The sequence below is a fragment of the Rousettus aegyptiacus genome, unplaced genomic scaffold (assembly GCF_014176215.1).
Source record: "Rousettus aegyptiacus isolate mRouAeg1 unplaced genomic scaffold, mRouAeg1.p scaffold_m13_p_14, whole genome shotgun sequence".
Lineage (NCBI taxonomy): Eukaryota > Metazoa > Chordata > Mammalia > Chiroptera > Pteropodidae > Rousettus > Rousettus aegyptiacus.
Genome location: NW_023416289.1, coordinates 32,168,319 through 32,312,497, shown reverse-complemented (window position 1 = coordinate 32,312,497; position 144,179 = coordinate 32,168,319). Strand labels below are relative to the sequence as shown.

General features: G+C 42.2%; 6 protein-coding genes and 2 pseudogenes across 10 annotated transcripts in view; all 8 read right to left on the bottom strand.

Moving 5' to 3' along the window:
* Positions 1 to 627, bottom strand: part of LOC107521413 (zinc finger protein 260) — an 8,108-nt gene extending 7,481 nt beyond the window's left edge. The window contains exon 1 of the mRNA XM_016166069.2: positions 501 to 627. The gene's annotated coding sequence lies outside the window, so the exon portion shown is untranslated. The remainder of the gene's footprint in view (positions 1 to 500) is intronic.
* Positions 628 to 20,311: 19,684 nt separating this feature from the next.
* On the bottom strand, positions 20,312 to 23,148 carry LOC107521399 (annotated as a pseudogene).
* A 3,610-nt stretch (positions 23,149 to 26,758) lies between these two features.
* LOC118611365 lies at positions 26,759 to 27,874 on the bottom strand. The gene is given in 2 exon segments (XM_036231583.1): positions 26,759 to 27,509; positions 27,512 to 27,874. Coding segments are annotated over 2 exon segments (738 nt in total). The 5' UTR covers positions 27,851 to 27,874; the 3' UTR covers positions 26,759 to 27,110.
* Positions 27,859 to 46,079, bottom strand: LOC107521420 (WT1 interacting protein). Of its 4 annotated transcripts, none has more exons than XM_016166084.2 (8): positions 45,275 to 46,065; positions 40,147 to 40,248; positions 33,045 to 33,112; positions 32,824 to 32,886; positions 32,528 to 32,658; positions 31,631 to 31,682; positions 30,852 to 30,920; positions 27,859 to 28,030 (listed from the first exon to the last, which is right to left on the bottom strand). In XM_016166084.2, the coding sequence occupies exons 1-8, from the start codon at positions 45,942 to 45,944 to the stop codon at positions 27,890 to 27,892; spliced, it is 1,296 nt and encodes a 431-aa protein (XP_016021570.2). In that variant the 5' UTR covers positions 45,945 to 46,065; the 3' UTR covers positions 27,859 to 27,889. The 4 variants fall into 4 exon arrangements, with proteins under 4 accessions (XP_016021570.2, XP_036087475.1, XP_036087474.1 ...); XM_036231582.1 differs by lacking the exon at positions 45,275 to 46,065 and adding an exon at positions 42,443 to 42,535; XM_036231580.1 differs by having other exon boundaries at positions 27,895 to 28,030; positions 32,528 to 32,747; positions 45,275 to 46,076.
* A 5,101-nt stretch (positions 46,080 to 51,180) lies between these two features.
* Positions 51,181 to 82,736, bottom strand: UBA2 (ubiquitin like modifier activating enzyme 2). The gene is made up of 17 exons (XM_016166083.2): positions 82,533 to 82,736; positions 80,604 to 80,687; positions 79,547 to 79,617; positions 78,329 to 78,393; positions 76,966 to 77,066; positions 75,237 to 75,358; positions 70,212 to 70,279; positions 69,626 to 69,747; positions 67,891 to 67,990; positions 66,772 to 66,938; positions 65,528 to 65,621; positions 65,307 to 65,419; positions 62,431 to 62,586; positions 60,969 to 61,065; positions 57,518 to 57,623; positions 55,861 to 55,997; positions 51,181 to 54,337 (listed from the first exon to the last, which is right to left on the bottom strand). The coding sequence occupies exons 1-17, from the start codon at positions 82,668 to 82,670 to the stop codon at positions 54,159 to 54,161; spliced, it is 1,920 nt and encodes a 639-aa protein (XP_016021569.1). The 5' UTR covers positions 82,671 to 82,736; the 3' UTR covers positions 51,181 to 54,158.
* A 4,436-nt stretch (positions 82,737 to 87,172) lies between these two features.
* On the bottom strand, positions 87,173 to 116,200 carry PDCD2L (programmed cell death 2 like). 2 transcript variants are annotated; one of them, XM_016166080.2, is made up of 7 exons: positions 116,069 to 116,200; positions 115,789 to 115,955; positions 115,580 to 115,640; positions 114,045 to 114,418; positions 112,629 to 112,739; positions 99,704 to 99,852; positions 87,173 to 87,350 (listed from the first exon to the last, which is right to left on the bottom strand). In XM_016166080.2, the coding sequence occupies exons 1-7, from the start codon at positions 116,174 to 116,176 to the stop codon at positions 87,220 to 87,222; spliced, it is 1,101 nt and encodes a 366-aa protein (XP_016021566.1). In that variant the 5' UTR covers positions 116,177 to 116,200; the 3' UTR covers positions 87,173 to 87,219. The 2 variants fall into 2 exon arrangements, with proteins under 2 accessions (XP_016021566.1, XP_036087472.1); XM_036231579.1 differs by lacking the exon at positions 87,173 to 87,350 and adding an exon at positions 97,366 to 97,855.
* Positions 113,191 to 113,309, bottom strand: LOC118611843 (annotated as a pseudogene).
* A 3,198-nt stretch (positions 116,201 to 119,398) lies between the features above and the next one.
* GPI (glucose-6-phosphate isomerase) lies at positions 119,399 to 139,587 on the bottom strand. Its single transcript, XM_016166079.2, has 18 exons — positions 139,388 to 139,587; positions 138,266 to 138,356; positions 137,879 to 137,947; positions 136,373 to 136,492; positions 132,470 to 132,553; positions 132,189 to 132,335; positions 131,365 to 131,436; positions 130,854 to 130,898; positions 129,425 to 129,478; positions 123,554 to 123,614; positions 123,129 to 123,172; positions 122,852 to 123,004; positions 121,711 to 121,840; positions 121,503 to 121,579; positions 120,370 to 120,498; positions 120,073 to 120,148; positions 119,923 to 119,989; positions 119,399 to 119,815 (listed from the first exon to the last, which is right to left on the bottom strand). The coding sequence occupies exons 1-18, from the start codon at positions 139,507 to 139,509 to the stop codon at positions 119,680 to 119,682; spliced, it is 1,677 nt and encodes a 558-aa protein (XP_016021565.1). The 5' UTR covers positions 139,510 to 139,587; the 3' UTR covers positions 119,399 to 119,679.
* Positions 139,588 to 144,179: the final 4,592 nt, after the last annotated feature.

Genomic DNA, 144,179 nt, shown 5'->3' with positions numbered 1-144,179 from the left:
TTAAAATTCTAACTCATATCTAGTCCCCTCTACTCACAACCCTCCATGGCTACCAGGACCCTCAGAACGCAGGCCCAGCTCTGCAGGGGGCTGCCATTCCACTTATGACTAATCCGCTCGCAATGTTTCCCCCAGACAGCCGCAGGTTTTCTGAATGCTCTTCAATCGCATCTCCAGGCCTCTGCATATGCAGGTTCCTCTGCATACAACACTCCTACTCCTCATCCCGTGGGGTATCAGAAACAGGGACTCCACCCAGGAACGCTCCACTGTCCTGAACGAAGGGGACAAGGCTGACCCCGACAGGTACCCTTCATTCCAGGCTTTAGGATTCGGAGGCGGGTGAGAAGCTGGGAGACACGGGCGCCGCGGGCTCAGCCGAAACCCCGACACAACCCATGCCCCTCCCAGAGTCACCCCAGGAGACAACCTCTCCTAGTCACGAACTCGCCTATATGCGCTCTGGTCAACGTCTCCTTGCCCCTTCCCGCTTACTTTACCTTGGGCAAGATCAAGAGTTAAAAATCTGATCAGGTTGGCCCACTGAAGGGCAAACAAAATCACCGCAGCCAGGAGGATGCCAGATGTCTCCCCTTGACGTATTCTGCAAGGTACTAAAATGTCCTTCTCCTCAACCTGGCTCAGCGCCGCAGACGCACAGCGCAGAGGCATCTGGGTAATGTAGTTCCCACAGGGCCACGGACCTTGGCGAGGGGTGCACGCCTTAGACCTCCAGGCACAAGCCGGAGATGTACTGTGAGAGCCGCTGGGAAGCGGAGCCCTAAAATTCCAGAGACCATGAAGAGATGGGGTCTTGCTGCTTTAAAAAGGGATGCACAGAGATTTTCATGGAGAGTAGTCTGCAACTGAACACAGCCATATTTCGAGACATCATTCAGACGCTTACCAAAGCTGCAAAACCAAAATACACATGAAGCCTTGTCAGTCTAATACGCAGTGCATCCACTGATTACTTGAAAGCTAACAAATATTATCTTATTGCTCTTCAAATACATGTGGACCGAAGTCAGTTTTGTGGACTCCAGTGTATTTGATCAGTGACGAGAGAAAAAATCAGACGAGGTCATAATGGGGAAGATAGGAAAGGGTTATTGGATGATCTGAGCAGGTGGACAAGTTTGGAGCTCTGCTGCTGGTTCCCACAGTAAACATCCCTGCTTATATAATTAATGATGGTGTCCAATCCAGGAGCGTCTTATCCAGGTAATATGTTTTAATCTGTATCCTGAGATATATTCAATTGCTTCTTAGGAATTTGACATCTATCTGAAAAAAGAGAGCTACTTTTACCAAGTGGCATTTGCTGTGGGGACAGCATCTGCAGTGATTTCTGTTGGAGGACATGTGGAAAGGGGGCATCTTACCCCTGAGATAAAGGGTTAGGTAATCTTTCTTTACTGGAAAGTGATTATTATTTCACCTGCAGTTGCAGGAAAAAAAAAAAAATCTGCATTGGGAGTTGAGAATGTCTTAGAAAAACAGTTGTGAAATGTCTAATAGATGAAAGCTATTAATAATTATCTATTTCTTCAAGTGTGGCCAATATAATTCTGAGGAAACATATCATGAGATGCAAAAAAGTTTAAAAATCTCAATATTTTGATCAAGGGTCACTGAAATCTGAAAAATGAGAGAATGAAACTAATTGCACTGGAAACTTGGTTACTGTAAGGCTTTTGACTTTGTAAAATGAGATCTTTAAAAAATCATTTTTGAGAACATCAAGCAATATCAGCTTGAAGGGGACTAAAAGGGCATCCAGGTAGAGTTGCCAGAATACTCAAAAAGAACAAGGAATAGGTGGTGTTGACAAAGATTCTCAGCTTGACCAAACTTTCATCAGGCTCCCGAACCTCCTCCTGGGCCCATCTGTGCAGTTCCTTACAATCCAGTTTTAACAAGAGCCCTGCTAAGTCAGTTTAGCAGGAACCTTTGCCCTTAATATCTGAGCATTCGTGATATCTGATCAGGTTCCTCCTCCTCTACAATCCTCAGGTAATATTGATCACCTTGGCCCGTCTTTAGCAAGAGTCCTGTTAGGTCATTATAGCCAGAATCCCCCGATACCCTTGATGTTCCTTGTAGTAATTTTCCATCCACTGACCCCCAACACTATCCTATTCCTTGGCTATAAATTCCCACCAGCCCATACTGTCTTTGGAGCTGAGCCCAATCTCTCTCCTCCACTGCATAACCCCATTGCAGTGGTCCCTATACCTATTGCCATGGTCCTGAAAAAAATTTGCCTTATCACTTTTAACAAGTGCTATGAATAATTTTTTTGTTTAGCAGTGTCGTATTTATTCCCTGCTTATAGAATTATCATTAAATCCTGACTATATTCCAGGCACTATTATCGATACAAGGGACACATCAGAATCTAAAGATACAAAGACCTCTGCCCTCACAGAGCTTACATTCTAGTCAAGAAAGAAGGAGAGTAAGCATGAACGACAAAACAGTAAATTGTATTTTATATGTGATACATGTAATTGTAAGAAAAAGAAAACATTAAAAGTGTTGAGAAATGGAAAATGTTTTGTTTTTGGTTCTTGGATATGAGGAATATATGACTAAGGAAAGTAAGAGGGCATTTAAGGAAATATTAAAGGAGGTAAGGTCCTAAACCCCGTGGACCTTGTGGTTATCTTGTGGAATAAGTTCCAGGGAGAGGTAACAAGCATGCCAAAGACTTTAAGTTTGAATTATTTCTGTCCCATTCCAGAAAAAGCAAGGAGGCTGGTGTATATTCAACCAGGTGAGTGAAGAGAATTACAGAAAGAGATGAGTAACAGGATGTAACGGGAGCCAGATATGTATAGCATTGCAGGCCACTTTAAAGACATTTCTATTTACCAACAAGTAAATTGGGAAACCCTAATAGGAATTTAAACAGAAGAACAGCACCTGTCTATATTGTTAACAAATTACTGTGACTCTCTGCGTTGAGAATTGTTAGAAGTAGGGAGACTAATTTTCAAGAACTACAGTGATTTTTTCTTGTCGAACTAGACATGGGAACATGTCTTGTCGAACTAGACATGGGAACATGTGAGAAATGTATATACCAGGACAGTATCACATTTCCAAATGTCTGCACAAATAATACTAGCAGCTTGAAGAAAGTCAGGAGTGCTGAAAGTCAGGAGTCCTCGACAAGAACAGCGCTGTTGCTTTTCTTTTCTTCCAAAGAATAAATGAGCAATAAGCCTCTTGAAAGGAGAAGATCTTAAAATAGGCAGAATTAACCTATTCCAGGAATAGGTGCCAGTGGAAGCAGGCAAATGAGGAGGAGAGTGGGAAAAGAGGAAACAGGCGCCAGGCATGGGAGACAGTGCAGACTTTTTAAGGATTTCATTTTACATCGAGTTAATTAAGAGCCATGAAAGTGATGTAAGCAGTAGAGGGCCAGAACCTGACTATGGTATTCAGGATCACACTGGCCCCTGTATTGAGTATGAACATTAACATTAGAAATGAGGAGTGCATTTAGAAGGATAATACAGTGATTCAGGGGAGCAGGAAAGTAGTTCTTACCAAGTGGCAGCTGTGGTGGTGATGAAAATGTTCACATTCTTAATATATTTTGAAAAAATGTCCAACTGGATTTCTTATTGGATTGGATGTGGATCATGAGAGAAATTAACTTGTTACAGGAAAGGGTCACACTTGTAAGTTTCTCTGAAAATTATAGATTTTTTGAGGACACTCCATAGTAGATGTAACAATTTACTACATTCCCACCATTAGTGTATGCGGGTTCCTTTCCCCCAACAACTTCTCCACACTTGTTATTACTTGTTTTGTTGTGATAGCCATTCTAACACGTGTGAGGTGGTATCTCATTGTGGTTTTGATTTGCCTTTCCCTAATAGCTAGTTAAATTGAGCATCTTTTCATATGTCTATTGGCTGTATGTCTTCTTGGGAAAAACGTCTGTTCAGGTCAGTATTTCAAAGGGCTTAATGCCTGTAATTACTTTAAATTTTTTTCTCATTTATTTTTCCAAATGTAACACAAATGGTATATAAAGAAGCCATATAATTGTAGTCTTTTGAGTTTGGCTTCTTTTACTAATAATATGTTTGAGTTACTTCCATGTTGTTGCATGTGCTAATAGATTGTTCCTTTTTTTATGCTGAATAGTATTCAATTGTATGAGTTTGACACACTTTGTTTATCCACTCACAAACTGAAGGACACTTAAGGTTGTTTCCAGATGTGATAAACTTAAATCTGAATAAAGCCACCATCAGCATTGGTATGCAGGTTTTTATGTGAACATAAATTTTTATTTCTCTTGAATGTAAACAAACCTAAGAGGAGGTGTCTGAGTCATATAAGTGTAAGATTGATGTTGTAAGAATAAAATAGTTTTTCTTCCAAAAAAATCCTGTTTTTATTTTCATTAGGATTACATTAAGCTATTTTTTTTTTTAAAAATTAATTTTTTTTGTTCTTTTGAAAATTCCCATTCAATAGTACTTTCATTTATTTAAATTTTGTGTATATTTGTCCCTCATGAGGATTTTGGGGTTTTTATAGCATTCATTAATTCAGCACGTATTTGGTGAGGGCTTATTCTGTGCCTTGCAATGTTTTAGTACTGGGGCTGGATATTTAAATTCAGAAGTTGTAGATAAAGTTAAAAAAATGAGCTGGGTGATATCACTAAGAAAGTGAGTGTATGGAAAAAATAAAAGAGATGCAAAGAGAATGATTCCTGGTATAGGACACAAGTAACCAGAAAAGAAGTTGAGAAGGATCATCTGGTAAAGTAGGAGGAAAACCAAGAGACTGTGATGTCAAACTAAGAGAGATCAGTTGTGACAAATGAACAATCAACTACTGCAATTAACTATGGCGATTAAATCATTAATCCACATTAATCCATAGGGAAAGTCTTAGCAGGTCCATCCTGCTTTTTTAAGTTTATGGCAATTTTTCAATTACAAAATAGTCATAGAGACATAAAGTACAGCATAGGGAATACAGTCAATAATATTGTAATAATTATATATGGTGCCAGGTGGGTACTAGACTATTGGTGGGGGGAGAGAATCGCTTCATAAATTATATAAATGTCTAACCACTATGTTTTACACCTAAAACTAATGTAATATTGAATGTCAATTGTAATTGAAAAAATAATAATTTAAAAATTTAATAAGTACTTGGCTATTCTTCTTAATACCATTTCAAAAAATAAGCTATTATTTCTCCATTATTCAATAAGCTGTCATTATTAGATCTTAAACTATCTTTGAATCTCCTTGTGCATTTTCTCTTCTGTCACAATGGCCATCTATCTATTCTGCTACTAAAATTATTTGTTAGTCATAGACGTATACCTATGTTATAATACCTAGTGAAAAAGATCCTGCTCATAGTTCTTCTAAATTTATTGGTTAATTTCAAGCATTTATTCTTTTTGATAACTCTATAAATAAATGTTAATTATAACAAAGATTAATTTAGATGTATTTGTGAGTAGTTGATATTTCTATAATGTTGATTTATTCCATATAAGGGTATGATTTAGCCCTTTATCAGTTCAAATTTTATTTTGTACTTCTCCCATCCAAGTACTAACCAGGCCCGACCCTGCTTAGCTTCCAAGATCAGACATGTACATCTCAATATATTTTTAGACCTTTTTAGTATGACCCAAACACTTAATATTAAGTCTAGAAAAGTATCCAGCACTTGGTAGATGTAAAAATCAAGGTGTAGAATGAGCAAACAGAAGAATCCAAGTGTTTAAAATTAGCCAGCGGGTCAGAAAAGGGCAAGGTCTCAAGCCTAGGCCTCTTAGCTCCAAGTTCCAAGTTCAGCTCCCTTTATGTGACCTTACTGTGCCTACTTGGCCCAGGAAGGTAGAAAGATGTACCACTTTTTGTGGGGGCCATACTCCCTGTAGCCCAACACTACTCTAGTCTTTAAGAAACAGAAGTAAAACCTAGTCCCTGTCTTGTAGCTTCACAAGTTGCCTACTGATGATATGATTACTCATTTGATGCTTTTGGAAGAAACCTCAGAGGGTTCATGACACTTGCTTTAGGTGGCACTATGCTGCAAGTAAGGCTTCAGAGCCTGAGCTTTTTCCATGACAGCAACATTCCCTCTGGATGACAGCAACATTCCCTTCTTCTATCTATTCCCCTTCTTCCTTCTTCCATGGCCAAAATTGCATGGGAGTCTGGTACCGATGTCAGAGCCCAAGATCATTGGGGGTGCTAAGTGTACCTGCAGAAAGGTCAGTTTCCATAGAAGACATCTCCTAAGAAGTATAAATGGTGAATGCCACTAGAAGACAGAGAGGACTTGTGATAGACCCATTCAAGTCATTGCCTGAGTCACCCTTCGATTACCAGAGTGATATTTCAGGGACTAGAGGCTCTGGAAATGTGATAAAGGCCAGAGTAGGAGGGATGTTATCTGTAGTTATTGATACAGTTTTATCCCTTTCAGCTGGCCAAGTCTAGGGTTACATGTATGTTATTTAACTTAATCATCATACACAATCTCCATTTTACAGATGACGGAATAGCTTGAGAAAGACAAAACAACTTGCCCATGGTCCTACAGCTTGTCAGTGCCAGGGCCTAGATTTACCCTGGTTCTACCTGACTCCAGGCCCCATGCTCTCAGTGAGCACACATGTCACTTCTCCTCACCATTTCCCAAGACCTCCTGACAGGTCTCATGTTCTTCCTGCACAGCACATGGACACAGCGCACAGAGTTAAGCTATAGTTATTTTATTAGAGTTAGCCTGATAAAGACTACATCAGGTGAGGACAGGTGTCTAGATGCCAGCTTCAGGTGAGAACAGGGCAAGAAGGTAGAATTCAGACTAGGCATCAGTGACAAAGGTTCATCTCCCCAAAGGGTTCAGTCTGGAAAATTTCTGAGCGTCCTGCTACATCTTGTCCATGTCTAGTGAACACATTCCTTGCTGGTGGTGATGGCACCTGAGAGAGAGTACGATAATCAGGGCAGAGGACCTGAGCCATGGCAGGGCTCTCCTATTGCCCCAGAATCACCCTCACTCCTCATCCTCAGTGATTCAGCTCTAGCTCCAGCACGAACTGTTGGCCCACAGGCCCACCACTGGAAATGGGATGTGATCAGTCTTGCCTCGATTAGGATGGCTCCCTAATGGCCCACACACTAGTGTTATTAGGATGTTTAAACAACCAGCAGAGATAACAAGGTTCTGGAGGGCATGGTTGAGGCTGGGCTTGAGAGAGGGGCAAGGCAGCAGAGTTTATGTTTATGCGGTGTCTCCTGTCCCTGAGACTTGTCTGTTAGGTATATTGGATGTATGGAATGTCTATGCGTGTGTTGTAAACAATCCCATGCCCCTTTTGCCTATATTAATGCAAGAGGTTCTGCTTCTTGAAAAATCTCTCATTTTGCAGAATCAGCACTTTGGGGGATAATAGGAGAAGAGGCAGACTATTCAAAGTCTATAACTATGTAAAAAGGACAACAAAAAAAGATTCCTCATCAGGAGGTACGTTGACCAGCCCTGGTGAGAAGCTGCAGGTATCTAGAAGCTGCATGTATCAATGCCAACTCAGGCACCAAAACAACGAAGTGGAATTTCTGGCTCGTGGGCACTGAGTACAGATGGAAGTAGAGCTCTGAGCCAGAGTAATAGCCATCGAGGTGGGCGCAAGAGGAAGGGAAACTGATCAAAATCCAGAAGTCTTGTAAAGCCAGAGAGTCCCTTCCTGGGAGAAGAGTCTAAAAGCAGTCTAAAAGAGTCTAAGTGCTCATTTTAAATTTTTCTAAAACAGAGCACTCAGGGATCCTACGTGTGTAGAAGCTGAACTCTTTCTTTCCTGCCAAAGGTTAAAATTCTACTCCTGCAATGCTAGCTCTCCTAACCTAGGCTGAAATCACATGAGCCAATACACTTTCTATATGACACTGATACTAGTCCCCTCTTTTCCAATTGTGTGTAAGCTAACTGGCATGATAAAGACATGTGTGGTAGCAAGCAGGCTGGATGTGCATGTAGCATGTGGTCGAACATTACATGTGCTCTAGAGTGGAGCAGTTTTATGTGCTTGATTGTCTATAGTGTATCTTGTCTGTCATGTATCCAGTGATTGCATGGTCTATTTGTATGTGGCATAGTGCAATATGCTGTGTGTGTGTCTTCAGGGTAGGGGTCAGGGGAAGTAGAGTAAATTACCATGATCATCAGATCCAAGATCTTGGATGTGAGTCCTCCCTCACTGTAGCAATCCTGAATTTATCCTAAGGCTACTTTTCCTGGTTGGGTAACATTGACCAGATTGAGGTTGGTACTCAACAGTAACTTGTCTCCAGTAGCCACCACACCAGATTCCATAAAAAATAAGGCAGCTTCCACTGAAGACACAGACAGAAAACACTTCATTAAAGGAATCACGAAGGTATGAGTTCCCCGTTTCCTCACCACTTGAAAGCAACTCACATACCCAGTATCTCCTGACTCACCTTCCACAGAGACCTTTCCTCTCCCAAGACTGCTTACATCACAGAGAAAATGATCTCTAAGAAGTACTCCCAGCTAGTGAAGATTTAAAGAAGTACAAATTAGTAGTTGCTAGATAGTCACAGGATGGGGAGAACAGCATAGGGAATGCAGTTAGCAATAATATATTGGCTAGGTGGAGAGCCAGAGGAGAGAAGGAGCAATTAGGGGGATCGTCTTATAAACTATATAAATGTCTAACCCATGTATTGTAAACTTGAAGCTAATTAAAATCAACAAATCAATTCATAAGGTAAAAAAAAAGTGTAAAAAAAAAAAAGTACTCCCAGCTAAAGGGAACAGTAGGAGGGGCTAGAACTAGAGATCCTCTGCCCGTCAGATAAGTACCACTACCCCAAACAGCTATCCCCTATGTGTGCACAGTGAAGGACCCCTCTACCTCCAAACCTCTCCCTCCATTCAAAGACTGAAAACCTCATGGGGTTTCTGCATGACTACTGGGCAATGATCTCCCAGCTGCCCCTTAAATTTATTGCTAGAAGCTGCTCAAAGATCACCACTAGGGGAGTGAGGTAGAGTGGGGCAAGGGTCCAGAAGACCATCTCATCCCTCTTTCCCATCCCTACCCATCTCGATGCCCAGTCCACTAGTCACCAGCAAAGCCAGCATAAGCAGTGTCCCCTTCATAGTGTCAACAGATGAAATGCCCTGCTCAGAGCAGGGTTTGTGCTGCTTATAAACTACTAACTCCTTGAGCCCAGCCCATAGACCTTCTTAGTCCTGAGTGCACGAACATGGCACATGTGACCCTCTCAGTCATCAGGGTGTTATGTGTGAGAAGCTCCTCCTACTCTGAGAGCAAAGCTCCTGGAGAAGATGTGGTTTCACTTTTGACAAAGACCAATTGGAGCTGACGTTTCTAATTGACTTCATTAAGTCAAATGCTCAGTTGTCTCAGCCCCAGCTGTCACCTGTTTCCTGGCCATCCTTTGTTCATCCTTCTCCCTGGTCTAGCCTAGCTCCAAACATAATTTTTCCCGAAATGTGGAGACAAAAATCATAAGAGGGGTCAAGGATAGGTCTATGCCACTATAGGTAAACAAAAAGTCAACCAGAAAACTTACTTTTGCCTAGGTTTAACTCCTGGAGACAAATATAGGGAGCTAGGCCTGATGGAGCCCTTCAAACATCTTCACTGCTGCACTCTCTGGATCAGGCCCCCAAAACAGGTGGACACCATCTTTGGGCTCTGAGTCACACCCTATCAGAAAAGTTGCAACTTGTGACCATGTGGGTTTTCTCAGGGGCTAGTGTGCTACCATGTCAGATCATGCCACCAGCGTCCCTTTCACCTTTAAGGGAGAAAATTCCTTGGCACCTTCGTGACTCACAGTGGCTCCAGACTTGTTTTGTTCCCCTGGCTCTCTCACTGTCCGCCATTAGTGAATCTGGCCCCAAAAGGGGCTTACACTGCACAGTCCATCCAGAAACACGAGTGAACAGTTGTGAGGTTGTGTAGTTTCTCCCCTGTGTCAGAGACTCTGAGGTGTCCACAGCCTTACAGGCCCTATGAGCTGGAGTTCTATAGACCAGAGTGCCGGGTTGTCCAGAGGTAGTACTCGATCTGCTTAAACTCTCTCAAGAATTCAACTCAGCCTTCTATGCAGGGAAACAGTTTACTGGCGCAAACAAGATGAGATGGTTCATGGAAACTCAGGCAGAAAAAAAAACTTGAGAAAGCTCCCACTGGCCAAATCTGGAACAATTAGTACTGAAACAAGGAAACAATGGACCTAAAAGACACACTAGGCCAGATGGATTTAGTAGATATTTTCAGAGCATTTCATCCCAAAGCAGCAAAATATACATTCTTCTCAAATGCACATGAAACATTTTCCAGGATAACCACATTAGAACACAAGACAAGCATCAAAAAATTTGAGATTGAAATCATATCGACCGTCTTCTCCAACCTGAATAGTATGAAACTAGAAATCGACTATGAGAAAAAAAACTGGAAAATACACAAACACATGGAGGTTAAATAACACGAGCTACTAAACAATGAATGGGTTAACAATGATATCAAGGAAGAAATCAAAAGATACCTAGAGACAAATGAAAATGAAAACACAATGATTGAAAATTTACAAGAAACAGCAAAAGCTGTCCTAAGAGGGAAGTTCATAGCAATACAAGCTTACTTCAAGAAATAAGAAAAAGCTCAAATAAACAATCTAACCTAACACTTACCTAGAAAAAGAACAGCAAACACAGTCCAAAGTGAAAAGGAAGGAAACAATAAAGATCAAAGTGGAAACAAACAAAATAGAATCTAGAAAAACAATACAAAAGATTAATGAGAGACCAGGCAAAATGGTGGAGATGATAAAAGCTTTGCTCATCCCCTCTTGTGACCACATCAAAACTGAGATGGAAACACGGAACGAACAGCAAGCAAAGTCACCTGAGAGTCCAGAAGAAGAGAAGCTCTACAACTAGGGAGAGAAATGAGAAATCACCCTGCAACAGTCGGAGGTAGGAGAAGGCGAAGAAGGGAGGCTGCCCAGTCCCCAGCGACTGAGTGGCACAGAGGCTGCGGCAGCAGCTGGCCGCTGCAGACGCCTCCTAAAGGGGCCATGTCAGCCAGCGGACTTCCATGGTGACAGACTTGCTTGCTCTGAGCATCAGCACAGGGTTAGCTCCACAGGGGCCACCAGGGACTTACGGGGGACGCTGAGTTGTCAGAGCGAGGAAGGGTGGTAGGCGAGGCTCTCTCCTGGGCAGAAGCGCTGTCGGTATCCACCGTTCCTCTGCTGAGCCCTCCCCGCTCCCGCCGTGCAGACTCGGCACCGCCACAATGAGACATCACCAAACTGGATAACAGAGGTCGCTCCGCCCAGAGGATTCCCTGAAACTCGTGGGCCTACCCAAGCCACGTTCAGTTGTGTCCTTGGAGAGTCCTGCGCCACTTTCTGAGCAGCGCCAAGACTCACAATGGTAGCAGCTGGCCTCGGTTTCCAGCGTGGCTTCTTGAGGCAACTATAAGCACAGAACCTGTGGATTGCTTACTGAGTCTTAACAGGTGGCCCCAGAGGGGCACAGGCTGGGGCTAAACCCTCTCAGGACTGTGCCACTGGTCACCTACTACACAAAGCTTCACTAATAAGACTAGGAGACTTAGGAGCTTTGCTTTGTACATAGAAACAGACACAAAATGGGAAGAAAAAGAAGCAGAAACCATATGAAAGAACAGACAGGAAAAATGGAGTCAAGTAATCTAAAAGATGCAGATTTCAAAACACTGGTTATAAAGATGCTCAATGAAATTAAGGAAAGTGTAGATGAACTCAGTGAAAAGTTTAACAAAAAGATAAAAACATAAAAATGGAGATGTAAATTATAAAAGGGAACCAGTCAGAAATGAAGAACACATTATCTGAGACGAAGAGTATATATTAGATGGACTAAAAAGAGTAGAGGAAGAAGAGGATTGAAACACCAATATAGAGGATGAGGAAGCCAAGGACACTCAATCAAAACATTGAGAAAAAAAGTAACCAAGAACGTGATAATAATTTAAGGAGCCTATGGGACAAAATTAAGGGTAACAACATCCATGTTATAGGGTTACCTGAAGAGGGAGAACAAGAAGTTGAAGAGCTATTTGAAAAAATAAATATGGAAAACTTCTTTCACCCGGTAAAGGAAATAAGACATACAACCCCAGGAAGCTCAGAGAGTCCCCCCGCAAAATGAACCTAAAGTTCACACTAAGATACATCATAATTAAAATGCCAAAGGTTAAATACAAAGAGAAAATCTTAAAAGCAGCAAAAGAAAAGCAATTAGTTACAAAGAAGCACCCATAACATTGGCAGCTGATTTCTCAAAAAACTTTGCAGGACAGAAGGACTTAGCCACAAAATATTCAAAGTGTTAAAACCCCAATATCTACAAACAAGAGTACTTTATCCGACAAAGCTATCATTTAGAGTCAAAGGACAGATAAAGAGCTTCCCAGACAAAAATAAGCTAATAGAATTCATCAACACCAAGCCAGTATTACAGGAAATATTGGAAGGATTTCTTTAAGAAGAAGAAACACGTATCAAAAACAGTAATAAAGAATGGTAATAACTACTTTCCTATCAACAAGTACCTCAAATGGAAAGAATTAAGCGCTCCAATCAAAAGATAGGGTTGCTGAATGGATAGGAAAACAAGGCCTCTATATATGCTGCCTACAAGAGACTCATTTCAGATTAAAAAACACACTCTGACTAAAAGGAGGGGCATGGAAAAAGATATTGCTTTGATGGACCTAGAAGGTATTACGCTGAATGAAGCAAGTCAGATAGAGAAAGACAAATACTACATGATTTCACTCGCATACATGTGAAATCTAAAGAACAAAATAACAACAGTAACAAAAACGGAAGGAAATAAACTCATATATACAGAGAATATTTTGAGAGCTACTAGATGGAGGGGTTAGGGGGGACAGTGAAAAAGGACAGATGGATTAAGTAGTACAAATAGATAGATACAAATAGTCATGGAGATATAAAGTGTAGCATAAGGAAAATAGTCAACAATGTTGTAAAAATGTGTAAGGGGAAAGAGGGGTACCTGATATAGTAGGGTGACCACTTCATGAGTTACATAGATCGCTAATTACTATGCTGTACAACGGAAACTAATATATATTTTTTCTGGATAACTTAGATCTTATTTGTCAGCCTGCATTTTCAGAAACACAAATGTCATCCCAAAACTTTCTGATATCTTTGTTTTTAACTGTTATGGCTTGTTGAATCAAAACAGCTGAATTTAATATAAGTTCAATGAGAAAAATTAACTCATCTTTCTGGGCTTGAGATACTGAACAAGCAACATATGACCTCATCTGAACCCTGCGGATGTATTTTTCACCCAAGAAATTTCAGATTTCACCAAGAGAACCATTTTCCTGAATAACGAATTTGACGGGGAAGTGAGCATACACAGGCTTCATCTTGTAAGGAAAACCCAGTGTAACACCCTTGATCATGTTCTGTGCATGACTACAGATAGTGCAAACTGTACTGCCAGTTTTTTTCTAACTTTCCACCATTTGTCAACCCAGAAATGGTAATTATGTGATGTGATGAAGATGTTAGCTAACACTATATTGATAATCATTTGCAATATAAAATGTGAATTGATGCATTGTACCCCTTAGACTGACATAATGTTGCATGGCAAATACATCCTAATAAAGTTGGGGAAAATGTATTTTTCTAAATCACAGAAAGGTAAACAAAAAAGAGTAAGTTTTACTATATGCAAATTTTTAAATGTAAGCCTCAAACAAGGCATAAAATATTGACACATATAACTCAGTTGAATTACAAATATTATGCTGAGTGAAGGAAATCAGACCAAAAACAGTGCATATTGCATGCTTCCATGTCATAAAGTTCTAGAAAATACAAACATCTATACAGCAGGTCTTTAATAATGTCGTTTTATTCAACACCGTTTTGTTATAATGTTTATAAGATGCCATTGGAACTTAACTCTCGTTCGTATCAATTAGCCTATGGTGAAATTGGTTTTGTTATAGGTCCTTTTGCTTAAAGTTGCAGAACCTATTGACAACATTAAGTGAGGACTAACTGTGCTGACAGAAAGGCATAGCCTTGAGATGAGGAAGGAAACAAGGAGAAGCAGGAGAGAGGTATTTCAAAGAGGTGCAAGGAAACTTTTAGGAGCGACTGATCTTGATCATGGTGTTTTTTCTAATTTATACAATTGTCAAAAGTTACAAATTGTACACTTAAATATGTGTCTTCTTGCATGTTAATTACACTTCAATAAAGTTATTTAAACAAAATAATTAAATATATACAAAATTTTAAAATACAATTAAAAACAACTTAGTGGACATAGATTAAGGCATGTAATAAGGAACAGGCACTCTTCAAGCATATGTAGAACATTATAAAAATTGACCATACGTTGGGACATAAAGTATGCCTCAAGTTTCAAAGGATTTTGAAGTCATTCAGAGCATATAGTTTGGTCTCAATGAATTAATATAGAAATCAATAATTTAAAAAGTCAGAAATTCCTCATGTTTATGGAAATTAATGATTAGGTTAGATTGCTTTTACTGTGTAACCAACAGCCCCAAAGTTCAATGGATTAAAATGAGAATCATTTATGATCACCCATGTGCTACAGCTTGGCTGGAGTGTCAGCTGATATAAACTGGGCTTGGCTAGACAGTGACCATTCAAGCTGTGGGTCTGGTAGGACGTGGCTCCCCCTGCAGGTTGGGCTTAAGTCAGATCCACATCTCTTCATTCTGGGGCTCAAGCTAAAGAACCTGTGCTACTAGAGGGAAAATAGTCCCATAGTGATGACAGGTGTGAGAAGGAAAGACCAACTGTACAGTCATAGTGAAGCAACTGATGACTTAACATCCCATTGTCCCAATCATGTGACATAGCTGAGACTAATATCAGTGGAATGAGAAAGTATACCCCTGCAATGTAGCTGCGGAGTATACGTTTTTGAACAGTTTAATCTGCAACAAACCGACAAAACTTTGGGTATGGAGACATTAAAAAGAAAAATAGAAAAGACACGGAAAATCAATATTGTTAAAACTTTACCAAAGACCCTTTAGTCATCAAAATAAGAAGATTTATAAAAATTTTATGTACATTTTTAAATTTTAGATAAAATGTACAAGTTCCAAGAAAAATATTTTTAAAACTGACATGAGGATAAAGAGAAACCCTGAATAGTTCTTATGGGCAAACTGTTAACAGCAGTCATAGGCTCTTTCCATAGAACCAATCCTGGAAAGATGATGTTGCTTTTACCTTCCTTCAGCACTGTCTCCTTAAAAGGTACTTAGATAAATGAGAAATGCTGTGTTTGAGATATTGTCTATCAAGAGATCTTTTATTTAGGAACGCTACCTGAACCAGAAAGACTGACTGGCACATAGATACTGAATAACTACGTGATTAGAATGATATAAAGACTGATGGAAAGCAAGGCCATGACTTCCTTGAACTAAAGTGGACATTTGATTTGTGTCTTGTGAGTGAGTGTACACCATGCAGGGAAAGCACATAGGAGCTGAGCTCATACTTTGTAAGGTGTTGTGAATCAGAATAAAAGACTGTCCAGCACCTTTTGGCCACAAGAGGATGGTTGACCAAGTCTAGAGGATGGCAGGGCCTCAAGGTGAAAGAAGCCTGGGTCCCTGAATTGCGTCCAAGAGGAACACTCCATGTAGACTTCGAACACTATATTTGAAAGGATAATAAACCAAAATCTTTAATCTTAAAAAATACTACAGCTACAATAATTTTTTAATGGGTACACATTATAAAAAGATGTAAATTGTAATGATGAAATATAAATGGAGAGGAATAAAAGGGTAGGGTTTTTGTATGCAATCAAAGTTGTTATTAACAGTTTAAAATAGACTATTAAAGCATTAAGAAGTTTTATGTAAGCCCCATGGTAACCACAAAGCAAAAACAGTAGATACACAAAATACACAAAATAGATAGACAAAATAAAAAGAGACGGGAATCAAAGCATACCACTATCGAAAATCATCAATTCACATATGAAGACAGCAAGAGAGGAAAAAACAGCCAGAAATCAACTAATAAGATGGCATTCGTAAGTCCTTACCGATCAGTAATTACTTTAAATGTAAGTAGACTGAATTCTACAATCAAAAGGCATAGGGTGGCTGAATGGACTAGATGCTGCTTATAAGAGACTCATTTCAGCTTTAAGGGCACATGTAGGTTCACAGTGAAGGAATAGAAAAATAAATTCCATGAAAGTAGAAACAAAAAGAAGCAATACCAGGTAAAATAAGCTTTGAGTCAAAAACTGTAACAAGAGGCAAGAGTCATTATATAATAATAAAAGAGTCAATTCATCAAGAGGAATTAATAATTGTAAATATATACGCACCCAACATCAGAGCACCTTATTGAGCAGATACCAACAGATCTGAAGAGAAAAACAGACAACACATCCTTGCCAGCACTTGTCTCTTGTCTTTTTGAGAACAGTTATTCTAACAGGTGAAAGGTGACATCTCACCATGGTTTCAATTTGTATTTCCCTGATCATTGGTGATGTTGAGCATATTTTCATGTACTTGTCCTCCATTTATATGTCTTCTTTGGAAAAATATCAACCAAGAGTACTACATCAAACAAAGCTGTCCTTCAAAAATTAAAGAGAAACTGAGACATTCCAAGATAAAAAAAAAGCCAACATACAGACGACAGGAGTCCCTAAAGAAGAAAACCAAAGCAAGAGAACAAAACAAATACTAAAACTATAATTCTAGAAAACCTTCCTGAAATAAAAATATTTGAAATTATATATCAAAAAGGTACTTGGTATTTTTGAATGGCCAACAGTAAAATATATTCTGTTAAGTTTATTAGACTTTAGAGAAATTTTTTAAATCTTAAAACGGAAGTTTCTAGGCAAAAAAAAAAAAAAGTCTCAGAAGGGAAAAACGTTATCATAAGACTTTGACAGCAATACTTTATGCCAAAAGAAAATGGATTACTCTATTTAAGATACTCAAGCAAAGAAAATGTGACCTGAAAAATTTATACCTAGCAAAACTGACTTTCAGGTAAAAGGTACAGAAAAACTACTATCAGCATGCAAAAATTCAGGCAGTATTATTCTTTTGTTTCTTGCCTGAATTATCTCCTAGAGAATGGGCTTCATACAGCCAACATAACTGAGACATCAAAATTATGACTAGTGATGAGCGTCAAATATGTAATTATTTTAGAACTAAGACCAAAAGAGAGTTAAGAAGGAAAGAGTCTAATATGTAATAACTATATGCTCTGACAATATATAGTACAATAATTTTTAAATGAGGAAAAAGCAAGAATATATGCTAAAAGAAAAATTTTAACTGGTTTCATAATCATAATAGTGGCAATCATAGTAGTACTTTTAATCTGAGACTCTTAGGTGTGCAATGTGGTATTCTGTTTCACTCCCAAGTGGAGAACTGCAATTTAATTCTAACACTACCCAGTTAGTATCAGCCTCTACAAGTTTAAGGAGAAAGTCCTCCACAAGATTTCTGTTACTTAAGATGACAGCCATTAGTAGGGTCCCCAGGCCATTCACACTTCTGACCAACAGGCTACAAATTCAGGGGCTCCCATGACCTCCTCATGTCTAATAATGTACTAGCCTGATTCACAGACATCAGGAAAAGAGATATACTTACAATTTTATTATAAAGGATATATGTAGGGTAAGGTCTGGATGTAGGAGAGCAGAGCTTCCCTGACCCCTCCTCATGGAGTCAGGGCACACCACTCTCGCAACTCATTGATATGTTCAATAACCAGGAAGCTCCACTGAGCCTCGCTTTCCACAGTTTTTATTTGGTAGCAATGGCTGACTAAATCACTGACCACATGATCGAACTCAATCTCCAGCCCCTCCCCAATCCACCCAGCAGAGTTCAGGCTGACCCAAAGTCCCAACCTTCTAATCACATGATTAGTCTTTCCAATAACTAGTCCCCACCCTGAAAATATCTAGAGGACCAAAATGACTCACTTCATTAGCAATAACAAGACACTCCTATCACTCAGGATATTCCATTTTTTGAAATTCTGTGCCAGGAACAAGAGACAAATATTATTTTCCTCTGGGTCCTTATGAACCAGGACACTCAATGTATAAAGTAGAAGGAGAAAAGAATTAAAAAATGCTATAGTCCTGAATTTGAATTGGAAGTATCAGAATGATCATATCCTCAAATATATGTAATATAGATGAATGCATATATAATATAGATTAGATGTAACATAGTTGAGTTAGAAGATAAGTTAAATGCTATAGTCTTGAATTTGAATCGGACAGTAAATTGTTACAACCATTTTGGAAAATGATTTCACAATATCTAGAAAAGTGAAATATTACAGATACCCTATAACCTAGCAATTCTACTCTTTTGCTGTATTAGAGAAATATGTGAACCAAGATAAGAGCGTGCATAGATACACTGTTTATAAAAGTTATAAACTAGAAACAACTCAAATAGCCATCAACGGTGATGGTTAAATCACTTGTACTGTCTTCATCGATGGAATATTACCCAGCAACTAAAATGAATGATTACACTACACATAAACACGGATGAATCTCTAAAATGTAAGGCTGAACGGAAGTAAACACAGAAGCATACATACAGGATGATTTAATTAACATAAAATCCCAATGCATTCGATACTAAACGATAATTGTTTAAGCATACATACATAGGGGATAAAACTATACAGAGAAGTAAAGGAGTGATCGACACATGATTCGGCATGATAGTTACCCTGGAGAGGGTAACCGTAGGGGCATGTGCTTGGAACAGGGAACATGTAGGAGACTGATTATGTTCTACTTCTCGAACTAGGAGGTAGGTCTACTGGTATGTTTTTGTTTTCTTCAAATTGTGTGTGTGTGTTTTCTACCCTCGGTATATATAATTCTCAATATAAAATTGAAAAAGAAAAGAAAAACCATGACTTCAAGTTGAACCCAGAGGGCAGGGCAGCAACAGGACAGGGCTCTGGGTCTAGGGAGCAGTTTTTAGGGTGGGGAAAGCTTGAACATGCTTACTTACGAGCCACTGTCCCCGTGACAGCGATGAGGAGGCAGCCAGGGCTGCTGCAGGTCAATGGGTTTGAGAGAGAGAAAAAGTAACTGAACCCACATTTCCTCTTGATGAAGGCAGGGGGGTAGACTCTTGCCTAAGCCCTGAGCAGGGTGGGAAAGGAAGACAACCAGGACCAGACAAAGGAATCTCAGAGCAAACACCAATGGGTGAGATGAGCCCCTGCAACACACGGAGTTGGCGAATGACTGTGATACAGGGTAGGACTTGCAGAGACAGCTGGCCAGAAGGCCCTGGCCCTGAACGTTCACCTCCAACACGGGCACAGCCCTGGGGGCAATGTGCAGAGGGTCTGCAGCTGGCTCAGTGGCCCCTTCTCAAGAGGGAGCTGACCTGAGACAGGATCACACTGCTGTGACCTCAAAGCCAGACTGATGTCTGACCACCTGGCTGGGCCATGAAAGTAGGAACCTACCTGGCAGTCTTCATATACTATCCCCCATATGAGTCATGTGTCCCCTCAGCAGGTGATTCCAGCTGCATAGTGGCAGGCCTCGCAGACACAAGGTGTGCCCACACATACAGTGCCACAGACACTACTGTTGAAGTAACACAGATCCCACTATTCCATGCCAGGACCCACATACGAACTGCAGAAATGCTTTATTCTACAGTCTCTTACCTGGATGATAATGGTTACTCACTTTTTTCCCAGATGTCAACAAAGCTTTTATTACAAATAATTAAATCTCTCAGATATCTCAAACAGTATCAGACACAATTTCTTATCTCTAACACGGAGCAGAGCAACCACTCAATACTAGAACCCAGTGAAGTGTTAAATTTCAAGCTTCTGATCACATCACATGGTGACCAGGCAAAGCTTATGTGTTTTCTCACATTATCTAACTGTGTGTCTCGAAAATCTTGTCATTGAAGTTGGAGACAAAGTTTCTATTTCATATTCTAAGTGCAGGAAGTTGATAGAAATAAAATCCAGTGAAAAAAACGATGATTTCAATTCCATTTTTTAAAAATGTTTATTTAGTTTCTCTGCCCATTTCTTTCCTCCTTTAATTCCACCCCCCACCCACTTCCACCCCTTAAGAACTGGATCTCTGAAGGCAGGACGTCTCCTCCCACACGCTCGTGGTGTGCACCTGGGGCCTGGCGCACCCAGGGTATGGTCCATGGCTCCACCTGGGCGTAAACCAAGGACCTTCGGTGTGTAAAGCAGATGTGCTGACCGCTACACAATGGAGCCACCCCCTTGACTGAGTTTTTTTAAAAAAGCAAATTTAATTTTGAAGAGAGAGAGGGAAAGGAAGACATAGGATTAAGAGTCGAAACTATGACAAAGGCTGGTAGCTATACATAGCATGTCGTAGCTCTGAAAACTGTCACATGACATTTCAAAATAAAGTGGTTTTGTAGATTCTGGGGGTATTATAAACATGTCATATTTGATATTGCCTGAATTTACTTTAAAGCCTTTTTTTTTTTTTTGTAAACAAAAGTCAAAGCCTTTAAGAGAAGCATCTCTTGAAGGAAAAAAGTCATTTGTTATGAAATTGTGAGGCATTCATCATGCATGAACTTGAGACCTATTGCCCACTGCTCCTCAGAATTAAACTGAGTTTTGATGAGCCAGGAGCTACCACTGCCTCTATGTCTTCAATCTTACCTTTCTCCACATCCATCCTGTAAGAAAGTCAAAAATGTGTCTAACTTTTTGCAATCTCTTTTTTCAACTGTTTGTTGTACACAGCCCAGGAAAGCTACCATCACAGAGCAAACTTCGCCCCAGGAAAACCATACCTCCTCCAAACCCCTGAAACACCGCAACAGCAGCTCCTTGGTTTTGTCTGTCTGAGGCTCCAAATGTGAATCGTTTTCATAGAGCGAGTTGACACCTCTGAAATTTCAGACACATCTTACCAGTGTGGGCATGAAGCAGGAACGCTGTCCAGCCCCAAGCAGCGTTAGCCTGATTCCATTCCACAGGACCACTGTGCAGGCGACCCAGTCTGAAGTTACTAACTGTACCAAATTGTCCACTGTGAAGATGTTGAAGGTCTCCTTGAAGACATTGATTTTCTCAGCTTGCCCAGCTGCATCTGGGCGTAACGAATCTGGCTTCTACGCTCTCCAGCCCCATCATCCAGGTCCAACGCTGTCATTCAAATCACGTATTCCCTCCGACACTGAGCTTCCTCCCCAGCCTCAGCCTGGCACGTCTCAAGATTTTTCTGCCACTGTCTTGTGGCTCTTTACCACACCTTTCAGCTCCTGTATCAGTGTCTCCTCCTCCAATGCCAGCTCACGCAGCTCCATCTGGAGCTGTCTGCTGTCATCCTCATTCATTTGCTCTAAGATCTTCAAACAGTGTTTGCAGTCCTGACATTCATCTTCAGTGACATTGAGCTCGGTGTCTAGCTGGTCTAAAAGAGGATCTGCATTCCTCACACAGAGGTGATCCACATCTCTCCGGCTAGACAGAATGTCAAAAGGGCCCCCCAGTGATCTTCAGTCTTTGGCTAATGCTCTCCACGTGGCTGCAGCCAGATGCCTCCCCATCGGAGTCAAGCTATGGCACTTTGTATAGACACCGTCCATGCTAGGTTCAGTAAGTGGCTCCCTCCTGAGTTAGCCTCTTCCTCCTGGTCCCCGGTGGGCTGGGGCAAGTTGTGAGCTCTTAGAGGAGACTCGGTCTGGTGTGGGAGCTGGCACACGCAGTGGCCTGCACACTGCTGCTGCTGGGCGTCTCACCCCATCTCTTCTTGGGACCCAGAGCCGCCATCCTAGTCCAGTAGACTGAGGGACACCATGGCCTCATGTTAGCTCTGGAGAAACGCTTCCAGAACTGCCATCACTTAGTCTTCAGCTACTTCTTCATCCGCCACCAACAGTAAGTCACATTTGTGAGCATCTATTAAACATCTGTCAGTGTTCTGAGCCATTCACTTAACTGATGTTCACTAGCACCTTGGGAGCCAGATGTTGGGCAAGGGGCTGTGACCACTGCAGACACAGACCCCATCCCCATGACGAGTGGGGCCTAGGGGTGGAAAACAACTCCAAAAATGCCCACATGGGGTGTACACGCTCTTATATTCTGAAAGAACTCCCCCCGCCCAAGCCCTCTGGCTGCTGCACCTCTTCCCAAAACACCTGAAAAAGTTGGCTGCTCTTTGCTTTCTCTTCCTTCTCCTCATCTCAGTGGGCTTTCCCCCACTGCTGCACTAAAACGGCTTATTCAAGTTCACTGGTCATCTCTGGTTTCCCAAACGCTGTTGCAGCTTATTTCACCAAGGCCTCTCTGATGCTTACTCCAGCCCACCTCACCGGCTGCCCCTGCTCCACCCCCAGTGCCGAGGCATAAATGCGGGAGCACCTCAGGGCTCCAGCTTGGGCCCTTTCTCTTTTTTGTCTCACTCTTTTTCCACGTGACTTCACCTGTGACTTCAAATACCTCTATAAACAGATGGCTCCAAAATGTATCTCCAGCCCCGACTCCTGCCCTGAGCTCCAAACATATAATTATATGTGCGCTCCATGTGACAGACACCTCCATATGTCAAACGTTTTCGATTTACACTCGCACACAAACCTGTTCTGCCGTCTTTCCCCTCCAGGGAAACTGATACATCCGCCCGGATGCTCGGTCCAAACAGACTGAGTATAATGAAGTTTTTAAATACATTTTTTTTTAATAGAAGAAAAGGAAGGAAAGAGGAAAGGAAGAAGTGAGGGAGGGCTCACATTACAGTAAATGTAATCTGTCCCCACCGGCCCCTAACAGTGAGACCCCCGATCCCCTCCCAGGGTTCCCGTGGTCTTCCCTTAAGGACACCTGGACCCCTCACCCAAGTGGCCCCTGAACTGCACAGGGCCAGCAGCACCTCGATGCCTCCCCTTCCACGTGGCACAGACCTGGTCAGTTCGATCTCCATCGCAGACAGAACTTCTGTGCCTCTCTAAAGACACTCCCTCCACCCCCATGAAAGCTGTGTCTCAGGTTGGAGGGAGCCCCTCTCCCCAGGGTCAGTGAGTCCCTAGTCCCCAGGGTCAGAGTTGAGCAAATTCTCGGGGGATGGATGGAGAGAGCTGAGCCCAGCTGGGCAGGGCCATGGGAAGGGGCAGTTCAGGGACAGGCAGAGACTCAAAGCTCTTATCTGGCTGCCAGGACAGCAGGTCCTGGCTGAGATCCCCACAGCTCAGGAATACAGCAACACCAGGCCATGGGTTAGGCACAAGGCTGAAGAGACCCAGCAATCCTTGTTAGCGCCACTGGCTCAGGTGGAAGATGGAGTTTCCAGAACACTCTGGGACTGAAGGAGGGCAAGCAAACGTCAGGCCTGGTGAAATGCATCTCCCTGGCCTTGAACCTCACCCTCAGTGTCTGCAAGGCTGACAGTGGACAAGGCGCTGATGGCCCAGCATTGTCACACAGGAGTGAGCTAGCCGTGTCGTGCAGGTGCCTATGACAGGTATGCGTCACGTAACTTCAGGCAGGTAGAGGTTGTGAGAGTCATGTAACCAGTGGGCAGGGCAGGCATGTGTAACATGTGCAGGTATACCTGCACGGCAGACGAGGAGGAGAGTGTGCACTGGGGTGGAACCATGGGAGTGACAGGTGAACGGCTGGGCATGGACAGGTGAGCACTTTCCTTCAAAGTACCAGATGTTTCAGGGCCACAGTCCCCCAGCTCATAGAGGCCTGATGTCCTTGGGAGCCTCTCAAGACCTCTTGGTCCCCTAAAGTAACCCTCCATGCAGGACAGGAAAGAGTCCACCTGTGACACACCCCCAGGTGTAGGGAGGACAGCCCAGCAGTGCCCTCAGGGAAAGAGAAGGAAGGAGGGGGAGAAGGCACCCCTCTGCTCCACCTGTGTTCCCCTTGGGTTCTCCAAGATTCCAGACACATCCTGGGCTCCGTCTGAACTGCCTCAGACTGCTCCTGCTACCCCAGGAGACAGTGCCACACAGACTTCCTCCCAAGGATGGCTCAGGAAAAGCTTCCCCATCTCCACCGCAGGCCATATGCCCCACCCTCGTCTCTGGGCCCCTCACCCGGGCAGGCTCTGAGCAGTCACCCAGTCCCCAGAGTATGTGGGGACACAGGTCCCTCTATTAGCCAGGTACGACACCCACTCACGGTGCACACAGACCCCCACACTGTGCAGAGGCAGGTCCTCCAGAGCAGCGCTGGGTAGGTCACCAGTGACCTGAACCCTGACCCCACTCCCAGACCCATCCTCATGTCCCAGCCCAGGGCCCTCCTGGAGCCCCCGCAGGCTAAGCAAGCCTCCCCCTACCCCTGCCGCCCTCATCCCTCCCAGGGAGCATTCGATAACTAGAAGTGCACAGAGCTAGAGGTCGACCTCAGGGATGGTGGAGGTGGGAGGAGATGCAGTGAGCACAGCCCCACACATCACTATGCTCAGCCTCTGACCGACCACCACCAGGACTGGCCCACTGACCCCAGGTCATTCCCTGGCACGCATTGCTCTCCAAACTTCTGCTGCTGTGGATTCGTATGCCCCGCCCCTCCCAGGTCCCATAAATCACTGGCCAACTGCCCAGCCCCTTCCTCCTTCTACCCCACAGGAGGTACTTTCCTGGCCAAAGAGTGGCAGAAAGAACTGACCAGGAGGGGTCAGCACCAACCCCTGCTGTCCCAGACTTAAGGCCTACTCCCAAGACCCTCCAAGAGCCCGCCATCCCAGCCCAACACACGCACACACACATACACTCTCTCACTCTGCAGTGGACCCAGCACTAACCCCAGGGTCTGGCACAAAAGCACCTGTGTGTATGCCGCCTGGGGCACACATGCACACACTTGATGGGCAGTGTGTATAGCGCTCATGTAAAGTCCTGTTTGGGGGTCTTTATATCCCACCCTTGGCTCCTTCACTGGGCAACTGAGGCTGCGCTTGGACTTGCAAACCAATGAGGGAGGGGGTTCTAAGTCTAGACCCTAAAGCCAGGGCAGGGTCTGGCTCAGGCTATGGTACCAACTATGTGCCAGGCACTGTGGAGACAAACAGGCCCTGGACTGGAAAGTACAACATCTAGTGAGGAGGTAAGACATCAAGAAAATAAGTACCTTATTCTCTTGACACATGAAAGCACAGCAGTGACGAAAAGCACAGTTAGAGGTGTCACCAGGTAGTGACATCAGGGATGATATCCTAGCAGCAGGTGGGTTTGGCATCCAGGGCTGGGGGGTCGTGGGCAATCTACCTGGCTCGGAGTCTGGTTCTCACGCTGCTTCCTCAGTCTCAACAAACGACAGGCATGAACTCCTGAAAATGGACTTGAAGATGCCACTTCCCGAGAAAGCTTGGATATCTGGGGCCCAAAATTCTGGGTGTTGGGAGAAGTGTACCCGGGAGCTTGGCTTGTTTGTGTAGCTGAGATCTGAAGGATATGACCACTAATTAGTGTCGGGCAGGGAGTGGACCAGGCAGAGAGCACTGCATGTGCAAAGGCTCTGTGGTAGCAGGGGCTGTGGCAGTCACCAGTCCTGACAGAAGAAATGCAGGCCCTTGAGGCCAGAACGGGCAGAGGGTGTCCAGAGATGAGGCCACTGCCCTCCAGGGTCATGCATTCCCTCTCCTCTGACTTTTGACAAAGTATGGCTCAAGAACTTAAAGGTGTGTGTGGGGGTGGTTCATGCTGTGACGACTCAATCCAGCTGGGTGGAAAAGCATGGAAAGCAGGAATGGAGCGGGCATGGAGGGAGAACAATGGTGATCTCCACAGCTGAAGGTCGGGGCTTCCTCCACAGCAGACGCAAAGGAAGAAAGAGGGGCTGAATTTGCAACAAGGAGAAACCAAGGGCAAAGCAGCTTTGAAATCAGAAACAAAAAAAAAGAAGGCAATCAGAAGAAAGCTTTGCGATAATTAGCTTGAAAGCGAAAAAGTCCAGCTCAAGAGAAAGAGAAAGCCAGAAACAGGCTCCAGTTCCTGCAATTTACTTTCACCTGCCTCACTGGGATGACCTCTTCCAAAAAGCCACCCTGATCCCCTTGAAATCCCCTTCTCCAGAAACACACCCCATCTCAGGACCTCTGCGTTACAACACTTGCTTCTTCTGCCCACCAGAGGGCCTCCCAGCTCTACGCCTCAGCCCTGAGAGACCCCATCAGCAGCCACTTCCCCTCTAAGCGTCCCAGTGGGCATATTCTGGTGCCTACCACCTGGCTCCCCCAGATGATGGTCCTACAAGCAAAGAGACCCCACACCTACTAGTAGGGGAAGGACGGGGAGAGCAGTAGCCAAGAGAAGGTGGTTCAGGTGCTCACAGGAACAGATGGACGGAAGTCAAAATATTCCATGAAAAGCACTGTGATAGTTTATCAGAATTAGGGGGTCTCTGGCTACAGCGGCCACCCACAAGGGCTACTCCAACATAAGCCATCAGTGAGAAGTCCACACTTCCCGATGCCGAAATGTCTTTCATAGAAAAAAAAATTAATCTACATTTCCCCAAACCACGTTTCTTAGGTCACCACTCTTAAGACAATGACAAAAAGAGAACCCCACACTAAAGTCTGAAAAGCAGACACATATTTTGAGATTTTAGAGGCATTTATACAAAAATAGTTAAACTACAATGCTTTTAACCACCTGAAAATATGACATAAAAATGGACATCTGTGTTTCTTATAATTTTCCTAAGAAATAATTGTGGGCCAAGTTTTTAGAAGAAAACTATATTCTTTTAAAGAAAATGAAAATATTCTCCAAAGAAAAACTTAATTTAAGTCAAATCATATGCGTTTGTCGTGGAGTCTGATACACAGTGCTTTCCCCCAACAGGTGTTCTCCCTGCCAAGCCAGCAGGCAGCCCCTTCACGGTCTCTTGACAGAGCTGTGGCAGGAATCCCAAGACGGGGTTCTTTTCCTAGGGCTGAAGGAATGCAGACGGGGGTGCGGGGGCGGTGGGAGTGGCCTGGCGTGCAGATCCCAAGCCAGGAGCTAGGATGGGGAGACCCAGCTGGAATTGTGGCTGAAAATGCCCATTGGAATCCAAGTGACCAAATCCGCAGTGACAACGGTCAAAGGCAGGGTTCCTCTGCAGACCCCTCTGCTCAAGGGTGCCATTCTTCACCCCCTCCTGTGACCCCACCCAAACAAGGCCCCCTCTCCCACAAAAACGCGTGCCCTCCGCCCACTGCCGCCTGCCAGCCCACGCATGCCCCGAGCGTTCTGGGAGGGGGTCCCCAGACCCTTCTGAACGCAAAACTGACTCCACCCCAGGCCAGTCAGTGTACCCCGTGCCCCTTGCACGCCGTGTGGCATGGCATCTTCAGCCTCGTGTCCCGCGGCGACCTGGGACCTGCCCCCCAGGGGCACGGGGGTTCTGGAACAGAAGGCCGTGGCAGCAGGTCGGAGGCGGGTAGGAAGGAAGAGGCTGGAGGAGGAACAGACGGTGAATAAATAGAAGGAGCTTCGCCGTGGGGCCGGCCCCTCGGACAGCAGCTCGGTGGCAAGTGGAGGGGCTGGGATGGTGGGCGTGGAGCACAGCAGCCCCGCCACCCTGACTCGAAGCTCTGATCCTGACTGGGTCACCCATGCTGCGCGCACGCGCACCGCACACACACGCACACACACACACACACGCACGCGCGCACACGTACACATAGACACACACGCAGCCCCAGGGTCAGGCTCAGGCCCTGCTCAGAGCTCGGTGACGTGCACGGCAGGTGAGGGAAGTGGGCCTGGCCGGAGGCGACGCAGGTGGCAGCGGCGGCACAGCAGGTGGCCCTCCAGCGGGTAGCAGCGGCGTCCATCCTCCCCGCTCAGCTGCAGCCCGCAGTCCTAGGGAAGAACACAGCCCCAACCCCGAATGAGTGCGAAAGGGGGTCGGTGCGGGCCACGGGGCGGGGACAGGTCGGTAGGGCTCTGCACAGCTTCAGGACTCAGGCTTTTACTCTTTGGAGGGTGGAGGTGGGGGAGGGGTCAGGAGCCTAGTGAGGGACACACTGAACTAGGCATGCAGCTTAGAGGAGGGACCAGGGAGGTGGCTGGATACAAGCCTGGAGCCTGAGAGAGAGGGCTGGGCAGTAGATGGGGATGTCAGCAGACAAATGGGCTGGCCTTAACAGAACAATAGATTACACCTCCCGCGGAGTGCAGAGAGCTAGAGAAGAACCCAGAGGCTGAGCCACGGAGGCTTTAACACAGACAGAAGAGAGACAGCTGAACCAAGGAAGTTTGAGGGGAAAATAAAGTGAAGAAAAGTAAAAACGGGTGGGCCTAAGGCCACAGTGACCAGTCAAGAAGGGGGTGGTCAGCGTGTAGAAAGCTGCTGAGAGAAGTGTCTCCTGGATCCTGCCATGTGGGGGTCACTGGTGACCTTGGGAAGAGGGACTGATCAAATGACAGACCCCAGTACCCTTGAGAGATAATGGAAGAAAAGAACCGGGACATCAAGTAAACAAGGAGTTTTGTTTTCTGTCCCTCCTCTTACCATTTTACCATTGCGGTATATTTTACAGGCTAATTTTTCTGTTTAACAAGTTACCTGATTGGTATCTGACCTCTGTGAGGCACTGGCAGGAAGTGTGCAGGGCAGCCATAGAGGGTGGGGCGCTGGGAGAGACCGACTGGATGACTTTTGCCTCCCATTCCACAGAGGCCCCTCTGGTCACATTGTCACTGCATCTAGGGCTGAAGCTTTGACTCCTGCCTCAGGCTCTGCCACTTGTTACAGAAGGCCCCACACAAGTAATGGAGCTGGGCTGCTTCCAGGGAGCCTCATGTTCCAAGCCACTCACATCCCAGGTGCCCTCCCTGTTCTGCTACAGCCCCGTCTGGGCCCTGCTACTAACTGCCACACCCCAGAGAGGGAGCCTAGAGACCTTAGTTCCTGTCCCAGGGTCTTCCCTGGGGACAGCAGCACCTCATCTCACAGGTTCTGGCTGCAAACCACCCACAGCTTGACTTGCTCCTTGACTCTTAGGATCATCCTTAATCTAGGAACTGTGCTTAGGGACACCACAGTGTCTAGGACAAAAGAACAGGATGCCCTGTGACTGCTGGAGGAGAAACCACGCCCCCTCGGCAGGCCATGATCCTCCTTCTCTGTTCCCCCAGCAGGATTCTTATTCGTAATAGGCCACTTGCCCCCAACAGGACAACCTGGTACCAGATGGACCCTTGATGACTAAAGATTTCTGACACCCGCTCCTGCTCTTCCCTGGGGCTCTGAAACTCAACACTCCTTTGTTTTACTTCTATCTCCCCATTCACTCATTCTCAGCCCTGCCTTGTGGCTGCTTCGCCTTCATTTATCCCTCAAATGTTGGTGCTCCTTGGGCCACCCTGAGCCCCTGCTCCTTCCCCAACAGCTCTCCCTGGAAGACCTCAGTTACTCCCCTGGCTTCAGTGGCCTAGGATGCAACTCCCACTTCCAGCCATGACAGCAACAAGGACTGGACTTCCCATCCCACCTTTAACAACAAAGACCCAGGCCAGTTACATGAAAAAAATGGCTTCTCAGACCCTGGACAACAGGAAAGGCAGGTTGGTGATCTCTCAGAAAAGACAAACTAATGAGATAAGCCATACCATGGCCACAGGTTACTACCTGGAGAGATTTTCCAGGCTGCCAAAGAGGGCCATCAGCCTCCATGAATTGAGAATTCAGGGAGGCCAAGGCAACCAGAAACCACAGGGCGAAGTATCAGAGAGGAGGGCGCTATACATGCCAATGACTCCCAAACGCCCCCACCTGTTGCCAAAGTCTCTGAACTCCTCGCTGCCACCTGGACATCTCCATTCGGGTGTCTCCGGCTACAAAACCAAGAGCATTTTATCCCCTCCTCCTCTCGCCCTCACTCTCTCCTCTCGTCCACACCTCCAACCTCCACACCCCCACATCCGGTCACTGACCACATCCAGTCCCTCTTACTGCCTAATTATCACTAAACTCAATTTACTTCCCTGAACCAGTACCATAACCCTGACTCCACCAGCCTCCTCAGGGAACCCCAGCCCTGTCTCTCTTCTTCCATTAATTCTCTACATAGCTAAGTGTCCTTTCTAAAATCCAAATGCCATCATGTCATCCGTCTTGATCATTCTCTGTTGCCGTAGGATAAGCCCACACTCTTCAGCTCACATGGCCTTTTGTCCCCAGCTCCTGCCAACTTCTCCAGTGGCACGAAACAACACACTCACCTTCACACCTAAGCACATTCTGCTTGACTGCCTGGAAATGTCCTTCTTACCGCATCCCTTGCTAACTCTTATTCATCTTTCAAATCTTAGCTTGAATGTCACCTCTTCCAGAATGCCTTCCCTGGTTTTCCAAGGTCTCCTATGTGCTCTGAAAACTCCCCTTGAGAGCAATGATGACCCTGTGTAGATACTGCCTGAGTACTGGTTGCTCCCATGGGAGTAGGGACTATCTTTATTCTTCATACATACACAGCACTCCGGACACTGTAACTCCTCAATAAATATTTGAATGAAAAATGGGCTGAGAGAGAACATGTCTTGGGGAGAGGGCTCACTGGGGGAGGACAGGTAGAGTGGGAAGAAAACATAAGAGATGGGCTCACAGAACACCTAGAGAGGAGCCCCGTGTGGATGGGGACTGCCCCAGCCTCCGGCCTTCCAGGAGTGCCATGCTCACCTCACAGTGATAACATTCCACGTGGTAGTCTCTGTCCATGGACACCACACGGATGGTTGTCTCACAGCCCTGGAGGGAGAGATGGGGTTCGCAAACCATAAGCAAGCTGGGGTCTGAGTGTGGGGGCACACACCTATGCCTTGTGCTTTTGTCATCGCAGACGTGCATTCACGCCCACGTAAGCACCGACATTGGGCTTTCCGTGGGGCCGGAATGGGCACCAGTAGATGCACACGAATGGATGTGAGTGTGCCTCAGGCATCCTCCCATGGCCGCAGCCAACAGCATGCACACATGTCCATGAGAGCCACCACACAGGTGTCAATCTGCAGGTACATGTTCTTTTCAGTTCTCTGGAGTCAGGAAAGACCACTGCCCGTCCTGCTTCCTCAGCCTGGGGCAAAGCCAGGAGAAGACCCAGTGCCTGAGAGAGCTGCCCCAACCAGGATACCGCCTGCACAGACCATGCCCTCTCGTCTGCTCCGCGCCACCTCTGTCTGCAGAGCTAACGGACCCAGGGAGCGGCCCTTCCATCAGTGAGCAATGGAAGCGGTGGGGCAGGCAAGCAGCAAGGGCCACCGTTTCCCTGTAACTCATGCAGGGACACCACACCCCACAGCACGGGCACCACACACATCCCTCAGGCCCAAGGGAGGTGGGGCAGGAACATCTGCTCGTCCCTCTCACAAGGGCCCGAAAGCTGGGGTTGACCCAGGCAGGACTGCGCAGAGGCTGGGCTGGGCCAAGCACCTGCTCATCCCTAGGTAAGTGGTTCCTACCTGTGCAGGGAGGATAGGACGGGCACAGGAGGCACATTTTGGTGCAAAAACCCTGCAGAATAAAGAAAACCAGAAGTGACCAATGAAGTGACCAGAAGCCAAAGGCACAAGGGCAGGGCACCCACAGTAGCCCCATGATGTGGCCTGAGCATCGGGCCCCCTCTCCTTGTATGGACGTGTTGAGGTGGGAGTAGTTTCTGCCATATCTTGGCACTGGCCTTTTATTTGTCTCTTCAATTCACCTCCACTCCATCACCTCCTCCAGGATGGCTTCAAGTTCCGCCCTGCCTTCTACCTCGTGCTTCCTGCATGTTCCCTGCCCCCTAATGTCAAAGTCTGGCGCATCCTCTAGCTGAGACACTTGCAAAGCCTGGCTCCAGGTGGAAGGCTCAGACACCTGCAAAGTCTGACTGGGTACCAGGAACCTATATCAGGCAGCAACCCCATGCAAAGCAGCAGCACAGGACCAGAGCTCCGAGGGCTGAGCCTGGAGTCACAGCAAGACAGAATAAATTGCCTGCTCACATGGGTACTGGACAGGCAGGAAAAAGACTCTGCAGAGATCCCAAGCCCCCATCCCATGCAGAAGAAGCCTGGCCTCGCCCTGGGAACAGAGGTATAGATGCTACGTGGGGCAGCCAGGAGAGTCCCCACCACTAGGAGGAGGGGAGTAGCAGGCGAAAGCAGGGAAAGCAAAGAAATGGCTGGTGGCTAAACCATCCAAGAGAGAGGGCTCAAGGCGGAGATCCATGCCTTGACCCAACCACTGAGCACACAGGGGGAGGCCGGAAGTGAAAAGGCCAAGAAGGGAGGACACAGACAGGCCAGAAAAATGCTTCCAAGGGAGGCAGAAAAAAGCAGTGGGAGTCACACCTGCTCCACGCGCTGGCTACTCACGTGTGATAGTCTCTGACACAGTAGATGTTGCTGTCCACGTCCACAGTGAAGGGCACCCCGTCAAGGCACTCATTGCACACAGAGCACCGGAAGCAGCCTGGGTGGTAGGACTTCCCGAGGGCCTGGAGGATCTGGGGGTGGGAGGCACTGAAGGGTCAGTGCAGGTGGAAGGCTCAGCACAGCCCCCGGAATAGGCTCTGGCTCTGAGCCCCTGGCAGGTCTGCAACAGGTGAAAAGGGTGGGGTCCTAAGTCTGCCCATGTCAGAGGGGTTCCGGAGGCTGGGGGAGGTTCTCACCATCTCCATGATGAGGTGTCCACACACGCTACACTTGTCAGCCGTTTGCTGGAACCCGGAGTACTGGGAGGGGACACAGGATCCAGGATGTTATGTGACAAAAGGGGCACTTACTGCCCAGCCAGCACCTGCCTTCTGGCCTCAGGTTTCCATGTGAATCGAAAGGAGGGTCCCACCCCTGCTCCCACCCGTGGCACAGCCAGGGCGCAGCTCTGACTCACCAGGAAGTCCTCCTGGCAGTACACCTTCTCGCCCACGTTGTAGAACGCCTTCCCACGAAGTCGTCTCCCTGCAAGGACGAGGTTGGACAGGGGGGTCCCTGGGCCATGGGGAACCCAAGTTGGGCTCCCTGCTGCCATTTCTCAGCACCCTCCTCCAACAGATAAGAAGTGGATTACGGACACATTTTTAAATTTCCCTTTAATGTTATTATTATCCTTATATCGATTAATATATTTTTTGATTAAATAGAACATGTCAACAGAACTACTGTAAAAGCAAATATACAAAGAACTTATGCCAAGTGTAAATCGATGTTTTAATTTTTTTTATCACGTTCACTTTAATTAAACTGAAAGCAGAATTTCAGGATGAATTTCCCTTGTTCTGTGAACATCAGAAGTACAAATCTCATCAGGTACAGAAGCAGGCATCCCTGTCAAAATAGCTGCCCAACAGCATTCCCAGAGAATCAGGAGAAAGACACAGTGCCTAACTAGGAACCAGAGGGCACCTCCACCACCCAATGAAGGGCGTCCATGAAATCCCACAGCTGACACCAGACGTAATGGTGAAATAGTACATGCTTTTCCCTTAGGATTTAACATTGGCCCTAGATGATGCAAGACAACAAATGGAAAAAGAAAAACAGGTTGGGAAGGAAAGAGTAAGATTATTTTTAAATACAGATGACATGACTGTGTTATGGAGAGAATCATAAGGAATCTATGAAAAAAAATACTAGAATAAGTGACTTTATCAAGGTTGTAGAATATATGGTCACTATATAAAACCCAAATATATTTTTATTCTAGCAACAAATGATTGGAAAATAAACTTTTTAAAAAATTACACTTATGATAGTATTTTTTTTTAAAAAAAACAAATACTAAGAGATAAGTTTAATGAAAGATGTATCTAACCTTACTCTGCAAAACCAAACACTGCTAAGATAAATTTTAAAAGACCTACATAAATAGATATACTGCTGCTGGAAGACAGTTTTTCTGCGCATCCTACAGAGGGCTGGCAGCTTTCATTCTGGATTATCTTTCCAAGGATTTTTGTGGAGCAAACTATTTAGAAGACAGAGATAGCATCTCCCTCGGAAGCAGAGGGCGCGTTTGTTGGCTGTACAGTATAATAAAGATGTGTTCCTCCAGGACAAGGCTCAAAAAAGCTTTGCTGGCAGCCCATTATAAAATACTGGAGTTCCCTAAACTCAAGGTCTCTCAACCCTGACACACACCCACGGTGTGTGCAGCATCCACCTAGGCCATGCCATGCCATGCCATGCCATGCCATCCGTGCGACTAGGGAGGGCAAACTGATGCAAATGTGGCACTGGTGCAGCTTGCGGTGCTGTGAATCTCTGCCCGGGCGGCTCATGTCTTCTTCAGTCAGCATCTGTGGAACGGTGGCAGGCTAACCTGTCCGCTTGCAAGTGTGGAAAAATCTGACAGCCATCTTCATGGCTTCAAGTGTTCTGATATCAACTCTCCCCAAACTGATCTATGCTTTCAATGTCATCCAATCAAGAGGCCGGCACTTACTTTTTTCTGTGTGGAAACTGATGTGTCAATTTTAATATTTATATAAAAACACAAAGAACCTAGAATAGCCAAAATAATCTTGGAAAAGATCAACAAAGTGGGAAGACTTACACTACCTCCTATTACTTACAGTAATCAAGACAGTATAATATTGGAATGAGGAGAGATGAAAAGATTAGTGGAACAAAACAGAGTTCAAAAACACCCATAAATATTTTAACAAACACACAAGTGGGAAAGCAAAGTCTTCTCAGCCCATGGTGCTGGAACAACTGGATAACCACATGGAAAAATAATAAAATGCAATTTGTTGCTTCATACTATATACAAAAATTAATATAAAATGGGTTATCAACCTCAAAAGGAAAATCTAAAGCTTCAAGAAGAAAACAAGAAGGCTATCTTCATGATTTAAAAGTAGAAAAATTTTTTTAAGTCACAGAAAATAATCATAAAACAATTTGACAAATTTGATTTCTTCGAAATTTACAATTTATCAAAAATATGTCATTGAAAATATTTTTTAAAATCGCAGTAGGAAAAAATATTCACAACATACATGTGAAAATAATTTGTACTCAAAATATATTTTTTCCTACAACGAAATAACAAATACAAATAACTCCCAATTAAAAACGAGGCAAAATTCTTGAACGGATTTCACAAAAGAAGATATAAATGGCCAAGAAGAAAACAAAAAGATGCTCAACTTCATTAGCCATTAGAAAAATACAAATTAAAACCACAACAAGATACTACTTCACACCCATTAGAATGGCTAGAATTAAAAAGACTAAAATACCAATTGTTGGCCAATACATAGAATAACGCAACTCTCTCATATCTCCAGTAGGAGTAGAAATCGGTATAAGTCTTTTGGAAAACAGTTCAGCAGTTTGTTATGAAGTTAAACATACACTTAGCCTATGACCCAGAAATTCCACTTCTTGGAATTTACCCAAGAGAAATAATAACATTTGTCCACAAATGACCTGTACAAGAATGTGCACAGCGCAATCTATTATTGACCAACAGTTAAGTGAATAAACAAATTGTGGTATATTCATATGACAGAATCCTACTCAGCAATAAAAAGGACTGAACTACTGATATATGAATAGCATGGACTAAAAGAAAAAAAAGACATGTCTATATGAAACTCTATGACAGACAAAACTAATGTATGGTGGTAGAAATCAGAACACTGGTTAGGTAGATATGATGGTGGAGCAAATGGGGAACAAGGGCATGACAAAAGTTTCTAAGGTGTTTAAAATATTCCCTATCTTTGTTAAAGATGTGAGTTATATAAATATATACACTTATCCAAAATCTTTTACAATATACTTAAGATCTATTTGCTGTATTATATGTAAATTACACTAAATTCAAAACAAAAACAAAGATAAACCTAGAACACCTTGTGTCAGATTAAAGAAGTGCTCAAAGAATAGTGGGGACATGTCAAAGGGCACAGGAGCCAATTGGAAGGGACTTCCTCTGGCCAAAGTTGAGACAATGTGTGCATCGAAAAGAATGTGACGTACTGCAATAAAATGCATCGATAAAAGTCCATGAGCATATAAGAATATTCATAAAAGGAAAAAAAGTATTTCCCCCATTTAAGTTTAAATTTTTCCTTAATAGAAAGCTTTCGAACATTCCCTGGGGAAATGCACCTGCAACACAGACTTCACTGAATTCCCAAAAGGCAGACTTCCACCATTGAAAATTACAAAACAAAAGAGAAAACAAAGCATCATGACCAAGAGTGAAGCTAAACAATAGAAATAGGACTTCAAAAGACATCAGATACTGGGATTATTAGATACAAAATACATAATAGGTATGTTTAATATGCTTACAAAATAAAAATGTCTAAAACATGAGACTAGGAAATTTCTTGGACAGGACATTAAAAGTAACAACTATAAACAAAAAAGATAAATTGGGCTTTATTAAGAATTTCTTTTCATCAGAAGACTTCATTTAGGATAAAGGAAGAATGTGTTTGTGAAAGAATTTACAACACATATATCCAACAAAGAACTTTTGTACAAGATGTGTAAAGAACTACAAACCAACAAGAAAAAGTCAAAACAACCCAATTTAGAAATGGGCAAAAGAATTCAAAAGGCACTTTACAAAGGCATTCGAATGGCCAACAAACACATGAAAAGGCAGATGAGTCATCACTACTCGTCAGGGAAATTGAAATTAAAATTACATTAATACCATTCCCCCATGGGAAAGAAGAAAAACTGGAATTCTCATACACTGCCAATGGAATTATAAATTGGTTCATCTACTCTGGTAAACTGCTCAGCAGCATATATTAAAGTGACACAAATGCTACTCCATGACTCAGCAACTCTACTGCCAGAGAAATAAGTATAAATGTCCATCAACATACTTGTACACAAATGCTCGTAACAGTTTTATCTACAATCACCAAATTTTGGAAACAGCTCAAGAGTCCATGTAAAGATGACTTAGAAGGGGCATAAGGGAACCTTCTGGGCTGATGAAAATGTTCTACACCTTGATCTGAGTAGTGATTACAGGGGCATGTAGATATGCAAAAATGTATCAAGCTACAATACATGTACTTTACACTCTTTATGTATCATATCTTGATAAAAAGCAAGAGATTTTCAAAAATGTTGAGGAATATTTGAAAAGAAGAACCAAAGAGAATTTCTAGAAATAAAGAAATCCAATTGCTGAAATAAAAAAACTCAATGAAAGAGTTCAACAGGAGGTTAAACACAGCTGAAGAAGAAAATCAGTGATCTGGATTCCAGATTCTGGAAGACAGAGCTGAAGAAATTAAACACAATACAGTAAAGAGAGACAGAAATGGGTAATGTGGAGAGCCTAACAGAATGAGAAAGCCTAATATTTCTAATTTGAATTCTGGAATAATAGAGAGAATAAGCAAAAAGCAAGGGTATTGCACCAGTACCCCTGCACCAAGAAATTAAATAATGTTAACTATACAATACATATTAATATCTGCTAGGGAAAGTTCTCCCAACTTGCTCTCCTTCAAGATCGTCTTGACTATTCTTAGCCTTTTATTCTTTCATTTAAATTTTAGAATTAGCTTGTCAAATTCATGAAAACATGCTTAATTGGATTTCTAATGCATTATAGATCAATTTGGAAAAAACTGACATCTCTACACTATTAAACATATTCATACATGAATATGGTATATTTATTTTTCTTGTCTTACTGCAATGACTAGGCCCTCCAGTGCAATAGAAGACGTAATTGCAGGCATCACTGTCTTTTCCTCATTTAAAGGTCCATTTTTCTTGTATTTTGCCACTGAGTATGATATTCGCATAGCTTTTTAGTCTCCAACTGTTATCAGATTTAGAAGTTCCCTTTTATTCCCAGTTTGCTAAGAATTTTCATCATACGTTTATTGCATCATTATTCACAAGAGCCAAAATATGGAAGCAACCTACTAAGTGTCCATCCATAGATGAATGGATAAAGACAGTGCAGTACATATATACAACATCATATTACATAGCAGTAAGAAAAGAATGATATCTCGCCATTTCTAACAACATGGGTGGACCTAAAGGGTATTATGCTAAGTGAAATTAAGTCAGATACAAAGACAAATATCATATGATTTCACTTGTAGGTGTAACAAAACAAAACAAACAGTAAACAGAAACTGCCTCAGTTGTTCGCAGCTGCCACTGGTAGGTAAACACAGCATGTAAAAAGCAGACTGCCAGCAAATTCGCCAGTGGTAAATCATGGGGGAAGAAACTGACTACAAAAGCTACTTGCAAGAGTATGCGCTCTATTGGAAAGATAAAGAAATCTCGTCACAGACCTGTGTGGTACCTTGGCACACCCTGAAATTGGACATTCTCCGCAAATCCACTGAACTTGATTTGCAAACTCCCCTTCCAGCATCTGGTGTCAAAAAATGCTCAGGATTTCAAAATACATCTGCGCTTCCAGGTTACAGCCATCGGTGCTTTGCAGGAGGCAAGTGAGATCTATCTGGTTGGCCTTTCTGAAGGCACCAATCTGTGTCCAATTCACGCCAAATGTGTAACAACCATGCCAAAAGGCACCCAGCGAACACACTGCCTATGTGGAGAATGCGCTCGAGAATTCACTATGATGGGAAACATTTCATGCTTAAGAAAAAATTTTCTCCTCATGTTACTGGTAGTTCTGAACGTTAGGTATTTTTTTTACATAGAGTCAGAAAGTATCTAAGTATAAGACTGCAAGTGGAAACATAGGGGACAGAAATCAGGTACTGGCAGTGTTTCCATTTTCATTTGCGTGTGAATTTTTAATATAAATTCAGAGACATAACGCATTAATGCAAGTCAATGTTTCAGTAAACAAGTTTCAGCCCTTCAACTTTATGATGATTATTTTAAAAACTTGTTAAATTTTTCTGGATAATGCCAGCAGTTGGATTTTTTTTAATGAGTAAATCTCTTATTGACGGCGAAAAACAAAACAAACAAACAAAAAAACCAGACTTCTAGATACAGAGAACAAACTGAAGGTTGCCAGAGGGGTAGAGGGAAGGGTAAAAAAGGTAAAGAGGAATACAAGGTACAGACTTCCAGTTATTAAAAAAAAATAAGTCCCGGGGATGTACAGCACAGGGAATATAACAGTCAATAATGTAACAACTTTGCACAGTGACAGATGATTAATAGACTTATCATGGTGATCACATGGTAAGGTATATAAATGTCGAATCACTAGGTTGTACATCTGAAACTACTATTGTATGCCAACTATATTTTAATAGAATTTTTTTAAAAAGAGAAAAACGGTAGTGTATGCTTGTTAAGAAAAAATTGCTAAAAAATACTCTGTAGTTGCCTCTGGGGAATGGGACCAGTACCAGAAAAATAAGTGTTTTTCTGCCGTTGCAAAAAACAGCTTCTCAGAATGACGTGACCTAATACTGTGTATGTATTATACCTTCATAAAACAAAATATTAAAATGTTTAGTGTAATAAATGAAAGATGTCTTCTTTAGGGCAAAGCCTGAAAGGACAGCAGGAAAATCAAGAGCAGATGTATTAGGTGGGTTGGATTATATTTACTTTTTTCTTTTTATAACTTAATCTAGGCTCACTTATAGCATTTATAGTGTAAACTGTGTATAAAATTAGGACAAAAAATAAATTGCAGGGAAAAGAAATATCAGCCCCACGTCCGGGCAGGCAGAAGGCACAGCATCCCCGGCAGCCAGGAGACATGGCGCCCTGTGCAGCACAGAGGCTCCAGCGCTGAGGGCCAGAGGGGCAACCTCTCCCGACGGCTAGCACAAAGCTCCCCTCTGGCTCCACGCCTCCCTGCCCAGGGCCCAGCAGATCTTCTCAGGGACCTGGGCCACTTGAACAACGCAGGCCCAGAGAGAAAGGGGCCACAACTTACTTAGCCTCTTCCACACTCCAGCCTGGGCCAGAGCTGGGTGGCCCATCAGCCTGGGACATAGATGCAAGGGGGTCCTTGGTGCAAGAGGTACCAGGAAGAGGTTACGTACCACAGGAGTCACAGGTGAAACAGTCGGTGTGATACAGGCTCCCCATTGCCTGGCACGCTTGCCTTGCTCCATAGATACCAAGCCCACACTTGATGCAAATGCCTGTGGGAGGAGAGGCAGGAGGGAACAGTGGTTAGCCCCTAACTGTGGGGCTGAATGGACATAATCCATCTCCCGGTCCCAATGCTACCCACCCACCTGACCGTGGGCAAGTAAACTTCCCTAGCCCTTCATCACATGGTTACTAATGGCTAATATGGGGATAACAAGGAAACCCACTACTTAGGGTTTGTTGCTGCTGTTGTTGAACAGAGCATCTGGCACAGAGCTAACTGATGCCATCCTCACCATCAACATCACTATGACACGTTTATACCAAGAAAGTCATTCTAAGCCCCTTCACCCATGACCTGCTCTTGGAGTAAGGGAAAATCCTTCTGTCTATGAACCAAAAAGAATGAAGACCCATAGGCACGACCAGGGCAGAGTCACTGACCCTCACCAGCTGTGCCATTAGGTTCATCTGCTCTCTTGTTCAGTGAACCCATTGACAGTGGTGGCCTGCCACACGCCCTGCACATCCAGGTGCCAGAGATTCTGCAATGCACCAGTCAAGTCCCCGCCCTTGAGGAGCTTGTATGCCCATGGAGGGAGACAGATGACAACAGGTAAATAATATCTCAGGAAGAAACAAGTACTATGGAGAAAAATAAGGCTGACTGAAAATATGTCTGAGTGCATGATTTTTAAATAGGGTGGTTTGAGAAGGCACTAGTAACCATGTGATATTTGAGCAAAGGTCTAAAGAAATAAGGGAAAGAAGTTACTATACAGGCATCTGGCATTACTGGGTGGAATCTGGACCACCCTGGCAGCACAGGGTAAGGTGCCCAGTAGGTAGGGGAGGGGTGTTAAGGAGAGGGGTGACCAGCAATGCCAAGGCAAAGCCTAGCACTAGCCCTAGAGGACTCCCTGACCATCCCTCCCCAAGATGCAGCCCATAGGTGGCCAGCCGAGGCATCAGAAGTCCCATTCTGAGTTACCCGGGGTGTCCCAGGCCCCAAAGGGCATGAAGATGCACTCCACCTGCCCTCTGGACTCAAAATCGTCTGGCTGCTCTAGGATACGCTGCACTCACCCTCTCTATTGCTTTCTCCCAGATCTCTCTTCTCAACATTTAACCATGGTCAAGTCTCCTCCATCTTAAAAAGCCCCTCCCTCCCCATCAGGCATCCCATTTCCCCCTTTCCCTCCGTCAAGAAAGCAAGCTTAGCCCACATTCAATCATTTCCTAACTACAAATCCATGAACTTCCTGTTCTGATCTTGCTAGAGGTGGGGAGGACTTCTCTTGGATTTCCAGGCTATGACCTGCACCTGGCTTTCTGGTTCTTCTCCCGTCCCAGCTCTGGTGGGGATTCCCCTACTCTGTCCTGGGTCACCCAGACCTGGTCTCCCACAGGCAAGGAGGGCTGGTTCATTTCCCCTCAAACCCAGGGAGGAATGTAAAGGTGGCTGGTGAGGACCTGAGTGAATGCGGAAGAGAGCTGTGGCCACCAGAAGTCGCAGCCATGCCTCGGCTCCACAAACAGCTACTGGCTGAGAATGCAGGTCCACCACTGCTAAAGATTCTTATTTTTCAAGGAAAGCTAGATACAGATCTAGGTTTGTATATGAAATCTTTCCACACTGAAATTAATTGCTAACAAATGTTTTGAAAATACAGAAGCTAAGCACAACATGTCTGCAGGTCTCCCCGGTCGGTCCCATCCCCTCTTAACTGCTCCCTGCTGCTGAAGGCGCTGCCCGAACCCGGACCTCTCTCTTGAGTCACTGCTCCACCTCCCAGATGCTCCCCAGCCACTCTACGTCCAGAACAGAAGTCCAGGGTCCCTAGTCTTCTTGGCGCCATGTTCTTGCCTCCAGGCTTCTACTCAAGAAATGGCACATCTGCATAGCCAGGTTTCAGAGAATACACAGGTCTACCCTCTCTCTCACCTCCAATTCCAAATCTCGGCTGTGTTCCCTAACCTTGACTTCACTGCCCGCCCCCACCATTCCCACTGGCCTGATTCAAAATTATCAATTCGCATCCCAATAGTTATTTCATCCGCCTCTTTGTTGTGTCCCAGCCTGGCCCTCAAGAACCCATGCCCCAAATTGCAGCCAGACTTATCTTTCTAAAAGAAAATGCCCCACTCTCACACCCTCGCTCTTGTCCATCTACTTTGAAAACCTGACTGTGTCACCTCTCTAAGTTACCGGGCTACATGGTGAAAAGAACCGAAGTTGGCTACCTGTGGGAAGGACAGGACGAGAATGGGCTTCGAACTTGCATCACTGGGTTTCGGTTCTGTTTGATGTTTTCTTAAATATGTGCTTATACCACCTTCTAAAATATGCACTAAAAATGGAGAATTAGGAGCATTAAGTACCTTGGAAATTCAGGGAGCAGAATTCAAGGAGAGTCAACTCCACCTGTGAAATACAGCATTGGGATCCAGACCAACAAGGCCTAGCGGACACCCGCTGGGGCTGGGGAGCTGCTAGGGTCCTGAGCAAGAGCTGGGGTAGCCCCATGAGAGGAGACAGCAGATGGCTGAGGGGAGATCAGAGGCAGATAAGCAAAGAGATGCCAACTAGACACTGGGATGAGGAGATGAAAGGGCCGATGAGACCTCGTGGCCATGTAGCTTTGCGGGTTTTTGTTTTCAATGAAAGACCCTCATCCATATTTATAACTAAAGGAAACAGGTCAGTAGAAAGAGGAAAGCTGAAGCTGGATGGAGAAAGTAGAGATGGAGATGGAAGGACCCTTGTCCTGAGATCTGGACGTGGACTTGAGAGCCTGCAGGAACAGGAAGCCACTAGGGAAGACAGCGACTGCTGACCTCAATTTTCTCAGCGAAGTATAAGGGCAGGGCCAGAGGAGAGAGGAAAAGGAATGAAAGAGGGCACTGACCGAGGCTTAGGGTGACACATGGCGCCAAGACGACTAGGGACCATTGCTCTGCCCTCCCGCCCCTGGCATAAAGCAGAAAAGGGGGTTTCGGCATCGACTAGGAGTCAGGGTCCTGCAGGGCAGAAGGCAACTAGAAGAATCAGAGGTCTTGGTGAGAAACAAGCTGCAGTCAGAACTGAAGACTGCTGAAGGGCAAAAGAATAGGGTGTGGCTCTGGGAGTGGGTGGCTGAAGAGAAGGCAGAGAGGTCACCAAAGTTAAAGAGGTTCCGGAAGCCTGAGGCTGTTGGCAGGCTAATGACTGAGGAACTTGGTAAGGAGAGATGGGAAAGTTTCAAAACATGAATGAACGGCAGAGGGACCAGGAGGTCAGCTGGTGTCAGGGCCAAGGAGAGGAAGGGATGGCACGGAGAGGAAGGGATGGCACGGAGAGGAAGAGGATGAGGTTCATCAGAGATCACTTGAGCTTAGGCTACCTGGAGACTTCCTGTGTAAAATTTGGTATTGCTCAGGTTACACTGTATGAAATTGCCACTTTTATAGTTCTAAAAGGTCAAATAGCAGTAAAATTTCAGCCTATCAGCAGTTCAAGCAAATAGTGGCCCACATTTTTTTAAATCAGGAAAATGTTACCTCGATCCGGCTTCTTTTGAAAAATCCAGATCTATCATTGCTCACCTCTCCCTCCCACATGGCTTCAGAGGGCAGAAATGACAAGCAGCTCCCTTCAGAAAGGATGACCCATGGTCAACTATGGTCTTGGGTGCCCCTTCACTTCTGCCATTACCTGCCTGGGTCTGGCATCCTCAGCTTCACACAAAAATTTGTGCGTAGCTGCGGAGGCCCAGAGAACTCAGCTTGCCCAGGTTCTGCAGTGTGTGGGGACAGGAAAATGAACAGCATCCCCTGGGGAGAGCAGTGGAAAGCCTTCCTCTTCGGAAGACAGCCCCAGCTTCTGCTCCTGGCACCTGCCTGGCATGAGAGGCAACAGCTTCCTAAATCATCTCCCTGCTCCCAGGATGCTCCCAGGATGCTCCCAGGCCAGGAGACCGCAGCCACACTACAAATGTTCCCTGATGTTCCCAGATGAGCCTGAACCCTCCAGCGTTCCCCATCTCAAAGGCGGGCTGATCCTTTGACCCACACTCCCCCTCCACCACCTGACTCCTCCTGGACTGCAACCCTGAAAAACTCAGTGGAACTATCCACATCCTTACTTGCCTCCTTTTGCCCACATTCTTCCCTCTCCCTGGAATGCCCCTGTCTGGCCTGTCACATACAGCCTCCTCCTCTCTCATGATCCAGTTCAGGGCGGTCCTGAGCAGCTAGCTAGAATGAATGCATGAAATACACAAACTCCAGGACAGCCTCAGTCCCCAAGAAGGAAAATCACCAGCTCTTTCCAAAGCCAGGTGCCTCAATCTTCCTGCTTATCAGTTAGAGAGGGAGAGAAGCCCCCTCCCCAGGCCTCCTCTCAGAACCTCAAGTCCTAAGGGGTGTCCAAAGGACTTACAAGGTTTATGGAGCCAGGGCGAGACTGGGAAATAGAGTCTATCAGAGACTGGTGGGCTTTGCCAATGCTATCAAGCAGGGTTTCCTTCCCACACACACCCGCACGGTCCAGAGCGAGGGCAGCCCAGGGTGACCAGTTTGGTCCCCTCCCCTTCAGGGGGGGCTCTCCCTCCCTCACACACTCTACCACCCGCAGGTACCATCACCGAAGCCTCAAGTCAGGCAGAGTCCGGTGGTACCTGGGCCACTCCACCTCCATGCTCCAGTCCACACCCCATACTGCAGGGAGAAGGGGGAACACCGGGAGGGCCGGGTCCCTACACAACTTTGGCCGACCGCTGGTTACAAAGCATCGAGCAGGATGAGCAAAGGCAAGTGCCAAGGGTTAAGAAGAAATTATCCGGAAATGGCTTGTTCTGCCTATTAACATGAGTTTTTCTCCCAGTGAGGAACAGGGCATCAACTCACTTTCCCAGAACCCCTTCTCTGGCCGGGAGACCTAGAGGCGAGACTGGCGGCTCACGCTCACACCCCCTCTGAGAAACACGCCGCCGGCTCCCCTTTCTCATCCCAGCGCCCCGACAACGCCCAGCCCAGGCCACCCGCGCTGTCCTCGGCCGAGCCCGCCGCCACCCCGAGGCCGTCCGACCCGCTCACCGAAGTAGTCCCGCGGCGTGCGCGCCTCCAGCGCCCGCTCCAGCTCGCGGGTCAGCGCCTCCAGGCGCCGCTCCGCCGCGCTGGGGCCGCCCTCTCGGCCCGGGGGCAGCTGGAGCGACGGCAGAGGGAAGGGGGCCGGCCCGGCAGGCTCCGGGGTGCGGGCGGGCGCGGGACCGGCGCCGGGCAGGAGCAGGTCGGCGTAGGCGCCGGCCGAGCCGCGGGAGCCGAGACTGGACACGCTGGAGCGGGCGCTGCCCACCGACGGCGGCCCGGGGCCGGGACGCGGGTCCGAGCGGCCGGAGCGCGGGCTGCCGTGGCGCTGGTCGTAGCCCAGGCTGATGCCGCTGGAGCGGGCGCTGCCGCCGCCGCCGCCGCCGTCGGAGCCTGCCAGGCTGGCCCGCGGGCTGCCCGCCGGCTGCGCGCTGAGCTCGGGAACCGCCGCGCGCCGCGGGCCGCGCTCCCCGCGGCTCAGTCCGTCCGCCCCGGCCTCGGGGCCGCCGCCGCCGCCCTTCGCCCGGCGGCCCAGCGCCGGCGCCGCCTCATCCCCGGGCCCGGGCCGCGGCACGCGCCGACCCCGGCCCGGAGAGCCGCCGCCGGGCTGCAGCTCCCGCAGGGCCAGCCCGGCCAGGAGCAGAGCCGCCTCGTCCGCAGCCGCCCGGGAGCGCTGCATGGCCCGGCCCGCCGGCCCTCGCGCGTCACCTCCGCCTCGGCTTCCCGCCGCCGCTCCGACCGCGCCGCCGCATCGTCCGCCCGAGCCCGGAGCCCGCCCCGGGACCCCTGGGCGCGGGGCGGGGCGGGGCCGGCGCCGGGCCGGGGTCGCTCCGTGGGCCACGCGCGGTCCGGGGGCCGCGGCGCTCCGCTCAGCGGCGCGCGCGGCGGAGGAATGTGCGCGCGGCGGCGCGGGGCCGCGCCCCCTCCTCCCGCGACCGCGCGGGGGCGGAGGGACTCCTTTGTGGGGGCAGGAATGCGAGGAAGGAGACGGCGCTGCGGCCTCTGGAATGTGGGGGAGTGGCGGCGGCGCCGGGATCGTGGAGGGGCGCGGAGGCCGGGCCGGACGTCGCGCGTCCCGCTCCGAGTGGCCCTCGCGCGCTGCGGCTGCGAGCGGCGGCCGTCGTCGTGCGTCCGGACCGTCGGGCCTCTCGAAGGATCCCGGATTCCTGCGAGCCGAGCTAGAGGCGGCTCCCCAGCCCGGGCCGGAGAAGTAGGAGCTGCTGACAAATGTTTCTCACGTCCTCCCCCATCTTACTTCCCAGCGCTGCCACACTTTAGGCTCTTGGCCGGACAAGTTTAGCCTTGGGGTGAAGCGCTGTGCCCCCTCCAGGACTCTGGAGAACACTGCGCATCTGGCGCAGATGTGTCCCCAGCAACTCGTGTGACCCCGCGACCCCCAGCCAGTCCCTGGCCCACGTGGCTGCGCACTGGGTTCGGGAGCTCTGGGGTGGAAGGCGCCTAGTGCTAGGAGCCTGGGTTGGTTAGAGACTGGTCCTTGCGCCCAGTCCCTATGTACAGGTCCCCGAGGCCAGGCCAGTCCTGAAGCAGATCTCAGGCTAAGCCAGTAGGCGAGTGAGCCTCAGCTATGACCACCACATGCAGTAACCAAAAAATAGGAAGACCGCCCTTTTTCCAGCGCCTACCCTCAGGGGCTTGGGTGAAGAGGAACGTGCTCCTGAAAACACTTGGCGCTGCCACGTGTCCTGGGATGAGGTGGGGCCTTATGGACCACGGCGGGGGCGGGGGGAGGTGCCTAGGGCTTTGTCCCCCAAAACACAAGCTACAAAGCTCTTTTCATACATTTCAAACAGCCTGTAGGGAAGAAAAGCGAACCATTATCTGTCAGGACCTGGTGGATCCAGAAGAATAACTTTGAGTGAACTGAGTTTTCTCTTTTCCAGTCCCAGTCCCCGCCACCCCGCCCCCCGACCGCCCCTGACCCCCTGAGAATTCCAGCAAGGCAACCACAGTGTCCCAGGAAGCTGGGAGCCTGGATGGGGAATTGTCCCGGCGCCAACTAACCAGGGGGTCTGGCCTCAACATCGCTGAGGAGCCTGCTGTGGCCCATTCTCAGTTGACAGTGAAACAGTGTCTGGCCCAGCAGCTCCTCTCTAGCGCCTCTCAGAGCTGGCAGAATTCCAAAGCCCTCACCCACCCATGCTCAGGGTGAAGGGGCAGGCACAGGTGGAGGCAAGCATTTTGGGGAGCAAATATGCAGAGGAGCCATCTCATGAAAAACGACCTTCCATTCTGAGAGGAAAAATAGATCAACAATGAGATGTCACATTTCACATTCTCTACCATTTAAAAACGGAAATATTGACAAGACTGTGGTGAAATTTGCATATGTTTTACTGGTAGGGGTACAATGGTACAACATGTCAGGAAGAGCAATTTGGTGGTATTACATACAACCTCACAAAAACATTCTTGTAAGCAGAGAATCTACTTGGAGAATCTACTCCAAGAATCTACACTACGGAAGTAATCCAAAACACAGGTAATGTAAGCACAAAAATGTTTAGCATATTATTAATGTAATCTATAAAGTCCTAGGACCTCCGCCTCTGAGAAGGAACTCAGAGGGAGCTCTCTGCCCTCAAAAGTAGTTCTTAAGTTCCATCCCCACCTGCCCCATTTAGAGCTTCCAAGATTTAAACACTATATTGGAGTGCCAGTCAGCTAAAATGCATTACTAACATTAATAGTAATAAATAACAACAACAAAAACCCACAACCAGAAACAACCAAAAAGGTTTGCTTTCTCAATCTCAGTCATCTTAGTTGGGGCTGTTCCACACCTAAGATGGAAAGATGGTGGCCACAAAGAAGTTGGTCAGCTTTAGGCTCCACCTCATTATGAAAAGTGGAGCGTATTGCTGGGGTACAAGCAGACTTTGAAGATGGTTGGACAAAGCAAAGCGAGGCTGGTCATCTCAGTAACATCTACCCAGCCCAGAGGAAACCTGAAATAGAGTACCACACCATGTTGGTCAAAACTGGTGTCCATTACTACAATGCAGTAATACTGAATTGGGCACAGTGTGTCGAAAATACTACAGAGTATGCACGTGGCCTCTCATTGATCCAGGTGATTCTGATATTGTCAGAAGCATAACAAACAGACCGGGGAAGAGTAAATTGTGCAAAATTTTTCTTCAGTAAAATTGGCCAGAACTTGTTTAAATAAAATATAAAGAAATAAAATGTTCGCTGTTCAACATTAGAACAAAGTACTTCCATGAAGTGAAAAATACATGAAGTGATTTATAAATATATTAAAATATTTAATGGTGTGGAGAACCATTGTCATGCTAAATGGAAACAAAGTAGTATTCAAAACTGTGTGGTCTCTTCTATATATTACCTGAATGTGTCCCAGACTCCATCTTCTTTCGTAACCACTGTGTTGGCTCTTTCTCAGAACCACAACGGGGGAAAAGGAAAAGAACAAGGGCCGGCTCATGGGGTTTGAAGCATTATTCATGGACTGGCCACCCAGCCTCCACTAACACATTCTCTGTCCTCCACTGATGTTCTCTTCACCTCTCTCTCTGACCTTTTTCTTCCTGGGTCCAGTCGTGTGCAGGTAAATGTTTAACAACTAGTGCTTTAGGAGAGACTTGTACAAATCAGGATCCCTGATTTATAGCATTTGCGATACCATCATGATCGGTTTCAAATTATCAATATGGTGTAATTGAACAGAGTTGAGAAGAAATGGGTAGCTGGCTCCAACCACCACTGCCTGGGGCCCGCTGTTGGAAAAGTTTTACAACAGAATTGCTGGGCCTCTAGATCATCCTCTCAGGTTAACCAGTATCTTCCCATTGTCTAGGCAAATGGATAAGCTCAAAGGCAGGAACACAACATATTCGATATAATCTTGCACTAAGTCTTGAACTACCATCTTTTCTTCTAAGGCCTCAGAGGCTAATCTTACCCAAATTCCATCCACACTAATGGTGATTTTTAAAAGAGATCCCCCTGAGTCTCTCCTTGTAAACTAGTTCCCATCAGACCCCCTTATTTGTTTGTATTGCTTGGACTCCAACTATGGACACAATTCAGGAGTCTTCCCAGTCTTGGGATACACTCGGATGTCAGTGAAATGTGGCTATATAACTTGGGTTTACTAGAGAAGGGGGACCGCATGCAGTCAAACTCCACATGGAAGAATTGCTTAGATCCACACTTCTCTCCTCTCAGCGAGAGGAAGTCTTTACCCTTATCATTTTTCCTGGGGAAAGCAGCAGGAATCTTTCCCCTGAAGCACATTTTGTACCTCTCCCAGCTCAACTCCTGGGGGCTGGTCATCCCATACACAAACAGCACCAGGCCCAGGATCTATGTTCTGTCTGATCCACTGGGAGGCCATCTACTGGAAGTTGTGCCCCAGAGGATTTTTCCATCTCCTCTCCTCTGTAGCCTAGCTCTTTCAACCAGATTGGGTCCACCAACTTCCCTTGGTCTGGGTATCCTCTTAGGTCTCTGGGGGCACAGAAGTTTCAAAGCATTGACAGCTGAAGCTGTGGACAGCTTGGTTCCTTGATGTAAGAATTAGGGTAGGAAATGACAATTATGGCTTGCTTCCTTCATCAGGGAGCAAGTGGTCATCTTAGAAGTATCTTCACTTTCTTGCCCTTAGAACCTGATCTTGCCATCAGGAACGGGAATTTAAGCACAAACTTTTTATGAGGAAGACTTTGGCCAGTCTGCAGCATTATGGCGGAGGAGCTATTTTGGGATGCCCAGATTCCTAGTTTGGGTAACACATTTTTGAGCTGCAGATTGGTGTTGATGAGTTTGTGATGCTGGAAGCTATCACTGGGACCAACTGGGAAGCTTGCCAACACACAAGATGTTAGTCCTCAGATCTCCATCCCACCACCTATTGCTTCCATGAGATGAGAAGTTGGGTTTCCTTGCACACCAGCCCTAATGTCTTAAGGCTTTCAAAGGTTCCTATCTAGGCTGGCAAAGTTGGCAAGGTTTCCCAAGAAGTGCAGTACAGTGCAGAGTAGGGATGTTTATAGAATGAGTGACATAGTATGCACAATGCTCACATTGTTCTAAAGATTGACTGATCTCCTAAAAACCAAATACTGTTGAAGATTTCTAAAGTAAAGCCCGAGGACATTTTTGGCACACTGTACATTCTAGTACAATTTTTGCTCAGTCTTTCCTTATGTAGTAAGTCATCACTTGTCACAAGATTAAAAATTTTTAAAGCTGTCAGCAAAACTTCCAGAAATATTATCGAGATAATTGTCTTCAAAATACAACCAAGTGCACAGCAGCATCATAGTTCTATAGTTCAAAACTTAATTGATCCGGTGAGAGAAGTTCAAACATCTCCCAAGGAAGCTTTTGGCTGGATTTTAAATTATATGCAGGAGGGGAAAGTTTCTTGTGTGCAGAATGCAAAGTGTATTCCCAGTATGAAAGTGTCTATAAAAATACTTCTCTAAATATATCCTCCTACAAAACGTTCATTGGAGATTCCAGACCACAGGAACACTGCTGCCGTATGCAAATGGAAGGCTTCCACCACCTCTACAAGTCCCAATAACTAGAAATACCTACCAACATTTTTCTCCTGATTTTTTACTTTTTAGTTTTCACTTTCTATATATTAAAAAGGGCTAATGGGAGGCTTAAATTTGCCCGTTCCATAGGCAAGTCCATTTCAGACATGTGTGCCATCGATGGGCAATTTTTGGGAACAGGTGAACCAAATCCTTTCTGAAAGCTTATAATTAATCTACTGGAAATAACTTGGCTGTCTTAGTTCTCTGAAGGCTCAAATGAAAGAGAATTCTTCCTAAGTCACAGCCTAGCAACAAGAATGAGTAGAGCTGACTTCATCAATGTTGGATCCAGGAATCACTGTAACACTTTCTCATGCCAAATTATACTTTTAACAATCTTTATTGCCTGATTTCAATCATATAGTCAGTACAAAACTTGAAAATGTTACATAGGCACAAAAGGAAAATACACACCATATATATACACATATATATATATCTCCACTTTTATTATAAAAGTTTTCTGTTGGCTAACACAATAAACAATGTATATAGGCTCCACCTAAATGTTAATTTTTGCTTTTTTCTTTCTGTATATTTTGTGGAACCATCCCTAATATTCTGAGAATAAGGACACTGTCCTACATAAGAACATTATCATACCTAAGAAAATAATTCCATTATCATCTATTCCATTTTCAAATTTTCAATTGTCACAAGAATTGTTATTTTGCACTTCTAGAATGACCCACATTCTGTACTTGTTTCCTCTTAATGTTTAATTTGTTCCTCTACTCCGCTATTTTCTGTCAAGTGGAAATTAAGTCTAGATGCTGTATTAGATTCAGGTTAATATTTTTTGCCTACGTGCTGTTGTATTCATCTCATCAGGAAAAATGTATAAGGCTGTCCCATTAATGGTTAGGTTTGATCATTTAGTGACAGACATTAGTCGATCATCTGGATTAATTTTTTTTTCCTTTGCAAGTCATCTATAAAGCAGCATTTCAAGTACTATATGAAGATTCTGTTCTTCAGTAGCCTTTTACTAAAGATTTTGGCATCCACTGATGATCTTTGTCTAATCAGTTAAGGGTTCAATTTCTATATTAGAACACTGAATCCTCATGATACAACTGAAAAATTCTTTCATTTGAGCCTTCAGTATGCAGATTCTTTGGAACCATGGACTCTCGACTCTCCAGGTAAACTTCAGTCACCAGACTGCTTCCAATCTGGTTGGAAGATGGTTTGCCACGCTGTATTTCTGGCTGGAGCTGCTGAGAAAACACCCTTAATAAGCCTTGTTCCCAGATCCTCATTGAAGAGACAACTCATATGGAAAAACCATAAATACAAGGCCAGATCTAGAGTGTCTCCCCCATAGTCAGACCTACCTTGTTGATAAACTCTGATTTTATAAAAACAGGTAGAAAATGAACAGAATTTGCTAGAAAAGGTAGTACTAATTGTTGAAAAGATGAAAACCACTGGCCTGCCAGAACAGAAACACCTCTACAGATCACATTGACACACTTTTTGCCATGTACATTCAAAATGGCAAAGAAAACAAAAAAATATATATAAAATGCCAGAAACACATTGTTGACGATTGTGTCTGAAAAGGCAGGGTGAGGTTTTAAGGAATGAAGAAAAGTTCAAACTTCAAATTTCTGGAGACATTTTCAGAATTCAAAATTTCAAAATTGAAAACGATTACCAGTCAACCAAAACTACTTATTTTGGGGGTGATATTCCAAGGTATTTCACTTTTATCTGTTATATAGCTCTATAATTAAAAAAATTTTTTTTTCCTGGCGGAAAATGAAACACCCTCTAAAAATCTGAAGGCAAAGTGAACCTCACAGGCTCAGAGTTGTGAGTGGGGATCCCAAGTGCTTGCAAATGCTGTTATCAGAAAGCTGGAAGTCAGTCAATCTGGAGGCATTAAGCGGCATGCTCCTGAGAGCCGTCTTGTTCTATGATTTTTTCTGAAGGCTTTGATTACATGGTAATTTATAAATGATACCAAAAAAAAAAAAAAAAAGAGTAAGAGTTAATAAGCTGGGGGCAGAGTAACAATTACACCAAGTAGGACAATATAATGAATTATCAATTTGAAATTTAGTTGACTGTGGCCAATAACACCAAAGGCAGAGGTAGAAAATGGGGGAAACAGCTTCATGGTTTTCCGTTATCAGAAAACTTAAGGCACATCTGGGTGAGGAGAGTACCTAAGGGCCAAGGCACTCTGGGGTCCAAGACAGATGAGTGCTGATCCGTCCAGCACTGGTCTGGCCACATCTATGGGCGGGAGCTAGACCCTGAATGGAACACTCGAGAAGGAACTCCAATGAACTAGGGGACAATCCAGAGAAGACTACAGAATGAAGGTAAGACTCTCCCACTCTGAAACCTCAAATCCAAGGCTCCAAATTACTGGGACTGGGCAAAGATCACTTAAATGCTTTTAACAAAAGGCCAACTATTTACAATCCAAATTTAAAAAGCAACATTGCCACTAAAAGCTTTATTTTAGAAAGTACTCATCTATGGCAACAGAGATCTTTTAACCTTGACATCCATTACAAGTTAATTTTTTAAAAGGAAAGAATTTAGCATGCCTGCAATAAACATGATGGATAAACCCAACAAAGCAGCAGACACGTGAACTGTGCAGGCATGTGTAACAAGTATGTAGATGCCATTTATTTGGTCCATAAGTATAGTTGTATTTGAGTTTTACAAAACTTCAAATATAAATAACCTGAAACTGTAACAATACACAAAAACTGGCTTCTTACACTGACATACCAGGCAGTACAAGCTGAAAACTTGAGTAAATTAACATTGTTTTACATTAATATACATAGCGCCAGGTAACATTTAAAAACAAGTTTCAATGCATAGCACTTGATACTTTTTTGAATGTTTCAGTCAGTTAAGAGTATGAAAATGGTTAGATCTAGGCTAAAAATAATTCTTCTTCTAACCAAAAATAAAGGCATAATATTTATAACCAGGTATCAACTTTACTAAACCACAATATTTTAAAACTATTAAATGATACCTACGGGTTATTTACATTAAAAAGGCAACATGCATTGTGTTGTTTCACCTCATGACTGGTTATGCAAATGCTTTGTTCGAAGGGTTTTAAAACTATTATTTCTACATTCCATACAACATACCGCAATGTGTCTAACAGTTCTAGCAAAATGAATGCTTTCAAAGGGAGCAGAATCATCTTCAAGTCACTGGTGTTTTTTCCCTTTGGAACAAAGAACATAACAAATAAACCTGGTTCCAGATGCCCAGATGACCTAATGCAGTAAGTGGATTCTGTTTAGAGGCATTTCTGTTCAATCTAATGCTATAACATCATCAAGATCTTCTGTCTGTTCTGTGCGCGACCTCTTTGCAATGATACTCTCCTTCTCATCCAATTTCCTCTTGCGACTTCTCTCTTCACTGATGTCAGCATTATTCGAAGGACCTTCTTCATCTGAATCGACTATGAGTACGTCATCTTGCTCTTGTGCTTATTTCAGGAAAAAAAAGAAAAAATGGTTAAAAGTGTGGAGTTATAAGTGGCTCACTAGTACTTTATATAAGTGAAAAGACTAACTCTTCTGATAAACACCAAACTTAAGAATGGCCACCCTTAGGGAACTTTTTGCTTTATACATTACACATGTATGTACTGTTTTAATGTCTTCTGTAACCAGCATTTCATTTCTAACCAAAACAAAAAATTATAACAAGTATTACATATAACTCAAAGGAATTATTACAGTTCCTTGATTCTATGTCTCCAACAGAAAAAGGAAGGGTACAAATCCTAATATTGGTAGTGGTGGTGGCAGTAGTAGTAGTAGTAGTAGTAGTAGTAGTAGTAATAATAATAATAATAATAATAAACAATAACATATATATAGCACTTACAATGTGCCAGGAACTGTTCTGAGCACTTTGCATATAACAACTCATTTAATCATCACAACAACCCTATAAAGAAGATAACATTATTATCCATTTTCCAGAAAAGGAAACTGAGGTACAGAGAGGTTGGCTTGCCCAAGGTCATACAACAGCAGAGGATGAGGTCAGGATTCAAACCCACACAGTGGGGGCTCTAGAGTACATGCTGTTACCCTATGCTACAGTGGTTTTTGCACCCTCCCAGCAACTCCACCAAACCAAAAGCAAAGTACCTATCTTACTGCTACAGCCTCCGAAACCTACCCACACTAGGGGATCAGTAAATGAACATTTCAAATTATTATTATTAAAAAAAAAAAAAAAAAACTACCATAGTCTTTCCTCAAAAGAGAATGATGGACCTATTTTCAGAGCAGAAAAAAGGTCATGAACCCATGGCCCACAAGTGGGCCAAACTCTAGATAGTCTCAAAGTTCATCTTTAAAACTCTCAGAGAACATCATTCCAATGAACACCAAAAGACACAAGGACAAAAAAATGCAAAGAGAAGTAAAAAATTGGTAACTTTTATTTCCTAACTTAAAGAATGAAGAGGTATATGTGTGTGTGCTGAGGGGTTGAGGGAGGTAATAAACATCGAAATCCAGCACAGTAAAAAGCACCAAGCGGCAGCACTGAAAATCCAGGCAAACAGCCTCTGATGCCCTTTCCAAAATCACACTGGTTCTGGGAAAACTGAAATGGTACAATTCGATATTTACCAACCATCTCCTCACTCAAAATAGTCAGATGCACTGATTTTTTCATACAAAATCCAAAACTACTAAGAATGGACAGTCTTTAGCCACTAATAAGCTCATTGACATTTCCAGTTGTAAACATCCACTAACAAAAAATAAGAAAGTGTTTCTATTTTTTGTAAGAATTTCCCCATCTTAAATGTCTTCATGGTTCATACATTCAAAACTCCATTAAAACAATCAATGCCAAACCAACACACACCTCTAGTAGTTCTATGGATTTCTACTTTATGGTTAATATTCATAAAATAATTGAAGTTTGTTCCTATGTAGTCTTGTTTGGTGGATAATTAATAACCTGCTGGTTGGGGCCACAACTCACCTGTGGATGTGGAAGGCTGAGCTCCATCGTCACTGCCATTGGTTATGCTTTTGGAAGCCTCTTCAGCTTGTTTGGGCCCCACTTTTTCTGGGGCATCACCGACTACTTCAAATTCAACATCCTTTCCTAGATCTTCACTGTAAGAGAACCACACACTATAAAACTGGATTACTGCTACAACTATTTACAAAAGCAAAGGTGCACCAGAGAGACACTGTTCCTCAAAGCTTCAAGTGTATACTATGTACACACCAAGTATTTGAATTCTAGCTTTCAAAAAGCTAAAATAAAAAACAAGACTATACATAACAGATTTTTGTGATAATTTGTAACTCTAACTCAAATGGGCAATACATTGCACCTTCAAATCAGAGAAAAGGTTTTTTAAAAACTATGAAATATCTTTTATTGAGTCCAAACTCTATGGCCCAATGTAGTTCTTTGCCACTATTTCTTCACCTACTATGTGAAAAGATTCTTACACACTCTATTCTGATCCTGACCAAAAGTAATTTGGTTTTAGAAGTAGGATTACAAGAATTCTGGGTCCCCCCCCATCTTTACAGGCAGCATCCTGTTTTTGTAACAAGTTCCCAAAAACATGTATGAAAGTTTAATGCATGAAAGTCAAACAAAAGACTTACATGTTATAAGGGGGATTCTGTTCCCAGAGAGCTAAAAAAATATGATAAAAAAACCCTAATTATGTCTCCTCTTTTAGACACCATCTGATATATTTCCATTTTATTGTACATGTCCTTTCATCATCTTTTCTCTCAAAACTCACACAAGCACACAACTGACATCCAACTGGTGTCTATTTGAGGCTAGTGATCACTCCTAGCCCTTTTCTCTTTGACACAACTTTGTAAAACTTACACTTATTACTAACCCACATCCAGTCTTCACTGTTATTTTATGCTTTTTATAAACTAAGTATATAAAATACAATATCCTTCAACTAACTACACAAGCTATATGTTTGTACAGAGATGGCGACACTGGCAAAACAACTGTGGACACAGCTGACAATGCTTTATGTTGGTTAGATGGCACCCCAAAGTCCTAAGAGTTCAGTTTAGGGGCATCAATGAGTATGTACAAAAATGCACCTTGCTCAATAGATAAAATTACCAAAGTGGAGGACCATCAGTATTTTAATTGTGCTATATATATGTAAACATTCTGTAATGCAAGCACTTTGAATGCTTTTTATAAAGGATGTAAAATCAAATAAAAATACATGACTCAGGAATCTATACAGGATAACTCTTAATATTAATAATTTGTTTTATGCAACAACTAGATTTTCCTTTCTTCTAATAAATCTTTAAAAGTAACAGTTTTATTCTATTTTAATTATCAAAATTAACTTACCTCTAATTATAACTTCAAATGCCTGGATTTCTACCCTCTTTCTGATCAGCCACCATTGATAAGTTACCCTTAAAACGTTTTTGCCTATCCCATTTATTTCTGAATTCCTAAATTTCTCTGTAGGTCAGACCTCAGGGAATTTAGTGGCCAACTGGAACAAATATATTGTGCAATTTCAAATGAACGGTAGTGTTTAAGGATAAGAAAACATGTTTTTTCTCCATCTACTTTATCTTAAATGTATATATTCAAACTATTTCTTACACTTAAAAGTTCCTACCTATGAAGGATGTTGATCAATAAAGTGTAGTCCTGAAGGAAGTCATCTGCTTGAAGCCGGCTCCCATTTCTAATTCCAAATTCTGACAACTTCTTATGATTATTAGCTGGAAAATTTGAAAGAAATTTAGATACTTTAGTTCTATTTCCATAGAGCAGTCATGTTAGTTTTTAAAAGGTTAATCTCTCACTTAAAGCTGAATTGTGTACCATAAAATGCATATGTTGAAGCCCTAACCCCATTATCTCAGAATGTGACTATTTGGAGATAGTACTTTTTAAAGAAGTGATTAAGTTAAAATGAGGCTGTTAGGGTAGGCTCTAATCCAATCTAACTGGTAACTACATTAGAAGCTAAGGAGAAAGACCTCAGGAGAAACCAAACCTGACTGACACTTTAAGGCCTGTAGCCTCCAGAACTATGAGAAAATAAACTTCTGTTATATAAGTCACCCTATCTGTGTATTCTGGTATGGCAGCTCTAGCAAACTAATCCACTAAAATATTAGGCACTTAGGAATTCAGCCCTGAACTTCCAACTCCCAAAACTACTTCAAGGGTATCAAACTGAGAAATTCTGAGAATCTTCTCCCACTCATCAAACCAAATTAATCTTAGAATCTTAGAGGAGTCAAAGACAATTTTTAGCATTCAAACTATATTCTGTTGCAAAGAGGTTATCTACAATAACTTCAACAAACTGCTTTTTAGCAAATTTTCATAACTTAGAAACATAAGCAAAATTTCATTTAAATAAAACTTTCATTTCTCAACATAAAAATTTCAACATTATTCAGTGAAGAGCTAGTGGACTCCCAAAAATAAATATTCTAACACCTTTGCTACGTGGATTATAAATATAGCACATTCAAGTGTTCCTCTCAATCGGCAAAAGCACTCAAATCCACAACTCTTCTATAGCACAGGAAATATAATCAATATTTTAACAAATATGTTATATATAGTGGCAGGTGGGTACAAGACTTATTAGGGTGACCACTTTGCAAGGTGTAGAAATGTCTAATCATTACGCTGTGCACCTGAAACTAATATAATGTTGTATATCAACTATAATTAGAAAATTAAAAAAAAATTTTTTTTAATGATAATAATAAAAGAAGTCTTTGAAGAAGGAAAAAACCTTGCTTCCTCACCTTGTTCCCTACTTATACTCCCTGCTCACAACGCTAAGTATTGAACATTTGTTTTGTGAGGGGCACATACTATATAGAACCTGCTGACCTGTATCCACAATGTTCAACATACTAAGTAAACTATTTTTTAAATTCTAGGCATGTTTAAATTTATGTAATTTTCTACATAATCAAACAAAATTTTTTTCTTTAGTTTTTATTATTTCTTCATTGCTTATAAAAAAATGTTTAGCAAGTCCCTACCTTGACCTTGAAATCCAGAAGGTACTGAGTTTCTAGTTCTTTTACACACAGATTTCTTATTTTAACTTTTTAATCTCTTCAGAATGTCTTTGAAAATATTAGTTCCCAACTAGACTTCTATTTCTAAAGAATTTTCACACATAACCCACTCACTAGTAACTCCTCAGACCCAACATATTCAAAAAGAAAAGTTTCTGTGCAGTCTATCCTGGTGAATTAGTGTCATCTGTAAAGCCAGAGTCCTGGCAACGGTCCTGTACAGGCCTAACAATGCTTCTCCTCCTCACCTGAACCCTGAATTCTGACTTTGCAAATTTCAAATCTGTCATCTGCTTCTATCTTAGTGAAAATTCCTCATTCATTTCACTTTTTTTCCCTCCTCCCTAGTTGCTCCTGCCTTCACTCTCACACCCTTAACTCACCCTCTGCAGATTATACTAGAAGGTAACCATTACTTCACTGCTTAAACCCTGGTGGGAGTAAGATACTGGGGGAGGAAAAAGACAAATACATGTTACATATCTGTCACAGAAAGTCCTCCAGTGCACCACCACTGCAAAACCCACTGCCAGCACCCCACCTTTCACTGAAACAAAATAACTGGCCATTCCCAGAGCCTTTATGTTGTTTTATAAGTCAGACCTTTACAGATACTGCTCATTCTGTTCAAATGCACACTCCCTTCTTTGCCCAGAAGGTCCTTACTTCTTCAAGAACTGGCCTGAGTCCTCTTTCTTCTGTAACACCACCCCCAACCCTTAACAGTTTCAATTCATATAATCTTTTTCCATAGTATTTCTTCAAGTGTACTAAATCTATTTGTTGATAATCTCTTCTCTCCTTCCAGGCTATAAAGTACTTTAAACCAGACTACTAGTGTTTTATTTGTTCTTAAATTGTGAATACTTAAGACTATGCCTATTATACAGACTCTACACATATCTGAATAAATGCTGTCTCACCCTGAGCAGCATATGTATACTTAAGCCACTGAGATTTAAAAAAAAATCTATTTATTTTCCATTATAGTTGACATTCAATATTATATTAGTTTCAGGTGTACAGCATAGTGGTTAGACACATAATTTATCAAGTGATTCCCCAACCATAAGTCTAGTTAGTACCCACTTGGCACTATACATAGTTATTACCCAGCTAAAACACAGTCTCCAATTACTCAGTATCCCAATTTCTTGACAAGAAAAAACAGTCAAGAAGAATTCTGACACTAAAGTTTTAATTTAAAGAAAGCTTGACATTTAAATCCCTGTTAAGATCTGGCAAAGTACACTGAATAAATGATCACTGAACAAATACGTAAATAATTAAGTCAATACAGGCGGAAACCAATGCCCCTGGATTTTGAAAGTAATAGTGCATTAGCAAAATTTGGGATATGAAGAAATCAACTAAAATGGTAACCCAAAAAGATGAGATGCTGAAGTGACAAAAGAAGTCTGAGGATTTCTAAGTCCAATCAGACTGGCTAGTATAGACCGAAGGAGGTGCAACCAGAACCAATTCTAAGATAGTTTAAACAGAATCAAAGGCATTAACATGAGAGATGGCTTACTTGAACTTTTAAAATAAAAAAGGTCTAGAAAGCCAAAACTGGGCACTGATTTTCAGCACTACTCTCTGCTCTACAGTTGGAGTAAACTATCAAGGCTTCCCCAGCCTTAGATTACCTAACTCTGACCTAACAGGCAGAGTGATCTTCTCATTACTCATTTAGCTCCCAGGATCCATGAAACAGGTAAGGCAGTTCCTTCGAGTGGACAAGAGCATGGAGGTCACTGTAAATGGTGTCTGTGCACTGGGTTATTGAAAAACAGTCCCTGAGACACACTGACAACACGAAGTTCCAAAATCTGGAACTGTGTAGTGATCCAACCAAGGCAATGTCATCTCGGGAGAGCAGCTCAATGACCAAGTATCTCCCCTTAAAGCTGTGACACTGAGTAACATATATAGCAGTGGACAAACTAATGTGCGCTCCTTCATTTAGGCAGTCTCTACCCAAATGATGGAGTGAATAAATGCAATATATAATACCTTCTGTCTCTCCCTCTTCTGAAGATATTAGGATTGTTCCTTTCCCATCTTCAATTTGGACATCTGGTGCTACCATAGCAAATTTTTCTTTTACTATCTGTAAGAAAAAAAGATTCAAAATATTAATATGTATAACTAAATACCATAAAAAAACCTAGACCTTTTTTCCATAAAGGCTCTTACTTTCCCCTTCCATTGGAAAGGGGCCAAGTTGTTCTAAGATACCTGGGGGCAAGCAGGAAAGCAGTAGGAATTCACCCAACATTTCATGCCCACATTCCATTCCCATGTTTGACCACAGATAGAGGATCAGATAAAAATTCCTCCAAATGGGGAACTAAGAACTCTGATTGGCTCTTGGTATTTTGTCCTTCCTTGCAGATTAAGTACTGGGCTAAATACATAACATGTTTTATCTTAGTCTCAATAACAACCCTGTACTAGCAGATGTTTTATAGATGCAGATTTTCTCATTAACCTGATTATCAGATAATCCTCCCCTTCCTCAGTTCTATCTCTCTTTAAATTCCAAGATAGATCAAAATTGATAATATCCTGTCAACTCTAACTGGTCCTTAAAAAAAAAAAAAAAAAAAAAAGAGGAACTCTAAAAGATCCATATATCTTACAAATAATCAAATAGTGGAACTGCCTTTAAGCTCAAGAATGAGTAGACGCTTCCCCATCCAAAACATAAGGGCAAGCCACCTGTCCTGTCATCCATTTCTGGGAGAAAGGCCGTTCCCTCACTTCCTTAAGCAGCCCTTAGGACCACAAGTCTTGGAGGTATGTAAATATGTAACGTGATGATAGATATAATCAGAAAACAATCTGAAGTGATCCCCAAAATGAGAAATGACGCCCATGGGAGTTATTTTTGATATCTTTCCTAATAAAGAAACTAATCTAGCCAGTTTAGGAAGAACCAAAGACCAGGTCATAGGACCAGACCACATCCTAACCCCCATTTCCCTCAATCCAGAGCTCTATCGGTGAATGCAAGTGTACAAATGCTGCACCTCCTCAGGGACTAACTTAACACATCAGAATCAGGACTGTCACCAGACCCTTTAAGGGTATCTCCTATCTGCCAAAAAAATTTAGAATTTACACACTATCTGGGAAACAGAGACCAAGCAGAGAGTCTCTTGCTTGCCAAGATAGTGTGCCACCTCTGTACTACCTATGGCACGTTTTCTAGCCAAATACACCCAATTCCTTTTGGGGATGTGAGGCACATATTCCGGAACCAGAGAGAAAAGCCAGCAGGATTCCAGATAGCAAAGCAATCCTGGGTATCAGAGCGAAACGCTTCAGTTTTCACTCTTTCAAGAGTAAAATTCTGGTTTTTAGTTTGTTATCATAGTAACACTTGAAAAAGCAAAAAGGAACTTGGTTTTTTTGTTTGTTTGTTTTTTTTTTTTAAGGAAAAGGAAAATGAACAAACAGCCTCTGGGCTTACCTTATCTTGTAAAGTGAGAACTGTCACTTTATGGACATTCAGTCGCACAGTCACCTCTGGCTTGCTGGCACATACATAACAATTAGGGTTGGGAGGATCCAGTGCACAAGGCACAAGGAGCTTCTTTCTTGGGTTTGGTTGTTTGTTCAAAAAAATCTTTGGAGGAAAAAAACAACAAGCAGAACTCAGAAATTCGTGATGCAATTTTATATACCATACAATCTGAAGTTTATTATTTACTGCACAGCCATCAAAAAATGACTTAAAATATTCCCTTCTAGATGGCAAAAACGATAAGGAAAATCATGACCTTAATAGTCTGATTTTCCAAACATCTTTTCAAATTAGCTACCAACTGAAAAGCTGAGCTTACTGAAAAGAAATCTCCTTGAAGACTCTATCATGCAAACTAATTTAGCAAGAAAAGGGGCCTAGCCATACTCATCTCTGGGATCATTAATTCAGCTTTTGGGTGGCTTTCTAGTGGTTATTCTCAATCTATTTTAAGCCAAATTTCACTAAGACAGATATATTAATATCTCCAACTACTGACAATGCTTTCGCAGACATAAGGAACTGATGCACCTCTTTTTAAATTTTCTATGCCTATGATATTGATATTCACATAATTAAGAAAAAAAAATGTACTTCTGGCACTGTAAACACCTATTTACTATTTCTCTAATACCCAAACAAAAAAATAAAAAGAACAAAGGTGAATTGAAAAAAACTGCACTGAAATTTAAGAAGGTCCAAACCTTATACTACTACAAAGTGTGGAGAACACTAGCCAGATTCAATACAAACAAATGTCAGGACAATTCTGAAAGTTGATATACAAATTTTCATCTTGTGACTACCACGTACTGTGGTATTTCCTAAAATTAATGAATTGTAAAGAGGAACCCCATGGACTCTAAGCTGAAAGAAGTAAATCCCTCAAAGAAGCAAAAAGTGCTAGAAAGAGACTTCCTATAGTAACAGTATCGCTGGTAGTAGTCATTGGACTGGCAAGTCTGGAAGCAGGGTACAATTGGGGAACAGATTTGTTTGATCTTGGGCTTCACTGGGAAGGTTAACTATGCTAAGTGAAACTGACGGTAATGAAAACAATTGCTAACACTACTAATACTCAAGCTAATAATATTAACCCATCTCGAAATTCATTTACAGATATAAATAAATAAAATCCAGACATAAGTATTATTAATCCAAGAGATGACAGAGCTGAGAAGTCAAAGAAACAAGAAGGGTATTATAGGAAACAGACATTTTAATAAACTCAATAAGCAGAATTGTTTGTGAGCTCAAAGGAATACTGTAGCCATAGGATAAATTCTGGCTACAGAAAGGTAGAAATCAAAAAATAAAGTTGTTAAAAAAATATAATAGCAAAAACAATTTAAATAAAAAACTGAATCAAGATGACAGATTGGCAATATGATTCTACATTTCTTCACCCTGAAACTTCACAAAAACAGTAAGATATTTTAAGATTACATCAATAATTGTGCTGAAAAATAAGAGTACCATCATAGACTCAATATTTTTAAGAAATTCCTGAAAGTAAATCAGTCCTGTTATTTCAATCTTAAAGTAAAAAAAGAGAACCTAAATAGCAAAAATATTGGCTACAATTATTTCTTATAAGTTTTTTGAATTGCTAAACTGATAAGAAAACTAAGCATCTTCAAACACACCAACTTAATACAGAGTGAAAGCAGGAATCCAAACGGAACACCCAAATGGCTTTCATCTTAACAGATCAACCTAGCCCATGCCTCACTAGTGTAGGAACTCTTATAATAGGAGACCCTTAAATTAAAGCAAGAACCTGCAACGGAAGGAGAGTAAAGAGGAGTAAAATATCTCACACACAGAAATAACAGAAAAACTATCTTGGCCTTGGTGCTTTGGGGAGGGGTGGGGCGGAAATCTCCTTTACAATTCATTACAATGTAGGAATCATGCAGCTTTGCTGTATGAATATATATATGTGTTAAAAAACTAAAGAATTTAAAAATTCCCCCCAAGCACTCAGATATAAGCAAGCATAAATCCTCTTTGAAGAAATACACCTTCAATAAGTCCTTAAAGAATTATCACAGATACAGTTTTAATAAACACTAATTTAGTTTAATAAATTAATCACACACTGCAGAAGCAAACAAAATACCATGAAAGAGATCTAGCAGATCTGACAGTAGACTCATTCATAAAGATTTCAGACGTTAAATATGTCAAATAATATAACATAGATTTAAAAAAAAAAGGAAATTGAAAATAGTTAAAGAGCAGGGGACTATAAAATAACCCAATGAAATTTAAAACCCATAAAGAACTCTTAGAATTGAAAAACAATGGAAAAAGCTTAAGAACACACATAATTAGTTCCTCTAAAAATTCAGTAAAACTGGAAATGTTAGAAGCAAACTACCTTCTGCTTCCATTTTAGACAAATATGAGAAGCTAATATTTTTCCCTTTTGTTGTAATTTCCAGAAAGCTTAAATATGCATTCGCAAGATAACTGGAGTAATTATTTTCCAGTGCTTTAAAATCAACTTTGTTTTAATTAACATTTTTTAGGTGAGGCAACCCTTGTTTGACCTCATGGATTGCAAGGACCTTGTCATTTTATAATCCCTTATTTTTTATTTTTTACACCTAGGTGGTCTCCCATCCAAGTACTGGCCAGGCCTGACCCTGCTTATTAGCTTCCGAGAACAGATGGGATTGGGCTTGTTCAGGGTGGCATGGCCGTAGATAGTTTTCATTTTTAAAATTGTGTTTAATGTGTTTATAAATCAATTCCCCCTGCACATATATATTACTTCAAAAAGAGGCTGAATAAAAAATGCAAACAGAAATACTCACTGTTCTACACTGGTCTATTTTTCCTGATAAAATCTTTAATCCTTCCAATACTATCAATCCAGCAATCACTGCATTAGTAGTAGCGATAGCAGGAATAATGTTCCCTGCCATTGCTAAAAAAAAAAATAAAATAAAAAATGAAAGATGAATATATTTAGCTATTAAAAAAGGAAAGAATAACATCATTTTAGATGATACAACAAAAGTACAAAACAACTTACATTTTATATCAAATCTGCTCTTCATATTCATACTAAAAATATGCATCCTGAGGTTTGCTGCAGAGGTGACAAAATCCATTGCAGATGGGTCATCCTGCCAAAAATTTAAATAATGTAACAAGTCTCCCCGCAAATTTACTAATTTGAGTAGTATACTTTCACATTAGTACTTTCACATGTTTATCACATTGCAGTCAGTCAACAAGAACAAGAGATGGCTTTGAGGGAGAGGTAAAGCCTAACAGGGGTCCCCAATCCCCAGGCCTGGACCATTATTGGTTGGTGGCATATTAAGAACTGGGCCATACAATAGGTGATTGGCAGGTAAGCGAGCGAAGCTTCATCTGTATTTGCTGCTGCTCCCCAGTGCTAGCATCACCACCTCAGATCATCAGGCATTAGATTCTTATAGGAGCACTGGTCCCTGATGCCAAAAAGGTTGGGGACCACTGAACCCATGTACAGAGAAAAATTCCCCAGGTCCCTAATGTAACAGTAACAATGAAAATATTTTTTAAAGTTACTCCTTATACCGCATAAGCCTAAGACACTAATATTTACAAGAATCCCCTAAATTTAAATTTACTAGCTTCACTTACAGTATCTTATTCAACCAGTCCAAAACTGCACACATAAAGTTATCATCTTCATTTGCTAAAACTAACCAAACTTTTCCCTTTACTTTAAAACTCACAGCAAATCTTTACCATCACAGGAACATATAAACTTTATCAGATGTATCACTTATAGCTATAGAAAATACTGACAATTAAAAAATGACCAAAATTAACTCATCGAACTTCAAAATACGACACCTAGTTGTAAAATATTATTAAATATTATTTTTACATCTTATTTTTGTATTGAGGTGTTGGATTATTAAAATAGCTACAATTATTTCAATAAAAAGGCAATTTTTATCATTTTCAAGGTCAAATTAGGCCCATGAGCTGTTGCTTCCAACAAGATTTTGACTTCTATTAACAAATCTGTATTACATGTTTCCTTAAGTCGATGAAATATTTTACTCCAATACAATTCGCATTATTTCTCCAGTGAGCATAATTATAAACCATGAATATAATACAAATCTAAAATGAGGTTTTGATATTGCTTGAATTCATGTATAGAAAACACATAGTTCAATGTAGCAATATCCAAAAATTACTAGCTTCTGATTACAGTTCAAGAACAAAAATATACATATGATATGTAAGTAATTGCCACACTTTTTCAAAACAAACCTTGTCCCATATGAGCTCAGCTCCATCCCCTTTTTCTGCTAAATGAACTCTCAAAGTCTCAATGCTCTTTGAAAAAAGACGTGCATAGCTCTTTACATCTAAAACTTGCTGGTCTTTCAGACCTAACTGGGGTTCATTTTGTTGATCTGATGCATTGGTTTCTTCTCCTAAGGGAAAAAAATATTAGAAACTTCACTATTAAACATCATTCCTCTACCCTAACAATTCAATGCCTAATAAGAAAATAAAATATGAAACAAATTCATAATTAAATAATTATGAATAATTATTAAAATAATTATCACTATGAAACATATGTGCACAAAAAAACTGCTAATTTTGAGATGGGAAGGGTGTAAGATCGTCTCAGAACCTCACCAGGTTATTGTGGGATTCAAGGACATGATATAGATAAGTATCATGTCTGACACGTAGTTAGCACTCAATAAGCTGTAATTAAATTGGTCCATAAAGCCAAATATCCATTATTGCAGAGAAGTGCTCCAAACTGACACCCAAAATCTCTTGGGATCCTTTAAGTTCCAGTGTGTTGACCATTGTTGAGCATAAATCAATTGCAATACAATTCAGATAAAGCAGAGACACAATGTGTTGAGGGGGAGTGAGATAAGGAAGTAGTTACCACTGCAATAGTTTTACTTGCATGTAAAATTATATGTTCCTAAATTAAATCTTAAGAGATAACCACAAAAAGGTACAAAGATGTATGTACCTATACATTCATTACACTCTTTGTTTCAGTGAAAACATAAAACTAAAAGGTAGAACTGATAAGAGATTAAATATTTACTAAAAAGAGCAAGTCAGAGTAAATGAATAGTATGGTTCCATTATGTAAAGTGCATACACGACTGCCTGTGTCTATGTGCAGAGTAGACTATAAGACATTCTCTAAAATGTTAACATTTTGTGTTAATAGTGGCTATTTCTCTAGGTGATATGATTTCCAGTGATTTTCCCCTTCTTCATAACTTTTATGAAACTGAACTTCTTACCATGAACCACATGCCATTGTCAAGGAATGAGAGAACCATTTAAAGACTTTAGGTGAGGGAATTTCCAATTTAGGTGTCCCAAATACTAAAATGTATCCTTTACCTTGACTCTGTACTTCAGCCCAATCCAAAGGAACCGGAGGTTTCCTTTTCCGCCATAGTTTGTCCATTGTCAACAGATACCTGATATCATCTTTAAAAAGCTTCCAAAAAAAAAAGAGAGAGAAATTCCATGAACCCTGCAGTCCTTATGCTGTTAAAAATATAACAAAATATCACTGCTGATTAACAATATTACACTATAAAATCTTCTGTTTTAAAACATGTCATATACCAATAGATTAATAATTGGCTGGTTTTCCAAAGATTTAATTTTTAAAAGGGGGGAAAAAACCTTAAGTCTGTTGTAAAAGGAAATTTTATACAGAACTCTTACATCTGAAACAGTAAAAAGCAGAGGAATATTGAGCAAAGCAGTGTACGGAAAATCTGAACTGTGCTGACTGACCCTGCCCTCCCAAGCCACCTACCTAAAAGCTCCCCTAAAGCTCCAAAAATCCGTGAGAAGCACAAACACACCAATCAAGGAGCTAAATAAATACACACCAATGTCACAAGTCACTGAGCCTAGAGATACCAGTTGGTAACAGCTCCATGTCTGTGGGTACATTCCAAATAAAGCACGTGCATTTTAAAAGTGCTCCCAAACAGAAGGAGCAGAATTTCTTAACCATCTATAACATTTCTGAAATGTGCCCCACGAAAAGCAAACCAGAAAACAATTACTATTTCAAAAACAAAAACAAACAAAAACATAAACATTACTACATGTGGACTGAAAGACTATCACATGAATGACACTATCATATGTGGGAGAATTTCAAATGGCACTAATGTTGCTTCTTCCTTAGCTGTCCTCAAAAACATAAACATTACTACATGTGGACTGAAAGACTATCACATGAATGACACTATCATATGTGGGAGAATTTCAAATGGCACTAATGTTGCTTCTTCCTTAGCTGTGTTTTCTATTGTTGACTGACATATTCAACATATGTATTATATATACTGGTATGAATTTAGATTTGACATAATAAAAAAGTTAGTATTATTTCATCAAAATATGTTCTATTCAATCAATATTTATGAAACATCTTTAATCTTTGGAAAACCAAACAAATAATTATAATACAATTTAGTGCAAAAATCACATAACTTTGAGTACTATCAGGAATTCTGTTGTATCTGAGAAATGAGGAAAGAAATCAAGGAGATGACAACATCTGAAAAAGGTACACAGGTAAGAAGAAGAAAAAAAGGAAGAGCTGAGAAAGTTTCAAATATCTATTAAGATAAACTTGTTAGAGACTGAAGGTAGAAAAAATAGACTTTAAAATAGAGACCTAATGGCCTCAACTATAAGTACAGCCAGTTAAAACAATCTTGTTTATTTCTCTAGACATATCCAGCAGGCAAATAATACAAATGAAAAAGGGATTCAGCAAAGAACAAGAGGCCTTAAGATTCAAGAGCTATTGAGAAATGTCAAAAGAAGATTTAAGCAGGAAAAGGATGTAAGACAAAGAAGAACAGGGACTGGTTATAAAAAAAAAAATTTCAGTGAAAGTGAAAGAAAAAATAACCAAGAGTATATAAGCTTCTGTACTTTGTCTCCTATAAAGTTGCTATACTGCTTTAGTACAGATGCCAGTTTCAAAATCTGTTTATCCTAACTAAATCAATCTATTAGGACAATATTAGACATAAAAAGTATAATCCAATTTCATGTACTATTTTAAAATAAACCATATCCACAATTATCAAGTAAACCTAACCTTTGTAAAAAGTTTAACTGGATCATATCCAGTTGATTTAGCCCATTCTTTAGTGGAAATACGTTTAATGTCACCATCTTCATTAGATGCTCTGGCTCTGGCTTCAGCTTCCATTGGTTCCCCTACAAAACAAACACCATTTTTAATTTCAACTATGATAAATGTAGAACTAAGTTCTCATCTCACCTTTTAGGGAAAAAAGTTACTCATGACAGTCACCTGCACATGACATATTCTGAGTCCAAGGAGAAAAAATAACATGCTCGTCAGTCAGCATCCTTATTCTACCTGTTTCTGAGGGCCACACGTAGAATAATAGCTCAAAGTATAAACCTGTAATCAGATTTGGGAACAACTCCCAACTCTATTTACTGGATATGTGAAATTTCTCTGCACCTTGACTTTATGGGACTACCCCATTTTAAAAAATATTGTTTTAAAGATGAAATAATACATTTTAAGCACACAATACAGTATCCAGCACATAACAGTATCCCCCCCCACCCCCTTAAGCCATCAATATTAAATTAGCAAAATAAAGGTAGTGCTCACTAATAAGAAAACATATCCCAAATAGTTTACTCACAGGAAGCTTCAGGGTCAGCTCTGTCAGGAGATACTTCTTGGTCAGCATCTTCTTCCCCAAACAACTGGCTATAATTTAAAAGTAGTAAATATTTATAGATAACAAAATATTCTAAATAAATGTTTACTTTTCCAACTTTCCTCACAACCAACTCATTTAGAATATCCCAAGTCTTTGGTAAGGATAATGAACAAAGAACTGATAAATAATATTTCGTAAACTTAAAAATATTCAAGATATCTGTTGACAGGCTGCATCCTAATTTCAATCATAATACAAACAAGGCTAAATTTTATTAGATCTATATTCGTTCCTATCAGCTAGGCTCTGCAAATTTGTATGTTCAAATCTTTGATCAAGAAGACAAGTGAACAGCTTTTACATTCCAACTTGGATAACATTCTAATGCTGGAATAATGACTGTGAAGTGTATCTGCTGATAGCTTTCAACAAACATCACACACCTGTTATATGCTGGGCACTGCTCTAGGTGCAGGAAATGCAACAGTGAGTGAATAAGACATTTTTTTGTGTGTGGTAGTATGTAACTTTACTACTAAAATGTCTTCAGAAATGATATGAAAATATTAAGCTGAAATTCTCATTAATCCAACAGTTATCCTAAAAATCTGTTTAATAACACTTACAGGAATATAGTTTTCCAACCTTTCCTCAAGCACATAAAAGTTAGCTTAAAAGAATCCTTTGTAGTTAAAAAATAACACCAAAAGCTATCATTTCAAAGCTAATACATTTCTTCCGAAAATACCCATTTGTTTCCCAAAGTTGTACCAATTTAAGAATATAAGAATTCCTATTGATTCACTTCCTCTCCAAACTTAATGTTTTTCCAAACTAAGTGGTATAAAATACCACCTTACTGTGATTTTATCCTTAATTCTGCAAGTTAGTCATAAAGTTAAATACACTGTCATTTGTTTATTGCCTATTTGGGTTTCCCTTCAAGTGAAAAAAATCCGATTGTATTACTTTGTCAGGTTGTCTTTTTCTTATTGATTCTAGGAATATACTCTAGATCAATTTTTAGTTGACTGTATGTTGCAAATATTTTCTCCCATATAATGGCTTAATATTTGTACATCATTTAATGTCTTCTGATGACGAAAAATCAAAAAAATTTGAATGCATCAATTCTCTTACATGGTCAGTATTTTTTGTCTTGAGAATCATTCCCTAACCCTGAGGACAGATTTCCTCCTATATAAAAACTATAAAAACTAAGTTCTGTCTTTCATATCTAAATACCTCATCTATCTGTACTTAATTTCTACATATTTTCTGAAGTACATAATATAAATTTTCCCACAATGACAATAAATTGTACTACCTTTTCTTTAATCCCTTCTTTCATCTGGGTCCTATTATTCAACCTCCATCATGAACTATGCATTGTCCCAATGGTCTGTATTTCTATCCCTGCACCAGCAACATACGTAATAATTTTTAGCTGATATTAAATCTTAACATTTTTTAGAGCAAGTCATTTCAACATTTTCTTCTCCAGGAATGTTTTTTAGTTCCTCTTAGGCCTTATTCTTCCATATAAATTTCAGAATCAGCTGAAAAAGTTCCAGTATAATCTCTTATGAGATTTTAATTGAAATTGCATTGAATCTATAAATCAATTTGGAGACATACTGACAGAACTGGGACTTCTGATCCATAAACATACTCTCTCTTTTTATTTGGTACTCCTTTTTATGTTCCAATAGTCACTAACTTTATATATTGGGGTTTATATACTTTAATCTTTTATAGTTGCATACTTTTATAGTGAGTTATCTATTTTTAAATTATATTTTCTACCTGTCTGATGCAATGATTAGAAATGCAATTGACTTTTTAAAATAATCTTTTAGTTGGCCATGTTGCTAAACTGCTGTTATTTCTAAAGAAAGAATAATTTCTAGATTACCTGGGGTTTTTTATGTAAGTTACCTATACTGTACACAAACCAAAACAATTTTATTTCTTCCTTTCCCAATTCTTAAGTCTTTATTTTCTTTTTCTTGTCTTACTGTGAGGGTTAGGAACTTTGTTACAATACCAAATAGAAATAGCACTAATGGGCATCCTCATGTTGTCCCTAATTTAAAAAGAAATGCTATAAAATTCTTATCATCAAAATTATCATATTAAATCTACGGCCACACCACCCTGAACAAGCCCCGTTCTTTCTGATCTCGGAAGCTAAGCAGTTAGGTCGGGCCTGGTTAGTACTTGGATGAGAGACTACCTTGGATGGGAAGACCAGGTGCTGTGGGCATAAAAAATAAAGGATTATAGGATGACAAGGTCCATGCAATCTGTGAGGTCAACCAATGGCTGCCTCATCTAAAAATAAATAAATAGATAGATAGATAGATAGATAGATGATCGCGTTAAGTATTATATGGACGGCAAATAATGAGATTAGAGTTGGAGACAATTAGTATGAATTAGTGTTTAACTTATATAGATATGGATGGTTAGACACAGAAATATTTCCATATTTGTGTATATATACACAAATATGGAAATATTTCTGTATCTATATGTTTGTATAGATGTATTTTTTGGTTTGCCAGCAAAGAGGGTCTAAAAGAAACACTCCAGTAGCAAGCCTAAGCACTCAGATCTTGGTTTCTAAGATAATTCTTCAATAAAAGGAACCAGGGTTCCTTAAAGAAATCTTTGATTCTAGGACTGAGGCAGAAAATATAAAAATTGACTTTGGAGAATCTTGTAGAATCAAGAAGTAAATTGCTCCCCAAAAAGACAGACATTGATGGTGGTATGTCAAAGCACACAGAGCCAACTGAAAGAGCTCCTAATAGCCAAAGCTGAAACAATTTGAGCAAGAAAATAAAGTAGTAATGGACTATAACCCAAAGTATAAAATACACTCAATATCAATGAGTCCATATTGATATAAATGACTGAATAAAAATGGTAAGTGACAAATCTTCCAGGCACTCAAAATAATTTCATAGACACTCTGCCCTTAAAGAGGTGGAATACAACTCCCTACACTCCTTAGGTTTGGGCTACACATAGGGACAGCCTTTCAAAGTGTACAGTACAGTATAGTAAAGGGGGCAGAATAACTTGTCTGTCAGGAGAAACCTGGCAATCACTAAGTGATCAAGGCCAACATTAAATTGTCACAAATCATATCAGGAACATGTACCCTGCATATGTGATGAAAATGGTGATTTACCTCTATTGTTTTCCTCTCAAGAACACATAACCACAGTATTATTATGAGAAGAACATCAGACGATCCCAATAACAGGCATTCTACAAAATAGCGGACTAGCATTCCTTAACATCATCATGGTCATCAAAAAAAAGGAAAGTCTGAGAAACTGTCACAGCTAAGGGGGAGCTAAGATATGACAGCTAAATGTAATATATCTTGGAACAGGAAAAGGACATTGGATAAAAACTAAGGAAATCTAAATAAACTATAGACTTTAGTTAATAAATAAGATATCAATACCAGTTCATTATATATGTATGTATGTATGCATGTATGTATGTGTGTGTGTGTATATCATACTAATATGTTAATAGAGAAAACTGAGTGTAGGAACTCAATTTTTCTGTAAATTTAAAATTATCCTCAAAAGAAAAGTCTATTAAAAAGAAAAAAATGTTTGTCAAATAAAGCTTGCAAGTATATTTTTTGTAAAATTGTCACTACACCATTATATATGTACTTTTCTGAGAGCATTTATATTATACTTTAATCAAAAAAAGAAGAAAAACAATGTCTATTGTAGGTTTCCAGATATCTTTTATCAGGTTGATAAAGTTCTCTATTTTACTAAGAATTTTTGTTATTAAAAGGTGTCTGCTAAATTTTATTACCTATGAAGGTTATATAGTTTCTAATTTTTTAATGAAGTGAATGACATTTATAGATTTTTCTAGTGTTAAACCATGCTTGCATTACTGGAATAAATATTTGATCATGGTATACTTTGTTGTATATAATTCTAGATTTGAAGGCTAATATTTTGTTTAGGATATTTGCATCTGTATTTATGTATGAGAATGTCTTATAATTTTCCTTTTATCTCATAATGGCCTTAACTAGTTTACTATCAAAGACGTAGCCCCATGACATGAACTAAGTATTCAATTTTTATAAAAATTTCTCTGAAAGAGTTTATATAAGAATGAAATATTTCTTGCAAATTTAGTAGAAATCACTTGTAAATTCACATAGATCTGGTGCATTATCAAAAGAATTTAAACGATTGATTAAACTTCCCTAGGGTATATTGTAGTATCTGGGCTTTCTATTTCTTTTTTTGAGTCTGCTTTGTAAGGTTTTTAAAATGAATTTATCCAGACCATTAAAATTTAAAATGCAGCGACATGGTCTTTTCTTACTATCGTTCTTTAAAAAAAAATAAAAAATCATTCTAATCTGTGCAGATTACATTTTCCATTTGACATTTACTTCTCTCCTTTTGATGAAAATTTTTCCCCTTTTGCTCTTATCTCATTTATATTCTTTCTTCTAATTTTTCTGAGTTTATTCAGTAGTTCTTTTCTAAAGTAAGATGAATCCTTAGCTCATTAATTTTTACCTTTCTCCATGTATGTAAGCCTATAACTTTTCTTCCCACTACCACATTCATTGCATCCAACAATTTTTGCATGTATTATTTTCACTATCATTACAAAGTATTTTTGGCTTTCTCCATTTCTCTTTTTAATCAATGAGTTATTTAGAAGTATATTTTTATATTCCCAAATACATAGATTTGTATTCATTTAATTACATACCTGTCTCCAATATAAGACTAAGCTTCCAAAATACATCACATATAACAGGCATGCAATGTTGGCTAAATTTAATTTACTCCAAGAACTAACACAAGATATTGAACTATCCCTTCACCATATTTAAATTATCATTCATCATAAGTACAATCTAAGAGTTTAAATAAAAATGACCCCATTTTCCATTATCAGTACTGAAAACATGTCCAGAAACATATATACTCTTACTTGAACAAATACTTTGCCCAAACGATGCAATGAATAGGTTCTGAAGGTGTGTTACGAATTGTACAGCCAGGAAAAGTTCTCTGGGTTGGTTTAGGATGACATTCATAACACTCAGTGACACCCTGGTAAAGTCAGAATATGAGAAAAACATTTACCCTATGGATAGTGGTTTCTCAATAAGGTAATAAACATTTCATTCATTCACTTACATTCTAACTGGGTTGTACACTGCCAAGGATAAAATATTACTGACTTCAAAATCCTTACTCTACAGAGAAGGAACTATAATATAAAAGCTAACTGAATCAACCATAGTCACAGCTAAGGCTAAGCCAGGACTGCTGACTCTTGGTGCAATGCACACACAACAAGGCAAATAAAAAGTACTGTAACTGAGTATCAAATACGAGAAGTTTACCTTGATCATACTAAACAGAAAAAAAACTATTAGAACGACAAACTGCTTTCCAATCAATTACCTCTAAAAGTTGTAAACTCAGTTATTTACTAATTATTCATACCCTTACCTTATAATCTCTTAAAAATTAAGTGAAAAGTAATTATTAATTTCAAGAACTGTCTAGAGACCTATAAAAATACTAAGTATTACCAAACCAAATATTCTTCATTTTGCTGACAAGGTTACATTTTAAGTTATACTACAAGGAATCCCTACAAGTCTATAGCACCTGAGACTATTTTTCAAAACCATCAAATGAATATTCTAAATCTCAGCCATTCTCAACCTCAGTCTTAATACATACTAGTACCTCAGGATCATGGTAGTGAGAATTGTCTTTCTAATAATGGTTAAAGAACCAAAACCTGAAAATACTGTTTTAATATAAATTGTAGCAGATCCAGAGTTTTCTCCATAATACCATTTCTGGGGTCCTTCCCACATGCTTTCTTGGGAACAGTCATATGACAAGCAGTTATTCTTCATATCACAGTGGGAAAAAAAAAAAAAAAAACACTAGGCCTTGACCTATCAACAGATCTGACGACCTCCACTGATTGTTACATGTTGTTGTAGAATGATACTAAATAAGCTTCGAAGAGCAATATTAACCAGTTAAAACAAATGTAGAGCCACAATTTTCAAATAACGAACAAAAATAGCAAATTTCAAGTACAGTAATTCCTTTTAGTTTCAAAATCTGCCAAATCATTCTTCAAATGTATCTATGTTTGAGTTCTGGAAGGAATTTAAAAAGATCTGGACAGCAAATGAATCACAATGCCTAGATATTATAACACTGGGTTAGGAGTATAGACATTTGCTCTATTACTTTCTAGTTTTATCTCAAGTGTTTGAATTACTTCACAAATGCACCAAGAATTTTTTCAAAGTACTCTTAAAATCTATACATTCAGAGTTCTTTACACAAAAAGTAACTTTTATAAGCCTGGTTTACCATATATCAACTATAGAATGATAGGTCTCACGTCTATAAAGAATTTTAAAAGCAAAGTTTACTATGCTTACCAGTCTAAGGATTTTAATATAGGAGCTAAATGAAACTCAGAAGCACAGAAATAGAAGATCTCTGCCTATCCTCTTTTTGGGTACCTTTAGGGTATCCTAAGTTTAATAGGGGAACAAAATTCCTTATATCTTAGATACTAACCAGCCAATATTATATAAATCCAAAGTTTACTTCTACCCTCCTCCACCTTAAGGTGCCAATCAAGTTATCTAGAAAGTTAAGAAAAAAAAGTTCTTTACCTTTTTGATAGTAGTTACTTGCCCAAGATAACCAGCAGTTCCACTCTCAATAAGAGGGACATCAGCTGCTAGACACATCCTATTAACATGGTTACGGGCAGCTGGAAGGAAAATACTAGTTAGTGGGAGTTTATGGAAGAAAAGAAATAACTTATCTTTAATTAGGATGACATTTACCCAAACTATTTATTATTGTTTTTATTTTATGTGCATTTTCTTACAGCTATGACTCAAGTAATACAACTGTTATAGACATTTAAGAAACATTAGCCAACAAAATTTCAAATAAATGTCACAAATATACCCCAGGAAAAGCACTCCCATATATAATCTTTAAATTCCAAAGTGGCTTCTTCTTCTCCTCTTGCTGTGCCTATTCTATTAACCTTGGCAAAAACACTGCTGCAATGTGTTCCGAGTCCTTAACTTGCTATTATTCTAATATAATTATCAAGTAAGATGTGGCTATTTAGGAGAATTTGGACTATTAACTTGGAACTAGTAAGACAGTTTAAGGCTAGGGGAAAGATGAGTCCACTTAAAGAAGTCATTCTGACCCTTTCTCATGCTCATTTGATTTTTTTCTTTTGGTATTTCTAGCCCAAACCTGTTACAAACTCACTTGACAAATGTACTTTTACACGTGGAAGTAATTACAAGCCAGGAATATAAAGTATTTTCATCCCATACTCCGGGCACACAGACTTGTTAACAATGACTAGCCACACAACGCTGGATCATATGAAATGTCACCCCATATTTTGAAAAGCTTAAATGGTCTATAATGTGTACATTTAATAGAATCCAGTCTGATATCTTATGTCACAAAATATACTAAAAATAATTCAAGAGCTATGGCTTCTATATTAACTTTAACATCCTGTTGTCTCATTCTCAAAACAGTGGTTTTTCAGCCCTGCCTGTACTTTAGAATTATCTGGGGAACTTTGAAGAAATGTGGCCCCATTCAGAGTTTGACTTAACTGGTCATGGGTAAGATCTGACATTGATACTTCTGAGATTTCCACATATATGAAGGAAGTGAGTGTTTATGTGCTGGGATAACCTGAAACAAACACCTATGCAAAGCAACCTATGCAATCACAGTCTTTAGTATTTTAAGTTACCTTATATTCACACCTTTTGGTACATTGACAGAATATATGATAGCTAAATTCCTACTTGGAACCAGACCAGTTAAAATTATAATCATTTAGCAAGACTTAAACCTGATCTTACTTCCCTTTAAGCCTCTTAAGTTCTAATTCATAAGGAAATATTTTGATTAATACTAAATGTGTAAACAACCTTGTTATGGGGGAAGGGAAATACTTAGAAATTAAAAATATTAAAATAATCTCACCTCTGTTATCTAAAGCATTCATAACCAATATAAATTGTCGAAAAAATTCCACATTATAGTCGGGGCTACGAAGCAAAACAAAAAAAGGTCACCAAAACAATTACCCTTACACATGATCTTCACAGTACACTACAGGGTCCTAAAAATTAGAAATAATAATAAAAAAGTAATTGCTAAATTAGAGGCCTCTACCACTTAGATAGGTTTGACTTTTTCTAAACACCGGATTTTAAAGTAGATTTTTAGATTTTAAAGAAACTACTTCCCCCTAATCCCTTTGAATGGCTACACATCCTTTCTGGCCACCCACCTAGGGCACAAGAGCAGGATCTCAAATTAGAAGATGGCATGACTTTACTAGTCCCACCAGGCTTTCTCTGGGCAGCAAGTGCCTGGGAATGTACAAAGAACACATTCCCAGGATCTGCCTGGCCTTTGGCTTCACCTCACATGGTTAGGATCAGGCAGGGTTCAGGCCCCTAGAGTCCCTGCTTTTAGCAACACTGGGAAAGCAACACAGGGTAAAGGGGTGATAGGGCTATAGGCAGGCTTGAAGAGAAAATATCTAGAGATAAAAAAGCTGGAGATACAAATTCCCTGAGAAAGTATAAGACAATTACTTATGAGTTAGATAACAACTAAAGATAAAGGATAATGAGGCCCTTTGCCCTAACACCTCCAAAATTATATATTTACTTTAACTTTACTGAGATCAGAGCATATTTATATACTGTCAAAACTAATGCCCCATCGCAATTCTCCATGTTATATTACAGAAGTCACAGTCCTAAATAAACAAATTATTTTGGGAAGGAACCTTTTAAACTGAAAAAGATCACAGCTGCAATCAATAATAATGAGAGCACTATATTTAGCAAAATCTGAATCATCACATATAAAGATATTCATAGTTTAGATTATTTCTATTAAAAAAAATATAGATCCTTTATTAAGTTCCCAAGTAACATTTATTAGAAGTATTAAAATATCTCACCTCTTAGCCACATCATTAAACTCATATATATAAACTGTTTACAAGAAGGCCACTTGACTTATGTGGGCATGAACTTTTACGTTTTAATTGTTATAGAAAAATCATATTAAAAAAGCAGAGTGATTTCAAACTCATATATCTGGTTAATAAAAATACCTTATATTTTAAAAATTTAATTAAAAGTTCACAATAAACAATTTTGCAACGTAATAATTAGAGCATACTTCATGATGCTGTCATGGTAGGCTATGATATTTGCTTTCGGGTAAAACTGCAGTACACTTTCTTTGGCGACCTGAAAAAACAAAACATTAAATTACCAATTTACTAATAATTTACTACATTTCTATCTGTATTTGAATTCTATTTATGGCAGACAATAGTGTTGTTTCATCTACTTACATAGTATCTTATATTATAAACTAAAATTTTAAAATGTGACAAAATATATTTATTAAACTATATACACATATTTATAAAATAACAGGATCCACCGCACTCCCATATACACTTTACGAGAATGGCAAGCTTCAGCAAAAACATAAAATAGAATAACTAAGTGTCATTCATTCACCCATTTACTATACACTGAGCATCTTCTATATTCTGGGATCTATACAAGGCACTTGGTGAGCGAGTGACATTAATCAAACAACCATCTATGTAAATATAACTACGAACTACGATAAATGATGCAGAGAAAAAGTAGAGGTTCTTATGAGGGGAAGATATGATTTAGTCTAAGAGGCTTAAGAAAGTACCCTTAGAAAAGGGAGCCAAACACAGAAAAGCATGGGATTTTTGCCAAAAGGGCCGGGTAAAAGGTAAAGGGAGAAGATGTTTTAACACCCTGAATCAAAATGGAACATTAGAGGAACTAAAGAAAGGTCAGGGTGACTAGAATCTCAGGGGAGGCTGTCTTCTTTTAAAAGAGCCAACAGCACAGGCTAGAGCTTCTTTTAGTCCCCAAATACAGGAGCAGCCAGGCTGCAGGGAAAGTAGAAACACACGTTCACCCTTAGGAAAACAATCAGAAATTTAAATAAGAAAGGGACACCACTTACAGGTTTGGGCACACTTCCCTTTCCTCTATAAATCAAAAAAGGGTGTCTTTAGTCCTTTACTCAACATATTCTTTACAATCCCTCAGCTAGACATGGCTTCTGCCATATTATTCCTTCTACTAGAGTCCAAAATAACCCAATACCATAAATAGAAGATTCATGAAAGGGTAGAAATATAAATGAATAAAGAGAAATGGTATGAGAAATCTACAGTTACCTGGGCCTTTGATCTTCCAACATGTTTCTTTTGAAACAAAAACTGCCTGTTGAGGTTGCTGACATCAATAGTATCCAGATCAATCTACAAATGCATAAATCCCAGGTAAATCACAAATTTCCTGGTATGTTTAAGAAATATACACTATTCTTAGCATCCATAACCCACAACTTCATTTACCGTATCAGTGGACAGAATGTGCTTTTTGACAAATATCAAAAATTTTAAACTGATAATTTAATGCAGATTTTTAAAAAATTTAATGAGATAATATTCTCACAAATATTTTAGAAAGCATGTTTTTTTTTCTTCTTCAATTATCCTGGCTAATAGGAAATTCCTTAGATAGCATAAATTTATGTGTATTTATTGAGAATGCATTATATAATTCACCTTTCAATCTACTCTTTTGAATCTAACATTATAGATTAATTGTGCCTTGTTCTTTTTTTAAGTGATACGTAGCAAATTTATTGAATTTTTCTAATTTCTTTAATCCAAAAGTCTTCACCCACACAATTTCATTTACAATTATTTCCTGAGAGCTGTGAAGAAAAATTTCTACAGTTAAAAAAAGTGTCACATTTTAAATCTTATCTAATTGCTGCTCAAAAGCAAATGGAAGAAAATAATGACTAACGCCATTTTCCTTCCATTTCAATAAATTTATATTAAGAGAAATTAAATGTTCTAATTATGAAACATCTTAATGGTTTTGGTTATAATTTGTGAAAATCATCAAAACATAGAACCAACCACCTAAATGGTTTTTATTTGTACTTTCTAAATTTACTCTAAAACTTAAACCAAATAAAAAAGGATTGGCATTTATTTTTCAGGTGCTCGAATTCACTGTTCTATTACAAAATGGTTCTTTAAATAAGTATAAGTAGATTGTTATACAGGACAGTCACAAACATATTCTGGAAAAAAAAAAGTAGTTATCGGCTAATGCAAAATCATATTTGGATCCGTGGTACAGAAGTGAATGGGAAGACAAACCCTATAAAAGCCAAAGGAAAAAAATGTGCAAATTGTGTTCCCCCATCACTCATGTTATTAGGCGCAACCAGCCACTACTTATTTTTCACTCCATGTTTCTACTACACCTTGAGACATTTTAAACGCACATCCAATTCCAGGCAACATCTCCAATCTCTAAAAAGCTTAATAGAAATTAAAATTAGCCCCTGTACAACAATGTAAAAGTTAAGTTCCTAACGAACGTCTTTGATGAATTAAGCTAATGTATCTATGATAACAGTGAGTCAGGCAGATTTGTACCCAGAACAGAGAAGCGCGAGCTCCAAAGGGGTACTGCCACTTGCTTCGTGACCCAAGGTAAGTTACTAAACCCCACTGTATCTCACTTTACTTCCCCTATGTTAAAAAAAAAAAATGTGATGAAAACAGCGTCTGCAACCTTATGGTAACAGTGAAGATTAAACGTGTCGCGGGTAAACCGCTCAGGACCTCACCGAGCTCGGGACAAGCGCTCAGTTGGATGCTGATACCGCCACCCTCTGCTCTGAATTATATCTGAGTTAAGGGAGACCTCTGAATTCAAGTCATAACATCCACTAGGGACTCAATTACCTCCTACCTCCCATTAAAGCTAGGAGCTGCTCTAAAGCAAAAGGACAAGAGGTTGCTTCCACACCCCAGAGCCGCCACAAATTGGCGCTGCCTGGGAGGCGGGGGCCGCCCCGCCGCGGGACGCCCGGAAGACCCGGGCCGCGGCCTCCTCGGCGTCCCGAGCGGGCCCAGCGTGTGGCGAGGCCGGCTCCGTCTCCGGCGAAGGGATCCCTCTCTTCGGCCAAGACCCCGCGACCTCTTGGCCTGCCTGTCGCCACCCTCAACTACGGTCCCGACTCCCGGGCCCCGGCACCACGGCCCGCCATTCAGCCCGCGCGCACGCCTGGCCCTCACCAGGTCGATGTGAGAGAAGCCGGTAAGGACGAGGTTTTTGAGGAGTTCGCAGCCGATGCCGCCTGCGCCCACCACCAGCACCCGGCCGCCGGCCACGGCCTCGGCCAGCTCCCGGGGCAACCCCCGCGACAGAGCCATGGCGGGACGACCACGAGCCGCGACACAGGCGGAGGCGGGAGAACTGAGGCCGCGCCCGGAAGCGGGTGGGGGAAGGGCGACCTTGCTTCCGTTCCTGCGCACTGCGGCCGCCAGTCGGTGGCAGGCGCCCGAGGCCAGGATCTGGGCGAGTGGGCCTAGGCGGCCTGGGCTGGGCTTTGAGCAGGCATCTCACACTTGGGGCTGCACTCCCGCCTAGTCGAGTTCTTCATAGCCGCCTGCAGACTGTCGTTAGGCTTAAGTAGCTGAAGGGTCACCTATTAGCCAGGAGGTTTGAAGTACCAGCCAAGGTTTCCTTATAGGTTAGAAAACAGATGCTCCTATATGTAAAGAGCTCTTACAAATTAAGAAGAAAACAAATGTCACCCCCCAAAAAATATAGGCCAAAGATGCAAGCAGGCCCTGACAAAGAAAATTAATAATACGATCAATAAGCATATTGAAATTTAATTAAAGAAATGTAAAATTGTATTATAGTTATTACCAGCAAAAAGGGAGGGTGAAAAAAGTGAAAAGAATTACAATTTGGCAGTTACAAAATACTCAGGAGAAGTAAAACATAGAGAATATAGTCAAAAATATTGTAATAACTATGTATGGTGCCAGCTGGGTACTAGACTTATCGGATCACTAAATAAGATACATAAATGTCTAATCACTATGTTGTACACCTAAAACAAATATAACATCCTATGTCATCTATAATTGAAATTTAAAAAAAAAGCAAAAAAAAGTATAACACTGTGTTGTCAAAGGATAGGAAAATGAGCACTCCCACACACTGCAGGTAAGGATTCTAAAGCAAACCTTCTCTAGAGGGTGTTAAAAGATATATGGAGACATATTAAAAACGTTCAGAGTTTATTTGAGCAAAAATCTATTCAAATTAGGCAGCACCCAATTACTAGATAGAAAGGAGCTCCAAAGAGCTGTCCAAAATGAATAGGCAGAAGGGAGCAGGAACAAGAAAGTTATACTAAGCAGAAGAATGGGTTGATTGTTGCAAAGTCACTTTCCTTTACAGGATAACAGGGGTATATCAGACAGATTATCTAGTTATATAGCTAGTTATGGTGCCGATCAGGTGATTCCTGGCGGACTGGTTTAAGATCCCACTTCTGGACAATTCAAAATTGATTAAGTCTCAGTTTGGTGATGTGGGGCTTAGCATGAGCAACTCTATTTTGGACTTTTTTTTTTTAACAAGGATAATTTGAAAATATGACTAATTCATTCCAACTCAAAGAATTTGTCCTATGGCATTTATCACTGATTAAAAAAAAATATTTAGCCATCGAGATGTTCATTACAAGAACAAAAAATGGAAAAAACAAATGGCAAAAAGATTGTGTTTTTGATGTATATTTTAAAAGAATACTTTGCAGCAATTAAAAACTATGTCATGGGCAAATATTGATAGAGTAAATGCTCTCATGTTAAATGAAAAAGATACAAAATCATTTGTATGATTAAATTTTGTAAAAACAAAAGCAAAAAATATATTTGTTATAATCAAAAGCAAATGGAGACCAGTTTTGGAGGTTCCCTGAGGAGAAAAATCCAGTTTAGTTATTAATTTAGCTTAACTATCAATCACTGTGAAGACAATTCTTTCTCACTGTATAAGCTGCTTTGTAGCAATGTACCACTGAGCCTCATTCCATCTTTTGGCTTGAGTGTTCCTGTTTTGCAAACTTTTTGGTGTGTGCAAAATAAAATTTTACCAATGACTGCTTCAATAATTCATTGGTTTTACTTTGGCTATTTCTGAATCTTTGACAATTAAAAAGCAGGAAGAAGAAAACCTCAGTTAATATTTTTGTGTATGTGTGTGGTGGAATTATGGGTAATTATTATTTCTTCTTTAAACTTTTGTGTATTTCCCAGACACTCATGCTCTCAAAGAAAATGTTAATTTTAAAATCAGAAAATTAGTATCCAGCCACTGAAAAGAAAGGATAATTACATAATATGATAGAGGTGCTAAATATCACTGCAATGGCAATATTACAATATATCAATGTATGAAATCAACACGTTGAACACCTTAAATTTTCACAATGTTTTATGAGAAATATACTCAATTAAAAATTATTAGAAAAAAAGGTAAATATAAAAATAGAGGAAAATGCTTTTGACTTCTGTGGTCTTTCTCATCAGCTGCTTGGTTCCACAACCACATACCAGGCCAGTCTGTGAAGAACACTTAGGCTGCTCCCCTGATGCATGAGGTGCAAGAAGTGTCGTAGTGCCCAACCAGGGAGGGAAGGGGGCACCCCTGCATAGCGGGCTGCTGATGTGCCTTTCCCACTATTGGGCTGGTTCTCACAAAGGCCCCACCCTGGCAGCTAAACCTAACAAAGGCCCTCTACAACATGCTGACCTTAATTCTCTTTCTAGACACTCAGTGAATGGCAGCCTCCTTCTTTGGCTTATCTCCCACATCCTTCTTCATCCTCTGGGCCTAGGCTGGGCTGGGGAACCTAATTCTGTGTGTGTTTGTGTCTGTGTGTCTATGTGTGTGCACATGTGCGTGAAGGGTAAAATTCTTGCCCGCTAAATTCTAACAGGATTCAAGAACAGAAAGTAAAAGCTGAAAGTCAAGCTGGTTTACTTTTAAATGGTTTCATGCTGCACTTATTTTCTCATCTTTCTGCCTTAACAATATATAATGATCTTCACCTTGCTTACTGTGCTTTGCCTGATAACTCCTAATAACTGGCTCTCCCTTCGCATCTCAACATTTGTCTTTAGCTAGAGAAGGTATTTAAAGTCATGGTTTGGACCATTTTTGGGACATACTCAGTTTTCTTGGGTCTCTCCTATATATACAGGAGGTATATACATTATTAAACTTCTGTTAAATCCTGTTAATATTTAATTACAGGGGAAGCAGGTCTCAGCAAAGAACCTAGAAGGGTAAAAGGGAAAATTATTTTTCCTCCCCTACAAAACCCAGCATGCCTAAGGCCTCACTAACCAACATCTTTGGTTTGTACACAGCTGGCCACTATCCCCTCAGGTGCTCCAGGGGCCAGGATCAGGTGAGATTCTCACCAGACACACACTGCTCAGGAAACCACCTCGTGATAATCTGGGCCTAAGGTGTTATTTAGCAGAGTAGCAAATCCAGTTGTTTATACCCAGTTTTTTCATCACCGTAGGCAAAGAGCAGGTCTGTATACAACTAGTGGGTGAGAATAGTTTCATACTGTTGTCAAAGCGTACCAGAATGGAAGGGGTTAATCACAAAAACAATGGACAGAAGGAAAATTGGAGAAGTGGATGGCTGGACGGAGGGACAACACCCAGAACTGGGTCTGGGCCCCCTTCCTGTGGTGCTGCAGGGGAGGAAGGCAGTGTCGAAGAAATGTCCAAACCTGTAGAGAATTTTTGAGTTTGAGCCAAACCGATACATCCTGGGAAGCAAAACCTCAATGGATTGAGAAAATGCTCCAGAGAATGGCAGTTTTTCAGCTTATTTTATACATCAGAATAAAAGGAAGAGATGTAAGGAGGGTTACATGAAATCCATCGGTGGTAGATTAAGGGGACAAGAGAAAGTAAAGCAGTGGAGTGGAATCTTTGGAATTGGATAAAAAGGCAAAATAGAGAAACATACTTCTTTTATACTGGTGGGTACAGGATAGTTAATAATGAACATTTCCAGCACTTAGAGATGGTATGTGGGGAACAAGATAACAATGAGGGGTTCTGTAGTCTATGTTCTGGTGTCTGAGGTTGTGTCTTGAGGGGTCTGGAAAAGATTACTCTGACATTCAAAGGTACGTTCTCTTAGATGCAAAAAGAGAACAGACAGGCTCGCTTACGGTAAAGACTGAACTTTGTCAAGGAAGCTACAGGCCTAGGACATGACTCTTGCCATGATCTGCTTTTAGTTGAATTTTCATGTTCATACTGTCCTATGTGGTTATTTTCGGTCTCTGAGTGTGAAAGGCCCACCATGCAAGCCTCCCGTGGGCTTGTCAGGTTTAGTGTCTGGCCCCTCTTTTGTCCATAGTCCATAGCAGAAATGGATGAGGGTGGGGAGCCTGGGATGGTGGCGGAGGGGGGGGGGGGCATGGGCTGGTGGGTAGTCATGGGGCAGATATAAACAGCTAGTGTCACAGGATGATGGGTGCATGAAATAGCTGGAGCAGGTTAAGTGGCTTCATCTGTCAGCATCCAGGGACGTAACAGCATAAACACAGTGAAGATCAGAGGCAGCAGGGGTACGAAGAGGCTGACTACGGCCTCGTAGCTCCTCACTGCTCTCCCTCCCAGATGCCCATGGAGGGAATACAGGGGAGTCACATTCCGGGCTGCCACTGTGGAGAAAGACCCTGACCCTGGAAAGGTAGACCAGCCCACAGTCGGGAGGTTCTAAATCTTGCTTCAGTCCGAACACGGGTGCCAAAAAGCAAAAAGGACAACATTTAAAGAGTGAGTAACTTGTGAGTCAAAACGAAGTAAAAACACACAAATCTGGACAGTAAAATTTGTTTTAATTTATACAAATAAAGCAAATGCTCTACTTAAATAATAATTCATCTGGGTCTTCTTGTACAATACAAAATTCTTCCATGGGAGTCTGCTGATTATGAGGCCAGCAACTCTTCTCACATGTGTAAATTAGAATTGTTCCAAATTCCACAGAAAGATCTGAAAAATATAACATATTCAGGATTCCAGAAAGTATTATGAGACATATTCAATATTTGGATCTGCTTAGTGGATAGAACCCAGACTCTGGAGCAAGACTGCTTGGGTTCATATACCAGCCCTACCACCATGAGCAAAAGATTCCGCCTCTCTGTAATAATGACTGTATTCATCGTGATGACAGACTGTTGTGAGAGGGATTAAATAAACCAGTCCACGTAAGACACTTAGAACAGAGCCTGGCATATCTTATGTATTTACTGTGAAACAAACAGGTTAAGCAGTTAGACAATAACAGAAAAGAAGGAGAAAGATGGCTTAGTATCAGGATAACATATTGCTACAAGGAGTGATTTTACCTTACAAGCTGAAAAAATAATTATGTAAAGCAAAAACAGTGCTCACTAGCTTTCAGTTACACTCTGCAATAATAAGTGACCACTGATGATGAAAAGCTGATTTAACAGGAAAATATATTTCACAACTGTCTAGACTGACGCTGAAAAATCATTAAAAGTATGTCACACTAACAGAACATACTACCTCTAAGAAGGGATTAAGGCAAAATAAATAAATGAATGAATGAATAAATAAATAGACAGATATATATATATAAATAAATATTAAGAGTTATAGAAATTTATCAATGATGCCATGAAGAATAGTATCAATAAAACATGAGCAACAACTCCTGCTGATATCAGAACAGGAAGACAGAACGACACGATGAGATGGGTAACTGGTGTGAAGAAACAACGGAAAAAAACTTTTTAAAAAATGTAGGCAGGGATAATGGACAGAAAATCAGACAGAACAACAACAAAAACAACAACAAAAACAAAATAGAGGTGATTTAGGAGAAATAACCCAGTGAACTTGATATAATTTCTAATAAGAATATGCACAGGTAGTTGGCAGAGGACAGAAGGCTGGAGCCTCAGAAATAACAATATCCATCAGGATAGGAAAGAAGGTGGTGCAAGGAATCAAATGGAATAAAATACCAAGTCCCTGAGTACTGTACCAGAGGCCTAAGCCCAGAGACCTGTCACGGCTGTGGGGAGAGGGAGGGGTTGGAGAAAGAGGAAACATATGGAGGTCAAAACAACCCCATTACACATCTGATGAAAAATGTCAGGAACCATAGGAACTGAAAAGCCAGGTGAAACCTAATTATAGGTAGAAAGGAAAGGTTTGAGGCAATCTCAATGAATGCAGAGATAAAGGGAAAAGATGTTAACATGGATTTGAGAGGAGAAAGGTGACTAAAACGACTTGTTTTTTTTTTTTTGTAGAAAAGCTACAAATGCAACAAAAAAAATATATTCAGAAATAAAAAAGGAAGACAAACTAAATATGTAGGTCCAAAAACCCATCTTGTCCCATGATAAAAGGGCTACAAAATAATGGGACAGCAAGACATAACTAGTTCAGTGACTGTGTTCGCTAATAAAGAAAATCCTATAGGCATCCTGGCAAAAATGTGTTACACGGGGGAGATCAGGCCACCCTCAGACTTCTACAAAGCAACATTCAATGCCAAAAGATATCTATATAAAAGCGAAAGATCTCCGGGATTTTCCGAAAACATTCTTCTTAGCGAGACCCAGCCACAGAGATGACAAGGAACAACAAGTAAAAGGGCCAGCGGCCCTCTCACTGAAAGGCGACAGCATGGGGTCTACAACATCTGAAGAAAGTGGAGCTTAAACATTTATATTTGGAGGTGGAGTATGGTATAAATTTCCTTATCTATTATAGTAAGGAGCCCAATGAATACTAACTAAAATTGAAATATGGAATGAATGTAATTCTCTTAATTTCAGAAGGCTCTTATGGAAACTAGGGCCTCTTGAGGGAAAAATCTATTACCTAAAGTCCAGCAACTTGCTTCACTTACACTTAATTTTCCTTATGTTAAATTTGCATAAATTCATTCTAATATTTTTAATATGTATTGAATTTATCATTTTTAGAAAAAAAAATTTTCTCATGCTATCCATTCATCTAACTTTCCATCTGCATTTATGTCAAGAGTGATGACTGGTGGTAGCTGAAGGAAACTGGACTTTGGGTGGTCAACACACTATAGAATATATAGATGTCAAATTATAATGTACACCTGAAAATTATATCATTGTATTAACCAATGTTACCACAATAAACTTAATTAAAAAAATAAAATAAAACAGAGAAAACTGGGGGAAAAAACGAGTGATGCTCACTGATGTTGTTAATAACAATGATTTCCAGGGTTCGCCAGACATTTACAGAAAATCTCCAACATAACACTCAGAGATCAAAACAAGCATAGAAAAGAAGGCAAACTGCAAGAAATAGACAATGCAGGTAACAAGTGAAAACTTAAAAAAAAAAATAAAACATTACTTAAAGATATAAAAGAAGATACTGAACTCATAAAATAAAAAAAACTGGTATGAAAGTTTCAAAGGAAGAGCTTTTGAAAAATAAAAATATAACACCCAAACTAAAATGCAAGAGAAGGGTTAGAAGATAAAATAACAATGACATAATAATAAAGAGAAGAAGCCCAGCAGTCCTACACTATGTGATTCCACTTGTGTGAAGTTCCAGAACAGTCAAAATTCATATGGGAACAAGGATGAGAACAGAGATGACCACAGAGAGGGGAGGGCTGACTCACTGGGAAGGGGACACAGAGGGCCTTCTGGGATACCGGAAACACTCCTTATCTTAATTGGGAAGGTGAGTACAAGAGTGCACATATACAGAAATACATCCAGTTATACACTTAAGATCAGTGCATTTTACTATGTGGTTTCTTTTTAGGAAAGAAGTACAGGCATTGAAGGTATGAGCCTCCACTAGCAAAAAGATTAGAACTTGCTGAAGGCTCAGATGATAGTTAACATTTTTTAGCAATAAAGTACTTTTTAATTGATACGTACATTTTTTTAGACATAATCCCATTGCATACTTAATAAACTACATATCACAGTATAAACATAACTTTTATATGCACTGGAGAACCAAAAAATTTGTGTTAATCTCTACTGATTCAAATATTCACTTTATAATGGTGGTCTGGAACTGAATCTGTAATATCTCCGAGATAAGCTATACATGGCAAGTAGTTCCTGGATATGATACCAAAAGTACAGGCAACAAATGTAAAAACAGACAAACTGGACTATGTCAAAATTAAAAACTTATGCACATCGAAGGACACAACAGTCAAAGGTGATCTACAGAATGAGAGGAAATATCTGCAAATCGTATTTGACAAAAGGTTATATCTAGAACACATAAGAACTCCTATAACTCAACAAATAAAACAAAGAACCTGATTAAAAAGCAGATAAAAGATTTAAGTGGACATTTCTCCAAAAATAATATGTAAATGGCTGAAAGTCATTTATATGAAAAGATGCTCAACATTACTAATCATTAGGGAAATGCAAATCAAAACCACAAGAAGATACCACATTAGTTAGGATGGTTACTATCAAAAACACAAAATAACTCTTGGTAAGGATGTGGAGAAACTGGAAACTTTGTGCATTGTTGGTTGGAAATATGAAATGGTGCAGCTACTGAGGAGAATAGTATGGTGGTTCCTAAAAAAAGTAAAAATAGAACTGCCATATGATGCAGCAATTGCACTTTTGGGTATATATCGAAAAAAACTGAAAGTTGGATCTTGAAGAGATATTTGTACACCCATGTTCATAGCAGCACTATTCACAGTAATGAAGAGGTAAGATCAACACAAGTATCCATTGACAAATGAACAGATGAACAAAATGTGGTAGATCCGTACAAAATATTATTATTCAGTCTTAAAAGGGAAGACAATTTTGACACATCCTATATAACATGGATGAACCTAAAGAGAACATGCTAAGTGAAATGAGGCAGTTGTAGAAGGACAAATACTGTATGATTCCACTTATATGACATAACTAAAGTAGTCAAATTCACAGAAACATAAAGTAGAAGGTTAACTGCCAGGGGCTGGGGAGAGAGGGAAATGGGGAGTTGTTAGTGGGAATAAAGTTTCAGTTTTGCAAGATGAAGAAGTTCTGGAGATTGGTTGCATAACAATGTGAATAAACTTAACATGAATGAACGGTACACTTGGAAATAGTTAAGATGGTAAATTTTATGTTTCATATTTTTTTTACCACAATTTAAAAAGTAAATCAAGTACAAAATTGGGAAAATCTTCCAGAAAGCAAAACAAAAATCAGACAACAAAAAAGAAAATACGGAATCAAAATAGGAAATGAAACATTTAATTACAGAAGTTCCAGTAAAAGCAGAACAAGAAACATAAAAAAAAGAAAAAAAAAATCAAGGATACTGAAAGAAACCACTTTCTGAACTGAAAACATTCACCAAGTACTCAGTCTAATACACATAATTTCAGAATATCAAGGATAAAGATTCTAAAAGTGATCTAGAAGCAAAATAGTTCACACTGAAAGGACCAATAGAGTGGCACTGTTCTTTTCAATAGCAGTACAGGATGCCAAAAGAATGGAGTAATATTTTAAACATTCTCAAAAAAAATTATTACGGCTTAGCATTCCACATGACTATATTATGAATTAAACATAAAAACAGAATAAATATCTTTTAAGACTCATGTGGTATTTAAATATATATCTCCTATGATCCTGTCTCAGGAAACTACTGGAGAAAGTGCTATATCAAAACTGAAAGAATAAACTGAGAAAAAGGAAGATATGAGCTCTATGAAATGAGGAAACCTACTTGGAAGAGGGGCCAAGGGGAAACCAGAATAAAGGCAGAAGGTAACCAAGGATGACATCAAGGCTAGAGGTGTGGAAGGCCTAGAGTGCAGACTAGACAAGAAGAACAAGGGGCACTGGACGGGAGGTCTTTAGGGAAAGAAAAATGGAGCTAGTATATTACCTAGAGTTTGATTTGTGAAGAAAATAATATTGAGAACCTTCAGAAGAGTGTCAGAACTGGCTAGAAGAATGAAATAGGTACTTATTTCTTATCCAAGAAAGAACATCTGATTACAATATACTACTTTATTAACTACTAAATTGGTAGTTACAACGATATAGTTATAACTTTATAGTTTAATATAAATAACATATAAACTATAATAAATATACTATAAATTATATGTAAACTACATGTAGTTATAACATTATAAACATAGTTATATTTTAATGAAAATTGTAAACACTATTGGGAAGGTGGGTCAAATGAAATATGGTAAAAATGGGAAGGGGATTGTAAGAGATCTAAATCCTGCTATGCCAATATAATTAAGTGTAATTCAATAGATAATGTCTAAAAGAGATCAATTTTAAAATAGTATGTTTTATTTAGAAATATAAAAGTAAATTCTAGAAGAAACAACTTAAACGTGCCGTCAGTGTCTCTCTCGAGTGCAACTGGAGGGAGGAAGGGAAGCAAGAAGGGCCGCAGTTTTGTTATAAGCCTTTTGGTACTATGGATCTTTTAAAAATTGTGAATATTTCATTTATGAAGTTTGACTCAATAAACAGAAAGGACACTGGTATTTCATAATAATAGTATTCACTGATAATAGTATTCACTGTTATCAACAAAAAATATATCTTCATATCTATGTGTGTTCAAAGCACACTGCCTATTTGGCAGATAAAAAGATACACACCAAGTTATAAGTAATTTCTTTTTTGTGTCAAACTTTTAAAAAATTCATATCCTCCTTCTACTTCTAAGATGCCATATGAAGAAATACTTCTAAATATAGAAAAAGCCATATAAGAAGGATACTAATTAAAGTGTTATTTATAATAAAGAAAAAAGAAAATGGTTTGAAATGTACAATAACTTTGGAAACAGATGACATGAAACTTCCACTGGGCAGAACATTTAAGGACACTGGAAAATGCCGGGAAGAGAAGAACAAAAATATGGATGAGACTAATTTATTTTATTTCTTAATGTATAGAAAGAAAATGAGACAGATACATATATCACTAACAATTATCTCTGGGTAATTGGATTTCTGCAGTAAATATTGTAGTTATGATTAGAAATATTTTTTAGAAAAATTAACATAGGAACCCAGAAAAAAATATATATGTTAAGATATAAAAGATGAAAAGTACTACACAAAGTATTTTAAACAAGAACAGAAGAAATATTCGATGAATGGTGTAAAAAAATTGTTCAGCAATTTGAGGCAAATATAAATCCTCACTTCATATAGCACACGCACGCGCATGCACACACATGCCACGAAAATATCAGTCAGCAAGGAGTAAAGAATTAAGTATTTTAAAAAGTCATACTATAGAAAAACCTCTGGAAGATGAAGGACTTTTTGACTTAGAATTTAAAATAAGAAATAACAACAAAAAAGACTGAGAGAATCCCATAAATTTTTAAACTGTGAAAAACCTAACAAAACAAAAATAGGAAGGAAAAAGGGAGGATTTGCAAGAAACAAGAAGGATATAGAGTAAATAGACCAGTAAGAAAAATATTAAGATCTCAAAAAAAATAAGGGCTCAAAGGATTGGCATCAAAATACTAATAGAAATACTGGTTAAAAATATATATAAAAGCAAAAATTTCAACTACATATTAATACATGATAGGGCAAAATAAAACTAATAATTCTACAAAAGAATGATGCTCATTTATTAAAATTGGCTTAATTACCTCTATTAAACCTAATTGTTACAACTATTGCTTTGCTGTCATAGCTGTTCTTCCCGCTGTCTTTGTAAGAATCGCCAAAGGCATTAAGAGTTGCACAGTGGCTTACATGGTGTTTTGCTTAATTGAAATCTAATTCACATGCCATAAAATTCACCATTTTAAAATGTATAATTCAATGTTTTTTTTTTTTAGCACATTCATTGAGGAATACAAACATCTCCACGGTCTACTTCCAGAACACTTTCATCACTCCAAAAAGATACTCCATACCCATATCCATTAGCAGTCACTCCCCATTCTCTCTTGCTCCCAGCTTTTGGAAATCACCAATATACTTTTTGTTTCCATGGATTTACCTATTTTGGACATTTCATAGAAATGAAATCATGTAATTTCTAGCCTTTTTGTGCCTGGCTTCTTTCACTTGGCATGTTTTCAAGGTACAACCATGTTGTAGCATGTGTCATGCAGTACTTCATTACTTTTTATGGCAGAATAATATTCTATGAAGAGCCCACATTTTGTTTATGTATTGATTCGTTGATGGACACTTGAGTTATTTCTACTTTTTGACTATTATGAGCAATGCTTATAGGAGCATCTGTGTACACATTATGCTTTCGATTCTCTTGGATTTACACCAAGGAGTAAAATTGCTTTCTTTTATCAATAATATTCACAAAACTTTTCCAAAATTTTATACCAGATGCTGCTAAGGATGAAGAGAAATCAATACTCTCCTATGTGTCTTAGAAAAACATAAACTGTGGTTTAGATCTATTAAGCTGCAATTTCCTAACATAACTTAGATAATACATATGTGTGTGTGTGTGTACACATATGTACCTATACATATGTACATACACAGCTATTAAAAAGAATGCAAAAAGTTGAAAACCACGTGATATCACTTATATGTGGGATGTAAACCTAAAAGCAACCAACAAACAAGACAAACAGAGACTCATGGACAACAGACTAGTGGTTACCAGAGGGTAGGGGGAGGGGAGAGGGAGATGGGATAAAAGGGGTCAAATATATGGTGACAGAAAGAAATCTAACTATGGGTAGTGAACACAGAATGCAATATATATATATGCCATACTGTTGAATTGTACACTTGAAACTTACTGGATTTCATTAATCAATGTCATCATAATAAAAAATAAATTAACTTTTAAAAAATGCAAAAAATAGGAATAGACAGGAACTTCTTCAACTTGAAAAAGAACATTTACAAAAACCCTACAGTTAACAGGTTACTTAGCGATTAAAGACGACTGCTTCACTCCTATGATAATATGACAAGGATGTCTGCTCTCATATTTATATTCAACCATGTATTGGAGGTTCTAGTCAATACTAGGAGGCAAAAATTTTAAAAATTAAAAGAGCTAGCTAAGGAAAGGAGTAAAACTCTTTTCATTCCTAATGACATGATTGCCTATGTCTAAAACATGATGTAATCAACAATAAAAGTCATCAGGAACATTGTAGGGCTTAATATATAAAAATCAATTGTGAGAGTAATGTCAAGGAGGATGGTAGAATAGGAAGCTCCGGGAACCTTACTCTACACTGGAGCACCACTGAGCTGCCAGAACTATTTGAAGCAACTATTTTGGAACTCTGAAGTCTAGTCGAACACTTTATCTCTTAGGGGAGAACTTTATTAAGAGGTTGGTAAATTTTAGAGTCTTTCCATTAGCAGCTAGCTATTCACACATCCAAGAAACTTCAAGCAGGAAAAACTGAAAGAGATCCACACCAGACACATTATAGTCAAATTGTTAAAACTCAAAGACAAAGAGATAATTCTGAAAGCAAGATAGAAATAACTAGTTACATATAAGACATTCTCATTAAGATTTAACAGCTAATTTCTCAGAAACCAGAAAAGCTAGGAGGCAGTGGGATGAGTTTTTTAAAGTCCTGAAGAAAAAGACTATAAACTAAGAATTGTATATCTAGCAAAACTATCCTTCAAAAATTAAAAATTAAGACATCAGATTTCGAAAAAGCTAAGGGAGTTTATCACCAGGAGATCTGCCTTACAAGAAATGCTAAGAGGAGTTATTCGCGTTGAAATGAGAGGACACAAGACAGCAACTCAAAGATAAAAAATAAAGAATACTAGTAAAATTAAACTTCACAAAAGCCAGTTTTACTTTACTGTACTTTTTGTTTGGTTTGTAACTTCTCTCTTTTTCCTATATGATTTAAGAGGCAAATGAATAAAATAATTATCATTAATCTATGTTAATAGACACACGAGATATAAAGATAGAATCTGTGACAATAACACTATAAAGGGAGAAGAACAGAAATATATATACATGTAAAATGTTTGTATATTACTGAAACAAAGTTGGCGTTACTCAAACTAGACTGTTGTGATATTAAGATGTTAATTGTAATTCCCAAAGTAGCCATTTGGAGATTTTTAAAGTTATTTAGTAAACAGCTAAAAAATATAAAATGAAAGAAATAAATCTAAATGGTATATTACAAATAATCACCTAAGTATAAAAAAGAGCAGTAATAGAGGAATTGAGAAAAAAAATTATGACACAGAAAATAAACAGCTAAATGGCATAAGTCAATTCTTCTTTGTCAGTAATAACATGAAATGTAAATGGATTAAACTCTTTTAAAAAGGCAATGGCAAACTGAATAATAATAAAAAAATATCTCCCTATACACTATTAGAGACTCTCTTTAGATATAGGAACACAAAAAGGATGAAAGCAAAAGGACAGAAAAAAATACACCTGGCAAACAGTAACCAAAAGAGAATTGGAGTGGCTATATTTACTGTTAGACAAAATACATTTCAAATGAAAAAACGGTTACGAGATTCAAAAAGGGTTGTTATATGTTGATAAAAAGGTTCAACAGGGCAATAAAATATAATAACTATAAACATACATGCTTCTATCTGCAAAGACCTGAAATATATAAAGCAGAAATTGACAGAATTGAAGGAAAAGACAGACAGTATTACAATGACAGTTGACTTCAAAAACCCCACTCATAATAAATAAGAGGACCAGACAGATCGATAAGAAAATAGAAAATATGATTATGCTATAAATCAATTAGAACTATCAGACCCATAAGGAACACTCCACTTAACGGCAGTATATACATTCTTTTCAAGTGCACATGGAACATTCTCTGGGATACACCATATGTTAAGCCACAAAGTAAGTCTCAATGAATTGGAAAAGATTGAAATCATATAAAGTATCTTTTTTGATCACAATGAAATAAAACTAGAAACAAGTAACAGAAGGAAAACTGGAAAATTCAAAAATATGTGGAAATTAAACATTTTAAACCAACAGATCAAAGAAGAAATAACAAGGGAAATTAAACAAAATTTTGAGAAAAAAGGAAAAAACAATATACTGAACCTTACGAGATGCAGTGAAAGCAGCGTTAAGAGGAAAATTTACTGATGCAAATACATACATTAAAAACAAAGAATGACCTCAAATGGCTAGCCTCAAACTATGAGGCTAGCAATATTCCTTATAAATAAAGATGTAAAAATCCTCAACAAAATACTATCAAACCGAATGACCTAACTGTATACTTTAAGGAACTACAAAAAGACCAAGCAACCAAAGCTGGCAGAAGAAATAAAAAAATAAAGGCTAGAGAAGAGATTTTTCTCCCCTTCTCTTTAATTCCCCCTACACACACCCCTGACCTATGGATGTTGCCTTTTCTCCTTAAGAACTGGATCTCTGAAGGCAGGGTGTCTCCTCTAACATGCTCGTGGTGAGCGCCTGGCGCACCCGGGGTATGGTCCGAGGCTCCACCTGGGGAGCGAACCAAAGAGATTTTTTAAAAGGAGAATATAAGAACAACAAAGAAAAATGTACAAAACCAAAAGTTTGTTCTTTGTGAAGATCAACAAAGTTGACAAATCTTTAGCTAGAATGAATAAGAAAAAGAGAAACTCCACGTTACTAAAATCAAAAATTAAAGTAGGAAAATTACTACTATGGAAATAAAAAAGATCAAAGAGAATACTGTAAACAATTGTCTACCAACAAACTGGATAACCTAAATAAGATGGACAAACTTCTAGAAACGCGGTCTAGCAAAACTGACTCAAGAAGAAATGGGAAATTTGAATAGACCTGTAACTAGTAAGGAGATTGATTCAGTAATCAAAAATCTCCCAACAAAGACAAGGCAAGAACTAGATAGTTTAATATTACAAAGCATTTAAAGAAGAATGAATATCAATCCTTAAATGCTCCTAAAAATGGAAGGGAATACTAACTCATTCTATGAGGCTAGCAATATTCCTTATAAATATAGATGTAAAAATCCTCAACAAAATACTATCAAACTGAATCCAAGAACTTATAAAAAGGTTTATTCACCATGATCCAGTGGGATTTATCCCAAGAATGCAAAGATGGTTAAACATACAAAAAAATCAATGTAATTTACCACATTAAGACAAAGAGTAGAACTACACGATCATCTCAATTGACACAGAAATTCAACATCCTGTAGTGATAATCACTCGAAAAACTAAGAATACGAGGGAAATTCCTCAATTTCATAAAGGCCATATATATGACAGACCCACAGCTAACATAATATTCGATGGTGAAAAACTGAAAGCTTTCCTCCTAAGACTTGGGAACAAGACAAGGATGCCCACCTCTGCCACTTCTATTTAACACAGAAGTTCTAGACAGAGTGATTAGGCAAGAAAAAAAAAAAAAAAAGCATCCAAACTGGAAAGGAGAAAGTAAACTGATCTGTTTCAGATGATCTGATCTTATGTGTAGAAAACTAAAGAATCCATACCAAATAATTTGGTTTTGTATATTTTTCTCTACTGTTTTTATATTTTCCCTCAAAATCTCTGCTGTAGCCTTTATTTTTTCCTTTCTTCTTCCAGCTTTGGTTGGTTGGTCTTCTTTTGCTAGTTCTGTAAGGTATACAGTTAGGTCATTAATTTGAGATGTTTTTAGTGTATGTGTTTACAGCTCTAACTTTTCTTCTTAGCACTGCTTCTCACAAATATATTCAATAAAGTCACAGAATAAGACAATCGATGCTCTCAAATTCATTATATTTCCATATACTTAAATGAACAATCCTAAAAGAAAATTTTTTTTAAAAAAACCAACAATTTACAATAGCACTAAAAACGATAAAATACCTAGTAATAAATTTAACTGAAGAGGCAAAAGACTTGTACACTGAAAAGTACAAAACACTGCTGAAGGAAATTAAGGAAGACAGATAAATGTAAACACATCCTATGTTCATGGATTAGAAGAATTAATATTGTTAATTATTGTTAACGGTACTACTCAAAGTGACCTACAGATTCAATGCAACCCCTATCAACTCTCAACAGTGTTTTTTACAGAAATAGAAAAACATTTTTTAATTCATAAGAGTTCTCAAGGGACCACCGAAATAATGTTAAAAAAAAAAAAAGATGGAGGAATCACATTTTCTGACTTTGAAACTTAATACAAAGCTACAGTATTCTAAACATACTGGTCTCCCAAATTTCCCAAATTTCTGTAATATGCTTATATTTTATAAGTAAACAAAAATGAAAGTCTTTAATTTTGAAATAATTCCAAATTTAGTGCAAGAAATTCGCATCCAAATTAATAAAGGGCTATTACCTAAATCAGCACTTCTCAGTATGCTGACCAGTGCTGGCATAAGCTGAAACTCAAAGGTCCTTTGGGCTCCACAGAGGCTGCAGGCTGGGAGCTCAGTGACTTCTGATGAAGGACAAGTCAAAAAAAGAGGTTCTCCACTCCAGGAATACCTAGGGCAAGAAAACAAAGAACACTGAGTCGGGACCTCACAGAAATCACATCTAACATCTAAGATCGTGCTTCCCAAGCTTTGTTTCTTTCTTGCAGAGCATCAGGAGTAAACCAGAGAAAAAGAAAATCTGGAAGACCAAAACACTAGCAGCAGCCTGTGAAGCACGGAGATACACCTGAAGTCTTACCCACGCTCGATTCAGTTTGAATGAAGGCACTAAAGCCAATGTGGAACTGAATCTAAATAAAACTGCCACAAAGCCCAGACTCAGCTCAACTGCAAATTAAGTGAACTCCAACCTCTGTATACTGGCATGCCCTTCTGAGGACTTCAATATCTACAATATTTTAAAAAGTTATTATATATAGAAAGAAGCAGAAAAATATAAGGAAAACAACAGACAAGATACTGGAATTATCAGACAAAGACTTTAAAGCAAGGGTCCCCAACCCCCAGGTCACAGACCAGTACCAGTTCATGGCCTGTTAGGTACCAGGCCACATAGTAGGTGAGTGACCGAAGTTTCATCTGTATTTGCACGCATCACCGTCTCAGTCCACCTCAGATCATTAGATTCTCATAGGAGCACCAGTCCCCGGTGCCAAAAAGGTTGGGGACTGCTGCTTTAAAGTACCAATAATAAACATGTAAAAGAATCTAATGGAAAAGGTGAACATGCATAAACAGATGAGGAATTTAGCACAGAAGTGGAAACTACGAGAGACTGAAACAGAAATGTGTATCAGAAATGAAGAATTTCATTCAACAAAAGTTAACATCGGACTGGAAACAAACAACAAAAACTGTGAATTTAAGGAAAATAAGAAATATCCAAAATGAAACAAAAAGTGTAAACTAAAAAAGAAACAGCATTTAAAAACCATGGGACAACTTCAAGTAGAGTAACATACAATTAACTGGAGTCCTAGAAGAAAGAAGATAGAAAAAATATTTGAAGTGATAATGGCCAAAATTTTCCCCAAATCAGTGAAAAGACATCAAACCCACAAATCAAAAAAGCTCAGCAAATCCCAAGTAGGATAAATTAAAACACACAAAGTACATAAAGTACACATATATATTACAAATAGAACAATAAGAAATATAGCTAGTTTTTAATACAAAGGCAAGAAGACAATGAAACAAATCTTTTCAGAGCTGAAAGAAGAAAAGTAAAAAAAATAAGATTTATATGCAATGAAAATGTCCATTAAAAGCAATATTAATACATTTTTAGGCAGACAAAACCTGAGAGATTTGTCTCCAATAAATTTACACTTCAAAAAAAATTAAAAGTTCTTCAAGCTGATGGGAAATATCAGATGGAAGCTAACACCTACGTGAAGGAATGTGGGGCACCAAAAGGGCAAATAGGTGAATAAACATAAAAGATCTTCTGATTATTTTTATCTAATATATACAGACTTCTTTTCCTTAAAAACTATTATTTCGAACAAAAATAATACTGTATTACGGGTATACAGCATATATAGAAGTGGATATATGAAAACAAGATCACGAAGGGCAGGGGAAGGTAAATGGGAATCTGTGGATGGTTCTTAGTTCATAAAGTAGTAAACTACCATGTGAAGGTAGACTGCAATAGCTCAGAGAAGTATATTATAATCACAAAGCTAATACAAAAAAGGTAACAGAGCTGCTACAGAAAGTCACAAAAGGAGACAAAAACATAAACTAAGAATATTCAATTCAAAAAGAACCCTTTTATACTGCTGGTGGGATTGCAAATTGGTATAGCCACTATGGAAAACAGTATGGAGGTTCCTCAAAAAACTAAGAATTGACCTACCATATGATCCAGCAATCCCTCTACTGGGTATTTACCCCAAAGACTTGAGAACTCATATCCAAAAAGATATTTGCATGTGGATGTTCATAGCAGCATTATTCACAGTGGTGAGGACATGGAAGCAACTGAAGAGTCCTATGATAGATGACTGGCTAAAAAAGCTGCAAAATATTACTCAGCCATGAGAAGAGATGAATATATACAATGGAATATTACTCAGCCATGAGAAGAGATGAAATACTGCCATTTGCGACAACCTGGATGGACATCAAGATAATCATACTAAGCGAAACAAGCCAGACAGAAAAAAGTTGAAAATCACATGATATCACTTATATGTGGATATAAACCTAAAAGCACCAAATTAGCAGGACAAACAGAGACTCATGGACATGGACTACTGACTAGTGGCTACCAGGGGACTATAGAGTAGTGGTTACTAGTGGGGTGGGGGACGAGGGGGGAGGTAGATGGAGTAAGGGGAGTCAAATATAGGGAGTTAGGGGGAGGATGAAGTAGGTAAAGGGGATCAAATATATGGTAGCTGAAGGAAACTGGACTTTGGGTGGTAAACACACAATAGAATATACAGATATAAAATGATAATGTACACCTGGAAATTATATCATTGCATTAACCAATGTTACCCCATAAACTTAAAAAAAGAAAAAAAATTGCAAAAAAAAAAAAAGAAAAGAATATTCAATTCACTGAAAAGTTTAAACAAAAAAGGGGGCAAAAAAAAAAAAAAGCAGTAAAGGCCAATAGTGGAATAAAATTAACCCACCACCACCAATAATTACATTAATGGACTAAAATGTCATGTAAAGGGCAAACAGATGGATTTTTTAAAAGGCAAGAGCCATATTTTTAAGCTGTTTAAGAAAAACATTTTAGATATCACCTCATACTAGGCTATTGGCAAGGATGTGGAAAAAAGTAAACACTTTTGCACTGTTGGTGGGATTGTAATTTGGTACAGCCACTAGGGAAAACAGTATGGAAGTTCCTCAAAAAATTAAAAATAGATATATCATATGATCCAGAAATTCGACTTCTTGGTATTTATCCAAAGATAATAAAAACATTAACTCAAAAAGATATATGTACCCCCATGTTCACTGCAATGTTATTTATACTAACCAAGATATGAAAACATGTCCATCGATGGATGAATAAATTGTGATACACACACACACACACACACAATGGAGTACACATAGAAAGAATGCAATCGTGCCATTCGTAACAACATGGATTGACTTGGAGGGCATTATACTAAGTGAAATAAGTCAGAGAAAGACAAATGCCATATGATCTCTCTTGTATGTGGAATGTATACAAAACCAAACCAAAACTAAGCTCATAGATACAGAGAATAGACTGGTCGTTGCCAGAGGTGGGGGTTGGGAGGTAGGAGAAACAGGTGAATTTTTTTTTTCAGTTTAAAAAAGTGGAATAATTTATGTAAAAAATTACTTTGTATTTAAAGTAAGGAAGAGGATGAAAGTAAAAGGGTGAAAAAAAGATCAACTATACAAAGACTAAACAAAAGAAAGCTAATGTGGCTATATTATCAGACAAAATATACTTGAAGGAAGGAGTATGATTGGAAATAAATAAGAACATGTCATAATTATAATAGGATTAATTCATCAGATAAATATAACAATACTACAAGTGCACACATCTTAAAAGAGCACAAAATTCATAAGACATACATCTGACAGAAGATAAAGACATCCATAATCAGTTGGCAGTTTTAACATTCTTCTCAGTAACTGATAAGCATGAAGAAAAAGTAATCAGTAATAAATAAAAATTAGCATTACAACACTTGGCTATTCATTTGGAAAAAAATGAACCTCATATATCATATACAAAAATTAACTGAAAATGGATCACAGACCTAAATATAAGAAATAAAAACTAAAACTTCTACAAGAACACAAGAAAAATCTTATCTTGGGTTAGGCAGAAATTTGTTAGGAAATAAAAAGTATGAACCATTGAAAACAAAACAAAACAAAACTGTTAAGTTGGGCTTGGTCAAAATTTAAAACTTCTCTTCAAAACGTTCTACTAATAAAATGAAAGGCAAGGCACAGATGAGCGTGACGTATTGGCAGCGGAGGTCCACACTGTCCCTTCACCCATACACCGGGGCCGCCTCCCGCGGGTCTTTCCCACGCAGCCATAATGAGCAGCCCAGGTGGCGCAGAATGGCATTGGACTGGTGGTACAGGTGAGGTCTCCGTCCTGTAACTTGGGGAGCTGCCAGTAGAGACAGGAGGCCTTGAGTGAGCCCTGTAGCCACATCTCCTTGGTCACCACTTCCTCCTTCCTGCTCTGGCCCTGGTCAATCCCCTGCATGAGCATGGCCTTTTTGCACCTGGGGGGCAGGAGACAGGACTGTAGGGACACAGAGACCTCAGCTTCACAGGGCCCTGGGAGGAGGCCATGGGGACAAGGGTTCCCCCAACGAACTCATAGCACCCAAGTGGGTTACTCCAGCCTCGAGCAGGGAAGCAGATGATGGTACAGGGCAGCGTGGTTGTGGTGTAAGGCGGTGGCAGCAGCAGAGATCAGGATGCAAAGGATTTTAAATATGGACAGTTGATTTTGTCAACTGTACCTCAATAGAAGTGTTTAAACATGGATGTAAAGACACACTTCACTACGTAAGATATACAAATGCCAAAAAAGCTCATGAAAAAATGTTCAGCATTAGTTATTAGGAAAATGAAAATTAAAACCACAGTGAAATATCACTACCATATACTAGAATGATTAAAATTAAAAAGATTGACAATGCTTTTAAAACCACCACCAGGATAAGTCTCTCATGGTCAATCACTCTCATACTCAATGTACTTTAATATTTGCAGATTTAGTTGTTATTTGGGGGTCAATTTCCTATTTCATGTTTGAATATTATTTTTGATCCACTTGTTGGGTTCTCTATTTTGGACACCAATTATCCTCATTGTAATTATTTTTATCAGTCCTCCATAGATATCATTTTCTGGTTGCTTGTCTTCTTTTTCTGCATGGACTAGATTATTTCAAGTCTTTCTCTACATCAGTACTTTGATTTTTAGTCAAGTCTACTAAGTTTTTTATATGTTCTAGGTTTATTAGATATATCATATTGTGTGGCTTGGTTTCCTTAACATTTCAATTTCCTTTGGCATCTCATACTTTATTTTCTTACCTTTGAGCTCTTGGTTCTTCTGTATTTTGAAAAATCTGCTGGGAATTAGGTGCTCCTTAGGTTATGCATTCTTCCAGACATGGTTCTTGGCCCATTTTTGTATGCACTATTCATTTCTTTAATTTTATTGCCCACAGTATGATTATGCGGGTGGTATGTCACTTTTCATCTAGCTCATGCCTATAAGGGGTAACTCTGTGTAGACCATCTATTTACTCCTGGTTTCTTCCTAATTTCCTGTCAATCTCCTATCTGAGGTTTGTTCTTTTCCCCTTCTCCAAGGGTAGATTTCATTTCCTCTACTTAGAAAAGTAGGTGGCAAAAGACAGGGAATTAGGGTAGGAAGATAGATCTGCTAAGACTGGATAAAATCTTTACAAGAACACCTGGGCTTTGTTTTTACTTCTGAGATAGAGTGAAATGTCTTATATGTTGGGACAGAGTCCATTCAAGTGAGGGACAAATTACCCTTGACTTCCTTATCATGGAACCCGGCAACTCATCATGGAACCCGGCAACTTTTATTTCTGGGAGGTAACCCCTAATTCCGCCCCACTGCACTCAGTTCTTTGTCCAATGACCAGTTTTATTATCCCCCACATCAGAAGATAACAGATTCTCCCCTCCTGTTTCTTTCCAGATTCAGGATGATTACTCATGATTCTCATGATTTTGTGAACTAATTGGTATATTGTACAGAGGTCAGAGAGACAGCTGCATGGTTATAACTTGCACTAAACATACCAGAAATTTCTGTATCTGTCCCTGTGAGGAGTAAATTAATTACATATATAAATACAGGTGAGGCACTCAGAACTGTGTTAGACATTTAGTGATATTGTTTCCTAGGCTGCCACTTCGAGTTTTATGGTATTAAGTTTCTCTTCTAATTTCAGTGCTAATGGAAGGAATTTTCTTAATATTTACAGATGAGCCTTGAACAGCAGGGTTTCAGGACGCCACCTCCCCCACTTTCATGCACAGTCAAAAATCGGCATATAATTTCTGATTCCCCAAACATTTAGTCATCCCTTGGCATACATGGGAGATTGGTTCCAGGACTTCCTCGGATACCAAAATCCAGAAATGCTCAAGTTCCTTATGTGAAATGGCATGAACAGTACATATAGTTGGCCCTCTGCACCTGTAGTTTCCCCATCTCAGTGAAAAATACTGTCCTTTGGTTGGTTGAATGGGAGGATGTGAAATCCACAGATACTGATGGCCGACTGCATATTTTTCAAAAAAGGACAAAAAAAAAAAAATCCCGGTGTAAGTGGACTCATGCAGTTCAAATCCATGTTGTTCAAAGGTCAACTGCATTTATTTTTTCTATTTTATTTTTGGCTGACTTTTACCCTTTTTCTTCATTATGTCAGGTATTAGGGAATGAAGACCATTTGATTTCACTCTGCCCACTTTATCCAGACCCATTTTTACAAGTTTTCACTATGTCACTATTTTTATATACTACACCTGCTGGGTATGTTATTTCCTCTGAGACCTCCCCGACATCCTATTTAAAACAGCTGTTTTATTTTCCTCATTTATCACTTCTGGAAATCATACAACACGTCTATTTTTAATCTCTCTTACTAGAATGTAAAATCTATAAAGCATGAACTTTATCTTTGTGATTTTTTTTTTGTAGCACCTATAACAGTGCCTTGCATCTATAACAGATTCAATAAATATCTGTTGGGTGAACAAACATGCTTTACACATCGCTTGAATCCTCCCTGTAAAGCAGGTATTAGGTTCATTTTACAGAAGTGAAAATGAAAGTAAAGTCACATGCCCAAGGCCAAGACTCCTAATGCCAAAACCAAGGCTCTTTTCATCCTCACCTTGTTTGAAAAGTTGTTGGCTCCAACAAGACTTAGTGAAATATCTACCATATATGGGCACGGTGCTTTGTACTTAAGTTATATACTGTCCTTACTGCCAAAGAATTTATAGAAATCAGATATATCAGTAGACTGTTGTTCTAAGATCATGAAGAATTCATCGATATGCCAATACTAGTAAGAGATGTTAACAGATCTCTGCTCCCCAAAAAGGGGAACAGATTTCAAACAAAAGTTAGTACTTACATGTGTTTTACAGAGTATTTTCACTCATCACCTCATTTAATTCTCATAGAAATCCTATGAAATATGTAGTTGTATCATTATCCTTATAATAGAGATGAGGCACTGAGGATAAGAAGGTTAAGTGACTTTCCAAAGGATCCACAATTAGAAATGGGAGAGTAGGCCTTGAACTTTCAAGGACTTGGATTCAATATCCTACAAGCACTTGTTAATACAAAAGTAATATGTCTTTATATAGGAAACTTGTAGACTGCATAAGGGAAATAAATCAAAATTATTTAAGTAACAAAGATTTAATTATAAAGATATAAATCAAACTGACAAGGACATGCTCTGTAGCCCAAGAAAAATCAAGACTCCTGTATTCCAGATAATAGCCTCCTAAATCCCCATTTCCAGAATATTATCAACACTCGTCCAACTTTACCAGCCAGTGCCTCAAAACTACTTTTGTTGTCTTCCAATATTTTACGCTCACATCAAATGGTCACCAAGACTTGTCATTTAATTATACAAGTATATCCCAAATTTATCCCCTCCTTCCCATATCCTCTACCTTGATCTAAACCCTTTCATTATCTCTCACCTGGATTCCTTTTCTCTGAGTGATCAAAACATATCCCTGGCATCCACTGGCCATGGAAGAAAATATAAAGTCTTCAGTAAAAAATGTGTTGAAAACATACCAGTTGAGGACCCAATCCATGCCAGTACTAGGTACCAGGTATCAGGAGCACCTAGTCTGGCAAGGAAGAAAGACAACAGGGGTATGTGTCCTAAAGGAGGCCAAGGTATGGAGCTGTAGGAGCAGAAGGGAATGGGCAGTCATTCAGTCAAACTGCTCACACTTCAGACACCATGACGTCCTGCTCAATGACTTGCCTCCAACACACCACTATGCACTTGGGTACCTTTTTTCTTTAATCAGTGATCCCTCTGTGACTTGGAGCATCCTTTTCCTTTAGTCTCTTCCACAGAGCTCAGGGCCAAGTGTGTCCCTCCTGCATGACGCCTTCCCTGATGCACCAAGGCACAGGCCCTTCTCGTATCCCTCCTGTTTCCTGCATACCTATTCATAGCTCTACGGGGCACTTGTCATAGCATACAGTGTTGTGTCTCCCTGACCAGATAAGGTATTTTTGTGGCCAGCACCAGGGTCAGGGTTATTGGTCCTCCTCTCACCCCGGCACACAGCAACACACCCCTTCGGAAGCAGTGAGTCTCACTGGGGAAGAGGTCGCTCCTACAGGGTAGTCTCCAGCTGAGAATCACTGCCACTACTGAGGTGCCACATGCTTAAAAATATTTGTTTAATCAGAAAATTCTGTTGCAGGTATCATAAGTTGGGCATGTTTCCATGAGGGATTTGTGTTATGAAATCTCCAGTTGTTATATCTAATTAAAACAAGGAGAAACACAATAAACTGGATTTTCATCAATAAAATTAGGATGCAGAAATCAAGAGTAACGTTCGACTTTGTGCTAAGTAGTAAAAACGATGGCCAAACAATGTATATAAAGAACCTTTAAACACCAAACCTTTGATCCTGAATTTCACTTCCAGAACTAGATTATGGGGAAATTGTTAAAAAATTCTAAGATTTATGAAAGAGATGTGTAATGCAGCTCCACTACTGCAAAACTGAAACAAACTGGATGAGAGCACTAAACACCCAATATTTCCATAACAAAGTTAAATAATGAACCAAGAAAATTACTCATATTAAAGGACTAATCTCCCTAATATATAAAGAGTTCCTAAAAAATCAAGAGGACTAAGAACTTATGAAAAAAATGAGTGAAGGGTTTGAATAGATAGAAATTATTCAAAAACACAGAGAATGATGCTAATTAGAAAAAGAGCAAAGTATAATCATACTTTGTGATGCCGTTTTCACCTTAATTGGCAGAAATACAAAAGCATGAAGATCACACTATTGGTAAGGCTGTGAGAAAACAGGCACTTATACCTTGCCAGTAGGAATTAAAGTCCTATGGCAGTCACTTGCATGCTATCGTCAAAATTACAATTGCATATATATTTTCCTTAATTATATCACTTCAGAGAAAGTACCCTATACAAAATACCATAGGCGTAAGATTGTTCATTAGCATGATTTGTAATAAAAATCTGGAAACAACATTGAATGAATGTCGCCAAGGCAAATGGACAAGGGACTATAGTACTATAAAGGTTTAAAAAAAAGTTCTCAATGTACTAAAAAGACACATTACTGCTACTTACAGGGTAGAGTTAAAAAAGCAGGCTACAATGCCTAGAATGCTTCCTTTTGTGTGAAAAAAAGAAAAATAATATGTAATTATATTTGTTTACACATGCATAAAGAAACTGTAAGCACACATAGGAAACTAATAGTAGTTACCTAGTAGATTTGGGAAGGCAGAAATGTAACTATTTCATTGTATTTATACATATATGAATATGTATTTATTTTTATATTTTTGAGTCTTAGGAATACATTATCTATTTAAAATTTAAATTAAAAAAAAAAAAAGCAGAAAAGCATTTCTGGTCAAGATGGCAGAGTAGGTAAACACTGTGCTTGGCTCCTCTCACAACCACATCAAAATTACAACCAAACTATAGAACAACCATCACTGAAAATCTCCTAAAGTCTAGCTAAACAGAAGTCCTACAATTATGAACATACAGAAGAAGCCGCATTCAGACTGGTAGAAAGGGTGGAGATGTAGAACAGGCTGGTCCCATACCCATGTGTGGTGGTTAAAAATCGGGCTATCTTGGCTGCGGAGATCCTCCCAGAGAAGAGAGGGTCCGCAGCCCCATACCAGGTTTCCCAGCCCACAGCTCCAATGCCAGGAAGACAAGTCCTCACAAAATCTAGATGTGAAAATCAGTGGGACAGAAGGCTGCTGGAGTCCCAGGTATTCCTCTTGGAGGGCTGGAGCACAAACTTACCGACTGGCAGAATCGCTGGCTCTGAGCTCTAGTGCTGGAGCAGCAGCTCTGGGGGTGCCAGAGACATACAAGGAGGAACAAAACTGTCTGGCTTCAGGGAGGCTTTCTCCCAGTTAGAAGTGCTGGCAGAGGCCACTGACTGTTCCTTTGTTGGGTCCTCCCCCACCCAACATGCAGACTCAGGCAGCAGCCACATCTGAGTCTCCATCAACCTAGCTAACACTGATCAGCTGGCTCTGGTGATTCTGTGAGACCCCATCCCACAGAACTTGTGAGCCCACCCAAATTGCTTCTAGTGGCTTTTCCCTACAAATGGCCTGTCTTGGCTCATGCTGCAGACTTTCCTAAAGTCTCTCACAGGTTCACAAACTCCAAACAAGCAGCAAGTGGCCTCAGCATGCCCCATACCTCTTGCTGAGCAGCCCTAATCCTGACACTAGTAGCACTGGTCTCAATTCCGGCTTGGCCTCTTCAGGCAACTCCAAGCCCAGCACAGGTGGTGTCCATCTGTGGACTACTTGGTGACTCTTGCCAGGTAGCCCTGAGCAGGGCTCAGGCTGTGGCTGAACTCGGCCTGTAGCAGGCTCCTTAGGAGGCCTTGGGGTAGCACACCCGGTGACCAGCTTCTAGCCAGCAGGAGCACCACCAACCGCCTCCACAAAAAACACATCCCAGGGCAGACTGGGCAGGCACCAGAACCCTGCTAAAGTGAACCCTATGTTGCAGGATCAGTTCCTGCAGAACAGCTCCTCTACTATATCCACCAGCCAGTCCTCACAACCAGTCAGCCTGAGGGTCAATCTTTCTCACTGATGTGCAAACTGCAACCAAAGCTCAGCTATAATACGTGGGCACACACAACCCATACACCTGGAGCACCCAGCTCAAGTGACCAGGGATACTGCACTACTGGGCTCCACAGGACACCTACTACTTAAGGCCACTCTACTAAGACCAGGAGACATAGCAGCCCGAGCCCTACCTAACACACAGAAATAAACACAGGGAGACAGCCGAAATAGGGAGACGAAGAAATGTGTATGGAATGAAAAAAGAGAACACAGCTCCAGAAAAAGAACTAAACAAAATTAAGCAATCTACCATATGCATAGTTCAAAACACTTGTTATAAGGATGGTCAGTAAACTTAGGGAGAGTAGATGAACTGTTATAACTTTAACAAAGAGATAGAAAACATAAAAATGGATAGAAAACATATAAAAAAGAACCAGTAAGAAATAAAGACTACAACAATTGAAATGAAGAATACCTTAGGAGAAATCAACACATTAGATGAAGCAGAGGGTCTAATCAACAATTAAGGTAGGAGAAAACACCCAATCAGAACAGCAAACAGAAAGAAGAATCCAAAAAAATGAGAATAGTTTAAGGGGCCCTGGGACAACATCAAGTGTACCAACATTCTCATCATAGGGGTATCAGAGAAGAGAGAGAGCAGGGAATTGAAAACCTAATTGAAGAAACAATGACTGAAAACTTTCCTAACCTGGAAATAGACATATAAGCCCAGAAAGCAGAGAGGCCCAAACAAAATGAACCCAAAGAGGCCCACACCGAGACACATCATAACTAAAATGCCAAAAGCTAAAGGCAAAGAGAAGTTTAAGAGCACCAAGAAAGCCAGTTACTTATCTATAAGAGAGCTCCCATAAGACTGTTAGCTGATTTCTCAACAAAAACTTTGCAGGCCAGAAGGGACTGGCAGGAAATATTCAAAGTGATGAAAAGCCAGGACCTACAGCCAAAATTTCTCTACTCAGCAAAGCAATCATTTAGAATCAAAGGATAGATAAAGAGCTTCCCAGACAAGAAAAAGCTAAAGGAGTTCATCATTACCAAGTCAGTATTACAGGAGTTGTTTGAGGGACTTCTTTGAGAAGAGAAAAAAAGGTTAAAAATATGAATAAAATGGCAATAACTACATTAACTTTAAATGTAAATGGACTAAGTGCTCCAATCAAAAGACATAGGGTGGCTGAATGCATAAGAAAATAAGAACCTTACATATGCTGCCTACAAGAGACTCACATCAGATCAAAAGATATAATCAGATTGAAAGTAAAAGGATGGAAAAATGTACATCATGAAAATGGAAAGAAACAAAAAAGCTGGGGTAGCAACGCATATACAGAACAAAATAAACTTTAAAATAAAGACTATAACAAGAGACCAAGAAGGACTCAGTAATCCCACTTCTGGGTATTAAGCTGAAGAAACTGAAAACGCTACTTCAAAGAGACATGTACATCCATATATTTATTCACTGCAGTAGTATTTACAACAGTCAAGATATGGGTAGAACCTGGGTCTCCATCAACAGATAAATGGATAAGAAAGAGGTGGTGCATATTTGTACAGGAATATTACTCCACCATAAAAAAAAGAATGAAAACTTGCCATCTGTAACAACATGGATTGGCCTAGAAGGTATTGTGCTGAGTGAAGCAAGTGAGACAGAGAGAGGCAAATGCCATATGATTTCATTTACATGAGGAATCTAAAGAACACAATAAACACAAATTTATGCAGGCATCCAAATGTATAAAAATAAGTGAACGTAATATACTAAAATCTTAACTTCTTGGTCAGGGGAATATAGTCAATTTTGGTTTTCTTGTTATACTTTCCTGTGTTTTCCAAACTAACATGTATTACTTTTATAATCAGAGAAACAATAAAAGAAAATATACCTTTACCTTAAAATCTGCTCCTGACAAGCAGCAATTCTTTTCTTGAATTTGTAAAATATCTTATCTCCACTTTTAATTGTAGTCTTCTCATATTTTTCATTATCATCACTAGAAAGACTAAAAAGAGAAGCAGAAAATACTTTTGAGTCTCTATATCCTGAGACTTTCAGTATTTAGAACAAGATAATTTTTAAAAACATACCAAAGTTACCATATGCACACAATTTTTTCCCCTCTTTTAATCCCCCCCCACACCCCACCCATGACCTATGGATGTTGCCATTTTCCCCTTAAGAATTGGATCTCTGAAGGCAGGGCGTCTCCTCCGACACGCTCACGGCGCACACCCGGGGCCTGGCGCACTCGGGGGGCCTGGCGTACCGAGGGGTTTGGCGCACCTGGGGGCCTGGCACGCAATTTAAATATCATAAATTTAACATGTTATGAAGTATAACAGTAATCCCCTGTCCACCTTTCTCCCAAGCTCTGCTCCCTAGCCATTTTCAACTCTGGGATAATTATCTGCTATCTATCTACCTACCTACCTACCTACCTACTTGTTTTTTAGCACCTGCAGAACTTGGTATTCCTAGGTGGTCTCCCATCGAAGTACTAACCAGGCCCAGCTCTGCTTAGCTTCTGCGATCAGACGAGATCGGGCACATTCAGGGTGGCATGGCTGTAGACTATTTGCAATTTAAAAAGTCATTATGCCCACTGACTCTCTTGATTTCTTTCTCTATTGTGGATTATTTTCAAATACCAACACGTCTTGATGCAATCCAATATTCTGAAAACCTTATGAAAGAGACAGCTCTGGTAAAGAACCAGGTCATCTCTCCAAATTTACTATTGTAATTCTATTTCAACAGCAAAAATGACCATTCTTACATCTTTAGAAGGTTTTGGCTTATAAAACCTTCAAGACCTATTCTCTCACTTGACTCCCAAGCCATCTGATGAGACAAACAAATATCAATATCACTTCCATTTTACAAGTGAGAACTGAGGCTCTGGAAGGGTCTCTAAGGTCCTAGGTCATTTCTTGAGTCATAGCCAAGAGTTAATAAACAGATGGTATTTTTCTAACTTACCTGTATCAGCTATAAATTTAAAAACAGAAAACAAATTAAAGAGATAGTGGACACATCTTCCGTAAATACTTGGCATCCCTAACTTCTGTTTGTTCATTTCCTTGAGGGTACTTATAAATAGGATAAAGTATATTCAAGCTACCTCAAGGGTGGGTGATAAAATTCTCTTGTTTTTCTTTCTCCTCCAAGAAGAGTGAAGCAGAAAGGTCCTATACACGCAAGTTCTGCCTGAAAGAGTTTCCCTAGGGACCAGGGTAAAATTGAAGTGTATTTACTGTGGCAGCTTCCTGATCAAGTCACTTTAGACCTCAGCAGCACACGTTCTCACCTTTGGGAAATCAATTGTTCCATATGAATTCCTTCTCTCTGTTGATATTCCCTCAGAAGGCTATGAGCATGATCTAGACTGACCACATCCCTGTAATCGTCCTCATCTACGACACAGATGTAGTAGGGCAGGAACTGTGGTACTACAGAAGGCAAGGCCATCTCTTCTTCAGGAGGCACAGTAAGAGCAGCAGCCAGGAGAGTCTCCTGCAGGCAAAGGTCTTGGAGCTGGGCAGTACAGTCTATGTCTTTGGCACCTTTAGAATCATTTCCAAAATCCAAGGTAAGCTGTGGTGAAGGCGTCTCCTCATTGTCACTTCCCCAGTCATCTGCTCCTTCACACCAATCCTCAGCTGCAAGGTTATTCTCCTGTCTCTGGAAGAATACCCGGTGAATGAGGTCCAAGTACACTTGGGTAATATGATTTATTTCCTTAGCCTTTCCATCCCTTCACCTTCCTGAGGCAGGCTTTGCACTAGCCACTTCCCCTCTGGCATACTCTGATTCACTTCCTGGATCCCCTTTACACAAAAGCATGTTGCTTTCCTTTTCATGGGCAGTGTGCCAAATATAATACAGTGGCTTCTTTGACCATCTGATCCAAACTCTTTCAGCTGTGCTTTATGCTGGCAAAAAAGAACTACATTTCCCAGGCTCCTGAGCATCTAGGGATCCAGAAGTGATCAAGGGCCTGCTAATCAGGTAATCAGATCAAATGAGAGAGAGAAAAAAAAAGAGACAGAGAGACAAAGAGACAGAGACGAACTTGAGACAGAGTGAAGTAGAAAGAAAGTCCACGAAGCAAAAGGCAGCCAGTCTGTAGAAGCAGACAGAGCAAGGCTCTGGAGTCAACAGTTCTGACAAGGGCAGCTTCCAGTTCACTAGACCACACACCTCAGCTTCCTGACTGTAGCAGAGGAAGCACAGCAGCTCCTGGAAGGCCAGTTCTGAGGTGTGGATCTGGAGGTCATTCCTGGAGTTGTCTCCTCCAGCCTATCTAATAAGGTAGCAAAAACCTAATTTTAAGTGTCTCACCTTTAAAAAGTCAAAGTGTTTTTCCATTATCTGAAGTTAAAGCCTGGCAAGTATCCTCAGTATTGCTGTTACCATGCCTGGCACATATTAAGAGTTCAGCATATTTGTAAAGCAGTATTTACAAGCAAAGGGAGGCTGAATTTTGTTCTGCAGCTACCAACTTGCCTGACTTCGATTAAGTTCAGATTTCGTCTTATTAAATGTGCTATATACATATCACAGTTAGTATATTTATTGCAAACATATATGTATTACAGACACCTGTGTACATGTATGTATACACCCATATGTTTTCCCAAACAGAAAAATCAGTAAGTCATGTGCCTCAAAACCTTCAGTGTATATTAAAAGAAACAACTACAAAACCTTAAGGAAATAACATTTTATGATTCAGAAAAAGAGCAAAAACCATTCCAACGTACTTGAAAGAACACAGCTTAAACAATAATTTAGAAAATACGCTCAACTTACAATAAATCATGTTAGTCACAACGGCTTTACCTGAGTGTCTGGCGCCTCTTTCTCTCGCATCTGCAGGCACTGGGAGCGGAACACCTTCCAGCTTTAGGATAAAGATAAACGGCCGTGAGGGCTCCACTCCTGACTGCCAACCGGCTGGCTAGCCCGATCTCAGCACGCTGGGTGCGGTCTCCCGCTCCCGCCCACTCGGTATAAAATCCCGGGGTCAGGTCTGGGGCTTCCTCACCAACCTGCGCGCTCCGCAGCTGCCGCACCTGGGGCGGGGGCAAGTGAACACGTGCAGTAGCCGATGAAACGGGGAACCTTCCAGCGGGCAGTACACTTGCACGACCAAGGCAAGCGACTGCCTGCAACGTTCACACACTGGACTTGGCGCTGCTACGGCGGGCAGGGCGTCCTGAGGATAGGGGAGGCGCTCAGACCCTGATTCTGCCCCGGGACCTCGCCCAGTCCCTCACCCCGTAGCCCTTATCAGCACCCGCCGACCCCGACTGAGGCGCCCCATCTCACCGGAAGGCCGCCCAGCTTGCTAGCACTCCAAGCACCGGGCCCAGTCGGGTGACCGTGCACCGCGGCATCTGGAAGCCCGAGCAGCACTGGCTTCCGGACAGCCGCCATGACGACGGGAGCCCACGTGCAAAGATAAACTACGGCAGCCGAGACGGTGCACCCTCTGCGCACGCGCCCGCCCACACCTGCGCATCGGTCCCGCCCCCTAAGATCCTTTCCGAAGACGACACTCGGCGGACTGCTCTTGTCGTGGGCTCAAAGTCAGAGAGCCCCGACATTATGTGCCAACTAATACGCTGAGATAGGAAGTACGCATCCTTTACTATGAAGCAGTCTTGCCATAAAGGTTTATCTGAAATAATCAGGATAATATTATCTTTAACAAGAAAAAAAATCCTTAATTTTTTAGAAATACGCATCAAAATACTTAATATAGGATTTGCTAAAACCCAATAGTGGGTAAGAGGTAGGTGAAATAAGGCCAGGAATTGATAATTGTTGAAATTTGGTGACAGGCACGTGGAGAACTATGATACTATTTGACTTTTATATGTCTACAATTTCCCGTGATAAAGTTTTTCAAATGCCTGTGGCACAACATAGGTGAACTTCAAAAACATACTAAGTGAAAGAAGCCAGACATAGAGCATTCTGGAAAAGGTGAACATTAAGAGATCAGTTCAATGGTTTCCAGGGTTTGGGTTTAGTGGGTAGAGATTGACCACAAAGGGGTGCTGGGAACTTCTCTGGGTAATGAATATGCTCTGTATCTCAACTGTGGTGGTTACATGACTGCATACATTTGTCAAAACGCAGAACCACACACCAAAGTTAGGTGAATTTCATGTAAATTATCTTAATAAACCTGACTTAAAAAATGTATGTTGCAAAACCACTATTTCAGGCTTTATACCATAATTTGCAAAGACAATGAATGTTTTCAAGGACTGACACCTCAAATGACACCAGTGCCTCATAATGTTTGGCTTCAGGCCTGGAGAAGTCTTGGAGCTGAAACCAGTTTACTTCTGGTTTATCAGTGCCAATCTGACAGCTTTAAAAGGCACTGTGAAGTCTGACCTTTGTGTTCACTTTAGGTCTCGCCAAAGAGCTGGATAACTTGGAAAATACTTGTTATTTTAGCTTATGTTTTCCAGTATTTTTAAATTATAGCAAGAAGAAACAAACTTCAAAATTATTGTTCTTGCTACCACATCAAGACATCTAACAGTTACTGAGCGCTTTTCAATACCAGTCATCTCTTTACATCATAACACTACCTATTACAGCCTCTTGATTGAAGTGTGACGACACCATGAAGGCTTACTTCTTAAGATGAATTTTCAAGGTGTTAGATGCTGCCACATTCTGGGATTCCAGAGGCAACTTAATATCAAAGTTGACATCATTGTACAGTCCGTGGAACAATGTAACAAAAAAGTGCAAGTGTGAGGTTTGAAGTATCTGACTTAATTCGTGATTTGGTAGGGTTTGGATCTGACAAATACACCAATCTTCAACTTGTGATCCAGTTTGCATGAGGAAGTACAGAATAAAGATGTTGAAAGCTGCTCCTGTCCCCCACTGAAGAGCTGTTTGCGATGGTTAATTTTACATGTTAACTGAGCTAAGGGATGCCCAGATGGCTGGTAAAACATCATTTCTGGGATCGTCTGCGAGGGTGTTTCCAGAAGAGAATAGCATTTGAATCAGACTGTGTACAGAAGATTGCCCTCACCAGTGTGGCTCAGCATCATCCAATTTTTTGAGGGCTGGAACAAAACATAAAGTTGGAGGAAGGGTGAATTTTCTTTCTCTCTTCTTAAGCTGGGACATCCATCTTCTACTGCCCTAGAATATTTGAGCTCCTGGTTCTCTGGCTTCAGACTCCAGGATTTACATTAGCAGCTCCCCCAGTTTGTAGGCTTTCAGACTCAGACTACACCCCTGGCTTCCCTGGTTCTCCAGCTTGCAATGTATTATGGAACTTCTCAACCTTTATAATCACGTGGGCCAATTCTCATAATAAATCTCCGCATAAATATATATATTTCCTATTTGTTCTGTTTCTCTGGCAACTCTCAACATACTGTCCAAGACTTGCAACGGCAGGCAGCCATGGAACAAATGGAAGCTAAAAGTGATGATAGTGGTAGAGATGAGGGGCAGGAGAACAAATCAAGGGCCAAGAGATATGTGGACAATTGTAACATGCCAGTTCCTCCTGCATAAGAGAAGACATGCTTCATGGGAATCCAGGTTAGCCTGAGCGGGTCTGCTACATTGAATTTTCCTCGGTCTGCAGACTTTTTTGTGCTTGCTCTTTTGTAATAGAGGAAATGGCTCTGATGGGAAAAGGCCTTCACTTTTTATCAGTGACTTTAAGAATGAAGTTGGGTCAGCAGTGGCCTAAACAGAGCTCAACCATCAAAGAACATCTTTCTATCATCTCTACAAAGGTGAGGAGAGAAGTGGGCATTCACTCTTGGAATTAATAAAAAAAGAAGCCAACTTTACCAATAGAAAGATGAGGAGTACTGACAGTTTCTAAGCATCATTTTAAGTGGATGTTTGCATCTGTGAGATCACTTTCTAGGAGTAGGGTATTTCTCACTTCGAGCCCTTGGGAGTAATTTGCCTTCTCCTTAAAGAAGTCATTTGACCAAGCCAGAGGACAACTCAGAAGTGGGTGGCCTAGGAAAGGACGGGGTGAAGGAAGCCTAGATGACAGGGCTGAGGGCAGCAGGTTCCCCATCTGGATTCTGTATCCTGATCTAGGGCACAGGTCCTGAAAGCTCAGCCCCTAACCTGCTCATCAGTTCTGCCCATCGACTCTTTAAACAAAATTCCTTTTCTGTTTAATTGGCCAGAAATATTACTTAATATCTTGAACAGAAGATATATATCTTGAATAGAAGACAAAAGGGTAGTTTGTTCAAAAATCCTTTTATCAATGTATACCTTATAACAGGAAAGAATTACCTGGCCAGAAGGGTAGCCACCCTTGATCTGGGCCAGGAATTCACCCAAAACAGACATAAACTCAATGAGGTTTTGAAAAGCATCCAGTGAATAAAAGTACATAATTCCTCCAAAGTCACAGAGGTGAGAAACGGAAGAAGATAAAGGGTTTGATTACGGAGGCCAAATTGCCCTTGTGACTTTAATTGTGTCCCACCCCACCCATGTTCTTCTCATGGGACCATCCTCCATGAGGCACCTGCTGGCCACTTATAGTCAAGCCTCCATCAAGGCGCATCACTCCTCCTACAGGATTTCTGACTCCTGCACAGAGGACCATTGCAGGAAACAAGAGACTGAGCTCACAACCACCTTTGTAGCATCTTTATTTTTCTACCTGGTATATGAACAAGGTGAACATGGGTCAGAAAAATCAGCTGCACTGAAACACTTCAGCTAATTGTAAGACAGAGGGGCATGGACACGAAGGGGGTGAGGGTGGTAATTCCAGACAGCTTTCCCCAAAGGGCTTGTGGTCTAGATAGCCCAAGACCAGACGGTGCTCTGGGGAGGACCATGCTGTGCAGACTCTGGCAAGGAGGGACAAGAAGGATAGTCACAACAGGGACTGCAGTCAGCCCAACATGAGTTTACTGGCTTATGGCCTCACGCTCCTGTTTAATGAAGTTGATCAGCCCATTGGTAGAAGAATCATGAGAAGTCACTGGGCTGTTAGTCTCAAGCTCAGGCTCGATTTTCTTAGCCAGCTGCTTTCCCAGCTCCACTCTGCCAGGAAGAGGGGGAAAGAAAGGTATGAGGATGGTTCCGGTTGTTAGTGAAATCCACAAGCCTACCTGCAGGTATTCCCACCCTCCCCTCAGTCAGCAACTCACCCCCATTGATCAAAGCTGTTGATGTCCCAGATGATGCCCTGAACGAAGATCTTGTGCTCATACATGGCTGCAGAGGTGGCAGACGGTGTGCGTTAGGACCCCACCAGACCAGTACAAGCTACCCAAGCCAGGACCTTCCCAATCACTCACCAATCAAGGCTCCAAGAATGAATGGTGTAAGCTTGGTGAACACAATAGAGTTGGTTGGACGATTTCCTTCAAAGACCTTCAGAAAACACCCAGGAATGTTCCCCAGTTAGTTGTGACCCTTAAATCCTCTGAAAGGAAGCACACTGTGCCCCAGGGTTTGGAATATGTAGGTCTGTGAGGACAGCCCCTCCCATTGTATAGGACAAGCCAGGCACGCCATGAGCCCCTGCCTTGGCCCCACAGCTTTATCCTTCCAACTCCACTACGTCACCCAAAGCCCATTTCAGAAGTGCTGACTTTGTGCGGCAACAGCTTCTCAAGGTCCTCCGGACTCCTGCCCGCAGCCTGGAGCTCCTTCCGGGCCTCTTCTGATGACTTCCCCTTCATGAGGGCCTCAGTCTGGGCCAAGAAGTTGGACAGGAGGATCTGACAGGAGAGACATTCAGTTACACTTGGAAGTACTGTCTGAGCTTCAGGCAGGACAAAACTGCCTGGTATTTCCCCGCCTTGGTTAGTCCCAGCCTGAGCCAGACTACTGGCCTCCACTCTAGAGCTCAGTTGGAGTGAAGGGGGACAGCAGGGCACATTTGATGACATCAGAAAGTAGGTACCCACGATACCTATCTTTTAAGGAATGTGCACTAAGAACTTTACTGACATCTATTAAGATCCTATGGCAGGAGGGGAGGCATCATCTCTCTTTCTAGTTGAAGTTTAGTTTCCTCAAGTCAACAGCACTGACTGGAGAAGTATGGAGAATAATTCAAACCCAGGTCTCTGAGTCCCAAGCTGGTGCCCACAGCAACCCATGCTACTTTGCACACCTGAGATCAGGTGTGATCGATCCTCGTCAAGGACTTTGTCTGGCTAGGAGTTGGATGGTTTTTCTGTTTGCTGCTGTGGTAAGCAAGATCTTGGCTCAGTGATCTCTGCCCCCTTCTATTATGTCTGTGCATGTTACATTACAAGGCAAAAGGGATTTTACAGATGGAATTAAAGTTACAGAAATGAAGGTGAGGAGATTGTGCAAGGTGGGCCCAATGTTATCACATGGGACCTTAAAAGTAGAAGAGGAAGTCAGAGACATAAAACAGAAGAAGAGGCAGGAGAGAATCGAAGGTTGAGAGGGACTCAACCCACCATTGCTGATTCTGAGATGGAGGGGACCATGAGCCAGGGTGGCTTCTAGAAGCTGAGAATAATCCCCAGCTGACAGCCAGCAAAGAAACTAGACCTTGGTCCCAACCTGAGCAGAGACCCAGCAGAAACCAAGATAATAAATGGATGTTGTTTTAAGCCATTAAGTTTATAGTAATTTGTTATAGCAGGAATAGAAAACTAATCTGCCAAACAATGCATCAGGTTTTAAGAGGTCTGGGTATAATGTGAGCCTAAGAAAGTGTGAGGAGGGTTTGGATAGGGGTTCTTACCTTGTGATGCAAACCATTCCTTATAGGGTGCTGAGGCTGGACTGGGATTAGGAAGTCACAGGGTATCATTTTGGTGCCTGTGAAGAACACTATGGTCACCCAGGCATCTATCCCAGCCCATAGCCACCATACAGCCTAACAAGAAGTCTCTGCTGGTGGGCCCTCTCCCTCCCCAGCAACACCCGTGCCCAGGCCAGATGGACCCTACCTTGGTGGATGAGCTGGTAGAAGGCATGCTGACCATTGGTCCCTGGCTCCCCCCACACAATGGGCCCTGTCTGGTGGTTCACACGGGTGCCGGACTTGGTGATGTACTTCCCATTGGATTCCATGTCACCCTGGAATGGGAAGAAAAACACAGACTTCTATCTGCAAGTCTTGCTTCTGTGCCCAAATCCTGCCTGGAAGCATCAGGCATACACCTGCCCTGTCCTGGCCCATAGGCATGACCCTTTTACCTCCCCTTACCTGTGAGGACACAGGCTCACAAGCTTTCTAGCTTCAACCACTCTGCAGGAAAGACTCATGACCAGAAGGTGGGTATGAAGGTCCCAGGAGGACCTCCTTAAGAGTAGAAATTGGCCACAAAATCTTCCTTCAACTGATTTCTTAAGAGAGAAGTCGGATGGCGCCCAGAGTGGACAGCCTTTGAGGGCTGTCACCTCAACTAGATGTTGGGCCTTGGGGCACATTTGCCCTTCCTTCAACCATAGGATTCACCTCCAGGTGTTGGTGAAAATCTGTCATCCTGCCCAAGGGCTGCAGCGTAAGGATTGGGTTTGTGCTAAACAAAAGCAGGGACAGATGTGGAAGTGCTGCCCGGAGCAGAATCTGGACGAGGAGGAGGGGCTCTGGGGGCTCCGGAGATTCCAGGGGTGGGCAGAGAGCTGTGAGTAGCCCAAAGAGGCACCACAGACTGGGTGTGAACTTGCTTTTCTGGAGGGACAAAGCAAGGGACACTGACTATGAACTTGCTTTTCTGGCAGTATACAAGCCAGAGGGGTCCCAACCTGTGGCCCATCCCTATCGCAGGCACACAGAGTGATGTCTGAGGAAGAAATGACCCAGCTGAGAAACATGCCCTGAGCCAAGCCAGGGCCTGACTGGCCAGAGAACCATGATAACTAGTCAATTCCCATGGCAGTCAAACTCAGCTGACGCTCTGCTTGAACAGACCCTGGATGCAAAGATTCACCGTGAGATGAGGAGCAGAGGTGAGTCTTGGTTATGCCCAAGGATAATGGGGAAAAGGTCCTTGAAGGGGCAGGAACCTGGGCACCTGGACTCGCAGGGCTCCCAGGTCCTCCACAGGCCCCATTGACCACAAGGCCTGGCCTGGCATCCAGTACCTGCTGGAAATAGGCAGCAAAGCGGTGCAGGTACTGGTCATAGGGCAGCATGGCGTGTGTCTCACAACCAAAGCAGTTGATGTACCAGATACCCAGCAAAGCCAGTAAGACGGGGGCATTCTTCTCCAGGGGCGTCGTGCGGAAGTGCTGGTCCTGAAATGAGAACAGGGTGAGCAGGAACCGAGCAGCTGCTAGGGAAGGAGAGAGAGAGAGGGAGCTGGACTAACCACACATCTCTGGCGAGCACTTGTCAGAGAACACAAACCTCAGCACTTACCATCCAATGAGCCCCTGAGAGCAGCTGCTCGAAGTTGTCAAATCCTGCAACACAAATGCAGCGTCAACATAAATGGTCATGCCCTATGCCCTCCTGGAACCAGGGAAAGGCTAGATGTGGAGCCAGAAGAAATAGGACCTGGGAGGACTTGGGCCCGCAGAAAGCTTCTCTAATGAGTTAGCTCTACGTGCAAAGGTGGATCTAACTCGGCCTCACATGGGAAACAAATAGGACTGCAGTTGTGAAGGGTAAAGAGAAAAGCCAACCTGCAAGCCCAAAAGAAAAGGCAGGCCTTTCCTCCTGACCTGAAAGAAATGTTCCAGCCAAGGGCAAAGAGGCCTGTGGTGACAAGAAGGGGCTCAGGGATGAGACCCTTTCCCAATCTTAGACTTTTATCCTTGTCTCCCAAACAGAAGCACACTCACCCACATGCAGGGCAATAGAGAGTCCAATGGCTGACCACAGCGAGTAGCGTCCTCCTACCCACTAAGAGAGATAGGAAAAGGTGCTGAGGAAAGATTGGCACACCTTCCCCCCTCCCTCCTGCCACAAAATTGCCCACTGAAAGCGATGCTGTTCCACAGGTGCAGCTCAGAGGGCCTGAGTTCAACCCACCTCTGGGAAGCAAGACAGTAGGCCAGGTGCTGGCAACTCTTTGGGCAACAACAGGGCAGACTACAACAGAGTCGCAAGACAGCCAAAGGCTTTACCATGACTGGTCCTGTCTCCTCAAATACCAGAAGACCCAGTGCTTCATACCTGTGCCAGGTCCAGCCTTCTTAGACACTGATAGACCCAGCAGCTCATACCTGGGCCCAGCCTCCTCAGACACTGACGGACCCAGGAGCAGCTCATAATACCTGTGTCAAATCTGGCTTCCTCAGATGTCAGACCCGGCGCCTCATACCTATGCCAGGCCCAGCCTCCTCAGACAGCAGAACTAGCACCTCACACCTGTGCCAGATCCCATTTCCTCAGACATCACCAGACCCAGTGTCTCATACCTGTGTCCAGACTCTTTGAACACTGACAGACCCAGCACCTTGTACCTGTGCCATGCCCTCCTCAGACTTAGGGGTCCAACACCTCATACCTGTGCCCAAGCACACTTCCTTGAACAATGAAAGACTCATATTTCCTACCTGGCCTTGGCCCTGCCTCCTCCAATACTGACAGACCCAATGCCTCATATCTGGTCCTGGCCTTGCCCCTTCTGACACTGACAGACCCAGCACCTACCTCGTATCTGGGCCCAATCCTGACCCCTCAGGTTGTACTGACTGACTCGTACCTCATACTTCTGCCTAGCCCACCTACTGGGACACTGACCGGTCCAGTGGCTCATACTTAGGCTTCACTGATCTTCTTAGCCTCAGCCCCAAGACACACTGAGGCTTGTCATTCACACTGTGCCTTTTCATGCCACATTGCAGATTCCACTTGTATCATCAGAATCCTCAGAATTCCATTCAAATCTTCCTAAATATTTATGCAGCACCTACCACGTTCTTACTCTTAGCACATGCAATGGAAACAGTCCATGGGAGAGAAAGAGGTACACGAAACAATCATGCCAATAAATGTGAAAAGGAGATACAAGAACTTGGGAGAAAAGAAATATGGTACTGAAACCGATTATAAAAGAATTGTGAGGTGTGCTTGAGCCTAGATTTGAAGAATGAGTAGGCATTGCCCCGGGAAGCACTGAGAGAGGAGAATCCCCACAGCAGCCAGAGCAGCACATGCAAAGGTCCTGTGGAAAGAGCTTTGAGTGACTTGACTTCTCAATTCTCCCAAGGATACTCCAAGGCTAGTATCCCTCTACTAGATGCAAAAAAGAGATGCTAATTCATTACATTCAATGGATGCCTTGGGGCAACAGGGCTTAATTCTCTACTGGAAGCCCATTGAGGCATGCTTGCCAGGAGGAAACAGCACAATCTAGAAGACAGAGGAAGGAGTGAGGGTGGAAGGTGAGAGGCAAGGCTGGAGAATCAAAAAGTCGGTGAGGTGAGAATGGAAGCAGGAAACAACTTAGGTCATCCAGAGACTGATGCTACCCTGGGGAGTGCAGAGGACTGATTCGGGAGGTTCAAACAGGATGAATTGGGAGATGGGAGAACTACGTGTGGCCCAGAGGTCTCTGGTAATGAGATGAATGGTGGGGCCCTTCACCTGGAAAGGGTCCGGGTTTAGGAGAACCTTACCTGACGGGCACGGTCCCACTGGCCACACCATGCCCGATACAGGCTCTCAGATCTCACCTAACAGACTCAATTCTAGAAAGTGGACTGAGCAGACAGCCAGCCCTCAGACCAACAGATTCCAGCCTTCTCACCCTGGCTCAGGCCGGGTCGTCAGACCTCATATTTCTGGAGAGCCTAGCAATGCCAGCATCTGACTTGAGCCTCTGAAACCGCAACCCACAGCCACAGGTCTCTAGACATTACCTGTTCCTACAGTGGGTCTCTCAGTCCACACCTCACAGATGTAGCTCCTTGGTCAATTCAACATTCAGGGCCTCACCTGCCCATGTGCCCAAATCTCACTTATCTAAACAGGTATAATCCTTTCTCCTCACCTGGGTAACTCAAACTCTATGGCAACCAGGGCCCCACATTACAGCCCGTATCGGACTAGTTGTACGTCCTCAGGCCTCTGCAAAACCGAGCTCTGCCCATCATACCTGACCAGGTGGTGACCTGGCTCGCAGCATTCTCTCCGTCCTACCCAATCCCAAAGGCTCTCAAGACCGCCCCAGGCAGACCCAGGTACACAAACTATGATGACTGTCTTTTCCTTAACAGAAGCCCACACTACCCACTTAACCATGCCTGAACCTACCAGTGAAGTTCTCACCTATGTCCAACCCACCTTCTCAGACCTTGCCAGCTACACCAATTATGCATTCCTGGGCTAGGGCTTGCCCACTCATTTCACCTAACAAGCTCATGGATGCCAATTTGTGCCTGAACTCAGGTGGCAAGAACCCATCTAAGATGTTTATACACCTTTGCCCATGTGACCCTGGATCCATGGACTCACTGACAAAGCCAGCATTGAGCATGGATACAACAGCTCCCCCTGGGAAGCTAGCTCTGTCTGTGTGCTACTTCAATACCTCGCGCTGCAGGGTTATACACCTGACAGAGGCAGAGTCAGACAGCTCAGCTAACGGATCAGGCTTTGCATACCTGTCTGCATCTGACCCTCACATCTCAACCTAGAGACCCAGGTCCACCTCCCTGAGCCCAAGCCAGACTCCTCACACCTTCCTGAGAGATCCAGTTCTATCTCTATGGGCCTGAACTCGGCTCCCAGGCCTCACCTGAGAGACCCAAGTCCATATCCTGTATCTGACTTGGCTCTTAGACAGATCCAACACTAATAACTCCTGCTTAACCTGGGCACCAACACCTCACTGAGGAGTTGCAGAACTCAGCAGATGCGAACATCTCTGCATACCTGTGCTCCACAGATGCCACCTGAGAGATGTGGTTCTACCCTTCTGCGATTAACTCATGTGTCTCAGGCCTAAACTCTAAGACCTGGGTCAACACACCTGAGCCAGAACCATGCTCCAACGACTTTACTTGCAAGATCCAGGTATACATACCTCTGGCTACAAGGTTCTCGCTTGAGAGCCACATCTACCTATTTGTGTCTAACTTAGGCCCCCGAACTTCCTATGAGCCCCATAGTGTTCTGCCTACTTAAAGAAGACTGCAATACCCACCCAGGCTATACCTTGGTTCTTCAGGCCTCACCACAAAGACCTGGGATACAGATATTTTCACCTGAACCCAACACCTGAAAGAGCCAATTCTACCTACCTGTGGTCAACTCTAACTGGGTAGGCCTCATAAGACACTACACTTGGCAGATGGGCTTTGCCTACCTGCCTCTGTCTCTGACTCCTTAAACTTCACTTGGTGGGCCAGCTCTAAATACCTGTAAATTGATCCTGGGTTCCCAGACTGCACCTGATAAGCCAACCTCTACCTAGGTGTATATAACCCTGGCTCCTTACACTGTACCAGGTGGACCAGTTCTACCTACCTAGTTCTTCAACCATACCTGGAAGGCCATCTCGGCTTACCTGTGTTTGCGCTTGATCCTCAGACCGCACCGGCCAGGTCAACTCTGCCTACCTGTGCTTGACTTTGGCTCCTCCGAACACAACTGGTGGGCCAGCTCTACCTACCGCCATATAACTCTGGCCCCTTATACTGTACCGAGTGGGCCTGCTCTGCCTACCTGTGCTGGACCTTGGCTCCTCTGACCACATGAGGTGGGCCAGCTCTACCTACCTGTGCTTTACCTTGGCTTCTCAGACCACATCTAGTAGGACAGTTCTACCTACCTGTGCTTGACTCTGGGTAATTCCAACAACATCTGGAAGGCCAGCTCTGCCTACCTGTGCTTGAAACTGGCTCCTCTGACCACATGAGGTGGGCCAGCTCTATCTACCTGCACATAACTTTGGATCCTTACACTGTACCTAGGGTCAAGCACAGATTGGCAGATTGGCAGAGCTGTCCCACCAGGTAAAGTCTGAGGAACAAGGTCAGCTCTGCCTACTTGTTTGACCTTGGCTCCTCAGACCACACTTGTGGGACAGTGCTACCTACCTGTGCTTAACCCTGGATGCTCGGATCATTCCTAGCAGGCTACCTCTGCCTACCCATGCTTGACCTTGGGTCCTCAGACAACACCTGGCAGGCCAACTCTATAAACCTATAGATGACACTGGCTCCTTACACTGCAGCTGATGGGTTAATTTTGCCTAGCTGTGCTTTATTTTGGATCCTCAGACATACCTGGCAGGCCAGGTCTGCCTACCTGTGCTTGACCCTGGGTCCTCAGACAGCACCTGGTACACCAACTCTGTCTACCTGTGCTTGACTTTGGTTCCTTTGACCATAATGGGTAGGCCAGCTCTACCTACCTGTATATGACCCTGGTTCCTTATACTGTACCTAGTGGGCAGCTCTGCCGACCTGTGCTTGACCCTGGCTCCTCAGACTACACCTGATGAGCCACCTCTATTCATCAGTACATGATCCTGGCTCCTTATACTGTACCGTGGGCGAGCTCTGCTGGGGAGCTCCGGGCAATGAAAACCCCGAATGGGATGCAACCCTGCTCTGTAGGGCTCCCTGACCAGCAGCAGCACCCACACATCCCTGAAGACCACCTGCTCAGGCTCCGATCCCAGGGAGGTGGTAGAAGGTGTCCCCCTCCTTATCGGGCAGGCAGCATCTGTAAGAAGCTGCACAGTCTCTCTTGACTGGGGTTCCTCGTCTGAGCCACTGGATGCTGAAAATGATTTGAGTGACTCTTCTCAATTATTCCAAAGATGGTATACAACTAGTCCCATTCTAGAAAGTTAACTCATTATACACAACAGATGCCTTAGGGCGTTAGAGCTTAATTCTCTCCCAGGCTCCAAGGCCTTTACAGCTTTCAGAGGAGATACATCTGTGGATGCTGCCACCATGCAAAGAGCTTCCAGTCTAAAGATCTGGAAATAGCCCCAGTGAGACCAGGCCCTCCCCGGTCTACCTGCCACTGTCACGTGTTAGCGCCATGCCCACTGCATTCACAGCACCCACACCACACCCTGCACAGCATCCCTGCACTCCAAGCCTGCATTCTGCAGCCGGAGCCCGGCTCACACCACTGCTGCACTCGGGCAAGCTGCAAGGAGAGCTCCTGCCTATTGCTTGGCACCAGCTGTGGCTCTAGAGTCCATGTGACCCACCTGTCGCTAGAGTGGCCAGTCAAGGTTTGCTCTTCAGGCTGCTTTGCAAGGCCCCACCCAGGCCCCAGGCCTGGTACCTCCTCTGCCGCCCACCAGCTGCTCCTGCAGTTCCTTTCCAGGCCTGTCTGGTCATACCTCCTGCCTCACCCTGGCCCCTTGGCCTTTCCAGATTATGGCTGTAGTTCTAAAGAAAGGTCATCACTGAGAATAACTCACGACCTCAGCTTATTGAGCTGGGTAGGGACAGCTCCGGTTACCCCACAGTGGGTGCTACTGGCAGGCACCCAGGAGAGTATCGCCTTGGCCCTGCAAGCCTGGCCTGCCCTCAGTGGAAGTGGAGCCCTCATCTTGACTGGGCTGCCCCTGCCCCACAAGCCTCTTTGAGGGCCTCTCAGCTTTTCTCAAAGCCAAGCACGTAGCAGGTGCTCAATAAACACTGACCTGCCCTCATAGCCCCTCATCTGTGGCTCAACAGTCATGACTTAGCCAAGAACACATAATTCACCCCACACAAGGAAATGCCTTTACTTACATCCCAGAATTCGAACATGTTTTGAGGGTCAATTCCAAAGTCCTTCACTTTGGTCTAGAAAGGGCAAAGGAAGAAGGAAAGAAGAAAGTATGTATTAGCTGGACGGGAACAGGAGCTCCAGGGTGCAAGAAGTTATGCCGTCCGAGCTGTGGGAGCACCCCCACCTTCCGCAGGGCCCAGATGTGGCAGGGCTGGAGCAGCCTATGAGCCCAGGGCAGGGACCAAGAGCCGTCCATCCTCAGAGTGAGACACCAGGCCAGCTCACATCTAGCACAGCAGTGGCCTGGCACCTGCAAAGTCTTTCTGCTGAGGGGGCTGAACACCCAGGGTGAGGACCTGGCCCACCGAGGGCGAGGATGGCTCACACAGTGCTCTGGCAAGGCCCACCTTCTGGGGCTGTCAGGGTACCAGAGACCAATCCCCCAGGACATCTGGGAAACTGAATCTAGAGCTGGAACCCAAACCTAGGCAAGAGCCACTTCCCAAGTCAGGCACCACACAGCCAGGACACCTGCCAGCCATTCCAAAATATGGAATGGCTCCACCTTAGGAAGCCTTCAGGGGATGACCGATCCTATTGCTCAGGTGTTCCAGTCCCCCAGGCAAACAAGGTCGGCAACCCCTTACCTCGTCCCCACAGGGGGAAACACCCTACTAATCAGTCTGAGCTCTGCCTGCAAGAGCCAGACAGTGGTTACCCAGCCTTAAGATGTCTCCCCACCCCTGCCGTCTCCCAGGATGGGCAGGTCTGCATTGGAGGAGGGAAGTGGTGGAAGGGGTGAGAGGGAGCAGTCAAGAAGACCTGGGTGTGATTCCAGCTCTGACACAGCCCCGCACAAAGCCTACCACGCAGCAAGTGCTCACAGGCTTGCCATGGTTGATACTCCTGAATCAGCGCCCCACCCAGCCCTGCTGCCCACCCCCCTACCCCGACTGTACCTTGCACGACCTCAGGCCAGGTAGAGTGTGAGAACTGGCAGGCAGGTAACCCAAATTCTAATCCCAGCAATCAATGGGCAAAAAGTCACATCCCTTCGTTGGGGCCAACATCCTTATGTGGGAAATGGGATGCAGCCCCACCCCTGGTCAGCAAATCCCACTTGGGGAGAAGCCGGAGGCAGGGTGGCAGAGGCCAGGGGAGGTCCTGTGTGTTGGGTGTTCTGAGTATCGGTCAGACCTGGGAGATGGAAGGGACTGACATGATTTCACTGACTGCAGGCTCCTCGCCGAAGGCGCGGATTTGATGGGAGAATGTAGAGAAGACAAGGAGGGTGTGCAGCTCACATCCCTCATAGGCAACCATCCCTCCCAGCCCATCAGCCAAGCGAAGACCCTGTAACCTGTGAACCACATCTTTTCACATACATTCTGAAAAGCTATGACCTCGTGAGGCCTGGGAGATGGTCTGGGGACCCATATGGGTGCTTACCGTGTTGGTAGACAGGGCAACGAAGTGCTTCGCAACTGCAGTAGGCTACAAGAGACAGAGCCAAATTACACCAAGCTCATCCTGGGGGGCCGCCCAAGGGTAGGGACCCTCCCACCTGTAGAGAAACCAAGGCCCTGGGTGTGACCAACCACTCCCAGTCCTTTGGTTCTGAGGCTGCTGGAGGAGCCTGACATCAAGGTAGAGAGGACAGGGGGGCCAGAGGCCAGCCAGCCCATCCTACCTCACCAGCATACAAGGCCAGGAATGGCCCTCCTTATAAAGGTGTGGTCAGGGCCCTCAGCCAGTTCAAGGAGGTTCTGCCACATTTGGTGTGTCCGGGGCTGGCAAAGCCAAGTAACCAGCAAAGCCGGGCACCAGAGAGGCTGCTGCCTGATATAGAAACAGGGCCACAGGGCCAGGCTTGGCTACGCAGGTGGGTGGGTAAGATTCCAGGGCCCACCACCCTGTGCTTCCTGGCCCACATACTGCCCAAAGACCATCCAGCACTCACGTTTCTGGCTGCCAGGAGAAGCCACTCCTTCGCTGTCTCTGCATTTGTGATGGTCTCCTGGGTAGTGAAGGTCTGCGGAGAAAAGAGCCATTAGCCAGTCCCCAGCTCACAGTTTCTGAGGCTGCAGGCCAGGGCTTAGCAGCAGAGGCCATGTAGGTATCCAGTTGTCACAAGGAACAGTACATGTGGCTCAGTGACAGTTACTTCACATAACCTCCACTCATATGTCCACAAAGCCACAATAAGTGGCTGTGTCTGGGGCAGGAAGGAGCCTGGAAGTAGCCGCGTCATCCTACGATGCCAGACGTCACAACCAGATGGAGGAGAACCCAACTGAGAGCCACACACACCCCATGCACCTCATCCCCACCACATGTCGAAGGCCAGAGCATCTTTCAGGAGAGGGGCTGCACCTCAGGATTCAGACACAATTATTACGATTTTGTGGGCATTAACATGAGTAAATAGAGCATAAATAACAACAAACGAAACCCTTATATTATCTGAGCATAGCTCTGGGATCAGAAAGGAGCAGATACTAAGGACAGATCTCTAAGAAGCATGAGAACAGTGCTGGGCTGAGCATGGATTAAGCAAAATGACTGGGTGTGGTCTGAAGACCAAGGTTCAAACTGACCAGTCTGGGCTTTCATCAGGTAAATAGTGTTTGTCCCCAGACAAGGAACAGTCTCAATCCTCAAAGCACAGGTCACTTAGAAGTGGTGGGGAGGGCTGCACAACCAGGGAAACATTTACCTGCCCTGCCCAACCCACACCCCAATACACACAGGGCCGGGGAGCCAGGCTGGGTCCAAGGCCTGTACCTTGGAGGCGATGATGAACAGGGAGGACTCAGGGTTCAGGTTGGCCAGGGTTTTGGCAATGTGGGTCCCATCGATGTTGGAGACAAACCAGACCCGGGGGCCTCCTGAAGAGTACGGCTTAAGGGCTTCAGTCACCATGAGGGGTCCCTATGAAGAGATATGGCATCAGAAGACAAGATTCCAAGGCCCACGAGAGGTGGGGACAGCCAGGTCCTACTGCTAGAGAAACTAAGGCCCTGGACAGGACCCCTCACTCCATCCCAAGGCCGTCCTCTCCTCACCAGGTCAGAGCCGCCGATGCCGATGTTGATGACATCCGTGATGGGCTTGCCCGAGTACCCCTTCCAGTCACCGCTTCGGACATGCTGGTGGAAAGTAGATGTGATCAGCCCAAACCCCTGAGGGTAAGCTGCTGCTCAAAATATCATTTCTCCTGCACCCTTACGTCTCAGTCCCAACTTTCAGGCCCTTGCAGGGGCCTACCGAGTGGCAGATCGACAGGTGGCAGATCCCTGCCACACTTGCCCTCAACTATTTCATCGGTAACAAAGAGGGGTGACATCCCCGCCGCATAGAAACATTATTGGAATTTACAAAACAAGGAAAACTCTCAGCAGGACCTAATACCTCATAGACCAAGAGATGTGAAATTCCAACTACTGTTGGTCTGTGCCAGAAACAGGAATATGAGATACGCAACCAACCTCCACATGGACCCCAGTGATTGCTGCTTCCTGGCAATCACACCCTGCTTCGGTTCCTCACGCTGAACAGGGCTGACCCGTGCACCCATCAGGATACCGTGAACGTGTCGGAGCATGACTTCAGAAGCTGGGTCATAAAGACCTTGCAGCTTCTGCTTTGCTCTCTTCTATCACTCGCTTTTGTGGGAGCCACCTACTATGTTGTGAGGACACACAAATAGTCACATGAGGCCCACATGGTGAGGAACTGAGGCCTTCTTCCAACAGCTGGGGCCACTTCACCATCCACGAGTGGGAATCACCTTGGTAGATCCTCCAGAACCAGCCAAACCTTCATATAAGTGCGGCCCTGCCCAACATCATGAACAAAACCTCAAGAGAAACCCCCAAACCATGACTGACCAATTAAGCCACTCCTTAGAAACTATGTGAGATGGTAAAAGTTCACTGTCATTTTAAGCCAAGTTTGGGTATAATTTGTTATCTAATGATAAATGACTAATGCAGATTTTGGTACCAGAAATCTATCAAAGCAGGGCATTGCCATAACAAAAACCAAAAATTTGTGGGCAAAAGCTAAAAGAATCTTAAGGAGAGAATTAGTGAAAGCCTGAAGAATTAGTGGGCATGACTTTTGTCTAATGGAGTGAAATCTCCCAATAAGCTTCCTAGGAAGCCCAAAAGGTTAAGAAAACTGCACTGTCAGAAGCACCAGCAGCTTGGACTAAAGGAACAGCGATGGCACAAAGTGGAAAGAAGCCTTTAGATAGCCACATTTCTACAGGCAGTAGAGGGCTGAGAACACACTGCAGTTACAAACAAGGGTACCTTTCATGTAAAAAGGATGAATGGAGGCAAAGCCGAAAGCCCTGAAGAATGAGTCCCAGGCCTTGAGTGCTAGCTGACCAAGCAACTGACACGTGTCCTGCTGGATTTCAGAACTGCTTTGGACCAACTGCTCCTGTGTGCCTCCAATCCCCCCCACCCCCCATCCCCGCTTTGAAAAGGATTTATCCCATATCAGTTATCCTTTGCCTGTCTCACCACTGTTATGTTTCAGATTAAAAGGAACTGTGTTTGAGTTGTATTAAAGGAAATGCAGGTATGACTCTACCTGTACCTAATTTAGATGATGAGGTTCTAGACTTCTAAAGGACACTGTGATGGGATATCCCCTTAGGAGGTGAGCGGGGTATTTTACATGTGGAAGGAACACGATGAATCCCTGGGAGGCAGAGGGCAAACCATGGTAGCCAACTTCCAAGATCGTTCCCAACGATCCTCACCTCCTGGCATTGCATTCGTGTCCTTATGTAGTCCCTTCCCACTCTCATCAGAGCTTACCTGTAAAACCAAAAGGTTTTACAGAAATCAGAGTATAATTTGTGATGCTGGCTCATAAAAGACCTTGAGGCATTCTGTTTTTCTGTCTTTGATCATTCACTCTGAGGATAATCAGCTGCCTTGTCATGAGGACACTCCATCAGCCTGTGGGAAAGTCACCCAGTAGGAACCAAAGGCTCTGAAAAGCCAGCGCTAATTGCTAGTGAGCCACTTGGAAGCAGCTCCCACAGCTCCCATTGAGCCTTCAAATGAGTGGAACCTTGGGCCATCATCTTGACTACAGCCTTATGAGACCTGAGACAGAACCAGCCAGCATGGACCCTACAAATTCCGGATCCACAGAGATGTTGGTCATCGTTTTCAGTTGCCAAGTTTTTGAGTAATTTGAAGACTTGGCAACTTTTATTCTTGCTTTAAATAATAAAGTAATTAACTTATGGGAAATTTTCCATCAATACAGAAAGGAAATAAGTTGTCCATCTTCTTAACCCTCGATCTCACCATTAAAGTTTTATTATAATAATACATCTCAGAGGCGAAAATGTGTATCTCTTTAATATAACACATACTCTTTATTTGACCAGATCGTGTTTTATGACACATGCCTACTCTGTAACCTTTTCTGAACTTTCGAGTGTACCCTGAACGGCATGGCAGGTCAATGCGACCATTGCTCCCTAACCCCTAACGGTGCTCAGGACTGTAGCACACAACCATACACTGATTGTACTGATCAGTCCCTTCTGATAAATAAGCTCAGGCTGTTTTCAGGTGGTGGCATCCTCACCCCATCGTGGTGAACTTTTAAGAGCATGGCCATGAGGGGCGGGGGAGTGCTCTCCACCATGGAACTGCTGCCATTCAGCAACTTTTTAAACTATAAATACTCCCTCGGTCTGAGTCAGGCACTGCAATGGCCAACTGTGAGGGAGGGCCTTCTGGAGACAGATCCCTGGAAGGCAGGGGCACTCTCTCCACACGGCACACTGAGCACACACGGTTGATTGAACAGAGCCCCGGGCTTCCGAGGCATGTCAGCTCTGCCACTCATAGCAAGCGGCTGGAAATGTTCTTCCTCACACCAAGGTATCGACCACTGTTAAGGAACATCTGGAATCCAAAATCCCAGCAGGATCCCAAGCCTTCCTCACCTCAGGAAGTCCCACTCACTCGGCTGCCAGGGCAGAGCGGAACACCTCCCGTCATTTCAGGTCTGAAAATGGCTCTTAGCTAATGTAACCAGACTTTGACCAGTCACACATGGGGGCCACTGCTCTCAGGGACAAGCTGACCAGAGCCTGGATGATCATTTCCAGAGCACACATAACCCACACATACAGACGTGCATGCACCCGCACAGACAAACAAGCCTGCAGACATCGCCCTTGCACTCTAGGCTTGATGCCATATGCTGCCCATTGCAGAATCACCCCCAGCCGGGATGAGACACTGAGGCAATGGTGGCTGACATAGGAAAAGCCCTAGGTGGTCTGAGGCTAAACCCCTGTGCCCCACATGGAAAACATTGTACGCACTGATGCATACACAGACACAGCTCTTCCATATTCATAATTACAAATAAGCTAAAGAATAGGTAAAAAATGAACACACATGTGTGTGTACATGCAGGCATGTGTGTCTTTCAAAGAGGAGGCAACAGATGTATGCGTATGTTAGTACACACACAGGAAGCCTCTGGAGTGGTTTGGGGGCATGGTGAAGGAAATTTTAACATTTTTATTTAGTTCTAGACTAGGCAATAAGGGCATATGACTAAAGAGATTAGCAAAAGCAAGTCTCCCCCACTGTCCCATCCCTCAGGAGCCTCACTTTTCTTTTCAGATCTTGGCCATTGGCCAGACTGACACCATCAGCCCATAGGAGTCCATAGGAGTTCAGGAGGGAGGCTGCTCCATGCTGCTGGTTGTGGGTTCCCTCAGAACAGGGTCCGGGAAATTCATGCCTTAGCACAGCCCTCAAGGGCCGGTGATCACACAAACCACCCACACCTTAGGCTGCAGTGAGGGCGTGAGCCCTCTCCAAGGCGAGTGGAAGAGTGACCCATCAGAGCCCTCAGAGTCCCCAAATACATGTATACATATGGCTAAAGGCGAATTCAGCCCAGTAGCTGCTTACCTGGCAGAAAGACTTCATCTTCTCCAGGACCCTAGTGACCTCTGGCATCACATCCTTGCCATCCACCACAATGGGTGTTTTTGACCTGTTCCGCAGGGCAATGTGCAACACTGCCCGATCCTGGGGACAAGAGTCAGAGTGAGAAGATCCCCACCCCAGGCCAGCCACACACCCGGCTGGGCATGGTACAGTGTGTCCCTAAGAGTCAGCTCGATCCCTTATCCACTGGACACGTAGGCCCTGAGGTCTCAGTCAGTACCATGGTCTTGTACTGAGAACCCACTATGTGGTTATGGAAGGAGGGGCTACCCCAGGCCCTGGCGGGAAGGCAAGGCATGTGCTGCTCCCTTGAGTGCTGCAGACAGTTGCAAGGGCAGGAAGGGCGGAATAAGCTTAGGATAGGCTCCAAGGGCCTATAGGTGTTCAGGTTTTAAACAGGGAAAGAGAAACAGTGAGCAAAGGTGGAGAGTGGTGACAACACAGGTCAGAGATAAATGGCTTCAGAGGGCCAGGTGCTCATTAAGCCTAAAGTAGGCTCGTGTTCCTGATGAGGGTACTTGGCATTTGCTGGCATCTTTTGAAAAGTGCCCCCAGCACCTGGATGTGGAGAAAAGTAGGCAACTCAAGATTCCCTCACCAAGCGGCCCCATTACACCAACTGCTAGAAGAAAACTGGACCCTAAGTCCGTGTTAGGTGCCAGGCAGCTGGCCTCGTCATGTGAGAGCAACAGTCGCATCAAGATAAAGCCAGCAGAGAAATCTTTGAGGGAAACAGGTCTACAGATGCCAGATGAGCAGGAAAGGGATGGTCTTGGGACTCCAACCCAGGCAGAGGCTCACTTAGGTAGACGGCTTCTTGCCAGCCTGCCCGACCCCACTCCTGTCCCACAGTCCAGGAAGCCCTCTTTGAGTGCGGCCTCCCTCAGCCTCGCCCAGCAGTGCAAGACAGGCTGCGTTTGAATCCTGGCTCTCCCTTTTACAGATATGGCATCTTGGATGTGTCTTGACGTCTGAGCCTCAGGTTCCTCATGTGTAAAATGAGAATGATAACACCTGGACGCACCTCGCACCGCTCAATGATTATTATGCCTCCAGGCTTAATATTCCGTAGCAATTCAGGAACAGGGCCTCCGAGGCCTAGCCTTACTACTGCTGTTTAATGACTCCGACCTTTGAGGAGGCTGATCTTTTGCCATAAGATCCTTCTTTTCACTAATAAAACTTGTAGCAAAGCTAAATCAGAATTAAGTTATCCAAGCATGCCTTAAGAAGCCCTCTCCTTGTAGGCTCGAGACACCCGGAGCCATTCCATGCTCACCAGATCCAGAATGCCAGTCTTAGGGAAGACACTCCAAGGCCCTGCAACCTACTAGAGGAAATAGGCCTCTAGGCCTTTAGTGAAGCAAAAGTATTGCCTAAGAGGAGGGGTGAAGACATGATGAGGCTAACGGTCAGATGAACTCTAAAGGGAAGGAAGAGGCCCCAGAGAATCCACAGTCTGCTCACCTCGGTGAAGTTGATCTTCTCACCATTGAACATGCGTTCCCGCGCAGCCTCCACACCCCTGGACTTGGCCTAGGAAGAGAAGAAACCGAGGCCTGGTCCCACCACACTGGCCACGAAGACACCAAGTTCCCAAATCCAAGGCTTGGTGCAGCCCACAGGGGTCTGAAGATGGCTACAGCCTGCCACCATCCTCCACTGCCTGGGAAGGGTCTGCTCAGAACGTGAGCCAGTGCCAGGAGCTCAAAGCCCTGCACTGGCACACAGGCAGTCACTGAGGTCCACTGAGAGAAGGAAGTAAAGATGCTCAAGAATATGGGGGCTCCCAGGAACCCAGCTTGCCCACCAGACTATGGGTCACAGGTCAAGTCTCCCACAGCAGAATATTACCAGGTCCACCAGCATCTGCATCACACCCTCTGTCACAAGGTTCTTGGAGTAATCCACCAGAATACGCCCATGGTTGGTGTTGAGTGTCAAGCTGCAGAAAGATGACAGAAGCCGTTGACCAGACCCCAGGTCCCCCTAGCCTGCTCCCTGACCAGAACTGCTTCTAGAAAGAACAACATCCTTGTGCCACCACCCAAACTGGCCTCAGCTGCTAAGCACAGTGGTTGTGTCTGTCACCTCCCTGTCCACCAGGCTAACGCAGCAGCAGCAACAGTGAAAAGGGCCACCCTGTGAACTGAGATGCGGACCTTGGATGAGGAGCCATTCTTCTGCTAAAACTGAGCTGGGGAATGGGAAGACAGAGAGCTGGATGCACTGCCCCTGCCCAGCCCAGGGAGTGATCACTCCCTTCCAGAGCTTCCACTCTGTGCCTCAACTTACTCAGGCAAGGACCCAGATGACAGAGCATGCCACCGGGGACTTCCAGTCTGGAGCCACAGACCTCCCCTCCCCACCTTACCTGCATCAGTGCCCCCAAAGCATGCTCAACCCTATTCTTGCCCCGCGCCCCACTTCCTCCAACAGATTCCTTTCCATTTCCTGATCCTTCACAGGTCTCCAGACCTAGCCTCTTCAGCAGAAATCATACCCCCACATCTCTACCTTTCCAGCAGGCTCCCCACAAATCCCCTAGGCCTGCCCCACCCTGACCGCAGCCCGCAGGCAGCCCCAAACCCCTTCTGGGTGGGGAGCGGATGGAAGGAGGCAACTTTTCTCCGCCTGCTACGTCAGTGAGGGCCCCTCCGGAAAGAGTCCCTTCTCAAACCGTGGGGGCTGGAGAAGGGTGAGGGAAACGTCCTCGTGAGGGGAAGCCGAGGAGGAGCCCACTTCTCATGACTAAGCAGCCCCGGTCCCAGGACCTCCGACGAATCCTCGGGAACCTGCTTCAAGGAGACGTCAAGGACAAAGTGCGGCCTGGACCTCGATCCGTAGCTGGGGTGTCGCGGGGGCTGTTGACCTGCGCCCGGGCTCTCGTCCTGCACACCCTGAGCGGATGTGCTGCGGGTTCGCTCACCCCAATCGCGTCCCGCACGTACCGCCCGCCTCTGGCCCCGCGCGCACCTGAAGCGATTGAAACGTTCCTTGTCCGCTTCGAAAAGGCGGCGCAAGTTGAGGTCAGAGCCATGCTCGCGGTGCCATTCCTGCAGCTTCTGGAATTGTGGATTCTTAGTGAACGCGGCCATGGCGAGAGCAGCAGGGTGCACAGGATGGGACGTGAGCCGAGGAGGAAGGAGGGCGGGCGGCGCGCGTCAAGTCCAAGCCTCTGGGCAGCTGTCTTTATGGCGCAGGCGCCCGGCCCCGCCCCGCCCCGCCCGGCCGACCCCGCCCCCGAGATTCGGCCCGGCAATTTTGCCAGCAGCACAGCCCTGGGCCTCTGCTTCTCCCCCTGCAGCATGGCAGCCAGTTATGCTGCCGCTCTGCGACCTCCGCATGGAAGTGATTCGGGAACAGAGGCCGAGCTCCCCATGCCCTAGTCTGCTTCATTCGTTCGTTCATTCATTCGTTCGGCTCAACTGTTTCCAACACCTTCCATGTTACAGGTAGTATTCGAAGTGCTGTGGATACCTGAGAAGTAAAATACATGGCATGTCAGAAGCTGGTGTTACTGAGAAAAGGAAAGCTGGAAAGAGTCTTGGGAATGGGAGTTGCAATCTTGAATAGAACGGTCAAGGGAAAACTCACTAACGAGGTGACATTTGAGCAAAAGCCTAAGGAAGGTGAGGAAGTGAGCCAATGGGATATCTGGGGGAAAGTGTTTGGGCAAAGGGAAGAGCAACAGCTGTGAAATTCCCAAGAGCAGCGTGCTTAGATGTTTCAGAAGCAGAAAGAGGCAACTCGTGTGGAGTGGAGTGAAGGAGTGGAGAGTGATAGAAGACGACGTCGGAGAGGGAAAGGAAGCAGCAAGATCACATAGAGCTTGCATTGTGAGAACTTGGGTTTTTATTCCAAGAGAGATGGGAAGCCACTGAAGGGTTCTAAGCAAAGGAGGGGCATTATCTGGCATATTTTACAAAGGATCAAACCTAGAATGCAGCAGAAATGGACAACAGATAGGAGGCTACAATAATGCAGACCAGAGAAAATGACTTGAGTCGAGGTAGTAGAAGTTGGGCATGGTAATCTGGGTATACTGTGAGTGAAAAATCAACAATTTCCTGATGAGAGAGAGAGAAAAAAAAAAGGGGGGGGGTCAAGGGTAATATCCAGTTTTCTAACTCAATTCCTGGAAAAATAGAATTGTCATTGCATCTTGCCGAGGTGCGAGTTTTGGGAGAAGATTATGATCCTGCTTTTGGATATGTTAAATTTTCAAAACCTATTAGACATCTAAGCGGAGGTGTTGAGTTGGGTATTCATGTCTGGAGTACAGGGGAGAAAAGTTTCGAGCTGGAGGAAAAACTTGGGAGCCATCAGTGAATAGATACTATATGAATAAGACTCTTTCGATGAGAGTTGGGATGAGAGGGAGTGAATATAGTCAGAGAGGAGAAGAGGTCCCTGAAGTGGGCACTCAAATTGAGCTTCTCCTTCACCCAGTTCTGCCAGAGAGGCTAGTCATCCAGGAGTGTGCCTGGTCCTGCTGCAGTCCCAAGCCTAGGTCTTCTTCCTGCCCACCTCCCAGCTCCATGCAGTCAATGCCACCTCTGGCTTCGACAACTGGCTTATCTCTCCCTGCCCAGAATGATTTGGGGTCTTGAAGATGAAGAAGGAAAATAAGGAGGGGCTGAAGACCAAAGAAATGAGTGGCCCTTATTTACCCAAAAGGAGTTTTGGGTCAACTATCAGCTCTGAGATTTAACTGAGCTTCCCATGTCCAGCACAACCCTGACAGTCCTGAATAACATCTGTTCTGCTGGAGTTCCTGAGAAGTACTCCACCCAGAGTTTCCCATCCAAGCCAGTTACTTGTTTGCATAGAACAGCAATCCTATTCCTAAATCCCGTTTTAGAACAGAACCTCATCCAATAGGAAGGTCAGTCTTAGTAGCCACTGCACCATCATCCACTTGCCCTATGATTCTTTGCTTGACTTCCAGCTCAACAGTAGACACTGACTCATTTTTTTTCTAGTTGGCTCTTTTGGGCACTATGGTGGACATCTCTTGTCTTTGCCCAAAATCACTACCTCCGATCCTTGTATTTATTTCTTCCTCTACCTCCCTGACTGCCTCAGAGATCAGCACATGACCTAAGCCAGCCAAACAGGGTCCATTTCTGGGACCCTGGTGCCAGTAGCTGAAACTCTCAGCTTTTTGTAGGGTTAAGCCAGCCTTTCTGAAATGACTAACTTGAGGTTCAGTCCTTAGTCTCAAGGAAAACATGGAAACAAAAGACTGCCAGAGATGTCAGAGTGAACCCCAAGTTCTTGGGGCTGGGCCACCTCTTGTCTGGTACTGGTACACAAATCAGTGATTTCTCTTAGTGATGATGTTGTTTTGAGCTGAGCTGTCATTTCCAAGTCTTTTCAAAGATTTTATCGGTGTTCACCTGCCTACTGGCACACTGTCTTCTCCAATATCCTCTCTCATCCACCCAAAACCCAAAGCTTTGGGTACTAAAGAAGAGGCAGGGGATGAGGCCTCTGATGATCACCTTTTTGAAGTTTTCATCTTTTTGATGTTCTTTAATGTACACCTTCAGCACTTTGGCCTCTGTGATTCTCATTAGCTTCCCCTATTCCAGATTTTCCCCATAGTATTTTAGGTTTAACACTGTACTTTGAATTCCAAAATTATATGGATTTTCTACATTAGCAGAAAACTAGGTTCCTACGTTGAAGGTCATAAGTCACAGTAGCTAAGCAGAGAAAATGCAAAAAGGAGTAGATTATTAATTGAAAGCCATTTGTCATCCAACCGACATGGTTACTACTCCCACCAGTTTACTCTATGCAGAGATCTGTGCTAAATTTCCTCCTATGCAACCCTTACAGCATCCCTATGAGGAAGTTCCCGTTGTCCTCCCCATTTAAAAGACAGGTTAAGAAATCTGAAAATAGACACTATGCTACTAAGTAGAGAATCAACCCCACAGTTGTCTGATTGTTGAGCCGTTTTCTTAACCAAACCTTGCCCTGCCTGCCATTTCCTGGCCCTTCTCCATCATCCCAGTTCTGTTTTAACATCAGTTAGGCCTGTGATTCACAGGGTAGAATATTACAAGTGGAAACGGCCAAGAATAGTATCTTAAACAGAAAGGACAGCAGCATGGCCAAAACAGAGAGGTAGGAGAATCCGGCCTTAACACTGTATTAACACTGCACTGGCCTGGGTCTCATAATCTGTGTAGGGGCAGGAGAGAAACCAACCAGGGGAACTGCAGTGATCAGTCACTGGAGTGTGAGGGTGGCATCTCTGATCAAATCTTGGGGAATGGAGTGGGATCTGTAGTGTGCAAAAATGTCAGTGTAAAGTAATCTTACATTCTGACAAAAGTTACCCTGTTTCTACCACCATCACCACAATCCACGCCCTATGTTGTGCCAAGCCAGGTCTACAAACCTCAGAGTATAAGGTTCAGAATTCTGGGAATCTTAAGAGCAGTGAAACTCTGAGTGCTCGAATGTGCCCACACAGGGGCCAAGTAACCACGACCGAAAGAAAACCTGGCTCAGAAATTTCAAGAGAACTTTAAATGTCCTCAGCAAGTCTGGCCCCAGAGGGAGGAGTGGATTGGAGGGTGGACATCACAGTTAAGACGAGTTAGGAAATCCAGGGAGTTAACTCTCGATAGAGATTATTAATTCCAGAGCCTAGCATTGCCTTGGAAAAACAATTGGCTTCCACTGAATATTGGCGAAACTAGCACTTAGCGAGGGAACAGTTCTAATCAAGAGCCCTGTTCTACAGATGGCGAAGCTGAAGCATAGGCATTTGGGTAAACTGGGACTTAATTTTGGGCTGCTAGACAGGCATCGGGGAGGACCTGGAGACCACGGGGTCGCGGGGTAAAGGCGGAGGGAGACGGGCTGGGGGCGGGGAGGTGCAGTTCTGGGGTCTGAGTTGAAGAAGCCGGCGGGAGGCCGGGCGCGAGGAGATCCAAGCTCAAGGATTTTCACGACCTGTCGCGGAGGCGTCCCCCACCGGCATGGTGAGTCACCGTGAACACGCGAGAGCTAGGGCACCGCGCCTCCCAGGAGCTCCGCATAGTTCTTGGCGCTGGCATCCACTCTTGCGAGGCGCGGTGCGCATGTGTCTACACGCAGGGAAGGCTGATCAGGGTAGGTTGGGGGCAGCAGTGCGCACGCGCGTCTGCGTGCAGGCTCGCACGTCCGGGGTGCATGTGTGCGCATGTCCCCGTGTGCGCATGCAGTGTGGAGCCGGGCTGCAGGGAAGAGCTCGCAAACGCTTCTGTCCGCACGTCTGAGATGGATGTGTGTGCGCAAGTGCGCATACTCGGCGTGGGGACGGGCGTGCGCGTGCGCACACGAAAGTAATACGAGCGGTAACGCCAGCGGCCCCGAGATGCTCCGAACTTGTCTTACGTAGCCATGAGGCTTCTGGATATCGCTCCCCGGTTTCCCGTTTGAAGCCATTGTTAGGGCTTTTAAAAAACTTTCTCCACTGCACATAGGCGTGGGTTTCCATGAGAATGGAAAACTTCGTATTTACTAAAGGGCTACAGTCCTATCCGCAGTTCTAACGTCAGCTCCTCATAGTTCTAGTACAAACTGGGCATCATTTAGTATTTTTAGTCTGAAACGAGACGACTTCATTTTAAATAGAGTTGTGTTTTTTTTGCTTTGCATTAGAATTTGCTTGTGGACCATGTTGCTTCTCACTGTTCTGCACCCTGGACATGTGGCCATGAATAAGACCTGGTCCTTGCTCTCATGAAGCCTTGGTTCTAGTGAC

Coding starts and splice junctions, on each gene's coding strand:
- GPI (XM_016166079.2), bottom strand. CDS start 139,509: ATGGCCGCGTTCACTAAGAATCCACAATTCCAGAAGCTGCAGGAATGG. Junction 129,479..130,853: donor TTGCCCTGTCTACCAACACG/GTAAGCACCCAT, acceptor TGCCCTTTCTAG/ACCAAAGTGAAGGACTTTGG. Junction 119,816..119,922: donor AACAGCTTTGATCAATGGGG/GTGAGTTGCTGA, acceptor TCTTCCTGGCAG/AGTGGAGCTGGGAAAGCAGC.
- PDCD2L (XM_036231579.1), bottom strand. CDS start 116,176: ATGGCGGCTGTCCGGAAGCCAGTGCTGCTCGGGCTTCCAGATGCCGCG. Junction 115,956..116,068: donor GCAAGCTGGGCGGCCTTCCG/GTGAGATGGGGC, acceptor CCCTATCCTCAG/GACGCCCTGCCCGCCGTAGC. Junction 115,641..115,788: donor GGCAGCTGCGGAGCGCGCAG/GTTGGTGAGGAA, acceptor TTTATCCTAAAG/CTGGAAGGTGTTCCGCTCCC.
- UBA2 (XM_016166083.2), bottom strand. CDS start 82,670: ATGGCTCTGTCGCGGGGGTTGCCCCGGGAGCTGGCCGAGGCCGTGGCC. Junction 66,939..67,890: donor GGCTGAAGTACAGAGTCAAG/GTAAAGGATACA, acceptor TTTTTCCCTTAG/GAGAAGAAACCAATGCATCA. Junction 62,587..65,306: donor AAATAGACCAGTGTAGAACA/GTGAGTATTTCT, acceptor TTTCCTCCAAAG/ATTTTTTTGAACAAACAACC.
- LOC107521420 (XM_016166084.2), bottom strand. CDS start 45,944: ATGCAGCGCTCCCGGGCGGCTGCGGACGAGGCGGCTCTGCTCCTGGCC. Junction 32,887..33,044: donor ACTGCCAGGAGGACTTCCTG/GTGAGTCAGAGC, acceptor GTCCCCTCCCAG/TACTCCGGGTTCCAGCAAAC. Junction 30,921..31,630: donor GTCCTATCCTCCCTGCACAG/GTAGGAACCACT, acceptor CTCTCCCTCCAG/GGCTGTGAGACAACCATCCG.